The sequence below is a fragment of the Dromiciops gliroides genome, chromosome 1 (genome assembly GCF_019393635.1).
Source record: "Dromiciops gliroides isolate mDroGli1 chromosome 1, mDroGli1.pri, whole genome shotgun sequence".
Classification (NCBI taxonomy): Eukaryota; Metazoa; Chordata; class Mammalia; order Microbiotheria; family Microbiotheriidae; genus Dromiciops; species Dromiciops gliroides.
In genome coordinates this window covers 276,911,568-277,055,746 of record NC_057861.1, presented here as the reverse complement: position 1 = coordinate 277,055,746, position 144,179 = coordinate 276,911,568, and the positions used below count along the sequence as shown (strand labels likewise).

The 144,179-nt window shown below is 39.5% G+C and overlaps 2 protein-coding genes and 4 non-coding genes across 9 annotated transcripts; 2 read left to right on the top strand and 4 right to left on the bottom strand.

The window, feature by feature from the left end:
• The first annotated feature begins 32,413 nt into the window (after positions 1 to 32,413).
• On the top strand, positions 32,414 to 34,666 carry CRH (corticotropin releasing hormone). Its single transcript, XM_043975377.1, has 2 exons — positions 32,414 to 32,731; positions 33,600 to 34,666. Exon 2 carries the CDS (start codon positions 33,615 to 33,617, stop codon positions 34,218 to 34,220), a length of 606 nt encoding a protein of 201 aa, XP_043831312.1. The 5' UTR covers positions 32,414 to 32,731; positions 33,600 to 33,614; the 3' UTR covers positions 34,221 to 34,666.
• Positions 34,667 to 35,761: 1,095 nt separating this feature from the next.
• On the bottom strand, positions 35,762 to 114,282 carry TRIM55 (tripartite motif containing 55). 4 transcript variants are annotated; one of them, XM_043974989.1, is made up of 10 exons: positions 113,750 to 114,279; positions 112,703 to 112,875; positions 106,734 to 106,899; positions 97,715 to 97,810; positions 77,530 to 77,763; positions 77,125 to 77,147; positions 76,913 to 77,037; positions 73,270 to 73,475; positions 69,992 to 70,285; positions 35,762 to 36,743 (listed from the first exon to the last, which is right to left on the bottom strand). In XM_043974989.1, the coding sequence occupies exons 1-10, from the start codon at positions 113,915 to 113,917 to the stop codon at positions 36,618 to 36,620; spliced, it is 1,611 nt and encodes a 536-aa protein (XP_043830924.1). In that variant the 5' UTR covers positions 113,918 to 114,279; the 3' UTR covers positions 35,762 to 36,617. The 4 variants fall into 4 exon arrangements, with proteins under 4 accessions (XP_043830924.1, XP_043830928.1, XP_043830926.1 ...); XM_043974991.1 differs by having other exon boundaries at positions 36,604 to 36,743; positions 70,027 to 70,285; positions 113,750 to 114,282; XM_043974990.1 differs by lacking the exon at positions 35,762 to 36,743 and adding an exon at positions 60,274 to 60,822 and having other exon boundaries at positions 113,750 to 114,282.
• Positions 114,283 to 133,203: 18,921 nt separating this feature from the next.
• On the bottom strand, positions 133,204 to 133,276 carry TRNAA-AGC. The gene has a single exon. It is a non-coding gene; the product is annotated as a tRNA-Ala (tRNA).
• Positions 133,277 to 133,436: 160 nt separating this feature from the next.
• Positions 133,437 to 133,528, bottom strand: TRNAY-GUA. The gene is given in 2 exon segments: positions 133,437 to 133,472; positions 133,492 to 133,528. It is a non-coding gene; the product is annotated as a tRNA-Tyr (tRNA).
• Positions 133,529 to 134,968: 1,440 nt separating this feature from the next.
• Positions 134,969 to 135,062, bottom strand: TRNAY-GUA. The gene is made up of 2 exons: positions 135,026 to 135,062; positions 134,969 to 135,004 (listed from the first exon to the last, which is right to left on the bottom strand). It is a non-coding gene; the product is annotated as a tRNA-Tyr (tRNA).
• A 345-nt stretch (positions 135,063 to 135,407) lies between these two features.
• On the top strand, positions 135,408 to 135,480 carry TRNAR-ACG. The gene has a single exon. It is a non-coding gene; the product is annotated as a tRNA-Arg (tRNA).
• Positions 135,481 to 144,179: the final 8,699 nt, after the last annotated feature.

The following is a 144,179-nucleotide window of genomic DNA, read 5'->3' as shown; positions in this document are numbered from 1 at the left end:
GATTCATCTCCCCAGGGCCCCAAATAGTAGTCTTTGGAAAGGACTCTCGAATGAATGAGTAGTATCCCAAATGGGACGGTCTGAGAAGTTCTAGACTATTAAGGGCTACTTGTCCTGTGAAGTACAATCCTCAGCACTGGACATGAAAGGAATGCGGAGTGGCTCTCACTATGTCTCAGGGATTGTGCAGGGTCTGAGGAATGAGGAAATATCAATCCTGTGTAGCTGCTGCAAGGGGTTCTGGGGAAATGTATGCCATCAGTCTCAGCCCACTTTGAGCAATGAATTTTAAACACTTGTGGTACTTTGGGTGTTTTGTGAACTTTTTTTCCCTTCTCAAGCCCAGTGACAAAACTCCAAAGGCTTGAGGAATATGGTTGTCTGGCTGGTTAATAAGCACTCATTCACTATCAAGAGAGAGGACATGGTTCTGGCCTAAATGGTTTTCCCATTTCTAGGACCAATATTCTCTTCCCTGACTAAAGCCAGAGCCAGTTTTCTTCTATTCTGGGGCAAGCCTAACTCACTCTAGGCTTGGGATTAGAATGCAATGAGACAGGCAAAGCGGATAAAGCCCCGGCTCTGGAATCAGGAGGAATTCAAATCTGGCCTCAGACACTTGACACTTACTAGCTGTGTGACCCTGGGTAAGTCACTTAACCCTCATTGCCCTGCACCCCCCCCCCAAAAAAAGAATGCAATGAGACAGTTGTGGACCATAAAGCTATTAAACAAAGAGGAAATTTAATCAACCAAAGCGAGAATCAATAAGGATGCACCATTGATTCAGGTAGACTTAGCTTCTCTTTGCCTCTGCATCTGCCACAGCAACATGTTCAATAAGAGTGGCATCTATCTGTGTTTCTACACTTGTTTTTGTCCTTTTCTCTGTTCTAGGCTACTAACCAAGCCACATCACATAGTCTCTCTTCCTCCACTTTCCTTCCCCCTTTCATTGTTTCTTGATATTTAGAACTGCTAGGAAATATGACTTCCCATCAAGGAAGATCCATGGGATACTAGTGATTTATTATTCAACACTATCCTCCTTATTAGAATGAGTTTATGGCTGTATCTTTAGGGTTATTGGTTTTTAAAAACTTATAAATATATCAATTTATTTATATTTATAAACATATCAATTTATTAAAGTCATACTTGATAATTTCCCTCAGCAGTGGGAATTCTGTTAAGCCTGAAGAGCCCTAACTCCTCACAGACTGGGCTTTTTATAATTCAGTTAGCCACAGAACCATATGAATGGTTCAATTACTAATGTCCTTGACCAATAAAACTCCAAAGAGGATAGTCTTGGTTTATTTTATTTTTGTTTTTTTTCTCTAGTTTATTTTGTATTTAAAATTTTTTAATTTTTAATTTAGGGAATAAAACAAACATTTCCATAACATAGTACAATTAAAAAGATGATTGCACATGAAATTGCAAATCTACTATGCACAACTTGCTATTCTTTTCAAATATACAACACAATTATTATGCAAGTTTCTTTTCTTTTCTTCTCTGCCCGCCCCAGCCCTAAAGATGGCTACCATTAGACACAAATAGGTACATACATGTAAAAAAATTGTTCTATCCAGGCTTCTGTTTGTCAGTTCTTTCTTCTGGATGCAAAAAGTATCTTTCTTCATATGTCCTTTATAGTTAATTCAGGCATTTATAATATTCAAAATTACTTATTCCCTCAAAGTCATTTTTTTGTGGGGCAATGAGGGTTAAGTGACTTGCCCAGGGTCACACAGTAAGTATCAAGTGTCTGAGCCTGAGTTTGAACTCGGGTCCTCCTGAATCCAGGGCTGGTGCTTTATCCACTTCACCACCTAGCTGCCCCCTCAAAGTCATTCTTAAAACAATATTGCTGTTATTGTATACAATGTTATTTTGGTTCTGCTCATTTCACTCTTCATTATTTTCTACAAGTCTTTCCATATTTTTCTAAAATCATCAAGCTCATCATTTGTTATAGCACAGTAGTATTCCATCACAATCATATACCACAACTTGTTCAGCCATTCCCCAATTGATAGGCATCTCTGCAATTTCCAGTTCTTTGCCATCACAAAGAGAGCTACTATAAACATTTTAAAACATATTTTCCTTTTTTTGCTAATTATCTCTGGAAATAGACCAAGTAGTGCTTTTGCTGGGCCAAAGGGTATAGGTATTTTAATAACTCCTCAGGCATAATTCCAGATTTTCATAATTCCACCAACAATGAATTAGTGTCCCAATTTTTCCACATCCCCTCCAACATTTGTCATTCTCCTTCTATCATTTTAGCCACTCAAGTAGGTATAAAATGATATTCTAGGGTTGTCTCTAATAAATAATGATTTAGAGCATTTTTCATATGACTATAAATTATTTTGATGTCTTCATTGGAAAATTGCCTGTTTTTATCCTGTGACCACTTATCAATTGGGAAATGACTCATATTCATGTAGATTTGACAAAGTTCTCTCTCTATATTTAAATAAGAGACCTCTATTTGCTAAACTTTCTATACAATTTCCCCCCAGTTTGCTACTTTCCTTCTGATCTTGGCTACATTTGTTTTATTTGTACAAACCCTTTTAAATTTAATGTGACCACAATTATACATTTTACATTTAGCTTTGCTCTCTATCTCTTGTTAATTCATAAATTCCCTATCCATAAGTTTGACAAGTAATGTGTTCCATGTTCTAATTTTCTTGTAAAATCTCTATATGTATCCATTTGTCATGTATCCATTTTGACCTTATCTTGGCAAATGAGGTAAGATATTGGTCTATGCCTAGTTTCTGCCACACTGCTTCACAATTTTCCCAACAAATTTTACCAAATAATAAATTCTTATCCCAAAATCTTAAGTCTTCATACTTGTCAAATACAAACTTATTATGTTTATTTGCTGCTAAAATTGTATGTCTCCTCTATTCCATTAATTTCCCTTTCTATTTCTTAACCAGGACCAGATGTAGCTTAACATCTGGTACTGCTATCTGGTACTGCTAAACCTTCTTCCTTTACATTTTTCCCATTATTTCCTTTGATAATTTTGACCTTTTGTTTTTCTAAATGAATTTTGTTATTATTTTTTCTAACTTAGTAAAATTGTAAAATCCCAAAGACTCAACTAAAAATTTAATTGAAACAATTAATAACTTCAGCAAAGTAGCAGCATATAAAGTAAATTTACATAACTAATCAGCATTTCTGTATGTCACAAAAAAAACCTCTGCAAGAAGTGATAGTAAAAAATACCCCACTTAAAATAACTCTGGACAGTATAAAATGCCTGGGAGTACATGTGCCAAACAAACCCAGGAACTATATGAACAAAATTATAAACACTTTTTACACAAATAAAATCAGATTTAAATAATTGGAGAAATATTAATTGTTCATGGGTAGGCAGGGCCAATATAATAAAAATGACAAATTTACTCAAACTAATTTATATATTCTACACTATTCCAATTAAATTACCAAAAAAGTTTTTACTGAATTAGAAAAAATAATAACAAAATTCTTTGTCTTTTTAAAGAGAAACCAGCCCAGCCTAGATAAAATGAATGATGCTCCCATCATGCTTTCCTATAGTTCTTCCCCAAATTTCCTTGTTTGAGACAGAATTGTCACCCTAGTGGAGGTGAAAGCTTGTCCAATGAAGACCATTAATTTCCATGTTTCACAAAAGGGCCAATGAGAGTAAAATCAAACATAAGTCTTGGGGCTTCTGGAGCTTCACAAGTGAGGGTACTTGGAAGGTGAGAAATGGGAGCCTAGGACAATTCTCTGAAGACCTTTCAGAGAAGTCAAATGAGAGTCAGAGCAGATCAACCCTTTCCTTCCTTTTCAGTTCTTTTAGGGGAGTTAATAGTTTGTGAGTTAGCACTCCCAATCCTACTGAAAGATTCAGTTCTTGGCAAGATGAGATTTCCATATTTTATCCTTGCCAGTACCAAAGTTCCAAAAAGAGTCAACCCAGTAGCTTTAGACTGTTTTTTAAATCTAATCACCAAAGAATCCTGAGAGAGTTCAGCTGAGGACTTGCCTTCTCTGAAAACAATGGTCAGGAAGTAACAGTTGCAGTGTCTGTGGGGTTTTATCCCAAGGGCTAAGAAGGTTGAAGCTTGGCCAGACCTCAGATATAGACCTTCTTTGGATGTTAGTGGGATGAAGTCCTGGGAAGTTAGAAAGGAAGTAGAATCTAGCAGAATCCATAATGAGAAGGTAACACTCATTGTGGGAAAAAACCACCTTGTTGGAGTCAGAGAATCCTAGATTTAGAGGTGAAAGGGGCCTTAGAAGCCATCTAGTCCAACCTCCTCATTTTTTACTTAGGGAACTGAGGCCTAGAGAGTTTAAATAATTTGTCCAAGGCCACAGTGATAATAAATAGAGGAGAGCAGATGTGAATCTGAGCCCCATGTTCCCAAACCCACTGTTTTTTCTACTATAACACCCTCTCATCATAGATCCTGGTTTTGCTTCCTTGCTTTTACTTCCAGCATTCACATTTTTTTTTTTTGGTAAGGCAATTGGGGTTAAGTGACTTGCCCAGGGTCACACAGCTAGTAAGTATCAAGTGTCTGAGGCCAGATTTGAACTCAGGTGCTCCTGAATCCAGGGCTGGTGCTCTATCCACTGCACCACCTAGCTGCCCCAGCATTCACATTTTTGATCCCCATTTTTCATATTTACTAGTTAGGTGACCTTGGGTAGATCTAGGCATCAATTTCTGTAGATGTAAAATTAAAGAATTGGACTAGATGATCCTGACGGTTTCTTCAAGCTCTAAATCTTCTGATACTTAATCAGGGAAGAGCCTTGAAAAATAACCATGATTATCTGGAAGGTGCCAGGTAACAAGAGCTGGTGGTTATTGCATTATCATTGTTTAAGGATTTAAAGGATGCTTTAAGAAAATAATTGCTTAGGGTCTGACATTGAGTGGACTGAGACTGAGGATCCTTTCTCTGTCTATCTACCCTGGACTTTTTTTTTCCTATCCTAACTGGGTACCAGAGACAGTCTCATAGTCTTTGAGAGTTGGAGTTAAATTATTTACTCATCTTATACATGAGAAAAGAAAGCCCATGAGAGAAGCTGGATTTGCCTAAAGTTAAGACAGCTAGTTAGTAGTGGACTCAGAGAGATCTGCATAGATAGCTCTCTAATGCATATCTACAGTCCAGATCTCTCTTAGGAGCTTCAGATCTGCATCTCCAACTGCCCACAAAGCTATATACTTGGCTATATCGCTGACCCTTCAAAACCAATTTATCTCGAACCAAAGTTATCTGACTACATAAACCTGCTCTGATTTTACTCTTCTTCCCGTGAAACCAACATTTTAGCAAGACTCCTGTATTTTAAACGAGGAAGGTATTTTTGACTTTCTTTTCCTTTGCCTTTCATATCAATCTAGAAATGAACAAACATGTATTAAGTGCTAGGAGCTGGGTTTACAAATACAAAAGTAAACCAGTACCTTCTTGCAAAGTTTTTTATATTCTAGTGAGAACATATTTTCAGATAAGCAAATACAGGATAGGGACTGGACCTGTAATTTCAATGGATTAGGGAACTCTCTACTGAAGAAACTCCCTCTATCAATGCAGCTCTGCAATTTATGGTCTTAGAGAATTGCGTAAGATATGGAGGAGAGGAGAGAAAGCATTTCAGATATAGGGGATAGCCAATGTAAAGATACAGAGATGGCATATTCATTACTGTTTTGAATAAATGTTCTGGTTAAATGTCAATTGGAAGCCTTGGGTGGGAGGGGGAATATAATAGTCCAAAAGTGAGTAAAAATGAGTCAGATTATGATTTTCCCACATAGAGAATCTATGTGGGTTGTTAGACATAGAGAAATCACAGAAATATCAATGAGCCTCTAAGACACAAATTCAGATCTGTGTGAGTGGCAAGAGCTTTTTTTTTTTTTTTTTGTGGGGGGGAGTATGTGTCTTTTTTTTTTTTTTTTTTTTTACTATTCAACTGTAAGTTTCTTAAGAGCTGAAGTTCTATTTATTTCATCTGCTAATTTTTGGTCCATGTCTAGTAGATGACAAATGCTTATTGGACTGAGTTAAATTTGTTGACTTGACATTTCAAGGAAGACTAATGGCATGTAATTACTTTGATTCATTTTTGTTACCATGGTTTAATACTTAATTATTCTCTTAATGGTCCTCTTAATTACTTTAAGTGTTCACTAAATTGTTTTATATCTTTTTTTTCCTTTTCTTCCATGATATTGTAAAGCTCTATGAATACCAGGACCACCACGGATACTTCTGTATTCCTAGAATGTTTATAGCCAGAAGGGACCTAGAGGTCATACAATCCAGCTCCTTTTACTTTACAAAAGAGAAAGTGAAGGCAAGAGAAGGGAAATGTATTGACCAAGGTAATAAATTCAGTTTCAGAAGGAAGTCCTATGATTACAGGGCTAGCACTCTTTAAGCCAGACCATGCTGCCTCCCTCACCTGGCAATATTCAATAGCCACTTGATTAATTGATGACTGATCCTTGTATCATTTTCTATGTTATATGCCTAATGAGTACAGTGTTAGGGGCAGAAAAATCACTTCTTCCTGGGATCACAGATTTATACTCTATGGGACCTTATAAGTCATCTAACCCAATGCCTTTATTTTATGAATAAGGAAACTAACTGAAGACCAGAATAGTCAAGTGATTTCTCTATGTGTCAGTGTTTTTGGTTTTACATGGTAAGGTCCAAGACTAGAAGGCAGTAGCTCTGTTTAAATATCTTATCATAAGGGAGGCAGAAAGTTAGGAAACAATTTTTATAACCAGTACTTCTTATAAAGGCCTCATTTCTAAAATATATCAGGAATTAAATCGAATTTATAAGAATCCAAGTCATTCCCCAATTGAGAAATGGTCAAAGGATATGAACAGGCAGTTTTCTGATGAAGAAACCAAAGCTATCTATTCCCATATGAAAAAATGCTCTAAATCACTATTAATTAGAGAAATGCAAATTAAAGCAACTCTGAGGTCCCACCTGACACCTATCAGATTGGCTAATATGACAAAAAAGGAAAATAATAAATGTTGGAGAAGCTGTGGGAAAATTGGAAAACGAATGCATTGTGGGTGGAGCTGTGAACTGATCCAACCATTCTGGAGAGCAATCTGGAATTATGCCCAAAGGGCTATAAAGATGTGCATACCCTTTGACCCAGCAATACCACTTTTGGGTCTTTTTCCCAAAGAGATCATAAAAAAGGGAAAAGGACCCACATGTACAAAAATATTTATAGCTGCTCTTTTTATGGTGGCAAGGAATTGGAAATTGAGGGGTTGCCCATCCATTGGGGAATGGCTGAACAAGTTGTGGTATATGAATGTAATGGAATTCTATTGTGCTGTAAGAAATGGTGAACAGGTGAATTTCAGAGAAACCTGGAAGGACTTGCATGAACTGATGCTGAGTGAGATGAGCAGAACCAGGAGAACATTGTACACAGTATCAACAACATTCTGTGTTGATCAACTGTGATGAATTTGATTCTCCTCAGCAATACAACGGTACAAGATAGTTCCAAAGGACTCATGATGGAAAAGACTCTCCAAAGCCAGAAAAAAAAAACACTGTGGAATATGGATGCATATTGAACCATAATATTTCTTTTAGTTTTGGTGCTGTTGTTTTTCTTTTTTGAGGTTTTTCCTTTTTGCTCTAATTCTTCTCTTATAATATGACTAATGCAGAAATATGTTTAATGTTATCGTACATATATAACCTATATTAGATTACTTGCTGTCTTGGGGAGGGGGGAGGGAGAAAAGGGAGGGAGAAAAATTTGAAACTAGAAATCTTATAAAAATAAATGTTGAAAACTATCTCTACATGTAACTGGAAAATAATGAAATACTTTTATAATTTAAAAAACCTCAAAAATAAATAAATAAATATCTTCTCATAGCACCTATCACATTATCATATATAGAGATAGTACTTAATAGATACTTTTTAGGATGGCTACCCTTATTAGTATTGTTTTTTGTAGGAGTTGGAGGAGAACTGAATTATTGGCTAACTCAAGAAATACCTAAAAAAAGAATGCCATCTACAAATATGCATGACAGATGTTCATCTAGCCTTTAATCAAAGACCACTGCTGAAGGAGAACATACTACTGATGTGGTAACTCATTCCACTTTTGGACAGATCTAGTTATTAGGAAGAAATGTCTTTACATCAGGCCTGAATTTGCCTCTCTTCATCTTCCCTCTAGCTCCTAGTGCTGCTTTTTATTTCTTGACTCTTCCCAGAGTACCTTCCACTATACCTCGAACTTTCACTATATGCTGCTGCACTTGGATATGTAAGGGAGCAGGCCCATGCTGTGGAATGTGATAATTCTTAGGGTCACACACCCAGGAGATGTTCATAGGCTCTGATGCCAGCGGAGCCTTAGAACAAAAGGGCAGATAGAATAAGCCTAATCCCTCTATGTGTCTTGCAAGACACAGACGTTCAAATAATAATAATAATAATAATAATAATAACAATAATGATGATGATGATGATAATAAAAAAACAGTGGCCGAAGGTTAGAGATATTTTGCTAAGGAAGAAAACTGGTTACCTCCCTCTCTAGCTCCTATACTCATGTGGATAGAGCCAAGTCCCCTTTTTGTTTTTGTTTTTTGCAGGGCAGTGGGGGTTATGTGACTTGCCCAGGGTCACACAGCTAGTAAGTGTTAAGTGTCTGAGGCTTAATTTGAACTCAGGTCTTTCTGAATCCAGGTCTGGTGCTCTATCCACTGCACCACCTAGCTGCTCCTCCCAAGTCCCCTTTTTGATCATGGCTCAGTCACCACCCTTGGCTTTACCTGACTGGGGAAAAAGTTTCTTCAAAACTTCTGTGGGAATGAAAGCAAAGGAAAACTATAGCTACTTCTGAGGAGCTGTGGGAGAAAGCTTTCCATTTCCCAGCCTGTTTTCCTCAACACTGCTGACTTATTTTCCTTTGCCTCAGGAAATCCATGATGATCCATGGTTTATTCTTTTCCCTGCTTTTGAAGAGTTACAGTAACATTAATCAATACAATCTCTTTGAAATCTAAGCCATCAATAATCACATGAAAAAATGCTCTAAATCACTATTGATTAGACAAATGAAAATTAAAAAAACTCTGAGGTACCACCTCACACCTATCAGACTGGCTAATAATGACAGGGAAAATGACAAATGCAGGAGGGAATGTGGAAAAATGGGGATACTAATGCCATGTTGGAGTTGTTAATTGATCTAACTATTCTGGAGAATAATTTGGAACTATATCCAAAAGGCTATAAAACTGTGCTTACCCTTTGCTCTAGCAATAGGATGTGTAGTAAGTATGTACCCCAAAGAATTGTTTTAAAAGGGAAATGGATCTATTTGTACAAAAGTATCTAGAGCAGCTCTTTTTGTGGTGGCAAAGAATTAGACATTGAGGGCATGTCCATCACTTGGGGAATGGCTGAACAGGTTGTGGTATATGATTGGGGTGGAGTATTATTGTAAGAAATGATGAGCAGGGTGGTTTTAGAAAAACCTGGAAAGTCTTATATTAATTGAATCAAAGTGAAGTGAGCAGAACCAAGAGCATAGTATATACAGTAACAGCAATATTGTAACAATGATCAACTGTGAAAGACTTAGCTACTCTGATCAAGACAATGATCCAAGACAATTCCAAAGGATCCATCATGAAAAATGCTATCCATCTCCAGAGAGAATTTTGATGAACTTGGAGTTCAGATTGAAGTATATTTTCTTCATTTTTGTGGGGTTTTATGTGTGTGTGTGACTCTGTGTGTGTTTTGCAACATGACTAATATGGAAATACATTTTACATGACTTCACATTTGTAATCAATATATTGCTTGCCTTCTAAAGGGAAGAGGGAGGGGAAAGAGAGGGTGGGAGGGAGAGAATTTGGAACTCAATTTTAAAAAATTGAATGTTAAAACTTTAAAAAATATAACTGGGAAATATTTATTTAAATAAATGATCATTTAGGGGACAGCTAGGTGGCACAGTGGATAAAGCACTGGCCCTAGATTCAGGAGGACTGGAGTTCAAATCCGGCCTCAGACACTTGACACTTACCAGCTATGTGACCCTGGGAAAGTCACTTAACCCTCATTGCCCAACTGGAAAAGAAAAGAAAGAAAAAAAGAGAAACAAATAAATAAATTATAATTTAAACAAAATAAAATTTCTTTGGTTTGGTTTAAGCTGGTAAATTAGATTCTCTTCTTTTCTTGAGTGTTGTCCACTAAAATGCCCTCCTAACTGCCCTTGACCAAATGAAATTAATACAGACTACTAATTTATTAGGTTAACCAGAAGTCTTTTTTTTAAAAAACACTGACCCTTAGGGACTAGGTGAATATCAATGTAAAATTTAAACTTTTAAATAACAGAGGGAAGCTTTGGAATAGACTATATTCTAATAGTGGGGAAGAGGGAAATAGGGCAGAGAAAAGGGAGTTTCATCTTTGGCCATTCCTGGCAAATGAAGACAGCTCTCCTTTCTTGTGTGGTGGCTCCAGGTGACCTCATCACTCACCTCTGATCATTGTAGTGGCAGTAGCAATAGCACTCAGTTGGAAGAGCTGCTCCTATCTCTCATTTGTTATGATAGCATCCCATTCCAGGATCTCCTCAGGACCACTCTTCAAAGCACTTGCTCCAGGGCTGGAAAATATCCATCCTTTTTATTATAGGAAGTGTCATCTATCAATCACAGTATTCTGCGAAGATTAACCTTTTGGGGGTCAAGGAGAGAGAGGACATGGGAATTTCCATCCTAACTATCAGGTATTTATCTAAAGCATATTATTTTCTTGGTACTTGAAAGATGCAGGCAACTATCATATACTCCCTAAGTCTTCTCTTCTCCAGGCTAACTGACTGTCCCTAGTTCTTTCTTTCTTTCTTTCTTTCTTTTTATTTTCCATTTACATGTAAGGGTAGTTTTCAACATTCATTTTCATAAGATTTAGAGTTCCAAATGTTTCTCCCTCCCTCCCTCCCTTTCCTCCCCCCTCCACAAGATGGCAATCAGGTTATATATGTACAATCCACAAGTGTTCTTTTTATCAGTTCTTTCTATAGGGGTGCATAGTAAGCTTCCTCATTAGTTCCTTGGGATTGTCTTGGATCATTGCACTGCTGAGAGTAGTTAAGTCATTCACAATTGCTCATCGAACAATACTGCTGTCACTATGCACAATGTCCTCCCAGCTGTGCTCACTTCACTATACATTGATGTTCATTAGACTTTCCAGGTTTTTTGGGGATCATTCTGTTTGTCATTTCCTGTAGCACAAGTCCATTCCACTACAATCATATAACACAGCTTTTTCCATCATTCCTCAATTGATGGACATTCCCTTGATTCTCCATTCTTAGCCTCCACCAAGAGTTGCTATAAATATTTTTGTACAATTTTTCCCCCTTTTCTCTTTTTCATGATTACTATTGTTAACTGTTTCCCTTCCATCCTATTCCCTTCCCCATGATATTTATTCTATTATCCATCTTCTTTCATCCTATCACTCTTCAAAAGGGATTTGCTTCTGTCTGTCTCCTCCCCCACTCTGCCCTTCCTTCTTTTGCCCCTCTCTCTTTATCCCCTTCCCCTCCTATTTTCCTGCAGGGTTACAGAGATTACTCCACCTAATTCATTGTGTACATTATTCCCTCCTTGAGCCAATTCTAATGAGATTGAGGTCTTTGAGCCAATTTTGATGAGTGTTAGGCTCATTTACTGCCCAGATTAAATAGATTACTCCACCCAGTTGGGTGTGTCTGTTAGTCCCTCCTTGAGGCAGCTCTGATGAGTTTAAGATCTTTGAGCCTTTTCTGATGAGTGTAAAATTCATTTACTTTCCTGTTCCTCTCCCATATCTTCCCCCACTCCATAAGCCTTTTCCTGTTACTTTCATGTAGGATTTCACTTCTGCCCTTCCCCCTCCCCCAGTGAATTCCCTTCACCCCTCAATTTAACCCTAAAGATGTTATCATCTAGCTAAGTGACACAGTGGACAAATCATCACCCCTAGACCCAGGGGGATCGCAGCCAAAACCTCAGACACAAGACAGTCACCCACTGTACAACCCCAGGTATGCCCCCCAGCTCCAATTTTTTTATGGTTCTGGAGGGTCTTGTATTTGAAAGTCAAATTTGCCATTCAGTTCAGGTCTTTTCATCACAAATATCTGAAAGTCTTCTTTTTTATTAAATTCCCATTTTTTTCCACTGAAAGATAATGCTGAGTTTTGCTGGGTAGGTGATTCTTGGTTGTAATCCCATTTCTTTTGCCCTTTGGAATATCATATTCCATGCCCTCTGGTCCTTTAATGTAGAAGCTGCTAGATCTTGTGCTATCCTGACTGGGGCTCCACAGTACTTGAATTCTTTCTTTTTGGCAGCTTGCAATATTTTCTCTTTGACCTGAGAGCTCTGGAATTTGGCTATAATATTCCTAGGAATTTTCTTTTTGGAATCTCTTTCTGGAGGTGATCAGTGGATTCTTTCAATTTCTATTTTAGCTTCTTCTTCTAGAATTTCAGGGCAATTTTCCCTGAGACTATCTTGGAAGATGGTGTCTAAGCTCTTTCCTTGATCATGGTTTTCAGGTATACCAATAATTTTCAAATTATCTCTCCTGGACCTATTTTCCAGGTTGGCAGTTTTTCCCAGAAGATATTTCACATTGCCCTCTATTTTTTTATTCATTTGGATTTGCTTTATTGTGTCTTGGTTTCTCATAAAGTCACTGGCTTCCATTTGTTCAATCCTAATTCTTAGGCCATTATTTTCATCAGAGAGCTTTTGTACCTCCTTTTCCATTTGACTTTTCAAGCTGTTGAATTTTTTCTCATGTCTTTCCTGCATCACCCTCATTTCTCTTTCCATTTTTCCCTCTACCTCTCTAATTTTATCTTCAAAGTCCTTTTTGAGCACCTCTATGGCCTGAGACCAATTCATATTTTTCTTGGAAGCTTTAGATATAGGGGCCCTGATGTTGACATCTTCTTCTGAGAGTGCACCTTGGTCTTCCTTGTTACTGAAGAAACTTTCTATGGTCCTTACCTTTCTCTGTCGGCTCAACTTGCCTTTCTTTTACTTGACTTTTAGCTCCTTAAAGTGGGGCACTGTTTCTAGGCTGCAGTATGCCAAGCTTAAGAAGTCCCAGGTGGTTTGATTTAAGGAGAATCAGGTTCTTTACTCACCTGGCCTATTTCCTGGTCCTAGATGACCCCAGACCAACTTGCTAATCAACCAGCTTTGTGTGTTGTGGTTGTTAGCTCCCAACGAGCTTGTGCCCCTCCCCCACCTGGGCCACTGCTACCTGAGCCTACCTCCTGGTTCTCAGCAGGGGTGTAAAATCCAAGTTCTGCCTTAGCACCAGCATAGACTCCTGTAGTCTCTCCCCTGCACAGGGCTCAGCCCACTCACCAGACGGTGAGCTTAGTTTCAGACGACAATGGTGCTTCAGCTGATTCAGAGGCTCTTCGGGTCTCCTTCTCTGGTGAGGACTTCCTGAGACTGGATCTGTGTCAGGGTGACTATGGGGTTGGGCCAGACTCCTGGGGCTCCCTCCTTCTGACCTTCCAAGCTGTTGTTGGTTAGAAGATGATTTCAGCACATTCTTCTGTGAGTTTTGCTGCTCCGGGCATTTTCCTATGGCATTATTTGGATGTTTTTTGGAGCTATCGTGTCATGAGTTCGGGAGCTCATTGCCTTTCCTCTGCCATCTTGGCTCTGCTCCGGAAGTCTGTCCCTAGTTCTTTCTCTTTTTTTTTTAATTTTTTTTTTTTTAGTGAGGTAATTGGGGTTAAGTGACTTGCCCAGGGTCACAAGCTAGTAAGTGTTAAGTGTCTGAGGCCAGATTTGAACTCAGGTACTCCTGAATCCAGGGCCAGTGCTTTATCCACTGCACCACCTAGCTGCCCCTCCTAGTTCTTTCAATTAATTCTCATATGTCAGGAACCTGTTCTTGTATGACCTGTTCTTGCCTTACAAGTAGCCCAACCACATCAAAGGGAAATAAAGCAAAAAGACAAGCTCTATGCCATCATATTTTTTTTTAGTGAGGCAATTGGGGTTAAGTGACTTGCCCAGGGTCACACAGCTAGTAAGTGTTAAGTGTCTGAGGCCGGATTTGAACTCAGGTCCTCCTGACTCCAGGGCCGGTGCTCTATCCACTCTATGCCATCATATTAAATGAGTTCTATGTGCCTTGTCTCATACTGACAGAAAAAAAGTCCCACAAGAAAAGCTCATGTAATTTTTTTTCTGCCTTCATTAAGTGGATTTGTTCTTTACTTCATTATGCTTTGAATTAGCAAGTCACTTTTCAGCTTCTTCCCATTGCATGCAAATCATTTTTACATTTCAGCAGAAGGACCTATTAATTAACATGGTTCTGTATTGCCAATATTAATTTAGAAGCAAGTGTGAAGCATAAACAACCACATATCTATCAACTATTATAATAAGAGAAGCTATGCAACACTTTTCAAGACCTTAAGGTGTTTTAAGTCACTGGAAAGGTCAGCCTTAACAGGGAAAAATTCAGGAAAGCTTCAAGTGAAGTTGTCTTAGCTAGAGAGTCCACATTGCTTCAAGGAATAACAGTGGGATATTAATGAGGCTGACTTGTCTTGGTTGACTCAGAAGAATGATATAAATAAAAACTGGACTAAAAACCACTCCCTCAAACCAATGAACCAATACTGTGTTATGAATAACAATTTTCAAAAGGGTAAACTGAGGCAATTTTCCCATCAAAATAATATTTATTAGCAGGGACATACCATTTGTCAATAAATGGGTCAATGGATTGTCTCCACTTATGCCAAAGACTCTCACCAAAAAGACAGTTCATTTTTTTAGGTTTGGGGGAGGACTGAACAAAGAACAGAGCAGGAATTGAGGGCAACATGATTGGTTACAAAGCTGAGACACAGGGAATGACATGTTTGTTGGAAGTTTGGTAATGGGGGCTAGCAATGACTCCCATTCTTCTCTCATGAGATTAAGAAATGCTTTTTATTGGAGTCCAGGTGAAAGGTCAAAAGATAATAGACTAAACTTTTGGGAAAGCAAACCAGACACTCATGGCTTGATGGTGGAAAGATACTAGACCTGACATCCTTATACGCATCCCCCAATGTTAGTTAAATTACTTGAGTCAAGAATAGATCAGTGACTAGCAGGAAAGCTGGATGTCTAAACTTAACCCATTACAGACCAGCTGAATTCTGAATCAAGTTCAGAGACAAAGAGTCAAGATGTAAGCAGTTATAGGACAAAATCAATTAATTATAATTATAAATAGAATCAATAAAATGATACTGGATCAGTCATAATCTCCCCAATAGGACAACTCCATTTCAGTGGGTTATACTGGGATGAGAGATATAGTAGATAGAGAGCTGGCCTTGGAGCCCTGAAGACCATGGGTTCAAATCCTAAGTCTGATACATATTAACTTTCTGACTTTGGACACTTAAGCTCTCAGTGCACTGGGAAACTCTTGCCACATTATTATCCCTATTTTATAGGGAAAGAAATGGAGGTTTGGGGAAGTTAAATTGTCTAGGAATACATGGTTAGTAAGTGGCAAGAGTCAGAATTCAGACTCAGGTGTTCAGGCTCCTATTGCCATATTCTTTCTACTATGTCTGTTGCCTTTCTAAAGATACTGCTGTTAAGACTAGGGGAAGGGGACAGCTGGGTGGCACAGTGGATAAGGCACTGGACCTGGATTCAGGAGGACCTGAGTTCAAATCCAACCTCAGACACTTGACACATACTAGCTGTGTGACCCTGGACAAATCACTTAATTCTCATTGCCCTGCCCCGCTCCCCCCGCCAAAAAAAGACTAGGGGAAGAGACTTCTCAGTAACAAGACCCAGGAGGGGAACACATGGAAGCTGTGACATTTTAGTGCTGTGGAAAATAGTATTGAATTAGCTTGGGAGACAACTGAGCCATGTCTGGTGACCAGAGGGGTAGCCTGTACTTTTTATACTTTTCAAAGGTGAGAGGCAGGGAGAAGCAGTAATGCTAAAAATCTTGGAAACCTTGTCTAGTGATTTGATATCATAGGAACTTCCCCAGGCTTCTTTGGAGATGCAATGTAGCACAGAGAGAGGAAACTGTCAAGAGGAAAGACCTGGGTTTGAATCTCATCTCTGATTCTTATTAGTTGTGTGACCTTTTATAAGTGAGTTAAGTTCTCTTAGCCTCAATTTGCTTATCTGTAAAGTGGGCATAATGATCTCTCTCTGACTTCATAGGGTTGCTATGAGAGTCATATTAGATTAAGTATATAAAGTATTTTGCATATCTTAAATATATAAACTATATAAATATCCATTTTTATTCATAGGAATTATCTAACCTTATCACATGGGTAGGCATTTTGTCTTGCAGCAAGAGCCAGAACTCAAATTTTTAGCTGCTGAGTATACGTGAGGTCTCTTATTTTCAAAGATTGACTGGTCTCAGGGACTATCCCAAAGCTGCCCTGGGAGGGTGGAGCTAGCCTTGGATAGTATCTATTTTACCTCTCTAGCTTGAAATCTCAGAAAACCCATCCAAGGTCTAGCCTGGTCCTAAGGACTCCATGAACCAGGTTGGTTGCAGTATCTCTCTTTTCCTCTTTCCTCCCCTTTACCTGAAGAAAGCTCTGAATGTTTTGGAAGAGGTATGGGAGGATTCATCCTTGTCTTCTGCATTTTCCTCAGTGGTATAGATCCAGAGATCTGTGTTCAAGGAAAGAAAAGAGGTCTCTTCTAGAGAACTACAGATGAATCCATTTTGGGAAATAGGTTGAAAGAAATTCCAAATAACTAAAGGTCTAAGGGAACTGGCATCTGAGAAAGTATTAAAAGCACTCAATAAATATATGTATGAGTTTTCTAAATTAAGACCAATGGGGAGACATAACTGTCTGCAAGCATCTAAAAGGTGTAAACATCAGGAGGGGAAGAGGAGACTGTAGAGTAGCAGGGGGAAAACTGTAAGAGAAGAACAGGAGGAATGCTAAAGCAAAGGTATCAAGGAAAAATAAGTAGGAATGAGACCTGTTAGTCTGAAGACTGGTTGCTTCAGGAATACATTTCTACTGTATTTTACAGTTGGTGGAATGCTGTCCTCACAGCAGGCCTAAGAGTTAGGCAGAGTAAGCATCATGAACTGTATTTTACAGATGAGGATATGGAAGGTCAGGGATGTTCAGTGACTTGCCCAAAGTTACACAACAAGAAAATATCAAACTCTGGGGTCAAATTCAGTTTTTCTGACTTACTCCTTACTCCATCTCTTCTCCCTCCTTCCTTCTTTTTTTTTTCTGCAGGGCAGTGAGGGTTAAGTGACTTGCCCAGGGTAACACAGCTAGCAAGTGTGTCATGTCTGAGGCTGGATTTGAACTCAGGTCTTTCTGAATCTACGTCCAGTGCTTTATCCACTGTGCCACCTCGCTGTTCCTCTTCCTTCCTTCCTTCCTTCCTTTTTTCCTTCCTTCCTTCCTTCCTTCCTTCCTTCCTTCCTTCCTTCCTTCCTTCCTTCCTTCCTTCCTTCCTTCCTTCCTTCCTTCCTTCCTTCCTTCCTTCCTTCCTTCCTTCCTTCCTTCCTTCCTTCCTTTCTATTTCTTCCTTTCTATTTCTTCCTTTCTGTGTCTCTTTCTGTCTCTGTCTGCCTGTCTGTCTGTCTGTCTGTCTCTCTCTCTGTCTCTCTGTCTCTCTGTCTCTCTCTCTCTCTCTCTCACACACACACACACACACACACACACACACACACACATTACTGTTAGAAGCCTCTTTAATTGAGACATTCCCATTCATGGGCTTAGAGTCAGGAGACCTAAACTGAATTTTAGCCTCAAACACGTTAACTATATGGCCACAAACTGACCCCTTAAAACTCTCAAAGAATTTATTTCCTTAACTGTAAAATGGGAAGGTGTTATGAAGAAATCACTACATAAACATCAGGTATTCTTTTGTACTGCTAGAGTAACTAGGACTGGTTAGGGAAAATATCAAGTGAGCAAGAAATATTATTTTCCTTTTGTTTTAGCATCCGTGATAAATGAGTATTTACTTTTCCCTTGATTTTGTTACATAGAGTAGAGACAAAGAATAGCTCATAATAAGTTTATACAGTAGTAGTAAAGGTGTGAAAGAGAACTGAGTCATAGCTGAGGTCTTTCCAAACACCATATTTTCTTGAGTTGTTACACCATGCCCAATATGGAAACCTCAACACTTCAAAGAATTTGGCTGGGTATCAGAAAGCAACACTAAAAAAATTACATTAGGAGTTGTTTATTAGCCTTTTTGTTGCTCTTTCCTGATCAAGGACACTATTTAGTAGCCAAATAAATAAATGTTGAGAGTAGAAGAATCAACATAGTCAGTAATCTACCAATTTTCAGATTACTGATAGATTGGTATTTAATGGGACGATAGATGTCAACCATAACAGGAATTTCCTAAGTAAAAGTCAATGTACCTTTAAAGTGCTACTAAAAAGGGGAACAATTCATACAATAACAACATTGTAAACATAAACAACTTTGAAAGACTTAAGAACTCTGATCAATGCTATGACCTTTCAGAAGACACATGATGAACAATGCCATCTCCTGACAGGTAGTAGACTCAAGATGCAGAATCAGAAATACATTTTTACATGGCCAAGGAGGGAATTTGCTTTGCTTAACAATGCATATTTATTACAAGGGGTTTGGTTTTTTCTTCTTTTCTTTTTTTTTTTTTTGCAGGGCAAAGAGGGTTAAGTGACTTGCCCAGAGTCACACAGCTAGTAAGTGTCAAGTGTCTGAGGCTGGATTTGAACTCAGGTCCTTCTGAATCCAGAGCCAGTGCTTTATCCACTGTGCCACCTAGCTGCCCCCTGGTTTTTTTTTTCTTTTTTCAGTGTGGAGTGAAGGGAGAGAAAATAAATGCTTATTAATTGAAAAAAAAATAAATTAAAAAAATAAATGTCCAAGAATGTTTTTTCCCAATGTCAATGAAAAGACCAACTTACAGACAACATTTATTTTTCTTTCCATCCATCTATGTGGGGGTGGGTGGGCTAGTAAGTTCTTAATGCTTATTACAAGGCTGCCTTGAATGGTCTACACCATCTAAGTGAAAATCTTTCAGTGATTCAATGAGAATAATGCCCTCCAAAATTCTTTTTTTTTCAAGGAAGCTAAAGTCAGATAAAGCATTCTACTCCTCAAGAGTAAAATATCTGCATAGAAGTAGCCAATGTATTTGTCAAGTAATAGAATTCTGTTCTGCTGTTCACATCTGGAGTAACCTTTATTGCTATTAGTGTTATAGCTAGGAATAAGCTTTTCCATACATACAAAACTTAACAACTATTGGGAATTAAATCACAAATAAAACAGGTTGGCTAATAAGCCTGAGCTCAAATTTACATCTATATTTAGCTTTATATGAATAGATGTTCACATTTCTCTGCTGTTTGAGATAGTTAAACCAGTTCTATTATCCTTCCATGAACAATGCTGCTGAGATCACAGACTGAAATATAGGAGAGGGAGAATAGTCTTTTGTGAGTTCTATTATAACAAATCAGAAAGACACTCTTTCTTCCAACCTTGAGATTTCACATAATAAACCCTGCCAAGGCTCATCTAACTTCAGAGAACACTGGAATATTTGACACAGACCACCTCGTATATACAATCCATCTCAGTTCAATAAATATTTATCAAGTTCCTTCTGTTTTCAAGGCCCTGTGCTAGGTCCTGGGGGTACACAAACAAAAATGAAACAGTCCTGGACCTCAAAGAGCAGAAAGGGGCAAAGAAATGCATTTAACTTTAATCCATCAACAGATGTTGTTGCTTGAGAAAAGATACTTCCCTGAGAAAGATACTTTGTCAACATCTAAGTGGGAGATAAATAATTATAAACCCTCAATGAGCTTCAAATCTAGTAGGAGATGAGACACTGTAGATTCACAGTATTTATGGAACACACCATAAATACACCATAATACCAGAAGTGGTAAGAATTGGGTCCTAGTCCTAGTTCAGCCACTAACCCTGGGAATTTGGACAAGTCATTGGCCCTTCTCTGGCATTCAGTTTACTCATCTGTAAAATGAGGTTAGACTAGATTAGATGTCCTCTAAGTCCCAGATCTTGATCTATGGTCCTAGATAATTGCAAAGGTCCCTTCCAGATTTAATGACCTGTGGATCTTTGTATCAGTCCACCCTAAATCCTTTATCTCTAGAGGCTGAAAGTATTAACTATGTGTTTTATTTTCTCCCCAGAAGAAGCAGAAAATTACATTGCCACACTAACCAGAGACCTAAGAGACGTACAGCGAGGCCATGATCCTTGTGAAATGTCTCCAGACATAAGGGATGACCATGAATACAAATGACTTCCCAGGATGCTTAGTTGATGGATTCTTTTGTTATTGCCAATAATTGTAAGATTATTAGTTCCTGCAGAATTGCCATTCATGACTGTGAAAGCTTACACACATCCTCCTATTGCTCCCCATCCATTATCCAGAGCCCAAAATAGAAAATGCAATGCTTTATGAGTTAAAGGTCAGCTGTGTCTATTCAGCTAGATTTATCAAGGAAGCAGACAAGCCCCTTTCTAATGCCCTGAGTCATTTGCCCCAGGCAGTTGCCTATTCTCTGGAAGAGACTGGCTGCAAAGTCCATGTTATTCCCTAGGGGGAAAGTCACAAACAAAATCAAAGAATTGCATAATCTTAGGTGAAAATTCAATTCAATTCAACAAATAAGTAATTGTCTACTCTGTGCAAAGCACAGTATTTGGAAATTGAGTACTCCCCTATCCAATAAATCCTGGGATCTTCCCTAGGATCAAATATAAACCTTTCTATTTGCATTTAAATCTCTTCTCAACCTTGCCCCTTCCTAGCTTTCCAGTCTTTTTACACATTATTCCCCTCTGCACAATTTATGGCCTAGCCCCATTGGCCCATTAGCCATTCCTTACACATTACATTCCCTCACCTATCCCCTTGCCTCTGCATGGGCTGTACTCCATGCCTGGAATGAACTTCCTCTTCACATTAGTCTCTTGGAATCCCTTGTTTCTTTCAAGACTCAACTCAAATGCAACCTTCTTCTTGAAGTCTTTCCGGATCCTCTTCTCCACCCCACCAGCACCAAACTTCTTTTCCCAAACTACCTTGAATTCATTGGTATACACATTCTATATATACATATACATATACATATACATATACATATACATATACATATACATATACATATACATATACATATACATATACATATACATATACATATACATATACATATACATATACATATACATATACATATACATATGAGGGCAGCTGGATGGTACAGTGGATAAAGCATTGGGCCTGGAATCAGGAAGACTCATCTTTCTGAGTTAAAATTTGACCTCAGACACTGTGTGATCCTGGGCAAATCACTTAACCCTGTTTGCCTTAATTTCCTCATATATACAGTGAGCTAGAGAAGGAAATGGAAATCACTCCATTATCTTTGCCAAGAAAACCCCAAATGGGCTCACAAAGAGTAGGACATGACTGAAGAAACACCACATATTCTTATATATGTACATATTAGAATGTAGGCTCTTCTTGAGGGTAGAGACTTTTGTCTTCATATTCCCCCATCATTTAGCACAATACCTGGTATATAGTAAGCACAAACAGTTTTTGATTGGTTGATAAACCACTCTCTCCCTCAGGGAGAGAGGAAGAAATATTATAGACCCAGATTAAGTATAATGCAAGGTAGGGAGTGATTGGACTAAAAGAAGAGATTTAATCCAAGTTTGTATTTTATTTGAAAAGTCACCAAACACTAACATGTAGGGGACTTTGGGAAAGCTTTGTTGGGGATTGGGTTTCATCATTGAGCTTTGAAGGAAGATAAAGATTCTTAAAAGTAAGAGTTCAAGGGCATTCCAGACAGGAGATATGGATTGTTTGCTAAAGAAGCTGGAGATGACATACAAAGTTCAAGCAACTGGAATTTTGTCCATTTTAGCTGGAATGTAAGGAGCATGAAAGGGAGTTATGTGACATTAGACTGGGGAAGATGAGGTAAGATCCAGATGCTGGAGGGCTTTAGATGCCAGGCTGATGATTTTGAAATCAATTTTATATAGGCAATAGGGAGCCACTAATGATTGTGAGCAGGAGTGTCACATGATTGGTCAAACCTAGCAAGCACAAATGGTTGTTGATTGACAAAACTCAAACAATTTTGCCCCCCAGGAGCTTATATTCCATTGGGCTAGTAGGGGTTAGGGTGGAAGGAGAGAAGTGACTTGATCCTGTTTGCCTCATTTTTCTCATTTGTAAAATGAGCAGGAGAAGGAAATGTCAAACTATTCCACTAACTCTAACAAGAAAACCCTAAATGGGGTCACAAAGATTTGAAGTAATGGATAGAGCACTGGGCCTGGAGTCAGGAATTAGTTTAAATATGGCCTCATATATTTATTAGTCATGTGACCCTGGGCAAGTTACTTTGTTCGCCTCAGTTTCTTCATCTTCAAAATGGGGATGATGATAATAGCACCTAGCTCCCAGGGTTATTGTGAGGATAAAAATGAGATAGTAATTGTAAAACATTTTTCACAGTGCTTGGCACATGGTAAGTACTATATACATGTTTTTGTTGTTGTTAGAATCTGAAATCTGCTTCTGTGTAACTTCAATCCGTGGCATTTAGTTGTGACTTCTGGGGACAAGCAGAAGAAGCCTAGTTGTTTTTGACATGATAGTCCTTAAAATACTTGAAGACAGGGGCAGCTACATGGTGCAGTGGATAGAGCACCGGCCCTGGAGTCAGGAGGACCTGAGTACAAATCTGGCCTCAGACACTTGACAACTTACTAGCTGTGTGACTGTGGGCAAGTCACTTAACTCCAATTGCCTCACCAAAAAAAAAAATGCTTGAAGACAGGTATTATGTGTCTTCCAAGTCTTTTATTTCTCCAGGATTCTCTTCTTTCAGTCTCCTTTCCTGGAGTTTAGAGAAACCTGGGTCCATAGCCCAGCATGGTCACATGACCTTAAGGAAGTCACTTAATCACTTTGAGCCCCAGTTAACATTCTAAAATGATCTACCAAGTCATCATTTCCTCATCTGTAAAATGAGGATAGTAGTTGAAGTGCCTGTCTCTCAAGATTGCTGTGAAAAAAGCACTTGGTAAATCCTAAAACACAGTACAAATGTGAGTTACTGTTATTATTTAAACAAGAAAAATTTATCAGGCATGTACTATGTACCAGGCAACTTGTGACTCAGTGGATAGAGCAGTGGGCCTGGAGTCAGAATAGACCTGAGTTCAAATCCAGCTCCAGACCTTTACTAGCTGGGTGACCCTGGGCAAGTCACTTGATCCTGTTCACCTCATTTTTATCATTTATAAAATGAGCTGGAGGGGCAACTAAGTGGAGCAGTGGATAAAGCACTGGTCCTGGATTCAGGAGGACCTGAGTTTAAATCCAGCTTCAGACATTTGACACTTACTAGCTGTGTGACCCTGGGCAAGTCACTTAACCCTCATTGCCCAACAAAACAAAACAAACAAACAAACAAAAACAACAATAAAATGAGCTGGAGAAGGAAATGGAAAACTACTCTACTAACTCTGACAAGAAAACCCCAAATGGAGTCACAAAGATTTGGACACGACTGAAACAACTGAACAAAACCACAAAGCAGACACTGTGCTAGTTGCTGGGGATGCAGACAAAAGAAAAAAATAATCACTGCCCTCAGAGAGCTTATGGTGTCTCAGAGAAGAGAACGTAGACAATTACAAACCAAATAAATACAAGATAGTTGGGGGGTGGGGAGCTCTATAACCTGAGGCGGGTGGAGATATCAGGAAAGATTTCATTTCACAGAGGACTAGAGCTGAGTTTTGAAGCAACCAAGAGATTCTAAGAGACAGGGTTGAGGAGGGAGTGGATCTTAGGCATGGGGTACTCCATGCCAAGGTGTAGAGATGGGAAGTCTTGCATTGTATATAAGAAGGAGGAAGACCTGTGCTTTCTTTTTCTTTTTTTTAACGGGGCAATGGGGTTAAGTGACTTGCTCAGGGTCACACAGCTAGTAAGTGTTAAGTGTCTGAGGTCGGATTTGAACTCAGGAACTCCTGAATCCAGGGCCGGTGCTTTATCCACTTCGCCACCTAGCCGCCCCCATGCTTTCTTTTTTAAAGGCTGAACTCTCCGTGGTCCTTGTATAATGTGATCTTAATTCACTTTATTCCATTCAACTAACATTTATTTGGTGTTCACTATGTACAAGGCTCTGTCTCTGGTCTCATCCTTTCACTGTACAAATGACAATTGTAAAGAGAAAGGTCTCGACCAGTGCCATATTGAATATTACTACCAACAACCGTAAGCCCACATTTAGAGTAGCCCAGGGTCTACATGTCCTTAATGAAATCTGCCCTGCTAAGTGTTTTCCATACTTGACATTCCATCTGTCACCCCCTGTCTGGAATGTACTCCATCCTCACCTTTGCTCTTGGCATCTCTGACTTCCTTTGAGACACTGATGAGGTACCATCTTCCACATGAAACCTCTTCCATACCTTCCAGATGTTATCTCTTTTTCTCTCTGGAAACAACTTTATATTATGTTGCTATTCAATTATGTCTGACTCTTTGTGACAACTTCTTGGCAAAGATACTGGAGTGGTTTGCCATTTCCTTCCCTGGCTCATTGAACAGATAAAGAAACTGAGGCAAATGAGATTAAGTGATTTGCCCAGGGCTACACAGCTAATAAGTGTCTGAGGTAAGATTTGAACTCAAGAAGATGAGTCTTCCTGATTCCAAGGCCTGGCACTCTATCCACTGCACCACCTAGCTGCCTGCTACATAATAGGTGCTTAATAAGTATTTGTTGGATTGCACTGAAACCTACTGGAGACCCCAATGCACATTTTCCCTTCCCTGTGGAGCTACCACTGCCACAAGGCATGAAGGGGATGATTCTAGAGTACCCCTACAAGGGTAGTCATCATAGTAACATGGGGTATATTTAGAAACTATGAGCATGTGTGTTTAAATGGCATTTCCTTAGAATTCCCTACAGGTTTTTGTTTTTGTTTTTGTTTTTTTCCTACAGGGTTTAAGAAATAGAAGAAAGGAATCAGAAGGCTTTTCTCCTTTCTTCCTATTTTCCCCTTCTCTATCATTCTTATTCTTCCACTCTCAAAGGGGAATACAGCAGAAGAAACAAAACAGAAGGCATTCTGCAGCATTTTTCACCTACTCAGAAGTGGTGGGATGGAATTAAATATAGCCCTGCAAAGAAGAATTAAAAGGACATCCCCTCCCCTTTCCAACCCATCCCATGTTCTAGTTGTGTATCTTCCCATTCAGACTATGGTTTCCCCAGAGGCAGGGTCTTCATTTCCTATGAGAAATGCTAGTCATTTGGGGAAATAATCACTTCATAAATAACATATTATAACAATGGCTATCACACTCCTGATTAAAGTAACAAATAAACTGCTCAGGGGTTTTCCTGAGTCTGGGGGTGCTTGGCCTCAGTTTTACCTCTTCCCCAATAGTTGATTATATGATGCTCTCTTTCATTTGGAATTCACAGAACTGTTCCCCTTCATATCTCCCTAAATATTGCCTCTTCCTCTTCCTGAGACATTAGTCCAGGAATATTTCCTCTGGCCTTGTTTTTTTAAACCCCATAGCTGCATTACAGTCAGGCACCCCTGAGAGCCTGTTCTGATTTTCAGGAGAAGCAGCTAGAGCTTATTCTATTACCTTTCTGGACTCCAGTCGTTCTCTTGTAAAACAAGGGTATCCTTTTTCTCACAGAGATAGTGAGCAGCAATCAGTTCAGATATTACAGACTACCATATAAATAGGAAGTAACATGATTTGAGTGGATGAGATCATAAACTAAATAAAAGGTCCCAAATCACAGAAAAGAGAAATCTCCAGATGTGCTCATCCCACACTCTGGAAAATCTGGACCTTCATAAAAATCTTTCCAATGCAAACTGCCCTGTTCCTCTGGTCCATATATGTCACTGAATCTTAACCCATAAACAAGAATGGAAGGGGATATTTAAGGGGAAGGGAGTTTTCACTAGAATTATAATTGAGAAGCAGCATGGTGCAGTAAAGAGTGAGCCAGTCTCAGTCAGTATGACCTGGTTCAGGTCCCACCTCTGACCCATACTGACTGTGTCTGGGGAAGTTACTTAGCCTCTCAGTGCCTACCAACAATTCCCTAAAACAATATGTTGCATATGTGCTTTGGTGGAAGAAGGAAGGAAGGAAATAAGCATTTATTGAGGACCTATTATGTACTAGGCACTTGTGCTAAGTCTTATATCAAATATCTTATTTGATTCACTTAACAACTCTTCAAGGTAGGTGTTATTACTATCCCTATTTTTCAGTTGAGGAAACTGGGACAGGGAAAGTGACTTGCTCAGGGTCACTCAGGTATTCATGACTTCAGAATCAGCACTGTATCCATTGTGATTACTTTCCTTTAAAGAAGAAAAGAATATCTTCACTGGGACATCGTTACACCAGTAAGATCACAGGTCTGGACTGGACCAAAAAATAATAAGGGTCCTTTCTTTAGCTATTTAAGGTTTACAAAGTACATAAATTAACTTACTTGATCCTTGCAATAACCCTGTGAAAGTAGATACTGTTATCCCCTTTTTATAATCAATCAATTAATTGACACACATTAATTAAACACTATGTATCAGATAGTGCATTCTAATAAAAATTCAGAAATATAATTGGACCTTCCTTCAAGTAGCTTATATCTGGTGGGAAATACGTAAATCTAGAAGCATATAGAAAAACAGGAAAAAGTAAATAAAATGTAATTTCAAGGAAGGGGGAATGAGTAAGCTGAGCCTCTATGTAGGGTCATACAGTTATTGAGTATCAGAGATGAGATGAAGTTGTCTCTTTATTTCAGGTCCTGTTGCCCATTATATTATGTCATCTTGCTGAGTATACTTGGAATAACTGAAAAAGACTGAGATATATCATTAATGGAGCAGTTAGGTGACACAATGGATAGAGAACTGGGTCTGGAGTTAGGAAGTTTCATCTTCCTGAGTTTGAATCTGGCCTCAGACATTTACTAGCTGGGTGACCCTGGGCAAGTCACTTAATCCTGTTTGCCTCAGTTTCCTTATCTGTGAAATGAGCTGGAGAAGGAATGGCAAACCACTCCAGTATCTTTGCCAAGAAAACCTCAAATGTTGTCAGGAAAGGTTGAACTCAACTGAACAACAAAATATCCTTAATAAAATTATAATAGTAATTATCACTTCTGGGAAAAATATGCAAGTTAACACATACCATTTAAAAAAATTATAATATCCCTAATGAGTTGGACATGAGCATTTATCTGTCACTTTTGAGAACCTTTCAATTAAATGTCTGATAAAAATATAAGGTGGTTACCATTAGATATGAATAACAGATGCCCAAAAGACCAATTTAGAAATCTAGGCTTTTCTCTTGACAGAGAGGCAATTTGGAGCTCAACTGGAAGTATGGATAATCCATTGTTTCATCCATTCAATGAATTCTCATAGTCTGCATGTAGTACCTTCAAATTGTCTTTCATTTAGGTCTACAAGCAATATTAATTAAGAGAAAACATATCAATGATGTAAGGTAGAAGTAAACTGCATAAGCTTCTGTCACTTAGAAACTAAATGACTATCAGTAAGTCAGTTCCCTAATCTGTAAAATGGAGGTGATAATGCTTGCATTAACTATTTATTTAGCATTGATTTGAGGAGCAATGAAATGATGACTAAAATGATCATAATCATTAATCATAATATTAGTAATGAATTAAGCTGATTTAATTTCTTACTATCTATGCCACTATATTAGGAGAGGGCAGACTGATTTAGAAAATTCTGTGGATAGCTAATTTTAAGAGCTTGTTTATGCCAAATATATCATATAAGCAGAGGCAAACTATGAAAAACTCTTTGGAAATACAAAGAAATTAGAATAGTAAAAAAAAGGATCATAAGATTGTAAGATTGAGAGCTGGTCAGTACCTTAGACATTAGCTGGATTCTGCCTATCATTCATTATTTCCAGTATTTCTTACTTAGTTTGATTGTTCTGACATTTTGATGTGTTTTATAATTGTTCCACATTAGGTAAAAGTGACTAAATGCTAGAAAAAATTAAGTTAGTCATTGTGATTACATCCATATTTCTCTGTGTTGTGCTGTTGAGTTCTAAAATCACTTAAATTGCTTCCCTAAGTGGCTATTTTCAGGACTCATTTTCCTCTTTTTCTGGTCATTGAAGGATTTGATTGACTTGAGTGTTTGCTTAATTGCACTTACCAAGACCTCTACATTTATGATATTTCTCTAATTGTGTGCATATGTGTACATGTCTGTATTGGCAGTTTGGGGACTTCTATATCTCACCTTCCTCATCATAGGATCTTTTTATCAAGATGAGCCAACATCGCAATGTATCTGGAATGATGATGCACTTAAAAAATTCTGAAGACAGTTATGAGATTCAATAGAGTGTAAGTCCCTTGAGGACAGGGATTATATCACTTTTGTAGTTGTATTCCCAGGGCCTAGCTTAGTGTCTCACTCAAAGTAAGCTGATGGACTGATGGGTTCAACTACAATTCAGGTATGAAACCTGTCACTAGGGATTCCTAGTCAAATCAGGAGTCAGATGTGACAGCCTTCACAGAGAATATTTTGCCCTCCAAGAGCTTCTCACAGTTAAAGAAGGATTTCTGTGGAGTGGGTATGGGTTGTGAAATCAGAAACTCAACTTCTTTTTTCTTGCTCATGAGGACAGGGCCTTTACCCTGTGTGGTGGCTCACTGCTCTGCAAAGACCCAACAGGCTTTAGAGTCAAAAAGGATTGTGGAGGAAAGAGACGACGCATCTCTTGCCTTCCCTTCCCCATTCACCTTTTACATCTTCATCCTCCAGCAAATAAAGCTGGTCATGTCTCTGTCCTCTTCTTCAAACCTTTCTATGTATAACCAAGGGACAGGAGAATTGTCCAGCCCTAGAGGAAACACACTCAACTTGTAAAGAAAGACTCTTCAGGGCTGACAAAGAAAAGGAAACTGAGATGAAAGATCGAGGAAATGTCTTTGTATGTAGGACAGTTCTCCACAGCAGGGCACATTCTCCTGGATTTTTTTGTTCCTCTACTCCTCCCTCCCACCCCAACCTATCCACTAGGGATGGAGGAATGTGTATCTGTGCAGAAACTATATGCCTTCCTATTCTTCATTGGATAAGCAGTATTCCAATCCAAAAAGTGTTAGAGCCTTCTCCATAAGAGGTTCTCAGCAAATCTCACTTGTGCTCTTGATCTTGTCTCTGTGACAACTCAATCTCTGCTTTTGGTTGACTTTTGAGTCAATTTTTTACCCTCAGATTGGGCACCAGGCTGAGAGTTGCCAGTGGGGTTAAGAAAAGAAAAGAATTAGAACTCAAGAGTGCTGAGATGAAGTTGTCGAGAGGCAAATTTCTCCTCTATATAAGGAACAATTACCCTAAGAATCAGCACTGTCCCAAACTGGAATGGGTTGCCTGGGGAGGCAACACAGTCTTCAAGCAAAGACTGTGGGACTGTCAGTGATATTGTAAGGGATTCTTGACCAGATATGGATTGGACTAGATGGCCTCTGAAGCACCTTCTGTTGAGATTCTGTGATTCTGTGAAGGAGACAAGCTGGAAGGCTCCCCCATGTAAACAAACAACAATAAAGCCTCTACCACTATTAAAAACAAAAACACACACTGAAAAAGAGGCAGTGTAATGGAGTCTAAAACCTTTCCTACCAACACAGGAAACACCTCAGAATTTTCCCTTTGCATAACTATCTCCCATTATAATCTATTAACAATTACAATCTCTCCTATTCTACACAACCCTCTCAACTTAACTCCTCTTGGTGAAACCTGTTTCTAAATGGGAACACCAACTGCATGGCAACTTCTCAAGAAAAAATGGTCCAGCTCTCTTTTCCTTTCTCCCTTCTCTTCTTCTATTCCCTTTTCTTCCCTTCTTTCTGTGGCCCAAGGCTTAAAGCTCATTTGCCTAACACCCTCTGCATTGGTAGAGACTGATTACTCTTCAGGGCCTTCTCCGAGAAGAGCATATGGAACCATATGTCTTCTCTCTTAAAGCTGGAAGTCAGAAAACAAGGCTCTCTCTCTCTCTTCTCCCAAATTTTCATCAACTCACACAGACATGGAGTATTGAGTAATCATTATCAATCAATGAGGAAAGACTCAGCCAAAGATTTTGAAACCTCACGTTTTCCTTCATTCTTTCTTTCTCTACTTCCTCTTCCTTACTTTTTTCCTTCCTCCCCCTCCCTCCCTTCCTTCCTTTTTTCCTTCTTTCCTTTTTTCCTCCCTCCCTCCCTCCTTCCCTCTCTTTCTCCCTCCCTCCCTCCCTCCCTTCCTTCCTTCCTCCCTCCCTCCCTCCCTCCCTCTCCTGACTCTGTGCCTTTTTCATCAGCTGTCCTTCATGCCTGGAATGGGCTCCCTCCTCATTTCTGCCTCCTGGCTTCCTTGCCTTCTTCTAAGATTCAGATCAAACCCCACTTTCTGCAGGAGGCATTTCCTGTTACCCACCTTCCTTCCATTGCTAGTGCCTTCCTTCTGGGATTACTTTCCATTAGCACTGTGTGTGTATGTGTATTTTTGTGTGTTGTCTCTCCCATTAAAATATGAGCTCTTTGAGGGCAAGCTCTATGTTTTTGGTGTATTTGTATATCCAGTGCTTAGCACAGTGCCTGGTATATAGCAGTTCTTAATAAATGCTTGTTGACATCCTTCCTTCCTTCCCATTCCTTTCTCCTTTATCTGTCTCTTCTCTCTCTTTCTTCCTCCCTTCCTCTTCTTCCTCCCTTCCTCCTCCTCCTTCTCTCTCTCTGAAAATTATATGGAATATACAAAATATTGGGGGACACATTAAATGTTTATCATTTCAACTAGGAAGGAAGATGCGGAGAGAAAACAGAAATGAGAATTATAGAAATCTTGGACAAATATCTCCAGGAATGATTATCTATAAACTGAATTGACTCAGACATCACAGTCTGTAATTATATGTTTAATATACAATAATATACTTAAAGATAACTTCCATGGTTGCATTTTTAGTGAGATTAAAATTGATCTGGATTGAGTAGTAATATCTAGCACCCACAGATATGATAGTATTAATTTAGTTAAAAATTAATTATAATTTCACAAATATATTTTTCTGTGATAATTCTGAGATACAATCTTACTTCATCACACACTCATAGTGTAACTAATAATAGGAGTGCTAACAAAAAACTTTGCCTTCCTCTAATGTGTTTTTCTTCTGGGAATTTTGGGTTTGCCATCATTTGGGCACTGATGAGAAGTGGATTATTGCTGCTGTGTTTAAGACTATGCTGCTTATAGGGAAAGTGACCTGCTGCTTCCAAAGATGGTGCCATGTCATGCCTTTAATCTTACTAAAGGATGAGTTGACAGAGATACAGGTATGTTTGTCCACCAGTATGGCATATATGTGTGTGTATACATATATACAAACTCAGTAGAAAGATACATTAATAGCTATCTACCTGTCTTTTTACTGAATTAGTCCCTAACTGGTTAGGATCAAGAAATCTAGTAATGAATGGACATTACAAATTCAGGTCTAGAGAAACAGTGGAATTCCAAGAGAACTTATAACTCTTGCTATGCACCAGGTTATTTATCCAGTAGTAACCCATTCACCAAATGGTTACCTCTGGGCATTGTTTCAACAATTTTGACTCTTGTCTCCCAGGCTATGATTGGAGTGAATTATAAAGCCTCAGCTTGAGAATATCATGTTTTCCAACTGCCTATCAGGAATGTCAGAAGCAGATGCCAGATATTCTAGCAAATCTATCTTTCTTCTCTTCCTTTTATGCTGGGAAAAGATGGAAAGTTTTTAAATTAGCAAAGGAATACTTTCAGATGCTGAAAAGGGGAGGGAGTAAAACCTGCACAGTTTGTAGCTTGATTGCTGACCTCCCCAACCCGTTCTTGTCCCCCAACACTCCAAATACTCTCCTACCCCCAGTTTAGCCATTCATAGTAAGAGGTCAGTATCTTTTCACACTTGGGAAATCTCATTCAAGTTTTTTTGTCAATGGGCAAGTCATGAGCAGCTCTTCCAATTTAGGGATGGTTGACGTCACCAAGGAGGCGATAAATATCTGTTGATATAATTGGATGTGAGATTCTGTGTTGTGATAGCAAAACTTTGCCCATTGCTGTTCGGAAGGACCCTATGATTTATTCAGGAGCAGATCGAGCACGCAATCTAGCTGTCAAGAAAGCGTCAGCTTATTAGGCAAGTACTGCGTGATTCCATAAGAGGGTCTAAGCTATAAAAATCCCGCAACCAAGCTCTGATTAGAAGAAAATCTGAACCCAAGTTCGGTGAAGAGACGGCTCAGAGACACAGAGGGAGCACCTGAAAAGCTTCAGTCTCCTCCCTCTCGGAGCTGAGAGGCGTCAGCTACCCCGCTCATTTGCAGAAGCGACTGGGAAGGTAGGGAGAAACCTGATACATGGCCTCATACTCACTGAAAACTTTCCCCTCCTTTAGGTGTTGTAGTGTGCTTTGTGAGCCCTGCTTTGACCAAAATGTGTCTGTGTGTGCTTGTGTTTCTGCAGGTTCTGTCTCTAAGTGTATCGATATATTTCTGATAGTGTCTGCTACCTGACAAAGAACACCACCCCCAAAACAACAACCCACAAACCAAACGAGTGTTTTCATCATCAAAATGTCCCAAATGCTTTTCACTCACTTTTTTAGAAAAGGAGCCCCAGGTTGAGGGCGGGAGGATGAGGCAGGAACCAGGTTAGAAAGCAGAAAGGAAGAGTGAGAGCCTGCGGCTACTTAGCTACATAGTTTTAGCAAAAAGTTCCTTCTTTACATTACATCCAGAAAAGCTGGGCACGTAACGCCTCTTTGGTCGCGCTCAGCCCAGCAGTTCTGCTCAGAGAATAGAGTCTAGAGAGTTATACAGTGAGCAAAACACTCTGGGGCCGCACCTCCGGGCATCTGACAGAAGAGTCCAGGTGCCTTTCCTTGCTGTCAAAGCTTCAGTACCGAGGACAGCGCCCATCTCACGCATAGAGACGCCCATCCCCAGCTTCTGGCTAAGGCTGATGCTGAAATTGAATGTGTTGCATTGCGCAGCGTTGAGTTGTGCTGTTCTGTTCTGTTCTGTAAGTGTGTAGAAAGTCACAGAGACGGGGATGGAGTTCCTTTTCCCAGCTCAGTTAAAGTTCATACCTTGTCTCTTTCCTTTCCTTTCCTTGTCTTTTTCCTTGTCTTTTTTCCTTGCTCTCTTTTCTCCTTTCCCTCTCCTCCTTCCTTTCTCCCCTCCTATCCCCTATTCTTTGTGTTGCAGATCAGCGCCCCGACCATGAAGCTCCAGCTTCTTGTGTCTACCGGGATCCTGCTGTTTACGCTCTTGCCCTGCCAAGAATGCAGAGCTCTCATCAGCAAGGGTTCCGCGTCCATGGGGTCCGCAGCTCAGCCCCTGGACTTCTTCCAGCCGCCGCCGCCGCCACCGCCGAATCAGCAGCAGCCCCTGCCTCTCCTGCTCCGCATGGGAGAAGAATACTTCCTGCGCCTGGGCAACCTCAACAAGAGCCCCGCTGCTTCCTTCTCCCCCTTGTCTCCCTCCTCCTCCTCTTCCTCCTCCTCCCCCGGCGGCAACCCTGGTAGTCATTTCTCCCCCGATGTCTCTGTCTCCAACTTTTTCCGGGGGGCAGTCCAGAGGCTCCAGCACCTGCAACTCCCTCAGCGTTCCCTAGACAGCCAGGCAGGTCTGGGGGAGGGAGGAGCTGAGAGTACCTACAGCGAGCAGCGGGAGGCGATGGAGAGAGAGAAGCGGTCGGAAGAACCTCCCATCTCCCTGGATCTTACTTTCCACCTCCTCCGAGAAGTCTTAGAAATGGCCCGGGCCGAACAGTTAGCTCAGCAAGCTCATAGCAACAGGAAATTGATGGAGATTATTGGAAAGTGAGACATGCCGTTTTGCCAAAGAGATTCTGCATTTAGCACAAAAAGAAAAAAAAATACAGTATTCTGTACCATAGTGCTGCTCTGATATCATTTGTTTATTTTTATATAGCTTGAAACATAGAGGATGTACACTGAGAGAGCCTATATCCCTTAATTAGCATGCACGAAGTGTATTTAAGTGCAGTAACAAGAAAATTGTACTTTGTAATTTTATTTTCCATCTCCAAGTTATTCTAGTGGTGTGGTTAGCACAGGTGTAGACCCTTGAAGAAACGTTTTGAAGGAGCGGAGGAAAGTCACCTACTTAAGCTTGTTGTGTTCTAAAGTCAAGGAGAAAGCTTTTCTCCCTGGGCTCAGGGTGGTTGGGCAGGGAAATCCTGTAAGTTCTTCTGAATCACTTTTTTTTCTTGTAAACATTGCCATAATAAAACATCTTTCCAGCCCTCAGTCAATTTCATTGTGTAAAAGAATGTTGAATATTTATATTTTTAATAAAAACTGCAAAGGTCATGATGGGTTCATCTATATTTTCTCTTGTTGTGTTTTTACACATGAAGAAAAGAGTTTCTCCCTTTCCTCCCCACCCTATTGTCTTTATCACAAAGAAAACAGAGAGAAAATTGTTCCTGAGTTTTAATTTCTACACAAAATACATATGCTAGGAGGGGCTTAATACAGCTTCTACAATGATGCAGAGGCTATCAGCTAGCTGCATGGCCTTAGGATGTGTAGGGTCCTTGGTTTCCTTAGGTTTTGAAGGTTTCTTCCACCTCTGACAGTCCATGGTTCTATGAAATGCAGCTGAGATGAAAAACTGGTTCATAACGACAATGCTTTAAAAATCAACCACCTATTATATTTAAGATAGTTTTGTGTGGGGGTGAGAGAGAAAAAGGAGATTGTGTGGGGGGAGTGAGATGAAGAGAGAGGCAAATAAAAAGATGCACATCTCCAAGAATCATTGTAAAATAACATGGTTTAATTTAGCAAAACAAAAAAATAGGTTCCTCTCTGCTTCATCAAGATTTCTTAGCCTAAAATTAGCTCTTTTTCTAAGGGGTTAACTAAAACCTATTCCTAGTACTAGAAAACTGGCAGCATGTTGCCTCCAAAAGCTATTAAAGAAAGGAATATGTAAAATGGCACTTGTCAAAATCATTTCTGGGTGAAATAATTTATGTCAGGACTTTAGCTTCCAAAACTCCATAAATGTCCTCCATTCTCATAAATATCCCAAGTCTAATCATCCTAGTTCACAAGAACATAAACTACTTCTTTTTGTTCCAAAAATGGAATATTTCCAAAGAATTCAGTTTCACAATTAATTAATCTGCCTAGGTACATTTCATAATTGAATTGCACTAATAACAACAACCACAAAAAAGATTGACTTGTTCATGGTTCAAAGCTAATTTTTGCTTATGTGAAGAAGCATCTTCTTTCCCTTATGAATACATTTGCTTAATGACTCCATAGAACAAACTGAGGGGATACAGCATTGAATAAGCCATTATAAGACTATAAGTTTAAAAAATTCACATTTATTTAGTAGTTCATACATAGTAGAATTACAGCCATGCTCCAAAGGAGTCATTATGTGTCAAACAAAATGTGATTTGAAAAGTATGTTTAAATCCATGCAGCATTTATGCAATATACTACTTTGACTCCTAAGTAGTTATGTAAGAAAGTCGACAGTTTCTTCTGAAAGGTCTCCTTTACCTAAGGAATAGATTATCTGAATACCTAAACCTGAGATTGGAATAATGCTGAAAGAGGTATACTAGCCCCTGATACATATATCAACCCTATGTTCTTTTGAGTTATAAAAAAATGTCCCTAATTCAATGGACATTCTGCAAGTACAAGGAAACAGAATTATCTAGCTCTAAAAAGTTTTTCTAAAGGAAGCATTTCATAGCTTTGGTCAATGACATTCGCCTCTTGGAAATAAATTATTAAATCAATCACTTGTAAATTTAAACACAAAATACATGTTCATTGACCAATAGCATTATTATAAAGAAAAAGGCATGTATCACGTATTATGAATATAACAAAACAACAGGTTTTGCTTTTTTTCAGTGTTTTCCCATTAAGGGCTTATGTTTCACACACACAGATACACACACACACACCTTTATAAAGTGTCCTTAGACAGCATTATAACAAGATCATCTCATCTTTCTCCTTGTTGTGGCCGTGAGTTCCCCAAAGTACCCTTCCCCCCCCCCCCATGTTAAGTAACTAACATGGAATCAAAGCTTTTTGCAAAAAAAACTAATTCAGAAGTCCCATTCATTCACTCTTCATATTCATATTCATTTCATTGAGGTCACCCGCTGCCTCTGTTTTTCCCTTAGCCAAGCAGACAGAGAAGCAGCAGCTGGAATGAACATCATTCACTCAAGGAATTTAACCAGGAAAAAGAGAAGACATGACGGGCTGGCTCATTCTCTGCTCCATCACTGCTCCCTGAAGCACCTTCCACTTGTCCCTGGGGGGTGGAGGAGTCAGACCTGATCTGTAATAGAAGAAAATCTGTATCAAAGGAAGAAGGAGAGACAGGGCCTATTTGAGTTTGTCCAGTTTTTTTTTTTTAACAAAGACGTTTATTTAGGGCAAGGGAAAAGGATAGTATCAATAATTATATAGAATATAATAACAATGATGATGACAATAATTGTTATTATTAAAAGAACAAAAAGCTATGAAAACAGGCCCAACTGATTTGGGCTGTGGAAGTTAACATGTTTATAAGCCTAAGGAGGGCCAGCAGTAACCCAGCACCAGTTACTACAAGCAGTGAAGGGAATGTCTCCAACCTTATGAAAGGAGCCCAGGGTGCTTTGTTCTCTTACAGTTTGTTTGTTTTAGAGAAGAGCCAGTTCTACAGGTCTTACTGATCACATTGGGTTCTTATAGGTCACATTGAAATCAGTAGGAGTTTAAACTGAGAAAAGATTACAGAATTAAGCTGCCTTAGCAAAGATGAACACTCCCAACTTCCAATATCTCTCAGATAGGTGGGCACATACGTCTCCCCATGGTGTTAGAATCAAGAAGTTTCCACCGGGGACTAGAATCCAAAAATAAATGTCTTTGTTTTTGGTTCTTTCCAAACCTCAGGGTTTGTTTTTAACAAGTCATGGAAAGGCATGAATTCTTCTTCCCCCTTGTGCTCAAACAATAAAACCCAATGCAACAGAGAAACAGAAGAGTACAACATAATTTAAAATAAGTTGACATTCACAGGGTTTTATTTTCAACTTCATGATCAAGGCTAATTTCTAGTAATCAAGTATAGTCAAACGATGTTTTTTTCTAGGGAACTATGTTTTTTATTGAAGTTTTTTGTTTGTTTGTTTTTTTGGTGAGGCAATGGGGGTTAAGTGACTTGCCCAGGGTCACACAGCTAGTAAGTGTCAAGGGTCTGAGGCCAGATTTGAACTCAGGTCCTCCTGAATCCAGGGTCGGTGCTCTTCCACTGCACCACCTAGCTGCCCCCTTTATTGAAGTTTTTAAAAGGTCATATAGAAGTTTTGCTACTTTTTTACAAGATGTTTTTAAGGTATCATTGAATGTCATAGGAGACCTTTGTAAGAAGGTCTATATTACAATTGATAATAACAATTACTATATTACAATTGATCATCTCCAAGGCATATTAATGAGCACAATTCTCCCTTTGGGAACCAGAAAAAAAGGAATGAGGGAAAAACAACATTTTAAAAAAAATTTTCCTCTAGATTACTGAAAGCTGTCCTACTAGTTCAGCATGACACTTGTGGACAAACAATGAAATAAATAAATACATGCACTCAACAACTGCAAAGCCCAGCCATGAAGTTGATACACACACATGCAAAAGTTCTTTGTTGAAAATAGATCATTCTTTTCTCTTAAAATGGCCTGGAATGAGACTGGAGAATTTGGCATGCTCTTCATTAGATGCTCTAGCATAAATGAGCACTTTTGTATGGTACCCAGAGAAAGTTCCACATGCTCAGGAATTTAATAAGTAAGGGTCTTCCTTGATCCTTGATCATAAGAGAAGAAGGCCCCAGATCTCTTTCAGGCCCTACTAGTCAGCACAGCACTAGAGAGCACTGGGCTTAAAAAGTAGGTTACCAGGTATTGTGAATTTTCTTTATACATTTGTATGCCTTAATCTGCTTCTTAGAATTCATTGATCAATTAATCATCTATCTCTGAAAAGCCCATGTATTCAATGCCTAATTGTAAAGTACAAACCACTTCTTTCCACCTGACCTTTTTAGGATATAAGATCATACACAAAACTTCAAGTAGTAAGGGACCATAGAGTTCACTTAACCCAACTCTCCTCATCTGACAAATGAAGAAACTGAGGATCAGGGAAGTTAAGCAATTTGCCCAACATCACACAGTAAATGTCAGGACTGAAATTCAACCTCAGGTTCTCACATTCTGAATCCAGACTTTAAAGCAATATATGTTTATCTCTACATATATACACACACATATGTACACATGTATATGTATATGTATATATGTATGCATTACAGTAGCTCGGTGTCACAGTGGATAGAACTCCAGGCCTAGGGTCATGAAGACTCATCTTCCTGAGTTCAAATCTGGCCTCAGACATTTACTAGATGTGTGACCCTGGGCAAGTCCCTTAACCCTGTTTGCCTTGGTTTCCTCATCTGTAAAATAAGTTGGAGAAGGAAATGGTGAACAACTACAGTAATTTTGCCAAGGAAACCTCAAATGAGGTCAGAGTTGGAAATGACAACTAAACAACAAAAAATACATACAAATGTGTATTTATTTGTATACCTAAGTGTATTCAATAGAACACCTGAAGTGTGCTCAACTTATAATGTATATATGCATATAAAAGCTTATAATATATGTGCATGTATGTATATATAATTATGTGTGCACATGATTGCATATATACACACATATAAACATATACAGATATGTATATGTACATATCTCTCTATATATCTATAGATTGGACCTTATCTATCTATCTATCTGAAATGCAACATAGTATAGTGGAAAGATAATTCATCTCTGGGTCAACAAGACCTGGTCTGCAGTCCCACCTGTGACCCACCCTGGCTGTGTGACCCTCAGTAATTTACCTAACCTCTCAGTGCTCTTGGCCAGTGGTGTCAAACTCAAATAGACACAGGAGAACTAATCTGGATAGAAGGGTCCTTGCAAGCCACATAATGGTTTATTTTCTAAATTAATGTTATCTCTATTTTATTGTATTTTTATTTATTTTGTTAAGTATTTCCCAAGTACATTTAAATGGGGGGGAGGGTTGTGAGGGAAGGAGATATGGATGTTTGACACCTCTGCTCTAAGCAACTCTCTAAGACTATAAATTGCAGGAAAGGTGCCAACCTACACCAGGCTGAGGGAATTTCCTCACCCAATACCAATGAAATCAAAGTTCCAGTCCCTATTCCTAAAGTACTAAAATAAGCTAGTGGTGCAGTGAATAGCATACTAGACTTGGACTACAGAAGTCCTGAGTTTAAATCTTGCCTCTGATTGCTAATTGGGTGGTCCTGGGCAAGTCACTCACCTCTGTTAATGTCAGTTTCCTCATCTGTAAAATGTAAAATAACACCTATCTCAGTGTTGTGAGGATCAAGTGATATAACATATATAAAGTACTTTGTAAGCCTTAAAATTAATAATAAATGCTAGCTATTACAATATAAGTATCATTTATGATTATTACTTCTCATTATTTCTCCACCTCACTCTAACATCTTTACCAAAATCAGCTGGCTGTCATTCATCTTATTTGTTGTTGATCAGTCATATATGACTCTTCATGACCCTATTTGATGTTTCCTTGGCAAAGATAATGGAGTGTTTTGCCATTTTCTTCTGCAACTCATTTTACAAAGGAGGAAACTGTTGCAAACAGGGTTAAGTGACTTGCTCAGGGTCACACAACTAATAAGTGTCTGAGGCCTGATTTGCACTCAGTTCCTCCTAACTCCAACACCAGTGCTCTATCCACTTCACCACCCTACTGCCCCCATATATCTAAATTTCTTTTTTAATTTTTCTTTCTTTCTTTCTTTCTTTCTTTCTTTCTTTCTTTCTTTCTTTCTTTCTTTCTTTCTTTCTTTCTTTCTTTCTTTCTTTCTTTCTCTTCTTCTTCTTCTTCTTCTTCTTCTTCTTCTTCTTCTTCTTCTTCTTCTTCTTCTTCTTCTTCTTCTTTGCAGGGCAATGAGGGTTAAGTGACTTGCCCAGGGTCACACAGCTAGAAAATGTCAAGTGTCTGAGGTCACATTTGAACTCAGGTCCTCCTGAATCCAGGGCAGGTGCTTTATCTACTGTGCCACCTATCTGCCCCCCTAAATGTCTTGATAATTATTTTTATTTAGACCTCTCAGAAACCTGGAAAGAGGGAAATCTCATGAATCTATCCCATAGAGATCCAAGTTGAAATAAGTGACAGAGGGGTCATGCTGGGGTCTACAGCGAAAGAGCTGAAAATTTGTCCTGAGTCCAAAAGGGTAGTCCAGAACCATCTTGATCCTACTCAGGAATGAGGATATAAATGCTAGCTCTGCTTAAACGTGAGTGAAATCTCCTCCCCCTTATTATTTTAAAATTGCAAAATAAATAGATACCTAGGACCCCATTTTTACCATTCAGAGCACAGCTGGGTGTTATTTTTGCATAGGGACACTTCATTGTAGGACAGACAACTTAGTAAAGGAAGAAAATAGTATTTGTTTTGCTTATCTTTCATAGAAAAGATGCCACATCTCAGCAATTCAATCCCCTCAGCCTATTCTCATTATGTCCAGTCCTACTCTGTTCCTGAGTAGGATGAAGTTTTTCTCCAAGATGTGGTTGCATATTGATCTATAGAGGGTCATAAAAGATTACTTAGAAAAAGATTTAGAAACTTCTTTTTCCTCTCTACATTGCCAATCAAGTAAGACCCAAGGATCTTTCTTAAACACCTCCAGAATCATTCTGCCTTTATTTTCGTTTTTTAAAAATTAAATTTCTTGTTTATAGGGTGCATCTCTCATATACCAAGAAATGCCTTTTTTCTTCTATCCATATTGTAGGCTATTTGCAAAATGCTTCTGGATTTTCCTAATCCTATCAAGCTGAGGAGCTGAGCCTGTTGAAAACCTCAGGAAGATGAAAGTGGAGTATTGATTGTTTATTTTCTGCTACTGAGGCTGTATATTGTTGTAGAGTTTAGTTTGGGAACCAAGGGAAAAGTGAACAGTGGATGCCAGACATTAGTTACTTTGTTTTAAGTTTGGGTTGGGGAGAAGGGGGAAAGAGGGTGGAAGGAAAGGAGAAGAGGGATATAAAGCCCTCAATCTCGGTGAAGATTCTATGTTACAAGTAGCAACAGTAACCCCATAGTTCTGTGGTGTATCACCATTAAGCCTTAAGTGGATTGATAAATGTGACATATTGTCAAACAGTACCAGGACAGTGAAGAAAGGGAACGTTTTCCCTTTGTCTATATGATTTTTCTCAAGGTAAGGCATACCAACAGAGATGGGTAATTTATCTTCTCTTACAAATAACCACCTGTCAGATATGGTTTAGACACTGACACTACTTCCCAACAAGTGTGCTAGGATTCTTAGGTGCATCTCAAAGCTCTCTTGCTTATCTTGTGACAATATGAGTTTTGAACTTAGCATTTAGTCATTCACTATGATTCCACATGCACTTCCAAGTGTTTCAAGAAAGCAAGCAACAAACATTTAGTAAGTGCCTACTATGTGGCAGGTTCTGTGCCAGGTGCCACAGATGCAAATGCAAAAATAAGACAATCTCTTCCCCGGAGGAGCTTACATTCAACTCCTACCCTGTAACCCCAAACCCAAAGCCAAAACATCTGAAATCCCTCTGAAAGACTAAGAATAGTTCAATTAAGAATAAGAGACAGGGGGCAGCTAGGTGGTGCAGTGGCTAGAGCACCAGCCTTGGAGTCAGGAGGACCAGAGTTCAAATCCGACCTCATACACTTAACACTTACTGGCTGTGTGACCCTGGGCAAGTCACTTAACCCCAATTGCCTCATCAAAATCAAAACAAAAAAAGAGTAAGAGACAGGGGGCAGCTGGGTGGCACAGTGGATAGAGCACTGGCCCTGGAGTCAGGAGGACCTGAGTTCAAATCTGGCCTCAGACATTTGACACTTACTAGCTGTGTGACCTTGGGCAAGTCACTTAACTCCAATTGCCTCACCAAAAAAAGAGAAAGAAACAAATATAAACACACATATTCTGATACAGATTTCCTAATTTAAAAAATTTTCAAACAGACTCTAGGCAACATGCAAAATAAGGCTTTAAACTCTGGGTTTTGAAAATAAACCGCTGCTGTTTCTAGAAACAGTAGCGAAGTTTTATTCATAACAAGTATTTGCTTAGCAGCTACCCGGTGGTGGAAATTGCACTAGGTGCTGGAGATAGAAATCTAAAAGTGAGACAGTACCTGCCTTTAGGGAGTTTACTTTCTCCCTTGGTAGAGGACAAACTGCTTATCTACTCTTGGAGGTATTTATAAAAATGTGCCAAAGCAGTGATTGATATACTTCCAGGGAAAGAAGTCAAAGGTTCTGAGAATGCCAGCATAAAGATCATCTTAACACTAAAATTGGTTTATATTGGGTGTTAAAAAGTTTCTTAGGGGGCAGCTAGGTGGCGCAGTGGATAGAGCACCAGCCCTGGAGTCAGGAGTATCTGAGTTCAAATCTGGCCTCAGACATTTAACACTTACTAGCTGTGTGACCCTGGGCAAGTCACTTAACCCCAATTGCCTCACTAAAAAAAATTAAAAAATAAAAAAATAAAAGTTTCTTCATGGGTTCCCCCTAAGCTGAGCAGTAAAGCTCTCTTCCTCTGTCCTTATATACAATTCTGTTATTTGGGCACAGGGAGAAAAATGCAGTTTTCCATCCCTGAGACTTTAAAAAATTCCTTTTAAATCTCAGGAAAATATGCCCAAGGGAAGGACTTTTTTTACATAAATAAATGATGAGATTTAAAACAAACCTGTCATGTTAACAAAATAATTTTACTTTGGCCAGAGAAAAAAGACAGGATCATGGAGTCTTTATAGTTGGAAGAGACCTTGGAGGTGTGCCTTAATTAAAGCCCCCCAAAGTGACCCGATTTACCCAAGTTGATACCACTGCTTAGAAGAAGATGCAGGATTTCATAGAGTCTTAGATTCAGAGCAGGAAGAGACTGCTGAGATAATCTAATCAAATTTTCTTCATCTTACAGATGAGGAAATTCAGGTCTGGAGAGATGAAGTGACTTGTTGCATGGTTGTAAATGACAGAACTAGAATTAAATATCCCCTATGACTCCAAATCTAGCACTCTTTCTCCTATGTCATCTCTCACTATGGAGTGACTACATACCCAGAATGCCCTCCACTATAGCATGCCATGAGAGTTCATGTACACACACACATATACACACAAGCAGAGGCTATAAAATGATGAGATGGATTTCAGAGGAATAGTTTCATTATTTTATTTCAATCCCATAGATATGGGATGCCTCCCCTTTCCACTTTCCCCATTCTCTAGCTTTTCAGGGGTCCAGTTAATTTACTGGGGGTGGAGAAGAGGTTACAGTTCAGGTCATTTGATAAAAAGGCTCCTTTCAAGCAATTCTTTCTCCTTTTCAGGGATCAATTAGCCATCCCTCTTTTCAATCCAGTTCCACTTCTCCTTTCTCCACTGCCTTGCACTCCCTCCTATCTCTGCTGTTCTCTTGAAGTCTCCTTGTTCACAGAGGTAATTTTTACATTGCAGATGAACCTTGCTATTTCAGTAAAACACATATAATATTACATGGACTTAATCGAGATTGGGTATAAGGAGGAAGATAATGGAAAAATGATGAATAAAACAGCTTTTTATCCACTGAAAGCTAGAGCAGCAAGTCTGGCACATTGATCACCCTGCATTGGGCTCCTGGGCAGCCTCCAGGCTTTCCAGGTTACTGGACACAAATATTGTAAAACTTTCTTTAGACTGTTGCCTGTGACTTGTGACCAATTAACTTATTCACTTTGACCCTTCTTTGTAGCTGCTGATGATTATACTCTCTACAGATTCATTGGCTTTTTAGAAATTAAACTAAAAACAAAAACTTGACCTGAGGTTCAGATACTCACTTTCAAGCTCAGAACTTAAATCCAAAGGTTCTTTCTGGGAATTCATTAAAGTTCATTTCCCAGGTGGACTATGGTACAAGCTTTGGGCAGAAGGCAAAACTCAAATGTAGCAAATGAGTGTGGCAGTAGTGGACCCCACATGTGTAGGTAGGCCCACAAATTGCAAGGCCACTGTCCTTGTGTGTGGCTGGAAGGGAAGCAGAATAGACATTTCTTTTTTTTTTTTAAGTGAGGCAATTGGGGTTAAATGACTTGCCCAGGGTCACACAGCTAGTAAGTATGAAGTGTCTGAGGGTGGATTTGAACTCAGGTACTTCTGACTCCAGGGCCGGTGCTCTATCCACTGTGCCACCTAGCTGCCCCGAGAATAGACATTTCTAACCTCTTCTTTCTACACTTTTCTCCAAGGAAGACTTTCATTCCTGCTAGGAGGAATGAAAGAGGTTGAGGTACTGGGGCTACTGAGGAACTGAGGGTACCCTCAGAGGGAGATTGGGCTAGAAGTACATCTCTATGTTTTCTTAAATATTGTTCATCTAGGAGACATGGTCAGGTTCCATATAACTTTTGATCAATTTGCCATTTCTGGAGGGAAGAGGCGTTCTAAGCTTTATACCAAGTTTTGACCTCTTTCTCACCAAATACCAGTTCCACAATGAACACACATAGCTAATAGTAAAGAGATCCATTTATCCAAATCATAGCAAAACAGAAATCAGTGAAGATATACATCAGAGAATATATACAGAGTGAAGGAGCTCTTCCACTGAGAGTGAGCCAACTCAGCTTAACCAAGAAAGTGTCCTAGATCTCACCCAAGGGAAAACTCCACAAAGTCTCTAGAGTAACAAACTGGTAAATACTGCCAGCTCCTCTCATGTTTTCCTAGAGTCTTTCCTTCAGCATCCTGAAGTGGAGTTGGCCTCTTCCATCTTCTCTCTTGAAGCAAGAAGCCAGGAGCACTCAAAGCAACTCCAAACTTGAACAAGACCCAAAGCTTGATGAGTCCCCAAAGAGAACTATTTCTGAAGAGTCAGGAAGAAGGGTGGCTGGGGAGGGACTCAAAGGGAACTCCCACTGTGAAGTCTTAGCCTTTTGCCAACTCTACCCTGATCCTCACATCCTCCCATAGCACAGGGTCTTCATTTCTACCAATAAGGACCTTTGGGACAGGGGTTATACACATGTGAATCAAAAGAGGATCTAGGAAAGCAGCAGTGTGTGCGCGTGTTTTAAAGGAGTTCCTGGTACACTCTGAGTGATCAGTAGTAAATCCCACTCAGCTTTTAGGACCCAGCTCAAATACTATCCTTTCCATGAAACTTTTCCTGATCCTTCAATCAGAAATGATCCATCCTAGGAATTCTCCAAGTACGTACTTTACTCTTTTCTCTGCCATTACCATGCTTTGTTTTGTGTTATTGTTATTTGGGTTCTCTTCTTACCTCCTTTGGGGTTGCTAGGTGGAGCAGTGGATAGAGTGCTGGGCCTGGAGTCAGGAACATTCATCTTGCTGAGTTCAAATTTGGCCTCAGACACTTACTACTTGTATGACCCTGGGCAAGTCACCTAACTCAGTTTGCCTCATCTGTAAAATGAGCTGGAGAAGGAAATGGCAAAACCCTCTAGTATATTTGCCAAGAATACCCCAAATAGGGTCATGACTGAAAACGACTGAACAGCATCTTGCATTCTTTACTAAATTATAACTGTAATCTCCTTGATGGCAAGGACTATGCCTTATTTTTCTGTGGATCTCCTCCAGTGCCTAGCAGAGCACTTGACCCATGACAAATGATTAAATTCGTTGGTTTGGACCTTGCCCAGACCTTTGTAACAACCTTCTTGATCTCCAGTATAGAGGCTGTCTCCTCTCTAATCTATTCTTTCTGAAGTTGTCTACATAATCTCCCTAATATTTACCAAACAATGGATAAAACCCCTCTCTAACCTACCTCTAACTTGCCTTTCTAGCCTTCTCATACTACTTCCTTTCATGTACTCTACCTCCTAATTAAATTGGGCTATTTACCTACCTCCATTTTCATCTTAAACTCTCTTATCTTCCTGCTTGTGTTTATGTCAACCCCACTGTTCATCTCTTCTTAATGAAATCCTTCCCTTCCAGGCATCTAGGAGGCACAGTGGATGGAGTGCTGGGCCTGGAGTCAGGAAGACCTCAGTTCAAATCAGGGCTCAGACACTTATTAGCTGTGTGACCCTGAGCAAATTGCCTCAGTTTCCTCAACTGTTAAATTGGAATAATAATAACACCTGCCTCACAGGGCTGTTGTAAGGATCAAAAATGAGAAAATTTTTGTAAGAAAAAAAACAGTACAGTGTCTGGCACATACAAAAACATTTACTCCCTTCCTTAGAGACATAGCTTATTCCCTACCTCTTAACACCAACTAGCAGTGTTTTTTTCCCCTCAGATTTCCTATGGAATTTTATTTAAACCTCTTATTTTTTATTCTTACAATCTGCCATATATTATAAATTTCTGGATGTGCTGGTCATTAATTAGACTGTTAGCTCCTTGAGAGCAGGTACTGTCTTCTTCCATCTCTGTTATCTATACTCAGCATATAGTACAGTATCTTGCTTATAGGAGGGTCTTGACATATGATTTCATTATGGAGTACAGGAAAATGGTATAGCAGTTTCCTTTCAATCCTCTAGAAGCTTTCACGGAAAAGTTTCTCGGTTTATTATCACAAAAACTGCCCACATTGAGAGGATATTTCCCCCTTTCAACAAGGAAGAATCCTAGAAAAGGGTTTTCCCTGCAAACACATCCTTCTTTCAAAAATGGAAACTAGGAAGGAATCATGGTCACAAGGTAATAACATAACAGTGTTTTAGATTTGATGATATAGTTGACATTTTAGTATCTTTTTTGGGGTGGGGGAGAATAAAAGTTCCTTTAATCCTTCATCCTAGCCAAGTCCTGGGTATTTCTCTTACAAAGCATTCAGCCCTAATTTTTGCACTGAATCCATAGGACTGAATGTGTTAGTCAATCCACATTCTTGAAGATAGTGGCCTATAGGGAAGGCTATAGCTTCAATTTCCAGGGTTGCACTCTAGGCTACTTTTCATATGTGTTTCTTCTTGTTGTTCAGTTGGTTTTGTTCAGACAGTTTTTCTGTCATGTCCTATTCTTTGTGACCCCATTTGGAGTTTTCTTGGCAAAGAAACTGAAGTGGTTTGACATTTCATTCTCCATCTCATTTTACATATATGGAAACTGAGGCAAACAGGGTTAAGTGACTTGCCCAGGGTCTCACAGCTAGTAGGTGTCTGTGGCCAGATTTGAAATCAGTCTTCTGGACTCCAGGCCTAGTACTCTATGCACTGTGCCCTTGTTTCACACAACAATCCATTAAATACTTGAAGACATTCACAGTATCCTATCCTCCATGAGTCATCTCTCCTCCAGGCTAATCATCCCAATCTCCTTCAACTGACCCTCATATGAAATTCACTCAAGGCCCTTTTTCATCTTGGTTACCCTCCTCTGGATACTCTCCAGCTTATCAATGTTCTTCCTAAACTGTGTTTTCTGACACTGAACCCAATACTTTAAATGTAGGCTGATTAGAACAAAGATAATTTATATAAAGTGATTCCCAAACCTTAAAGCACAATCAATCAATTAAATAATAATAAGTCTTAAATTTTAGCTCTTGTTATTGCCATTTAGCCAGACCAGAAAGACCAACGCTCCACTGAAGTCCTTCAATGACTCATCATCTTGGTATGGAGGTGACTCCAGGATGTCAAAGGCTAGGCCGATGGATGAAAGGCATGAGCTGAAAGAGACTATTAAACTGGAAAAGTTTCATGTCCAGGCCGAGTGTCATTTGCTAAGGCTAGAGGTTCATTACCCCAACTTCTTAGCTACAGATATTCAGGAAGCATCCTATTAAGCCTGCGATAGAATGTATCCTTGAAGTAAGACAGACTGGAATTTAATAGGAAGGCATAATATTAAATGGATATCAACATATAGAGGGGTACATTAGAAATAATGGTGAATTTGAAGCCAGAGGTCCTGGGTTCAAATTCTTGCTCTGCTGCTTACTACCCTTATGGTTGCTATCTCCAAACCCCTCTAAATACTTTCAAATAACGCCATAAGACAATTCCTGGAGCAGCAGAAACCACAAAAGGACAGGGTGAAATACCTTTCCAGACAAAGACGGTTGGCAGGAAAGGTCTGTTGTACTGGGGTGAGAGTGGAGAGTAGGCCACTGCAGGCCTTGACAGTGCAAATCCAGCCCCAGAAAACCAGGAGCAGGCCTCAGGAGCCTTTGAGTCAGCAGTGGCAGCAACTGCTTCTGGAACTCAGTCCACAGACAATAAGTGGGCTGAACAGTTTGCCAGAAGGAGATTACAGGGGTCCCTTTGTTAGCACCAAGGCAGGACTCTGTGGCTTTGTCCATACTTGGATCCAGATCACAATCTTGGATGGTAGTCCCAGATAGGGGAGAACACAAGCACACCAGAGCTTGCTTTACAGTGGAGCAGGGTCCTGTTCATAGTTCCAGGTCAAAAAAGCAGGCCTGTGGTTGCTTGCAGACCAGAGTACAGGCTAAGAGAGTAGTGAAAAACATATCTCTCCTTAAATCAAAGTGAAGGGTTTAGACTAGATGGTGTTTAAGGCCCCTCCCAGATCTAAATCTATGATCCTATGAATTAGTGGTGGTTTATTTTTTTAAAAAGCCAACCCGGGGGGCACGTAGGTGGTGCAGTGGACAGAGCACTGGCCCTAGATTCAGGAGGACCTGACTTCAAATCCGGCCTCAGACCCTTGACACTTACTAGCTGTGTGACCCTGGGCAAATCACTTAACCCCAATTGCCTCACAAAAAAATTTAATTTAAATTAAAATATTCCTAATATTTTCCTAAAATATGCTTGTGTCAGTTAAAATGTTCCTGTCACAGAAGTCTGTCATACTGGTTAGTTGTTTGGTGTTCCCATGAAGGACTGCAGTACATTCCCTTTACCTTACCTATCATTTGCCCAGGGTGGAATTATGAGGGATACCATGAACTTAACTGACCTGATGGCTCAATTAGCATCAACATGGACATTCTGTCTCCAAGATGAGCCTGGAAATGAGCCATGCCATGCTATACAAGTAAATCACAGACTACAAGAAGTCAGGTTAGATTTGTGCTGACATTATAGCAGAAATTCTGCCATGAATCACTTCTTTAGAGTAAGGTTAGAGACAGCATAGGGTGGTGCACCCACCTCACCCCTTTTGTCTAAGCATAGAAAACTGATGTTGAAGCCTGAGAAACTTGGATTGAAATCCTGCCTCTGATACATAAGAGCTGTGAGACCCTGAGCAAAGCTCATCCAACTGCAGGGTTCTAGGCAACTAAGACTGACTTGAGAGAAGGTGCTACCTGCTTTGGTAAAGGATGTCTCCTCACCCAGGAATTCCCTTTACCAATGAAATGCCAGGTCCAGCTTTATCCCTTAGGTAAAGGAACTGAAGGCCTCTAATAAAATACAGCCCTGTCATCTGGGAGAGTTGATGTATTAAGCTATTATTTTTAATTTTCCAAAATATTCCATCTGTATGGATCATCCACAAAAGCAGATCCCAATCCCTACATGCTTCAATAGTTGGTCTTAATTGGGTGCTTTGGCCAAGAAACATTCTTCTCATAGTGGCCTGGTTTACTCAATGAACTCCATTCATTCCCTGTGACCTCCAAGTCACATTCAAAGCCCTTCACAACCTAGCTTCAACCCACCTTTGCTGTCTTGTTATATTTTACTCTCAGTTAATATACTCTTCAGTCCTACCAGACTGGCTTTTTTTTTTTTTGGTGAGGCAATTGGGGTTAAGTGACTTGCCTAGGGTCACACAGCTAGTAATTTTAAGTGTCTGAGGCCAATTTTGAACTCATATCCTCCTGAATCCAGGGCCGGTGCTCTATCCACTGCGCCACCTAGCTGCCCCTGGATTGGCTTTTTTACTGTTGCAGATGGACAATCTATCTCCCCATTCTGGTACCCTCGAATAGGTTGTCTTGTCCCCCATATCCAGAATGTCCTCCTCCATCTCCTCCAACTCTAGAATTCCCCATTTATCTCAAATCTCCTCCTACACGAGGTCTTTTCTGGTTCCTCCCTTTTGCTAGAGTCTCCCATTCAAAACTGCCTTGCATTTATTTTATTATTGTTGTTAGTAATAATAATAGCTAGCATCTCTAATTCACTTTGTAATGTTGTTCAGTCATTTTTCAGTCATGTCTGACTCTTTTGTGACCCCATTTGAGTTTTTCTTTATTTAGAATTTTTCCTAAATTACACATAAAAACAAATTTTAACATTAATTTTTAAAACTTTGTGTCCAAATTCTCTTCCTCCCTCCTTCCCCACTCCCCTTAAGAACTTAAGCAATTCAAAATAAGTTATACATATGCAGTAATGCAAAACATTTCCACATATTTGGGTTTTTCTTTCTTTTTTTTTTTGCAGGGCAATAAGGATTAAGAGACTTGCTGAGGGTCACACAGTTATTAAGTGTCAAGTGTCTGAGGCTGAATTTGAACTCAGGTTCTCCTGAATCCAGGGCTGGTCCTTTATCCACTGTACCACCTAGCTACCCCCATTTGGGTTTTTCTTGACAAGATATTGGAATGGTTCCAATTTCTTCCTCCAGTTAATTTTATACACAAGGTAACTGAGGCAAACAGGATTATGTGACTTGCCCAGAGTCACGTAGCTAGTAAGTGTCTGAGGACAGATTTGAATTCAGGAAGATGAGTCTTCCTGACTCCAGGCACAGTAGTCTATCCACTGTACCACCTAGCTGCCCATTTATCAATTTAGGGTTTTGCAAAGTGCTTTACAAATATTATTTCATTTTATTGTTACAACAATTCTGGGAAGGAATTGCTATTTATCCTATTTTGCAAATGAGGAAACTCGGACAAACAGAGGTTAAGTGACTTGCCCAGGGTCACACAGCTAGTAAATGTCAAGTGTCTGAGACTGGATTTGAGCTCAGGTCCTCCTGAATCCAGGGCAGGTACTTTATCCACTGTGCCACCTAACTGCCCTTTGAGGCTGCATTTGAACTTAGATCTTCCTGATGCCAGGTTTGGAACCCTCCATTATTTTGTAAATATTTTAAATTATTTTGCATATACTTATATGTGTGCATGTTGTCTCCACTTACAGAATGTAAACACCTTGAGGACAGGGAATTTTTCATTTCTGCTTTTGTATCCCAGATTCCTGATATTTGGTAGGCACCGATTGATTGACCAGCATTTTGATAACAAGCTTCTCCAAATTTAGCTAGGGTGGTCCTCAGATAAAAGACCCCCTATCCCTGGCTCAAAGCCCTATCCACAGCGACTAAAATTTGAACTCATTATCTCACTTCCCTCCTTTCCCCAAATCCTTTCTACTGCCTAATTTTCTTATTTCTTTGGAGGTCACTAACCATCCTGTCACTCACCTGGGTTTTCAACCTAAGTGTTATCCTCTCAAACTTGACTCACCCTCTGAATCCAACTAGTTGACAATTATTATCAATTCTACCTCCACCACATCTGTCACATTCCTTTCTTTCTCTCCACTCAAGCTAGGTGGCATAGGTAGGGGATAGAGTCAATAAACCCGGAGTCAGAAAGCCCTCAGTTCAAATCCTGCTTAAGACACCAATTATCTGAATGATACACTTAAATTCAGCTTTCCCATCTATAAAATAAGGATAATAATAGCACCCACCTCACCCCTTTTGTCTAAGCATCCATTGAGACACTAAAGCACTTGGCAAAACATCAAGGTATTATATAAACATTAGCACTTATCACCTTTGACCTAGATTATTGCAATAAGGGTCTCTTATTTCACCTACCGGCTTCAAGTTTCTCCCCTTTCCAGTCTTCCACTCAGCTGCCAAAGTGATATTCTTTTCCTTTCCTTTCCTCTTCTTTTCTCTTTCTTTCTTTCTTTTTTTTGGCAGGGCAATGAGGATTAAGTGACTTGCCCAGGGTCACACAGCTAGTAAGTGTCTGAGGCCAAATTTGAACTCGGGTCCTCCTGAATTCAGGGCTGGTGCTTTACGCAATGCACTACCTAGCTGCCCTCCCAAAGTGATATTCTTAAAACAGTTCTCATCATAGCACACTTCTGCTCAAAAAACTTCTGTGGCTCCTTGTTTTCTCTGGCATCCAATATAGACTTCTAGGTTTAGAACCCTTCTACACCTGGCACCAGACCACACTTATTACATGTTATTCCCCTTCATGTATTGTGTGGTTTGGCCAAACTGGCCTACTTGTTGTCCCTCACATGACAATCCATCTCTGGTCTCAGTTGACCCCCTGGGGCAGTCCCTCTTCCCCTCTGCTTCTTAGAATCCCTAACCTTCTTGAAATTCATTTCAAACATCACCTCCTAAATGAAGTTTTTTCTGATCCCTCCAGTGATTGGTACCAACCTACTGCCTAAGGGCCTTCAATCAACCAATCAACAATTACTAAGTGCATAGTATGCTGCTGGTGCTATGCTAGGTATTAAGAGATACAAAGACAAAAGCAAAAACAGTTCCTGCTTCCAGAGAGATTAGAATCTTTCCAGGGGAGATAACACGCACATATTGAGGTGTATATGAGATACATGCTAAGTAGGTACAAGGTGATTTTAAGGGGAAGTCACTGGCAGCTGGGAGAATTAAAAAGATTCTCAGGTAGCACAAGGCTCCTCCACTGAACCTCGAAGGAAACTAGGGATTCTGAGGAGAGAAGGCAACAATGGATTGCCTTCCATGCTGGAAGGGCAGCCAGGGCAAGGACACATGGAATAAAAAAACAAAGACACATGGAATGCCTTCTAAGAACAGCATGAAGACGGGTGAGGCTGGACCACAGGGAGTGAGAGCGACAGCAATGCAATAAGGATGAAAAATAGGCCACAGCCAGGGCTGAAGGGATTTAAATGCCAAACCAGAGATGTTAGTATTTGATTAATCTTATAGGCACTAGGTCACCAACCACAGAGTCTGCTGAGTAGAAGAGTGACATGGTCAGATTATACTTGAGGGGAACAAGGATGAATTATAGAGAGACTTGAGGCAGGGGTACCAACTAGGAGACCATTGCAATCATCTAGGCTATAGGCAATGAGAGCCTGAACTACGGTAGCAGATGTGGGAGTGGAGAGATGTCATAGAAGTAGAAGTAATAAGATTTGCCTTGTGTTTACCCTCTATTTTTATCTATTTATATTATAGTAATGATAATAATATGTAACAAATATAATTATAATAACATATATATAGCATTTACTATATGCCAGGCACTATGCTAAGCACTTTATAATTATTATCTCATTTAATCCCCACAACAACCCTGGGAGGTAAATACTATTATTATCCCCATTTTATACTTGAGAAAACTGAGGCAGAGGTAAAATGACTTGGCCAGGGTCACACAAGTAGTAAGACTCTTAAGCTAGAAAGCTAGATTTGAACTCAGGTCTTCCTGACTTCAGGCCCAGCATTCTATCCACTGCACCACCTGGCTGCCATATGTGTATATGCATGTATGTTTCATTTCCTTGGCTAGAATATGAGTTTCTGGAGAGCAGCTACTGTTCAATTTTGTTTTTGTGCCCAGCACCTAGTCTCCAGTGATTGGCAATCTATCAATCAATTAACCAACCAACAAATATTCATTAAAAAACTTCTATGTACCAATCACTTCCATAGGTAATAGGATACAAAAACAAAAAATGAAACAACCTCTACTAGCAATGACCTCACAATCTAATAGAGGAGACAAGTACATATAAGAATAAAATACAGTACAAATATAAGTTTATTAAACATTTATGTCCTTATAGTAGGAGTTATATACAAGGTAGTTGGGAGGGAGGATACTAGCATTTGGGGGGAATCAGAAAAGGCTTCATGAAAGAGATAGTACATGAAGGGAGAAAGGAAGAATTGCATTCTATGTATGAAGAACAGCCAGGGCAAAGACATGGAGGTGGGAGGTAGAGTCTCTTATGTGAAGAACAGAGATTTGAAACAGAGAAACTAATTAGGAGGCTGCTGCAGTGATCCACACAAAAGATGATGAAGACCTGAACGAAGGTGTTTGATGGGAATTTTTGAAAAGTTCCTTTTATTCAATTTTATCATGCCATTCCTTCATTTTGGCTAACTGAAGCCTGTTTCCTGTTAATATTAACACTTGACCTCCCCTGACCAAAATTTGACTCATGGAATGGTAATATTAAGTGAAGACTTTTTTACATTTCTCAGATATGAAGGCAAAGGAGAATTTTGAGCTTCCCAAGGTGATTTAGCTCACTCTTTCTGAAGGGATTCTCCTGGTTCCAAGATTTCTGGTTATCTTTGTGGTATATAAATCTTCTTCCCTCAATCAGCCCATTGTGAACCCTCTAAATTTAGTTTAGTTTACCTATAGAGTAGTTTTAACTAGGTCTGTTCCCTTAGGGAATACATGAAATCACGATTCCATTTTGACTTAGTTTTTTTCAATTTTAACTGAAGGAAGCATGAGATAATCTGTTTGACTAGGCCTATGTGACCTTTATGGCCTATTGTTATATATTTTTAAAATATTTCACTGTTTCTCTGATATAATTTCTTCTATAAATGGTTTACCAGAAATTCCAATCTGTTACTTCCTGAACTTGTGCTTGAGAATAATAATAAACCTAGGTTTTTAGTCTCTAGAATGTCTGTGTTGGGGTAGATTTATTAAGCAGTAGTAACCTATTGTAGGAGCTCAAAGAGGAGATATTTCTCCCAAAACAGCGGGAACCTTGTGAGAACTATATAATATTCACTTAAATATGCTTGTTTGTTTGACTAATGAATTACTACGATTTGTAGATCTTGCACTTTGTTCCAGATAGCATTTGGGAATCTAGGGTGGATGAAGAGTCTATCTAACTCAGCCAAATAAAACATTTTCCTCAAGGATAACAAAATCTGGGGGCAGCTAGGTGGCACAGGAGCACTGGACTTGGAAACAAGACTTATCTTCATGAGTTCAAATCTGACTTCAGATACTTGCTTAGCTGTGTGACTCTGGGCAAGTTACGTAACCCTTTTTGCCTCAGTCCCTCATCTATAAAATGAGCTGAAGAGGGAAATGACAAAAACAATACAAAACAAAACAAATGGAGGCACAAAGAGTTGAACATGACTGAAATGAATAAACAACAATGAAATCTGGTTGGACTGAAATGGATAAATCTACTGTTAATGACAGTATTGCCCACTCTGTTTTTTGAAGCTAAATCTTAGAAATGGGAGTTTTTATAGGGCCAGCAGAGACCTTGGAGATGATCTAATTTATCCTTCTTAGTTTAAAAATAAAGAAATTGAAGCCTAGAGAAGTAAAATCACCGACAGAAAACTAAACAAAAGGAGTGGCAGAGCCAAGACCAAGACCAGATCTCCAGGGACTCTTAACCTAGGGCTCCTTCTATTGTATCACACTGCCACTCATAAAACCAAATGCTGAAAACAGGTGCAAATAGGAATGTTCTGGACATTTTTAGAGTCCTTGTAAGAAAGACAGAAAGCCTGGTCAGTGTCCTGGTCCCCCACTTAACATTCCTGAGCATTGGATCACGAATTCCAGACTGGAGAGAAAAATGCAACCTGAGAGCACAGTGGGAAACTCAGTGGATGAGAGGCAGCCTGTGACTCATGTCCAAGTGAAGGAGCTGGGCCCTGGCAACTGATACCAGAGAGTTCTGATGGCCATGTTTGTCAACCAGAAACAAGCTCTGGCATGACGGCTGAGTAACTGAAGCATGTTAGGAATGGGACATCCAACTGTGAAAATGCTGGGCCCTATGAATGGAGAAAAACAAATCAACATGGCCATTTACCTAACAAGCCCCAGAAGGGAAACAGTTTACTGATAAGCCAATTATATCAAGAGGATACTATTTCTTGTAAGAACATAAAATATCCAGGAAGGAAATGACCTTGGGTGTCATTAAGGCCTGTGTTGATTAATTTTGTTAAATTGCCCTTCCTCAACTCCCGCCCCCCACTTTCTTTTTTCTCTCTCTCTCTTTCCTTTCTTTCCTTTGTTATAAGGGATGGTTCTCTGCATAGGAGAAAAGGAAGGATGAACTTGGAAAAGATGAAGAATTTTTTTTTAATGTAAAGAATTTATCAAATTTAATCCTTTCATTTTTCAGATAAGGTATCTGAGGTCCAGAAATATGAAGCAACTTCCTCAAAGTTACATAGGAGGTAAATAACAGCCTGAACTTGAAGTCAAGTTTTCTGATGCTAAATACATGGTTTGAAGTTGCAAGTAGTAGATAGCACTCTAGACTGAAATCAGAAAAGGCTGGGGTGAATATACCTTCTGCAATATTTACTGACTGTGTCACCCTGGCCATGCAGCTCTATGCCACATGTAGATGACGAAAGTAAAGCCCAGAGAAATGAACTGATTTACTAAAGGTTACTTGGGGTGTTATCACCAATAGCATTTCAGTGCAGGTTTGGTAACCCCAAATCTAATATTCTTTTCTCTATGTCAGATGTGTCAGGTTCACTGCCTAGTACACTCCAAACCATATTAAAATGTAATTGGGAAATGTCTAACAAAATAAATAAAAAATATAATACAAGGGGCAGCTAGGTGGCACAGTGGATAGAGCACCGGCCCTGGATTCAGGAGTACATGAGTTCAAATCCAGCCTCAGACACTTAACACTTACTAGCTGTGTGACCCTGGGCAAGTCACTTAACCTTAATTGCCTCCCTAAAAAAAATTATATATATATAATACAACATAGATAATGTTAATTTGTGTTTTTCTAATTTGTGGCCCTCAGGAATCCCTTTCTACTTGAGTTTGGCACTATTGCTCTCCACCATTGCTTTCCAGAGCCATGATAAGACTTGAGGAGGTGATATCAGGAAAGCATTTTGCTCTGGTCAGGAGAAAAGTGCTTCAAAATGGTGCATAATGGCCACCCCTCTGAGATGAAGTCAGAGTAACTGGTATTGATAAACACTGGGACCAGTGGAGATGGGTAGATAGAGGAATGGAAGCACTGCCTTACTACATGTAGCTACTGCCATGAATTCAACACTGTTTTTCCCCAGGGGAATAAAATGTGGCCATTGCTCATGGCATGCCCCATTTTGTTATCCCATAAAAGACAGCTCTACTTTTGTTGTTGTTCAGTTGTGTCTTACTCTTAATGATCCAATTTGGAGTTTTCTTGGCAAAGATACTGGAATGGTTTGCTATTTCCTTCTTCAGCTCATTTTACAAATGAAGAACCAAGGCAAATGGAGTTAAGTGACTTGGCCAGGGTCACACAGCTAGTTAACTGAGGCCAGATTTGAACTCATGAAGATGAATCTTCCTGACTCATTTAGTATCAGGGTTTTTCTAGGGTCGGCACTCTATCCACTGTACCACCTACCTGGTTTTTCTAGTAGAATGGTAGTCAAAGTGTGTAACATGCATGAATATAGGCCAACAGTCTAAACCCTAATGGTGGGCTTGGCCACAGACCCATCCCTTGTCCAGCTATATGACTGGCTTCCACTATTCTAAAGAATGACATGTGTGGCCACTATGAATGTGATGGGAAAATACAAACTATAACCCTGGGAAAACCAAGGCAACCCCTTCCCTTTAATTTTATTTATTTAACATTATCCCTTAGCCAACGAATAATATTCCTCCTCCTCCCAAAGTAGACAAAGAACACAAAAGAAAGATGTCAAAAGGAAAGACAAACAAACAGTACTAGGTCTCAGAAGCAGAATCACATATAGACTAATCCATTACAGGACAACAAATTCCTACAATCCAATCCAATCCAATCCAACAAGCACCTATTATGCCCAGAACACACTGTCTGACACATAGTAAGCAACGAATAAAGGTTTGTTGACTGACTGACTAGGTCCTGAGGATACAGATTTAAAAAACAAAATCCCAACAGCCCCTACCCTCAAGGAACTTAAATTGCTACCCTTAAAAAAGTCCACACAATTGCCAGAGGCTTAATATGCTGTTTCAAGGCTTCTAAGGCTGGAACAGGTGTTTGGATCAACTGAATCCTTGGACTCATTATGATTTTACCACAGTCTTATCAGAACAGGTGAAGTCAGTGCATTCACTCCCAGACTCTGTCTTAGTTATTTTCAAACTTTATGAACACAATGGATAATATATGTGCTAGGTACTTTACAAATATATCATCAGATCTTCACAAGGACCCTAGGAGGCAGGTGCCATTATTATTCACATTTTACAGTTAAGGAAACTAAGGCAAGCAGAGAGGTTCAGTGACTTGCCCAGAGTCACACAGCTAGTCTAAGTGTCTAAGACAATATGTGAGCTTAGGTCTCCCTGACTCTAGGCCTAGCTCTCTAACCACTGAGAAACCTAGCTGCCTCAACTGAATAAATCCTCAATTACTGAGATTCATGACTTCCAGCAGTAATGTCCACAACATGCCTATCTCTAGTAAGTGGCATGGGTTAAAAGCAGAATAATAAAAAATTTGGAAACATAGGAAGCAAGAATAATATTAGCTATTTAATTACAATACCACAAAATGCCTCATGTTTTATGGTTCTCCTGGTATAGGAGAGCTAAAGATATAATTTGTCAGGGGAAATTAATTCAGAACCTGTATAACATTCCTGTAGGATTGAATTATTTCCTCCCTCTTTAAGTGGCTAGTTACACTTTCGTTTCCTATTATTATGGTATTTATTTAGGCTGACCTTGTGACCCGTAGTCTCCTGTGACACTTATCATTGGTTTTTTGGCTTCCTAGTAAAACTCAAGAATCAACCACTATTAGAATATTACTTACCCAGGGGGAGAAAGCAACAAAATGTGGCCTCAAGACACAAATGAATCACATTAGCTGCAGTGGCCTCATTATTATTTTCCTATTTGGAGCTAACCTGGTCTTGCACATTGTTTGGGGAAACTGTGAGCTAAAATGCAAAGATTCTTGCCTTTTTGCACCCTTAACATCCACCACTTCCTGTTCTGTTCAACGTGAAACAGAGAACGTGGCAAGCCAGTGGAGCACTGATCCGTTGTCCCTCTATTTTTGTCATAATTGAATTCCAGCACAGTCCCATCTCCCAGCATAAGGGAGGCAATGATTTGTAAGCTTGGTAGACATCATTTGTGAAACACAATGTGCTCTCTCTCTCTCTCTGTGGTTGAGATTTATGTTTGAAAATAATTTGACATCCTGAATCCCTCAATTAAATTGAGAGAACACAGTTTAATTCTCATTCATTTCTATTTGTTTTGGAAAGTTAAATATATCGTTTCATAGAACATAGGAAGCATCCATACTCATGGGAAATCAAGCAGTAGAATAACACCATGCTCTTTGTTCCCTTTCTTATTTTTTTTAATGCTCCATAATAACTTTTGAAATTAAACTGGCTCAGGAAAGACGAGTGGCAGCACCTCCAGCCTTTGACATCTCTCACCTCTAGGTCTCTAGTGGAATCTGAGGTTTGTATTTGATCATGATACAGGGAAGGATGTTTCAGTCCCAAAGGCCATTTGCATGAAAATGATTTTATCCTCTATATGTACACTGGGAGGAAAGATAATTTGAATGTTTTCTATGACTGGTTGAAACTCTTATGAATTTTTCTGTTTATCAGTTCTATAAATGGAAAACAGTCTTTTGATGAAGATTAAATAAGTTGGGGACTTAGAGGGAGAGTAAAGGAGATTCCATAAAATCTCAAGATCAGAAACTTATCAATTAGGTATGAGGAAAGAGGCCTAGGAATGAACCTTTGGTTCCCATTAGGGCTTTGATATCTTTTTATTTTTAACTGCTAAAGTCCTCCTTTAAAAGTCACCCATCTTCTCTCTTATGTATTTTAATTGGTAGCTTTTGTTTTTATATCACTTTCATTTCTGAGTTTTCCTTCCCTCTTCTCCTACTAAGTAAGCTAACTCTTCAAGAAAGAATAAAAGAGAAAAAGGGAAGGACAACAAAACCAACAAACACATAGACCAAGTTTAACATCATATGAAATGTTCTATACCCACAGTCCCCTCCTTGTCAAGGAAGTGAGGGCAGTGTAATTTTCAATGCTTCTCTATGACCAATCTTCATCATTATAATTACATAGTATTCAAGTATTTTGTTGTTGTTCTTTCCATTTCCATTGTTACAATCACTATGTATATTGTTTTCCTGGTTCTGCTGACTTCACTCTGTATCAATCTACAAGAGACTTCTGATGCTTTTCTGAAATCACCCACGTTTTTAACACCATTATTCTCCCCAATGATGCTTTCCAAGAATTTCTATTAGTTCTCAAAGGAATCCAAATGGCAAGTGACCTAAAGAATAATGGAAAAGCACATGATAGATTTAAGCATGCTACAGCATATTAACAAGGATAACTCGTATACAAAAATTAGTGTAAAGACATCATCAAGGACACATTCCACTGGAAAAAGAAGTGGGTTGATCATATGAAGGAAGTAGGGGTAACAGAAGCATAGTCAGCTAGTGTCACACTGGTATCCTTGAAATATCTAAAGTCCTAGAGACCTAAAAGGAGAGCTCTGGCATGTTGGATCAGTCTTCAAAGAAGACTTATGGGAAGATGTGGATAAGAATTATAAAAATTGAGAGGGCATGGATAGGTTGAAGGTTCCATTGGTGGTGGGAGGGTGGGAAATACCCACATAGGTAAAGTCATTAATCCATTAAAATATCAATGTGCAAAGTTATTTCTAACTATGCATGAATCTGTTAGTCCATTTAAGAATTCACATATATATATAATATATATGTACATATATATATAATATATATATGCCAAAGATGGCATATGGAATCTCTTTCTTAGTTATTTAGATTGGTGAAGCCTACTATACTTGGCTTCCCACTAGCTTTGAGTCAACTGTCAGTACATATTTTCTTCCCATTTGGGAACAATGAACATAAATTGCAGATGTTGGGGTTCACACAGAAGTTCTATCTGTGGTAAATGTCCTGTAGAGAATTGGTACTTAGTTGAACCTAGGATAGGAGAGTTGCTTGCTCTGCCTCACATCCTTGTCAGTGATATGAGGTGATGGAAGTTGCTGGTTTCATCAGCAGCCTGGGCTAAGAGAAACTTGTTCAGATTAAGATCTTGTCCAAACAGGGAGAAAGATCATTACAATAAAAACTAGGTACAAAATGGAAATGAATCAGGGTATAGATATAATATGAAAAATCAAACTGACAAAATTTTTTGGAGATAACCACTCATAAAACAACTGAACTACACCAAACCCCCAAACCAGGGATCCCCAATAGTTTTGTATATGACAGAGAACCATACGGGCAATCAAGTCCAATTCTCTGATGAGATCCAGGAAAGTTAACTGACTTGCCCAAGGCCATATAGCTAGTAAATAGTAAAGCTAGGATTTAAATCTAGATTCAACTCCAAATCCAGTGCCCTCTTATTGTATCATGTGACCTCCTGGGGTCAGTCGATGTGGAAGTATTCAGTCAATGTCACATTGTAGTCACTACCACAATGGTTCCCCTTGAACTACAGGCGTTTCTAACTAAGGGTCACAAGGGTGACACAGATAGAAGGTATAATCAACATGCCCCTTCCGTTCCTCTCCATTGATGTTACAACTTCAGGGAGACTTGAAGAAATGTGAAGATTTCCTTCACAGTCTTCAGAACACTTCCCATTAACTCAATATTAAACTAGAATTTATGAACAAGGTACTCTATAGTCTCTAGGGATATGAAAATAAAAACAAAACACTCTGCTCTCAAGACACTTAGACTTACAGAACTTCCATATATCTTTCTCTCTACCCAGGAGTCAATCGACAGGGACCCCTACTTTAGTGGGGTGACAGTGGCCTCCGTGTTATTTCTGGCAAATGATGGCATGCTATTCTGTCCCCTCCATGCCATTTCACTGGCTATCTCCCATGCCTGGATAACTATCTCCCCTCACTTCCATGTCCTGGCTTCCTTTAAAACTCAACTGTCACCTTCAGTGACAGGCCTATAGAAGGCCTTTGGGGCCCTTTCCACTGCTAGTGCCTTTCCTCTGAGATTACCTTCCATTTACACTGTGTCTATTATGTGTGCAATATTTAAAACATTATATCCTCCATTATAATGTGAGCTCCTTGAGTGCAGGAACCATATTTTTGCCTTTCTTGGAGTTCTTATCACTTAGCCCACCTAGTAAGTTCTTCATAATGCCCATTGACTGACTGAGATAGCCTCATGGGATTGTTTTTTCAACACTACAACCACACAAAGGGTAGACATGGAGATATGGAGAAAAAAAAGAGATGGGCACTAATCTTCCATTAAGTCACTAATGAAAAGTGAAAAGTGACTCATCTCCCATTCATCCATTCATTAAATAGATATTCGATAGACATTAATTGAATGCCTACTACAACAAAGGCTTATTTTTGTAGCTGCTGATGAGGAAGCACTGATAATAAATATCTTTAATGGAATTCAGATTGGGGCCATAGTGGAAATCATAACTGAGATAAGGGAGGAGGATTTTATTTTTTCCAAATTGGCCTTGCATCAGCCTAAAAAAGGGCACTTACCTAAATAACTGTGTACAGGATTACTATGATATTAGATAATTTGTCTTCATAGACAGATGTCTATGAAGGGATTAGTGAATGTTTGGGAAACAGAAGCCTAGTTAAGAGACTTAAGATGAGAAACATACTTGAAGAGGAAAACATACATTCCTTATTTGACAGGGGAAGTATTATTAACATTGTTACTCTTAGTACCTTTACATAGGGTCTAATTCATAAATCTTCCACAATAAAATACAACTAGACAAAAATCAGATGCATCATTTTGTTTTGTCTCTACCAAACATTGCCTATTCTTATTACAGGTATGATTTGGATACAATTTTATTTTTAACCACTTTCAGCCTAAATAAATGTGATATACAATATGGACACAGAATTCTTAAAACCAAGAGTCCCCATAATATTGAAGGATTTTGGTTCCTGTTTCTGCAGAATCCAACTTCTAGTGAAATATGTTAACTTGACCACCTGTTGTTCTGCTACTGATGATCAAATCACCAACTGACAGAAACGATTGACTGCGGAGCTTTCAGTGGGTCCAGCTATCTTTCCAAAACTAATCTTTGAATGGCACATCTTCACTTCTTGATGATAGCTGAACTATGAGGAAGCCATCTCTACTAAAAGCCCTGGGGATTTGGCCAGAACAGCTGCTGAATTAACCCAGTAGCTTCCATGAAGGGGAAAGAATCTCTATGGAAACATTTATTTTGCTTCCTTGAGAGCTTAGCTGCCAGTCCACTGTGTGACCTTTAAAAAGTCACCTTACCTCTTAGGGCTACAGTTCTCTTATCTGTGAAATGAGGGGGTTGAATCCATCAAGTTCCATTCAGCTCTAAAATTCTATTATCTAATACAACCCCTTTATTTTCAGATGAGGAAAATGAAACGCAGGATGCTGAGGTGATTTTCCCAAGGTCATATGGCAAGTTAATGGCAAAATAGAGACTTCAGGCCAGGTCTGAGGCTCTTGATATCATGCTCACTACATTCCTTTAGAGCTCAAGAAGTCAATGTTCCATTGATCCAATATGAGGATCCATTAAACGGGGCTAGCAAGTAACCCTGATGTCAAGCCAACAAGCAGTTTCCAGGGAGCAAAAGGCCATTGCTGCTTCTTTCCATCTCTAGGAAAGTGTAACTTCCCCATAAGATCACATTGACAATCCCAGATACCCTCTAGGCATCATGAACTCTCCATTGGCATCTCCAGGGTTTAAAGAAACAAAAAAGAGAAAGTAGTGTAATTTGTGGTTTAGACACAGGTGGGCAGGCCATTTTAAAAAATGAGGTGGTATTTTAAAAATTGAATACAGTGACAGTGCAAAATTATAGGGCTGCCTTCGAAGAAGCCTGGACCTCCCTGATGAATGCAATGCAGTAGAAGTATTGAAATAGGGTTAAGGAATGAACCTGTGATTTCTCTGGTATTAAGGAGCTCCCAATGAGGAACTCTCTCTACCAGTACAACTCAGCACCTGTTCTGCAAAAATAGTCTTAGTTGCCTGGAGGACTGAAGGATTAAGTGATTTTCCCAGGGCCACACAGCCAATTTGAAAATGTGGCCTCAAAGACTTTGCTTTTCAAGGGCAGCAAACATGAATCTTTTGAGCATGGTCTTGGTTGAGTTTATTTCGGCTATTTTAGCAAGAGTCCTTTGACATCTCATTCTTTCCCCCCATTCCCAATCATAACATGCTCCTTATTCCACTGCTCTTACAGGTGCCTGGTCTAGGAAAGGCTATAACATTTCAGATTTGTTTGTTTTTTAAATCAATAAGTACATAAAATTGATCAAATGTTATTACCACCCAAATCTCTTTCAATTGTCAGAGCAAACAACTGATATTACCTAGGTGAATGGAAATTTCAAAGTCAACCCTCCAAGGATTTATGTGTCCTTATCAAACAAGGACATCAAGGAACAGGCCCTTTGGACTTCTTCCACACTGTTGTAGGAGAGATGAGAGAGGGGAAGGGCCTATGCCACCCAGCTATGAACCTTTGGGTGGACATGTCAAGCAAATTCATAGAGTCAAAGCCTATTGGAGTTGGAAGCAAGCTTGGGGACCATCTAGTCTAAGTCTTTCATTTTACATGTGAGGAAATTGAGATCAAGTTGTTTCAGAAACTAAAAGCAATGAATTTCAGAATATGTCCTGAAGACAAGTATCCGATAACATTCATTCATTCATTCCAATGTTCCCTAAGTTTTAACAGCTAACATCAGACTGAGTTCAAATTTTCCTGAGGGATGTCTCTCTTCTGGAGAACAGAGGAAGCTAAATATTAATGAGCCTTTGGTAAAACACAAACACATTTCACTTGTAGAGAAGCCAGAGGTTAGGGTTGTTTTTTTCCCATCAGTTGAAAGCTCACTTGAGTCAAATCAATCTTTTTATCTGGTTTGCCACACAAAGGAATCGGAGAAGGCAGATGATTTTTGTAGCTCTTCTACAGGGACAGCATTTGGATGCAGAAAAACCATGATGGGATTTCACCAAATGAATGAATATGAGTAAATTGCTGAGAAGGAAAAGTTATGGTTGTCTGAGAGGTTGGCAGACAAGGGACTGAGGTTGAAATGAGCTGCTGAATAAGTCTCCAGCAGATGCTGAGGCTCTTAGCTAACGGAGAGATATCACTCTGTTATATGAGAGGACCCAAACAAAGGAAATAAGGCAGAAGAAATCTGACATGTTAGAAGATGTGTTAGGAAATACATTAACCAGACAAAAAAGGAGGGAGTAGAGTGAAGAGGCAAAGAAGGAGAAGCAGGCAGGTCCACTAACGAGGTATATGGAAATTTTGTCTTTAACTCCCAAGTTCAATTTAATTCAACATATACTGTATTAGGGGGTTCACCCTCTGGCCTTCAAATTACAGGAGTAGTCTAGTGTTGAATTCTGAGGTGCCTAGAGGGTGATCAGGTCCTGGTCAGAAATAAATATGGAGATTTCAGGATCTGAAGAGCCAGATGGGGAGACAACTCCCATTGAATCTTGGATGTCTCAACCATCAAACTAGCTGATGGATGGTCAATACTCTCTAAAAAGCGATGCTGGGGGCAGCTAGTTGGTGCAGTGGATAAAGCACTGGCCTTGGATTCAGGAGGACCTGAGTTCAAATCCAGCCTCAAACACTTGACACTTAACTAGCTGTGTGACCCTGGGCAAGTCACTTAACCCTCATTGCCCTGCAAAAAACCCAAAACAAACAAACAAAAAAACAAAACAAAACAAAAAAAGCGATGCCTACCGGAATTTTCCATACTGGTTGAGTAGCTACTTAATACTGATTCATTTTGGTTTCACAGATCTGGGCCAGTGGAAAATTGTTCCAAGTCACATTATCATTAGCACTTCAGCTTTTTTCCTCCCCACCCCTACCCCCTCCAAAAAAACCCACAAAACTCTTCACTGAACAACATGAATAACACTAACTTTTCAGCTATAATAATCATGCATTTTCCTCTGTCTTCTCTCCCCTTCAGTTCTCCTGCCCTGATTCCAATGAACAGACATATGAATTTTAGCATATATGAAATTGGGAAAATGGATGGGCAGCCACAAAGCTTGACATTCCCTCTGCAGCCTCAGACACATTTGGCAAAGATGATGGTGGTGCCAACTCCCTTGACATTCAGAACACAGGCTGAACTCTTAGCCAATCATTCAGATCCATAAGTAGGCTATTGCTGTAATAGCTATAATCCTTTCTTCCTCTTCATTAGCCCCCACTAAGCTCACAGTCAAAGCAGGTTCCCATCCTCTTCTTTTTGGTGAATAGTTAGAAAAGGAAGCAGCAAGGTGGTACAGTGGATAGCGCACAAGACGTGGAATCAGGAAGACCTGAATTCGAATCTGGTTTCAGGTACTTACTATCTATGTAACTCTGGGCAAGTCACTTAATCTCTCGTCTGTCTGTCTCCTCTTCTGTAAAATGGGTCAAAATTAAGGTTGTTGTGAGGATCAAATGAGAATATTTTTAAAGCACTTTGTAAACCTTAAAGCACTATATAAATGCTAGTTATAATTACCATTAAGAGGAGATAATCAAACAAGTCACTATATCCCAGACTTGAAGAAATGCTAATAAGGACAGAGTCAAGAAGGTTTAGGAAACCATGGACCACTTCATTTATTCTCTAGGAGGAGAGGGAGCCTCCATCTCCAGCATCCCACCATCCCTCATACAGTTTGATGGATCCGAGACTGAAAGGGGGCTGACAAGCAGCTACTGCCATTGGAAGGCAGACAACTGAAAACTAATGAGATGGAAAGAAAGTGGAATTCTGTGATGGGGAGCTCCCAGATCAGCCAAATGTCAACCAAAGGAAAAGTCAATGAACCAGAAATAGCTGGGGGCTGCATGTTGCCAGTGACCCTGTACACCCTTTGAGACACAAGTCATGGAGCTGAGAAGTGGGCTCAGGAGGGTCAGTTACTTACAAGGCTGTCAGGCTTAGATTTTTAAATATGTTTAATTAGTAGGATAACAATCACTTAAGAGAAGTTAAAATAGAAAAATACCAGCACCAAAACAAACCTTCATAACTGAAAAAGGCTTGGTTTAAAAGGATCAAAGCTAGAAATAATTTGCAAACATGTTTAAGAGCCATTGTTGATTCCTGATTTTCTCTCTGGTTTCTTTGGCTGGTAGATAACCCACCAATGATACTGCCCCCTACTTTTTTTTTTTTGCTTTTTTGGACCCTTTGTCCATGGTCATAAGTATTAAAGGTACTTTTCCAGAGGTAAGGCTACTGCTGCCATCTGGTCCAGATACATCCAGGCAATAGGTGGATGGGATGTAGGGTCCCTCTACTCCCGTTCAAACTTATATCATCATTGTTGTGCAGAGCCTCTCGTTAAGGAGATGGTGGGATAGAGGGGATCAACCTTAAAATTTAATCAAGGAAAATCTAGACTATAATTTGGGAAAGACCCATCATCATTACTCAAGAGGGCAGTGAGTGTTCTGTGTGGGGCCAGACTTCCTAAACCATTCAGTTGGTTAGGTTAACTAATACTGGATTGGCGAATAATTACCCATCGAGTCAATGTTCTGAGTCAGACCTCCCCCTTCCAGAGAGGTTTCTACATGCAAGATTAGATCATGGAGCATTTTCCTCCAAGAGGGGGATGGAGGAGCTTGAGCAGTAGGGAGATTTAGGCAAAAAATATGATTCTCTTAAGACAATTCAGGTTCCAGGCATGAGGGTGAAACACACCTATGAGTATCCAGAAGGGGAACATTATGGAGAGAAATGCTGATGATGTTAGTCAATGATAAATAAAATATGTCCTACCCATCAAGGCAAAAATCAAGTATGAATCTGACTCCAGATGTAGTGAAGTATGATAGCAAAAGCCAAAAGTGATAGGCAGAGTGCTAACTCCTGTGAGGAAATAAGAAGAATGCTTCACTGTTAAGATCAGAAATAACTTCTTTTTCAACATTGTTTGGAGCAAAGGTTTTTAACCTTTTCTGTACCAGGGCTCCCTTTGGCAATCTGGTGAAGCCTAGGGATCCCTTCTCAGAAGAGTGTTTTTAAGCACATAAAATAAATTACATGACATTACAAAGAAAATGAATGACATTGAAATAGTTGTCAAAATATTTTCATAAAAATTTTAAAGCAAGTTCACAGACCCAAGGTTAAGAGCACCTAGTCTAGAAGTTGTACTTTCATTTTTATTCAGAACCAATTTTTTGCCTTTAATAAGGATTTATTAACTACCATGTATCCAATATTGTGAATTCCTCTGTTCCTTTCAGAAAACAGCTCCTTCTCACCCAGCTTTCTTTTACTATCACTCTCTTTGCATTTACCAAAATGAATAAGAGCTTGCTTTCACTACAGAAATTTTTCCAAACCAAAAAACCCATATAGCAAACATTGACTAATTACTTTTCTCTTTAAATTATTTTTTTGATTTTTGAATTTTAATACAGCAGTTAGTATTTTACATTTTTCCACAGTCATTTTCCTCTTGAAACTCTAAGTAGCTTACCTCACCCAGCCGGGAATATGCCACAAGGGACACAATTAATAAGCAATTCTTGCCATTTGGAAAAGATTCTATCTGATTTTCATAGCCAGAAGCATGGTCAGAGATACCATTTCTTTGTCAAACCCTTCCTTTATCCATGCAGCACCAATACCCACAGACCACTGCAAGAATGCCTATGAATATCAAATCTCCATCAGCATTCTTACCACAGAATATGTGTATATATCTTCTGTGAAACACCACAGCCATGCAAACATCCAACCCATGACATGGGTTCAAACACTCATACGAAAATGAAATATTCAAATATAACGTTTGGGGAGCATTGAGTATCTCTTTAAGAAAAGGGGGCAAAGTACATACTGGAACCTCATTTTCAGCCCCTACTGGGAATCTATGGCCATTAAAGCACAGGTATAATTAAGCTGAAGCTATCTTTCTCTACCAAAAGTTATGAACGAGAAGAGTTATTTCCAGTGCAGAATTAAATTCCAATTAATCATGCTTTCTTGGGCCTTGCTGTGAATGGACACTAAAAGCCATTGGTTAAGCTTCAAAAGCTCAGGGAGGACACAGGAAAAGGCATGCAAGGACAGTGACCAATCCACATGGGCAACTTGAAAAACCAACCAATCACTACAGACCAGGCAGTTCTTGGTTGCAGGCCTAAACTGTCGGACAGTGGCCTGATTCTTCATCCTATCCCCCAGGTGGGAAGACAGTTGTAAGGTGGCCAGGTCAAAATGAAAAAGACTTTTAAAATGCAACTTTGCAATTAATTTTATTTATTGCTGTTGCTCCATTTTGGAAGCCTTTTTGTCCTATTGCATTCTGCTAGAGCTCAAGTGATGGATGCATCAAAGCATTCAGACACAATGGGGATGGACACTGACCTGAGAAGTAGCTGCAGTTGTACTAGTTTCCTTACCACTCACTCCTGCCCTCTCATTGGATGCTGTGGTGGTTTCTGCCTCTTCTGCCTTCTGCCCACTGGCATCCACAGAAACTGAAGGCCCTACTTGACCCGAACCTTCACTCACTTGGGTGGAAGTCGGGTTGGTGCCTTGCCGTTTGGGGGCCTTATACCAACTAGGATAAAACAAGGGATCCAGGGTGTCTGCTGCTGTTGACGGTACTTGCGTTTCAGACTGTGGAGTCTGCTGAGCACCACTTGGCACCACCTCCCCCTTAATTGGGACAAAGTGAAAGTAAAAAAAAAAAAAAAAGGAATGGGCTTTAATTATCCTCCTGCTTCTAGCCAGCAGCTTCTCACTGTGTGCTGATTTGATGAATTTGTTTCAGATCTTCCTTATTCACGCCCCCTTCTCCCAAAAGAATCACCCAGAAAATCTATAAGAATCCTTGCCTTATACCCAGATGCCTTGGAGTCTGAACTTCCAATTATTCCACGGCTAATTAACTGAACCCCTCATTTCTCTTCTTTTCTCTTGCCACCTGTCTGTTTTATTCAATTGCCTCTGAACAAAAGCTACTAGTATGGCAGGAGGAGCAGGGAGAAGACAGAAAACCCAGAATGCTCCTGTGGGCTCCTTGTTTCATTCAGTGCAAATGAATGTAATGCGTTGAGAAAAGGCATTTAGTAAACAGTACTTTGGCAACCCCTGTGAGAGAAGGTGAAAGCTGTCGCTCAAATGAGGTTTGTGTTTGTTTATGCGGTTTTCCATGGGATTCAAAAATGCTTGCAATCCTCCTCTAAAACTGAGAGTTGGTGTGTGTAATAAAAAGAAGAAAGGCAATTCAGTAGCCATGCTACTGTGTCTTTGGGCATATAGAACTTCTAGAGAATTATGACCAGAGCTTTCCCAGTCCAGTGTCCTATGGATAAAAGATTTAGCCTACCACCTTGTGGAATCTCGACCTGTTTTATCTAGTTAGGCTTCTGTTAGAGCTAAGGGTCCTCTCCTCTTGGGGGTGGAAGCAAGGACTACATGGAAAGGGGACTTGGCTCAAGCTTAGCCCAGTCTAGGTGGTGTGTATGGGGCAGTGTGCTTTTTTTCATCAAGGGATGGAGTCCTGGGTATGTTTCCAGATCCGAGTGACACCTGCTGACCCAGGGAAGTTGTAATAAGTTAGAACTACTGCCACCACATGCACCTTAAGTGGGGACTCAGTTCTCTCCCTGGTCTTGCTGTTTCAGATGAAGATGACCAAATATATCTTACATAAATCTTGGGTGTTCATGGTGTTTCTATTAGATTCAAGCTCCTTGAGGGGTCTGTTTTTTTGCCTTCTCTTGTATGTCTGGCATTTAGCCCAGTTCCTGGCACCTAACAAATACTTAATAAATGCTGATCGACTTGGCTTAAGCTTCTAGAGAGCTTGACATTACTGCAAAGGGCTATGGGTAAGCTAGACTTCACAGCTTAGAAGGAGGATGAGAAAATTCTTTTCCATTGGAAACCTCACCACTTCTAGGCAGAACAATGAAAGGCACCTACTCAAATTAATTGTAATCAAGTATACATTAATATGTAAAATTTTGTTGTGAACATTCAAAACAAAACACTGCTTCTATTTTGTATATCTTCATTTATTTCCCAATCTTCATCAATCTCCTAACTTTGTTTCCCTTCCTATGATTTGTTTTTTTTAGTGAGGCAATTGGGGTTAAGTGACTTGCCCAGGGTCACACAGCTAGTAAGTGTCAAGTGTCTGAGGCCGGATTTGAACTCAGGTACTCCTGACTCCAGGGCCGGTGCCCTATCCACTGCGCCACCTAGCTGCCCCCTTCCTATGATTTTTTTAAATATTCTCAAAAAATTATAAAAAGTTCAGACTTTTTCTAACTCAGGGAGGAGCTTCTTCATGGCACTAAGTCTCTGTGCCTATATCTGAAATGCTTCCTCCCTTAGAGCTATAAGTATTTTTGTTAAATGATGCCTAGCTTAAGCTGCCAAAGTGAAATCTTAGGTTAATTCTTTCTTTATGTGTTTTGTTTCATTTTTTAAGATTAAATCTCTCTTTATTACCTAGGCTGGAGAGTAGCAGCCACTCAGGCCAAACCCCACAACTGATCAGTCTAAGAGTTTTGACCTGCTCCTTGTCTGACCTGAGCTGGTTTCAACCCTCCTAAGGCAGCCTGGTGGCCCTCCACCCCTAGGGGCTCACCACATTGGATTTAGTGCAGAAATCCAATCAACTTTAATCCTATTGCAGTTTAGGATTCCTGACCTCAAGCAATCCAACAGCCTCAGACTCTCAGAAGCAGCGGTATGTGCCACCATGCCCAGCTGGGATAACTTTTTAAACAACTCGATCTCCATGTTCTTTGATAAATTTGGTTGATACCCATAATTTCAATCATTTATGATAAGTTGGTAGAGGGCCCGACGGAAGCTCCTCTCATGATGTTTGCCCAGTGTCCATCAATTTAACAGGTAGGGATCCCATCCACTGAGAGCATCATGAAGTCAGCAGGTATAGTATTGGGAACATACTAAGTGTGAAATCTAGACAGTGACATCCCAGAAACATGTAGAAGATAGCTAGTCCATTGGCCACAGCAGTGACCTGCTCTTCCTAAGAAAATACTTAAACCATCTAGCTAACAAGATAAATAGACACAGAGGAAACCAGGTTTCATTTGTTGCATGATTGAAAAAGGAGAAAAGATCAGATTATATTTCAGGTCAATCTAAGATAAATGAACTAATAGGATCTATATGGTCTCTCTTTTGCTGGTTGAATTAAAAATGGAAGTTCTCAAATAATAGTAAGTCTCTTAATTCCTGCCTTACATATGAAGTGAGTTTCTAGATTTTCACTAATAACATAGAATAGACATGAACTTCTGGTACCAGTTTTCAGTAATTTTTACATTTTCAAGTGCTTCCAAATTACAGCTTCTAGGCAAAATGACTATTGACTCAGAAAACGCACTAAGTGGATTTGAGGAAATTCCTTGCGGAAATACCGAGCTTATAAAGAGGAAGAAATTCTGTTAATCAAATGACAACTAAAAATTCCTGCATGATTCATTCCGAGTTTCCTTCCTTGACAATGTAACCATCCTGAAATCTTTTCTTCCATAGACTATGTAGGAATGCCTGGCACACATTTTGCTTTGAGTCAGAATAAATTGCCCATAAAGTTCACTAAGGATCTGTCCTCATCTGCCCCAGGGGTGAGGAGAATCCTGGCATAAGCTTACCTGAGTTATGAGATCCTCCACCACAGTGGCTGGTGGGGTAGGTGGCAGTTCCACAGATGCAACAGGAAGTGCCTCAGGGGATGACTGGGGCTCAGCGTCCAATGGAGAGAGCTGGGAGACTATCTCAGCAATTTCTTCTTCCCCTGATGACTCTGTACAGACATCTTCCTGTGCTTCCTCGGCCACTTCCTCTTCTTCCTCCTCCTCTGATATGTAAAGAAAGCTACTTTTAATCTGTAAAAGTGCCACCTCATGAAATTAACTACCAGATAAGCTATAGGCAAAATACGTAGGTACAGTTGGGCAAGGGAGTGGCATAGTGGACAGAGCATTAGACTTGGAGTCTGTCTCAGACACTTACTGACTATGTGACTTTGGGCAAGTCAATCGACCTTCTATGAGCCTCACTTTCCCCATGTGTAAAATGGGATAATTATAGTACCTATAACAACATCCCAGAGTTGTTGTGAGGATGAACTAGATAACACATATAGAGCGCTCATAATACCTTTAAAACAATGTTAATGTTAACTATTACCAATGAGGAAAGTGAAAAGATTCAGGAAAGTTAAGTTATTTGCCCAGGTCACACAAATAGGTGGTGAATTCAAACCCAGGTCTTAGGACTGCAGACCCAACCTTCATTCCACTGTGCAATGTTAACCTTACCGCTGATTTTTTGATTCCATTAAAATATGGAGGACTTTTTAAAAAGTCTTTACCTCATGGTTAAGTCTAAGAGCTAACTAGAAGTTAACTTCTTTTCTGACAGTTTTACAATTTGATAAGTTTTTTAAAATTTAACTTTATTGCTTTTCAAGGCTCCAAATCCAGGTTTTTGTTCTTTTTCTCTCTGTGTGTTGATGAGCAGGTCCAATCTGTCAATGTTCATATGTATTTGTGTAGGTATAGAGCCCCCTACAGCTGCAGACTTCCTCTCTGACTCACCTTTCTAATGCTCTCAATAAAGAATCTAATGATGTCTAAACAGGGAAATAAACCAGAGGAGCTACTGTTTAAATGAATTCTTGCATAAAGTAAGAATATTTTGGTAACATGGATAATTGCCCCTTAGTTTATCCGCTTTGCAAATTCAGATTTTTAACACTGGACCAAACTGGGACAAATCCAACCTGGAAAATCCATGAATAGAGTCTGTTTACTTTTATCCCAAAGAGTAGGTAGGCCTTAAGGCTCCCTTCCATTTCAACTTTCCTTCTGCTTATAGGACATGAGGAGATAACCTGGTGCCCAGAACAACATGTGACCCCATTGCTCCAGGGTCTCTTCATGGGGACTCTGCAAGATCCAGACATTTGTCACACAGACCATTCAGGGCTTGTACTTGTCTGTTCAACTTATAGCCAGGAAAAGTCTAGAACAAATGAAGTTGGCTATCATTTTCACTTTCTTTTTGTGGAGTGAACAGACTGTTTTGTTGTTGTTTAGTTGTTTCAGTTGTGTCTGACTTTTCATGACTCCTTTTAGGCCTTTTTTTTTTTTTTTTTTTTTTTTTTTTTGGTGAGGCAATTGGGATTAAGTGACTTGCCCAGAGTCATACAGCTAGTAAGTGTTAAGTGTCTGAGGCCGGATTTGAACTCAGGTCCTCCTGAATCCAGGGCTGGTGTTCTATCCACTGTGCCACCTAGCTGCCCCTTAGGCTTTTCTTGGCAAAGATACTGGAATGGCTTGCCATTTCCTTCTCCAGCTCATTTTACAGATGAGGTAACTGAGGCCAGTGGAGTTAAGTGACTTGCCCGGGGTCACCCTGCTAGTAAGTGTCTGAGGTGAGATTTGAATTCAGGTCCTCCTGAATCCAGGGCAGGTGCTTTATCCACTGTGCCACCTAGCTGCCCCTTAAGTACATTTTAACAGCCCAGGGAGGTGATATATGTTAGTGTATACAGAGCCATCCTTGGAATTAGGAAAAACCTGGGTTTCAAGGCTCTCTTCTGACATAAACTGGCTTTAGTTTCTCTGTGCTGCCAGGTCCCTCTCTAAGACAAAGTCAGTTGTGATTCTGCACTAATAAAGGGAGTTTTCCTATTTGGGAGATCTGGTACACAACCTAAAATTGCAGACCTTGTCCAAACAACATTATTGAAAAACGTACAAATATGACAATCCTAGCCCTAAAGGATGGGTAATGCTGGCAACCAGCTAAATTATTCAGGAAAGTCAATTGTTAAATTTTCAGTGTGACCCTTGGCAAAGTACTACAATCAAGGCTTGATTTGTTGTTTTGTTGTTGTGGGTTTTTTTCTCAATTTTCTAGACTTAAGAAAATGATGGAGGAAAAGTTTAATGCAGATTAAACTTTAAAAATTGTGTCATGCATTTTCAAAAAGCTGGTTGTTAAACATTTACCAGCACACCTTTGAGTAAAAGACATCTCCCTTCCATCTCCTCTAAGATTTTCCAAGGCTGGTGAGCTCATGTACATTACTATGCTCAGATCAGTATGGTAGGTAGAAAAATCCTGTCTACACTCAATGCTACTGACCTATAACTTCCATTATGTGTAGACAGGGCTAACATAACCACTGGACATGGCAATGATTAGCTTTCTCTTCTTTTTTCTTCTCTCCTCTCCCACATAAGCATTTATAGTCTCTACCAACACACCTCTAAACTAGTACACTGCCCCCAGCATGGGCCAATCTTCATTAATTTTTTTAATTCTCTGAGGTACACCAACAGCCAGTTAAACCAAGTAGTTCCAACAGAGGAAGTCATCTCTTCTCCTAACTGCTGAAAAAAATCAAGAAATTGGATGGAAAGGGAGATTATCTTGAGATTTAGTTCTAAAAAGACAAGTGTAGTTTTCATATATATTGATCATTAAACAATGGAATATATTACCCATAGTGGTACAATGGAAAGATGATTGGCCCCAGAGTCAGAGAACCTGATGATTACTTTACGTGTGACCTCAGGTTTTCTTCATCTGGAAAATGAGGGGGATTGACCTATGAGGTCCTTCCAAATCTATATCTGTGATCTTATGACCTCTTCCTCCCAAATGTTCTAATAGAGCATATTCTAATGGATTATTTATCACAACTGCTTCATTTTATTACCGGAGGACCTAGACTCTTAAGCTATGCTACTGAAGATGGGTGGTATGTTTTATGTTTTTGTCTCGAGATCTTAGCATCAGCTTCTTCTCACAGGCTATAGCTTACCCAAACTCCCTCACCCACCTCTCAACACCACCTGACACTGATTTGTGAACTGTCAGTATTTAATTAAAGGAGCACTCTACAATTTCTCACCCAGATGCTTTCTCTTTTCTGCTTGGTCTTCAAACTAGCATCAAGTGGCATTTTACGTGATCATGGATGATGTTCTGTACAAGGATCTAGAAACTAAGGATGCTGTCGTCATCAGAGGCACTTGACTGTTGACAAAGTGTATCATGGTTTAAGACACCCTATGATAGCCAAAGCCAGAATAACCCTTGTCAACAAGCTGCATGATTCTGCTGTGAAAGGAAGCTTCATTTTCAATTATGGTCCCTGTAAAGCTGTCAGGTTCCATTTTGGCAGCAATACTGGAGTGTGACCCTTTACACCCCAACCTCCAGCAGCTTGCACACACCTGCAGTTTAAGACAGCCATTTTTGGTCACCTGGGTGATATACCTTTGTAAAAGTCAATTTCTCTTATTATCTTTTCTTCTCGATTGAGGTTGACTGTAAAATGGTCCATGTTTTCATAGCCGTGTTCTATTTTCTCCATCTGAAATGCCTTGGATGCTTCAGAAATTCTGAAACCAAGACAATGTGGCAGTTACAATCACTGTTTAGATAAAAATAGAAAACCTGAACTCTTTATCAAATGAAAAGTTACTTACTTTTGTAACAGCGTTTTGGCATTCTGTGAAAGCAAGAAGAGACTGCTTTAATTCTTTCTTTTGTCAAAGATACTTCATATTCAGATCTTTAATTCTTTCCACCTCTTAAAATATCAAAGTGATCATCTGATCAAATTTAAATCACTATTTTTTTGCATTTAAACATTTTGACCTTTTAAATATATTTTGTTGAGTAACACAATCAGATTAAGAGCCAGACACAGAATGAAATAATATTTTGGCCTGGTCAAAATTGTTCAATATAATAAGATTGATATAAATATAACAAATATGCTGTGAGGGAGAGATGTTTTTCTACCCTCTGACCATAACAAACAATTTTTTTGTATCCAACCTGTCCTCCTGGTAAATGTCTTTATATCCTTTGACCACATTGAACCATACCTGTAAGAAGACTGCCATTTCTGGCTCATCCATGAATTGAATTCCTGACTCAACCAACTTGGATACTGTCTCCAGATGATCTGCATACTTTTTAATCAGTGCCCGGACATGCTCCAGTTTCTCCTCTTGGCTCCTTGTAATGATTTGTGTCATCTCATTCTTTCTTTCCTCCAGGATGCCATAGAGATAATCAAATTTTTCACACAGCTCCTGTTTTTGTCTTCTGCAACATTCCTGTGAGTTGAATTGATTCAGATCAGAGAGGTTTTTAAGCACATCTATTTTTTAAATGGTGCCTACAGTTGTTTTATCCAGCAAAGAATTGATAAGCAAACAGATAGTGCAAAATTACAGAAAAATAATGCAGAATAACAAAAGATCCTCCAAATGGCTGAGCTTATCTCGCCCTCCTAAACCCCTGAAGTCACAAATATAGGAGCTGATTTGAACACAAATCCTTTAGGAAAAATTCAGTTTGGTCTTCCTTTAATCAGGAAAATAAGTACAAACACAACTACACCATTCAGAACTTAGTATTGGATTCATACCCAGCAGGCCTACTCATTTGAAGCTCATCCAGAACCTCTGGAGGAACTCTGGACCAGGGTCACATATCATAGGGAATGGGTTCAGGATACAGCTGGATTTGGAAGCTTTTTTCTGTCTGGGCAGGAAATCTTTACCTTTCCAAGGACCTCCAGTTCCTCTGGCCACAGCTAGCATATTCCTAATAAAGCAGGGTCAGTGAACCCAATAGCTGGTGCTGGCATAGAGAATCTTGCTGCCATGAGCCCTCCTTTCTGCAACTTGAAGTATATCCAGTCTGTTTTTTCTCAATTACATGTAAAAACATTAACTTTTTAAAAAAAATTTTGAGTTCCAAATTCTCTTCCCCCTCCCCCTCCCTCACCATTGAGAAGGCAAGCAAAAAACATATTTTCAAATTAGCCAGAAAACAAAACAAAAACAACAAAAAATAAAGTAAAAAAAGTATTCTTCAATATGCATTCAGACTCCATCAGTTCTTTCTATGAAGGTGGATAGCATTTTTCATAAGTGCTTCAGAATGGTCTTGGATCACTATTGCTCAGAATAACCGAGTCATTCACAGTTGATCATCAGACAAAATTGCTGTTACTGTGTACAATGTCCTACTGGCTCTGCTCACTTCATTTTGCATCAATTCATATAAACCTTCTCAGGTTTTTCCGAAACCATCCTGCTCATCATTTCTTATTGTACAATAGTATTCCATTACATTTATACCACAGCTTGTTCAGCCATTCTACAATTTATAGGCATCTCCTCAATTTCCAATTCTTTGCCAATACAAAAAGAGATGCTATAAATACTTTTGTACATATAGATTCTTTTCCTTTGATCTCTTTGGAATATAGACTTAGTAGTAATATTGCTGGGTCAAAAGCTATGCACAGTATTTTAGCGTTTTGAACTTAGTTCCAAATTGCTTTCTAGAATGACTGAAACAGTTCACAATCTACCAACAGTACATTAGTGCCCCAATTTTTCCACATCCCTCCAACATTTCCTTTTTGGTCATATTAGTCAATTTGATGGGTGTGGGGTGATACCTCAGAGTTGTTTTAATTTGTATTTGTCTAATCAGTAATGATTTAGAGCATTTTTCATATGACTATAGATAACTTTGGTTTCTTCTTCTGAAAACTGCCTGTTCATATGCTTAGTCCATTTATCAAATGGGAAATGACTTGTATTATAGACTTGACTTAGTTGTCTATATGTTTGAGAAATGAGGTATTGTCAGAGACACTTCATGTAATTCCCCGCCCCCCCCCCCCGCCCCACTATTTTCTGCTTCCTAATCTTGGCTTTATTGATTTTGTTTGTGAAAAACTTTAATTTAATGTAATCAAAATTATCCATTTTATATTCCATAATGCTCTCCATCTCTTATTTGGTCATAAATTCTTCCCTTATCTATAGATCTGACAAGCAAAAATTTCCTGGTTTCTCTAATTTGCTTATGATATAATCCTTTATGTCTAAATCATGTACTGATTTTGAGCTTATCTTGGTAGATGGTGTGAGATGTTGGTCTATTCATCATTTCTGCCAAACTGCTTTCCAATTTTCCCAGCAATTTTTGTCAAATGTTGAGTTCTGATCCCCAAAGCTTAGATCTTTGGGTTTGTCAAACACTAGATTTCTACAGTTATTTACTACTGTGTATTGTGTAGCTAATCTATTCCAATGATCCATCACTTTGTTTCTTAGTTAATACCAGATTTTTTTTTATGATTACCACTTTATAATACAGTTTGATATTTGAGACTGCTAGGCCATCTTCCTTCACATTTTTTATTGATTCCCTTGATAAAAGTACCTTTTGTACTTCCAGGTGAATTTTGTTATTGTTTTTTTCTAACTCTATAAAATAATTTTTGGTAATTTGATTGGTACAAAACTGAATAAGGTGAATTAATTTAGGTAGAATAGTCATTTCATTATATTGGCTCTGCCTAGCCTTGAACAATTAATATTTTTTCTATTGTTCAAATCTGACTTTATTATGTGAAAATGGTTTTGTAATTGTGTTCATATAGTTCCTGGGTTTATCTTGGTCAGTAGAATCCCAAGTATTTTATATTTTCTACAGTTATTTTAAATGGATTTCTCTTTCTCTCTCTTTCTGCTGGACTTTGTTGGTAATATATAGAAATGCTAATGATTTGTGTGGTCTTGTTTTATATCCTTCAATTTTACTGAAGTTGTTCATTATTTCAACTAGTTTTTAGTTGATTCTCTAGGATTCTTTAAGTATACCATCATATCATCTGCAAAGGGTGATAGTTTTGTTTCCTGATTGCCTATTCTAATTCTTTCAATTTCTTTTTCTTCTCTTCTTGCTAAACCTAGCATTCCTAGTACAATACTGAATAATAGTGATAATAATGGGCCTCCTTGCTTCACCTTTCATCTTATTAGGAAGGTAAAGTGACATCTATTTGGTGGATTATCTAAAAGGGCTTTGGGAGAAATTCTTCCTAAAAATAATTTACTTTCTCTCTACTTGGTAACATTCATGTTTTTGGTAATGCCCTTTGGTAATTTACAGATTTGGATTTTCATCTTTTATCAAATTGCATGCTATAAAACTGATCAGAAGTAAAGAGTGTCCTTTCACTCTCTCTTTCTTCTTCCATATATAACATGATGAGGTAGCCCTTCTCCTTGCCAAAGAAAATCCCTCTATATGCACAAGTGATCTCATTCCATCTCATCTCTTCCAGCAGATTGCCCCTGTCCCTCTTAATTCTAAAGTCTTCCCTCTATTGATTCTTCCTTCCTTCCTTCCTTCCTTCCTTCCTTCCTTCCTTCCTTCCTTCCTTCCTTCCTTCCTTCCTTTCTTTCTTTCTTGGCAGGGCAATGAGGGTTAAGTGACTTTCTCAGGGTCACACAACTAGTAGGTGTCAAGTCTCTGAGGCTGGATTTGAATTCAGGTCCTCCTGAATCCAGGGCCAGTGTTTTATTTGTTTTGTTTTTTTTTTTAGTGAGGCAATTGGGGTTAAGTGACTTGCCCAGGGTCACACAGCTAGTAAGTGTGTGTTAAGTGTCTGAGGCCGGATTTGAACTCAGGTACTCCTGACTTCAGGGCTGGTGCTCTATCCACTGCGCCACCTAGCTGCCCCCCAGGGCCAGTGTTTTATCCACTGCACCACCTAGCTGCCCCTGTTGATTATTTCCAACATATCCTGTATATATCTTGTTTGTGCATAGTTATTTGCATGTTATCTCCTATTAGACTGTGAGCTCTTCAAGGATAGTAACCATCTTTTGCCTTTCTTTGTATTCTCAGCACTTAGTACACTGCCTAGAACACAGTAGGTATTTCAATACATGCTAGTTGACAAACTGAAAATATTGGGAGATGTCATTGGGGTTCTTTGGATCACTGCTAATAAACCAAACAAATTATTCTCTATGAGCCTAGCAGCAGCATCTTACTTCTTTTCTGGATGACTTGAAATGATGCCATTATCTTTTAGAGAACAGGTATGGACTATGTATAAATGTTTACCAGTCCTGATTTCTCCATATCAAAGGACCTAAAACCACCCTCCCCACATGTCTTTGTTTCTTGTTTATTTTTTGCTTTTGTTTTTTGTTTTACTGAATAAGATATTGTATAACTTTGGCATTCATATGTATATATGTATATGTAAATGTATATGTGTATGTGTGTATACACACACACACACACATATATATATGTATATATATATATATATATATATATATATATATGCAAGACAGAATAAGAGGAAGCAAACTTGTATCTAAAGTAAGGAAATGATGCTTCTTTAATTGAGTTTCCAAGTCAGTCAGTTCCACTAAATTCTTAGAAGCCAGCTTAAGTTGTAAGCTAAACTGAATATTAATTTCTAGTATGAGATATCACTCAGACATCACAGGAAGGAAAGGTTTGTGTATTCCTTGGGGAGGTGTGTGCGATATGGGATAGCATTAACTGGAAGTGTCCTTTTAACTTTTCATTTGAAGATAGAGGTTCAACCAAGTTATGTGAAAATCAGTGAATTCAGAACTGACTCCTTCCCTGGTTTGTTCATCTCTTCTCTGTAGAACAGTATTCAACAGGTATGTGTTACAAAAGGGGAAATTAGTCAGGGGGAATTGGCAAAGTTATCAGGAATGATTGCTTTGCCATTTAGTAGCACAAAGTGCCTTTATAAATATCACCTAAAATGCTGTTGGTGTTGATTTTATAAGAACCTGAAAAAAAGATAATCAGAAAGAAATGTAAGCTTTTGTATTATGGAAATTTCCACAGCTGACATGCTTCAAAGACATCTTGCTGTCTGAAAACTCACGATAACAACCAAGTTTATCTTTGCTCTGCAACAACCTCCTGCCCCCCCCAAATATTTTTACTCTTAACAAACTTTCTCACTTGAGTGAAAAGTTAGGGTTCTTTGAACCCAAGTCCAGGAATTTTATATATGGATACACACACACACAATTCCTATGGCAGGATACATATTGTCTTTTAAAATTCTTAAATGAGACTATAAGATTATTATTCTGCCTATTAATTATCTCTTTTAATATTTCCTATGTCCTTATTCAGTCTAAAGAACTGTCTTTTTAAATTTTGTCTTACACTCCAAGAGCAAGAGAGGAAAATCCTCCATTGCTATTGCCCTTGGTGTTGGCCTCTAGCCTGACTCAGTTGGAAGGCCTCAGATGGCAACCTGACCTTTATGCAGTACAGTCAGGGTAGTATTCCCTGCTAACTTTCAGTGTCCTGGAAAAGCTGAGTGAAAGTCGCCTGCAAAGCTTCCATCAAAAATGAACACATAACTCTGCCTATTGAAAGAAAAAAGTTACAAAGCATTGCCCAAAATTAATTATCAGAGGGGGAGGGAGACCTGTAACTACACACAGTGAAACAGTGAGCTGATTGTGTCCCTGTCAGGTCATGGCATCTGTATGAAAAGTAAAAAATCGAATCTCTGATCAGAACATTTTTCTCCGAAGCCAATGTTTCAGATGCTGTGCTGTAGCATTTACCCTTCTCTCAGGTTTCTTGTGAAAAGACAAAGCAACATATGCAGTGAGGTATAGTGGCAGACACATTTGATTTTGTGCCAGAGTCTTCAAACCTGACCTTTTGCAAATAACTTAAACTCTCTGGACCATAGTTTCCTGATCTTTAAAAAAATTAGGAAACACGTAGCTTTCAGAAGATGAAATCAAGGCTATCTATAGTCATATAAAAATGCTTTAAATCACCATGTGTAAATAAAGAGAAAGAGAGAGAGAGAGAGAGAGAGAGAGAGAGAGAGAGAGAGAGAGAGAGAGAGAGAGATTAGTGAAAGGCAAATTAAAAGAACTCTGAGTTACCACCTCACACCTATCAGAAATGACAAATGCTAAGGGGATGACGGGAAAATAGGTACATTAATGAATTGTCAATGGTATAGCGAACTGGTCCAACCATTCTGGAAAACAATTTGGAACTATGCCCAAAGGGCTATAAAACTATGCATATCCTTTGACCCAGCAATACCACTACTAGGTCTATATCCCAAAAAGATCAAAGAAAAAGGAAATGGACCATTATGTACAAAGATATTTATATCAACTCTTTGTGTGATGGCATAGAATTAGAATTTGAGGGGATGCCCATCAATTGGGGAATAGCTGAATAAGACATGGTATATGATTGTGATGGAGTACTATTGTGCTATGTGAAATGACAAGGGGGTTGATTTCAGAAAAATATGGCACAAAGGGGCAGCTAGGTGGCGCGGTGAATAAAGCACCAGCCCTAGATTCAGGAGGACCTGAGTTCAAATCTGGCCTCAGACACTTGACACTTACTAGCTGTGTGACCCTGGGCAAGTCACTTAACCCTCATTGCCCTGCAAAAACAAAACAAAACAAAACAAAAACATGGCACAAAACATATAGACATGGATGTAAAGTGAAGTGAGAACCAGGAGATCATGGTGCACAGTAACAGCAATGTTATAATGATGATCAACTTTGAAAGACTTGGCTACTCTGATCCATGCAATGACCCAAGACAATCCCAAAGAATTTATGATGAAAAAATGCTATCTACCTCCAGAGAGAGAACTGATGAACTCTGAGTGCAAATTGAAATATAATTTTCTGACTTTATTTTTATTGCTTTTTTTTGAAATATGGCTAACATGGAAATGTTATACATGATTTCATATATTACTTGCCTTCTCAGTGGGTAGGGGGAGAGGGAGAATTTGGAACTCAAAATTTAAAAAGACAAGAATGTAGAGCCGCTAGGTGGCGCAGTGGATTAAAGCACTGGCCCTGGATTCAGGAGGTCCTGAGTTCAAATTTGACCTCAGACACTTGACACTAGCTGTGTGACCCTGGGCAAGTCACTTAACCCTCATTCCCCCCCCCAAAAAAAAAAAGAGAGAGAGAAAATACTAAAAATAAATAAATAATAAATTGGAAATATTTTTTTAAAAATTAAATGAAGGGGTTAGTTTAGATAACCTATTTTTCTAAATTCAATTTTATTTAATTTTCAGTTCTGAATTTGTCCTCTCCCTTCTCTCCTCCCCATGCCATTGAGAAGTCAAGACAAAGGAAACCCATTACAAATTGTATAATAATGCAAAAACCAAATTCCTGTATTGAAGAGGGGGAGAAGAAGGAAAGAAGGAAATTAGGAAGGAAGGAAGAAATAGAAAAGAAAAAAAACAAAATATGCTTCAATCTGCACTGAGTTCATCAGCTTAGATGATTTCTAGGGTCCATTCCAGCTCTAATTCTATGAACATATGCAATATGAACTAAGTATCCTCGCTATTGCTCTTTTTTTTTTTTTAACATGTTTTGGCCTTCTATAAACATAGCTTTGATTCCATCTCTCCATTTGTTTAAGTATATTTTAACACAACTATTTTTGCTCGATAAAGAATCGTCAGCTGTGATCTTACATTATGTTTAAAGCAACTTCACAAAAGTACCATGGGTTAAAGGACCCTAATTTTAGGCACTTATGTGTGGGTAGGGAGAAGAAATAGAAGTGAAAAGGGAAGGCTTTCATGAGCAAAGCCACTTTGCCAACACTGTCTTATTACCATGATTCCATAGGGCATGAAGAATAAGCTTCTTTTCCCTGACCCCTAATATGACCCACATACAGCAATACTCAAAACTGATTTCAGCAGACAAAGATATATAAATATATTTGTATTTGAAATCTTTGAAGGTCTGCTTCATCCAACCCTCTGAAGAAGTCATTACCAATTAGTTATGTTGCCTTGGCAATAAAAGTGATGGCTCACACTTATAGAATTTCTTTGCAACAACATTGTGAGGCATATAATACAAGTATTATTATCTCCCTCCTACAGAATCCTGGGAGACCAGGGTTCAGGGTTGATAGTGACACAGCTAGGAAGTTTTTCTTTGTCTTTGTGTATTCCCAGGTACTAAGCACCATGTCCAGCACCAGATACTAAATGAATGTTTGATGAATGAATGAATAAATGAATGAATGAATGAAATCTTCTAACTATAAGACCAGTACTCTTTGAACTAACCAGAGAGAACCAGATTCTCTGATATCATAAGATCCTAGAGCTGGAGGTCATCCAGACTAACACCCTCATTTTATAGAGGAGGAAACCAAGGCTGGAAGAGAATGAGTGACTTAGTCAAGGGCACACAATTAGTAAGTTGCAGAGATGGGATTGGAACCAAGACCCTTTCAGTTTTAAAAAAGGCACAGAAACTGGGAGTCGAGCAAGAGTCATCTAACCCAACCTAAACAATAAAGGAATCCCCAATAAACATACCTGACAAGTAGTTGTCCAAGCTCTGCTTAAACACTACAAAGAGGCGGGAACCCACCACTTCTCAAGGCAACCTATTCCATTTTGGGATAGATCTAAACGCCAAGCATTTTTGTTTGTTTGTTTGTTTTTTCTGGAGATCAAACTAAAATTTGTTAGTGAAAATGCACGGGACAGGGCAGCTAGGTGGTGTAGTGAATAAAGCACCAGCCCTGGAGTCAGGAGAATCTGAGTTCAAATCTAACCTCAGACACTTGACACTTAATAGCTGTGTGACCCTGGGCCAGTCACTTAACCCTCATTGCCCTGCCAAAAAAAAGAAAGAAAGAAAGGAAGGAAGGAAGGAAGGAAGGAAGGAAGGAAGGAAGGAAGGAAGGAAGGAAGGAAGGAAGGAAGGAAGGAAGGAAGAAAAGGTACAGGTTTGGGAGACAGAGTCTTCTTCAAGAAGCCTCAAAAAGGCCAGTGTCACTGGATCACAGAATATGTACAGGGATGTAGGGTGTAGGAGTATCAAAGGTAGGAAAAGGCACAGATTAGGAAGGGCTTTGAATGTCAAACAAGATTTTATATTTAATCTTGTAAGTGATGGGGAGCCACTAGAGTTTATTGAGTTGGTGGTGGTAGTGGTGGTAGGGGTGTGTGTGTGTGTGTGTGTGTGTGTGTGTGTGTGTGTGTGTGTGTGTGTGTGTGTGTGTGTGACAAGGACTGACCCAAGCTTTAGGAAGATCACTTTGACAGCTGAGAAGAAGATAGACTTAGAGTGGAGAGAAACCACAGTAAGACCTGAGAAAATTGCCTCTGCTGCTGCGACCACATAAGGGACAGATGCATCATTAACCAAAATAGAGTTGAAAAGGATTCAAATAATTCACTCACAACCGAGCAGCTGCAGCTAAACAAGGCCCACCCATATCTATCTCATCTTCTTTCACCCTCCATTGCCACATGCCTGTTCTGATGCAGTGATCTGGTTTTGATTCTAGAAAGCTCTGGGTGACAAAGAGCACAGATTTAGTCAGTGGGTAAATTATTTGAATATGCTAGCTTCATTTGTAATATAAATATGTTTTCTTTCACTGAGTCACACAGGGTTGGTTCCCTTAGAAAACAAAGGCAAGAACCTTAGGGAGCCCAGGAGAAATGTGAGCTACAGTGGTTTATTAACCTTGCAAAGAAGGCTTTTGCTTAAAACTGTTTTGTTAGAATACTAATACAGACCTCAATGGGTTGAGAATAATTTTGTTTTTTATTTCCACCACTTAGGTCTTAATTGGAAGTCTATCCACATTATCTGATTCTATTACCTCAGTTCAGTAGTTAAGTATAGACATCTACTTTCTGTTCTTCTCACTGACCCTATAGCATCCCCTGGGGAAAAGAAGTAAAGAAAGAAAAGACTGCTGAGATTAGATTTATTTTAGAACAATGTCACTTCCAGGTCACTGACATTACTCATTTGGCCTTGTGGCCAATATACCACACTGACTGACTGATTAGTAAGTGTGAAAAAAAAGATTAGACAGTTGATGGTTGACTTCCAAAAGTACAAGAATGATTTGGGGGCTCTCTGTGGGTTGGGGAGAAATATAGGACATAGGACATAGAATTTTAGAGCAGGAGGGAATTTTGGAGATTATGTTTGGTGATGTTTCTTCATGTATAATTGAAGGCAGTTTACTAATTAGATTCTGGATCCCTAGCATTTTCTCCTAAACTCTGAAATGCCAGGCAGCTGCTTGTCAACTGCTGAAAGACCAAAACTTTGGGGTTCTGCCAAAGCTGTTAACACACTACCAACCCACTGAAGGGAAGCAAGCTGATTTCCAAATCCAAGAAAGAGTTTTAGGTTTCTACCAATGGCTTTTCCCTTTCTAGAGACCTGGAGGAAAGAAGGAAGGAGGGGATAAGCATTTATATAGTGTTTATTATGTACCAGACACTGCTAAATGATTTTTTTTTGCAGGGCAATGAGGGTTAAGTGATTTGCCCAGGGTCACACAGCTAATCAAGTGTCTGAGGCTGGATTTGAACTCAGGTCCTCCTGAATCCAGGGCCAGTGCTTTCTCCACTGCACCACCTAACTGCCCCCACTGCCAAATGATTTTTACAAATATTATCTCATTTAATTCTCAACAACCCTGGAAGGAAGGTTCTATTATTAGCCCCTTTTTACATATGAGGAAATTGAGGAAGACAGCACTCAGATGACTTATCCAAGTGTCTGAGGTTAGAATTAAACCCAGGTCTTCCTAACAACAGGTCCGGCACTCTATCCACTGTGTCACTGTTACCTCTGGGAGAGTATGTATTCCTCAATTTGGATTATTTTTCCATATTTCAAAAGACTACATATGTAAATCATATTACAAAAAACTGGGTGTACTATTCATAGTCAGTTTCTGGTGAAGCCAGATAAAATGAAGGAGAAGCTCCAGAAATTCCTAAAATTTCAGAGGTCCTAAAGCTATAATAAACAAAATCTTCAGTGTGCTAAGAAATGATACCTAGAATATCAACCAGGCAGAGTTGCTGTGAAGCTAAAAAGGCAATGATACACTGTGTTGATCACTGAGCAATCCTGGGACCTATGAAACATCAGTTCTCTTTAGGAAAAAGGAAAAATAAATAGAGATAGTAGATACCAAGACTATTCCATATCTGTAAGCCCATAATAGAGCAATTCATATTGTTAAACATGATAGCAACATGAACCTAAGTAAACCATCCAATAGAGCCACTGTCCAACTTTCTACATCCCTGTGGCTCTTCTGAGTTTGGGGTCAAGACTAATCACCTGGGATTGAAGCTAGAAGAGATGCTACAGGTGGTAATGCCTCCAAGTGATAATAGCTAACATTTGTATAGTACTTTAAAGTTTGCAAAGCACATTACATGTACTATCTTGCTTGATCCTCACAACAATACTGTGAAGTAGGTTCTAATACTACTCCCATTTTGCACATAGGGAAATTCTGACTGAAAAAGTTGAGATGACTTCCCCAGAGTCATACCTTTAGTAAGTGTTTGAAGCAGGATTTCAAATCAGTTTTCCTGACTCCAACTCCAGCATTCTATCCACTTGGATACTTAACTGCCCTCTGACTTAATTGGTCAAGAAAACTTTTAGTCTAAGAGTCTCAAGTCAGTCTCAGAATGTGTTTCATGATCTCTATTACTGGCTTCTTTGATCAAGAAATGACTAGGCTATTATAAAGTGCTCCAAAAATGATCTAAATCTCCAAGAAGCAATTGGCCCTGGCTTTGTCTCCACTGGGTTAAGGATGACCTGGGCCCAGGCTGGATTCACACACAGGATGGGTCATTGGTCAAAATAGATTGCCTCACCACTCTGAGCTCTCATCATTCCTAGAAAACCTGACATTCCTTAGGATAGTATTTCTACATGGACTTCAATCGATCCTATGTCAGTGGGTATGAAAGGCAACAGAAGGGAGTCAGGCTATTAATATTATTCCTCTCAAAGGGAACTATATAAATAAACCGTACATATTTGTTTCTCTCAAATGTTGAAAAGAAGCTGTTTACAAGTTGAATCGAAAACATTTGATAGCTCATCTGATATCTGAAAAATGACAGATTTTTAAGAAATTCCAATAATTCCATCATAGCTCTAAATAATTCTGGAATCCATTTTGGGAAATTGCCTCTAGTGCTAGTTTATAAAGATAATCATAACTAACATTTATATAGCACCTGAAGGTTTGTAAAGCACTTTACAAATATTATCTCATTAAAACCTAGCAACAATCTAGGGAGGTAGGTGCTACTGAGGGAAACAAAGGTTAAGTGACTTTCTCAGAGTCACATAGCTAGTAAGTGTATAAGGCTTGAACTAAACTTAGGTCTTCTCAAATTGAAGCCCAGTGCTCTATCCACTTGCATCACTTAGTCATAGTTTACAAGCCACATTAACCATTTTAAACATAGTACAGATAATAGAAGGAAATGTTGTATTCTTTAGTTTAAGTGAAAAAGTCTATTCAAGTGTTAACTGTTATAGTAAAAATGCATATGTGATTAAGTTCATGCAGAGTAATTTGTTTTATGAATCAGTTTCCTTATTTGTGGCTAGGTAGTTGAAAAACTGATTTTTAAAAACCAAATGTATCTATGTGACCTTCTATACTTTGATATTTCAAAATAGGTACTCCCTCCAATAAAGCACATTGCCACCCATCCGTGCCAACCTATCTTACTGACCCTTGTCAATGTGTTCCCATAATTCCTCCACAGGGAGATCCACCCAACTCAGGAGTCTCAACCAGAAGTCTCGACATAGTGTGCATGCCAATGGAGCATGGGAGCCACCCACTGGTTATCCCTTATCTTCAAATTACAAGACTAGGACCACCTCCTTTTCCATTGAGACATCTCTCTATGCCTCAGTGAAGTATAGAGTCGATCCTAAGTTCTCAAAGACAACGCCAGGTTAGCACAAGCTCTGGCAGGTTTTATCATGTTGAATATTGTCTTGCTAACAGGCTGCTTTCTGGGAGCCATAGTTAAGTAAATTCAGAGAAGCTCATTAACAGTAGCAAAGTCACTTGGTGATCAATTCTTTTGGCCGGGCCATCCATCTAGGTGATCATAGATGAAAAAAAGGAAAACCAAAAAAAAGAAATATGCAACATGAACATTATCTTACTGACTTCACCATTTGCATGCACTGACTGCTGTCACCTCTCCATCACTGTCCCTGGGGTATGACAAATATGAGTCCATATTCTATTGCAAGTTTGATAGTTTAGGACCCTGAATTTTTGTTTGGATGGACCAAAGGAGGGGGCTGGTTGAAAGAGAAAGAGGTAGCTCCATTAGTTTTTGCCAAAAATGCCCGAATGAATACCTATGCACATATACACAGTCTACCCATAAACTTTCCCATAATAGAAGAGTCAGTATGGTAGAATCTCTAGCTTCTTAAACTGTGGGTTGTGACTCCATATGGGTCACATAACTGAATTTGGGATCTCAAAAAATTTGGCAACAGTAAAAGGTTATATCTACCTATTTTATATACCCATATTCCCAGATCATGTAAAAATTTCTCAGGTGAAAATGTGTCACCAGTGAAAAAAGGCTTAAGGAGCCCTGGTATAATTGAGAACTAGCCTTAGAGGCCAGAAATCCTGACTTCAAGTTTCACTTGTTACATACTGGCATTGTGACCCTTAGCAAGGGTCAACTGCTTGAGATGCCTCTGTAAGACTTGAAGTTTCAGCAAAGGGACTGATCAGCACTGACTGAAGCGGGGTTCCTGTACCAATGAAATCATAGCTTTAGTTCCATTCCTAAAGTAAAAATGTCCCTACCAATGGTTTCCTCATTAGTTTTCATCTTATTTTAATCTCATAAACATTTTGTGCTAATGGGGGAGGAGAGACTATGTTGTGATTTTCTCTGGCCCCAGTTTCCCCTGCCAAGCCTATCTCACAAGGACAGCCCAGAATAACATTAATTAGTGCCATAATTAGACATGTGTAACTAATGATCTCCAGAGACCAAAGAAATAAGACCAGAAGACTTTAGCTGAGGAATGTACCCACCCTGGGGGCTTCTCTTTTTCCCATCCCTAAGGGCTGCTCTGCCAATCAGAGAAGAGAAATTTGCAATAACAACATCCCCACCTCTCTTATGCTCTCTCCTCTCACCTCTGCCTTCTGGCTTCCCTGCTTTCTGTTAAGTCCCAGTTAAAATCCTATCTTCTACAGGAAGCCTTTCCCAACCTCTCTTATTTCAGTGCTTTCCCTCTCCTAATTATTTCCTGTTTATCCCGTGTATAGCTTGTTTGTACATATTTGTTTGTTTGTTGTCTCCCCTATAGATTGTGAGCTCCTTGAGGGCAGGTCTTTTGTCTCTTTTTTGTATCCCCAGTGCTTGGCACAGCACATAGTAGGTGCTGAATAAATGTTTATTGACACCCCCACATCATAAAGAGTCAGTGCCAGTTACATCTTAGAGAAATGTTCCTGAGTAGATGGTGAGACAAGCAGAAACCAGTGGAGAAACAGAATGGAAGTCACCCCAGCACCGTGATCCAGGATGCAAAACAACAAAAAAAAACAACAAAAAACTTCTGGATCAGGAGAGAGGATGCCTTCTTTAGTTCCTTTGCTAGCATGGGGTTTAGTCCACAACATCCATGGCTTGGAAGCTAAAGATACTGACTTTCGGTGTAACTTCACAGACTACCCACCCACCATCCCCAAACTTTACAAAAAAGATCACCTGGGGATGACAGGTGTCAGGGATCCACCTCCCACTGTTGCCCATTTTTTCATTCTCTTAAAAGAGAGATCAGAGGGTAATGAGGTATTCTTAGAGAGATGACAGTTCCTCTCCTGACTCTGGGCAAATCATCTTAAGTCATTCCAAAGAGAATGGTCTTAAAAACCTTCAAAGAAGGAGTTCCATATTCTTTGTAATTTTCAAAAATCCTTAGTAACTTCTGAAAACACTTAAACATGTAGAGTGCTCTACAAATGTAAGTTGTTATTAACATAACATCTCAAAGCTGTAAGGGACCTAGAGGTCACCTAGTACACATTATACTGATCAGGAATTCTCTCTTACAACATTCTTGGCAAGTAGTCATTGAGACTTGCTATCTCTTAATGACAGGAAACTCACTACCCCAGAAGCCAGCCCATTTTTGAATAGCCCTAATTATTAAGGAGTCTTTGCATATGTCAAAACAAAATCAGCCCCTTTGCCAACTTCCATCCATTGCTCCTGGTTCCACCATAAGGAAATTTTTCACCAAGCTCAAACTTGTTCCTCCTTGTCATTTTCTCATTGGAACAGAAAACTGCTGCTCTCTAACCCTCTCCTGACATTTTTTCATTAGCTAGAAAACTGTCTTTGTTTCCCAACTCTACTAAGTCTTCCTGTCATTTACAAACTAACTAGTCGGTTTTCTTATTCTTTCCTACAAAGGCTATATTTCCTTAAATTTAACCATTTTGATTATTCTCCTCTAGACCTCCTCAAGTTTCTCCATACTTGGATTTGCAATCTATCAACTGGTGCTGTTCTTTAAAAGACTGGTGTTGTTCTATAAAGTTCTTGCACATTTCCTTCTATAAATCCTTTACAGAGGCAAGATATTCAACATGTTCAAGCTGAGGCATCAAACACATGGCCAATGGCTGCATGCAGCCTCCAACATTACTGTGTGGCCCAAAGCAGATTGAAATATAACTGGTAAATGTTTAACAAAAGAAATAAAATTATAGATAACATTACATTTTAAAACTAAATATGTTCTTATGTACAGATTAATGGCCTCCATTTCTATTTGAGTTGGACATCACTGTGCTAGGTAATTTCTTTCAATACTTTCAGTGTATTGAAGGTAACACTATGGCATAACACATTTAAACATATTTAGTGCCCCAAATGGAATGCTTCAATAAAATCCAGACAATGAGGATTAATTCATAGCACCTATACTCTATATACTTATTTATACATTGTATATTAATTTCTTCAGTCAATAAATATTTATTAAGTATCTACCATCCATCAGAGGCAGCTAGGTGGTTTGGTGAATAAAGTGCCTGGCCTAGAGTCAGAAAGGCTCATTTTCTTGAGTTCAAATCTGGCTTTAGACATTTACTAGCTATGTGACCCTGTTCAAGTCACTTCACCCTGTTTACCTCAGTTCCTCATGTGTAAAATAAGCTAGAGATGGAAATGGCAAATCACTCCAGTATCTTTGCCATGAAAAAGCCATGAAGGTCATGAAGAATTAGACACGACTGAAAAATGACTAAGTATTAGACAGTACAGGCACTAGAAATATAAATACAAAAGGGGGACAGTCCCTGCCCCCTAGGAAACTCACATTCTACTAGCATTACATTTATTTTTAAATTACAATACTAGAATGCCAACTCATATTTCCTGTAGTCTGGAGTCTGCTATGGACGTTGAGACTTTTCTGCGAGTTTTGTACAAAATATTACAAGATTCTATTTGGTCTTTTATTCAAGTAAGTAAGGAAATTATCTGAATCCCAGTTGGTTCTCGGATCACTATGAGAACAGGAGTGGAAGAAATAGCAGGAATTAATTCTCCATGATTATTGTCAGTAAAAACCCCATGCAGCAATTCAATCAATTTAGGAGTCAAAACTCAGGCAAATCATTAAATTCCCTTGGCTTGTGTTTCCCTATTTATAGAGAAAGGGGACAAGACTGGATAGCCTTGGAGATCCCTTCCAACCTAGATCTATGATCCCATAAGTCTTGATTGTAGTAGAATTTGTCCCTGACCCTATCCTTTATTTTTATTTATTTTTTTTGGCGGGGCAATGGGGGTTAAGTGACTTGCCCAGGGTCACACAGCTAGTAAGTGTCAAGTGTCTGAGGCTGGATTTGAACTCAGGTACTCCTAAATCCAGGGCCAGCGCTTTAACCACTGTGCCATCTAGCTGCCCCCGACCCTATTCTTTAAAACAAGATTAGAGCCAAAAAAATCTACCATAAATTATTTTTAAATTCTAGACTTTTTCATTTATATAATCAAGTTGGATAGGACCTTAGAAGCTACACAGTCAGGCATGTGCTTGGAAATGGTTAACAACTGTCTTTAGACAAAAAAATACAAAAAATGAAAAAGGACTCAGGATACACTTTTAAATTTTATATGCATCATTAACATTTTCTCCATCACTTTTAAAAATCCAGACAATTGACAAAACAATCAATCAAGTCCTGATTTATAGTGTTTGGTGATTTCCAAGGTATGACTGCTCACACTGAATATTTAATGATAGGCTTTTTGAAGCCTTTAAGAGCTGGTTCCAGCACACCACTGCATCTGTGTCAACCTCTCATTTTACAGATAAGAAACTGAGGCCTGGAAAGGTTAAATAATTTGTCCAAGAATACATAGGTAAGTGGCAAATATGAGATTTGAACTCAGGGCCTTTGATTCAGCCTTTGGAGTTCAACATTTTTTTCACTGTACTCCACTCCCCTACAATCTTCCCTTCACATATCCAAATGATAATATAGTTTACAATTGATTTGGAAAAATAATGGAATTGCCAAGTGCCTATTTTACTAATAGTTTCCAGATAAATGTGAGCAAAACAGTCAGCCCAGTGGTCAATGAGCCATGTCTTCTGCAGGAAGTCAAACAGAATGCCCCCTCTTCTCTATATACAGTCAAATTGTCCAGGATCAGAGTATATTGCTTATACTTAGACTATACAGTTTTGAATACCCAGCAATTCTGTAAAGTACTAATTATAAACTTTAAAGCCATTTTGCTTTTTCAGTTTTATTTTTTTTGGACTTCTCATTACCAAAGGGGAAGGAGAGGAGAAGAGGGAAAGGGAAAGAGAAAGCAAGAGGAAGAGAGAGGGCAAACATCCAGTGATTTTTGTAAAACACTAATTATTAACGTTTAAAGCCAGTTAAAATTTTTGGTTTTAATTTTTCTGGAATTCTCATTGCCAGAGGCAAAGGGGGAGGAAGTGGAGAAAGGAGGGAGAAGAAAAGGGGAAGAAGAAGGAGGAGGAAGAAGAAGAAGAAGAGGAAGAGGAGGAGAAATGAGTGAGGTTTGTTTATGGAAACCCAAACTTCAAAACACATCACTACAGGTTGGAAAAATTTCACATCTAACTGATGAATATCTACTAAAACATGACCTCATGACCTAGTGACTAGAATTATACATCAGAAGTTCACTATCTTAATCTATCTAACCGTACAGGAAAGTAGAAGAGGAAGAAGATAAGGAGGGAAGGATGAAAGAGAGGAGGGCAGAGCGGGGAGGGGGCAGTCAGAAGCAAAACACTTTTGAGGAGGAATGGGGTAAAAGAAGATAGAAAATAGAGTAAATAATCATGTGAAGGGAATAGGATGGAGGGAAATAGTTAAGATGATTGACTATGGTACCTACTTTGCTGGGCTATTGTGAAGAAAATTCTTTGTCATGTTAAAAGTTATGATGAACAGGATGCAATCAGAAAAACCTGGAAAGACCTACATGAACTGAAGCAGAGTGAAATGTACTGTATACAAAATAACAGCAATAGTGTGAGATGGTCTGCTGGGAAGCATGCAGTTATTTTCAGGAATTCAATGATCCAATATAACTCTGAAGGACTTATGAAAATTGCAATCTATCTACAGAGAAAGAACTGATGGTATCTGAAAACAGATTGAAGTGTATTTTTTGACAGTTCCTTAATCTGAAGTTTTGTTTTTATCTGTTTTCTCTCACAACCTAGCTAATGTGGAGATGTTTTCCATGACTACTCATGTATAACTTATATTGAATTGCTTGAGTTCTTGGGGGGTGGGGGTGGGAAGTGAGGGAGGAAGAGAAGTTGGAACACAAAGTTTTAAAAAATTGATGTCAAAATTTGTTTTTACATGTAATTTGGAAAATAAAATTCTAAACAGAAAAAAAAGAAAATGAACATTACCTCATTTAGGTATTTTTTGCCAGGGATAGGGAATCAAGTCTTAGCTAATACAAGTGTTACAAATTTTTTTTAAAAGAGAGAAGTTCATTATCCTTCTTGAACTGAGATGTCAAAAACCCCTGTTGCAGATACAGACCTCAAAATATCCTTGCAAATTCACAAAATAAACTATAGTGGAACTGAAGCATTTTTATAGACCAAAGTGCCATCCAAAACTACATGGATGTAACATTGATGGATAAAATTTTAAGAAAAATATTTTAGTATATGTCAACACATAAAATACAGTCTTCAAGCTTCATAGAAGGAAAAGACTTCAAAATGTATAGATAAACCTCAAAGAAGAAATCAAAATCATGTGGGAACAGAATGAGGTATGTATCATCATTATTCTGTCTACTACTAGAATTATACTGAATATACTTTCAGTGAGCTACTGAAGTTACAATTACATCCTGATACTTTTTTCAACCACAAAAAGTCATTTGACCCACCTGTTTGATAGAAAGCAGGCTATTAAATATGAAAGAAGAATGGCAGAATAGTAACTTATCCCAGGACTATTTCTACCTCAACTTCACCAAATAAGAAGAAAACCATCTTTTATAAGAATGATCATAATAGCTTATGTTTATCTAGTACAGAGCCAAAACTTTTTCCATTCATGACCCCTTTTCTCCTGAGAAATTTTTATGTGACCGTGGGTCTATAGGTATATAAAGTAGGTGTACATAACCTTTTACTGTTGCCAAATTTTTGTGACCCCCCACATCCAGTTATGTGACCCCATGTGGGGTGATAACCCACAGTTTAAGAAGCTTTGATCTATTGCATCACAGTTTACAAAACTCTTCCCTACGATAACTCCGTGAGGTAGACAGTATAAATATTATGATTCCATTTTACAGATAAGGAACTGAAGCCCATATGAGAGCTTACCTGATACACCCTAACAAGTCACAGAGTTGAGAATTAGACTTCCAAGCCCAATGTTCCTTCTACCTGACTCTTCTGTATCCTTATTTCAGCCATCTGTTGTGTTCCACTGGAAATTGTTCCCTTCTGCCTAATTTCTCCATTTAGGCTGGCCAAGAAACACCAAATATTGAGGAAAAACAACAGCTGTAGTAAACAAGGGAAAAATCTGCCTCTCCAAATTATCACATAGAACTGATTAATCCTTTCTTCTCTCCCCACTCAATACATCTTTCAGAGATGTGGAAGGAGAGAAACGAGGAGGGGGTGGGGTGGGGGTGATAAAGGTGTCTCATCAGAATGCGGATGCCTAGTAGTGTCACTGAGCAGTTGATCTTGCCTTGGGAGTTTTGTGTGCCGGTTGTGGACAAGGGCAAGGAGTCGGGTGACTTACCTCCACAGTTCTGCAAGTCTCTTCCAGCTGACTGATTATTCCTTGGACTCGGTCATTGCTTCCCACAAGGACTGCAATGCCATCGCTGAGCTCCGACTAAGAAGATAGACAACAGTGATTGATTTCAGCACCCAGTCACTGACCCCCATCCCATGCTTTATATTCAAGTGGAACACAAAACAGAAGCCAGGCATGGGGATGTTAGATGTGCACACAAGTGCATCTGGATATCTTGTTCTCTATCTCCCAGGGAAATAAGGAAGGTTTTCATACAAGTTCCTAGAAGATGGATTGCTTCTCCTCCTCCTTCTAGCTGGGGGCACCTAGGTGGCCTGGTGGATAGATTGCCAGGCCTGGAGTCAGGAAGTTGGTTTTTTTTTTTGTTGTTGTTGTTGTTCAGTCATATCTGACTCTTGGTAACCCCATTTTGAGGTTTCTTGGCAAAGATACTGGAGTGGTTTGCCATTTCCTTCTGCAGTTCTTTTTTTTTTGTGAGGAAATTGGGGTTAAGTGACTTGCCCAGGGTAACAAAAGCTAGTAAGTGACAAGTGTCTGAGGCTGGATTTGAACTCAGGTCCTCCTGAATCCAGGGCTGGTGCTTTATCCACTGCTCCACCTAGCTGTCCCTAGCAGCTCATTTTTACAGATGAAGAACTGAGGCAAGTAGGGCTAAGTAACTTGCCCAGGGTCACACAGCTAGTAAGTGTCTAAGGCAAATTTGAACTCATGAAAGTGAGTCTTTCTGATTTTAAGCCCAGTGCTCTATCATCTTCAGCATCTAGCTGCCCCAGAGTCAGGAAGACCTGAGTTTAAATCTGCCTTCATATACTTATTAGCTCTGTGACCTTGAGCAAGTTACCTGCTGTCAGCTTCAGTTTTTTCAACTGTAAGATGGGGATGATAATAATAGCACCTATCTCCCATTACTGTTGTGAGAATCAAATGAGATAAGGATCTTACAGTACCTGTAAGTACTGTAAGCACATAGTAAGTACATAGTAAGCACTTAATAAATGCTTGTTCCCTTTTCTCCTTCTAACCATAGCAACCTAAATTGGGTCCAATCACCTGATTCAAGAATTATCAGGTCTGTGAATATACATACTATTTGGGAGCTAAATTAATTAAGTACACAAAGCATCCTTAAATCTAAGTCTTAAGGCATTCTTATTTTATTTTCTCAAGGCATCTATGTTGCCCAAGAACCTCCTTCAGCCCTACTTATCCTAAGTCGGGCATTGTGGCCTATGCTTGTAGTCCTTGTAGATGGAGTAGTTGAGGTTGATGGATTCCTTGAGATTAGGAATACTGAGTTCCAGCAGGATTAAGGCTGAGTGGGTGTTCATACTAAGTCTAGAACCAATATGGTAAATCCTTCAGGGCAGAGAGTTATCATATTTTCTAAGGAAGGGGTGAACTGGCACAGGTTGACAAAACAGAGCAGGTTAAAGCCTCTATACTGATCAATATTGGGATTGGGCCTCTGAGAAAGGAAGGAAGGAAGGAAGGGAAAGAAAGAAAGAAAGAAAGAAAGAAAGAAAGAAAGAAAGAAAGAAAGAAAGAAAGAAAGAAAGAAAGAAAGAAAGAAAGAAAGAAAGAAAGAAAGAAAGAAAGAAAGGAAGGAAGGAAGGAAGGAAGGAAGGAAGGAAGGAAGGAAGGAAGGAAGGAAGGAAGAAAGAGAAAGGAAGGAAAGAGATAGAAAAAAGAAAGAAGGAGGGAGGGATGAAGAAAGGGGAGGGAGGAAGGACAAAAGAGAGAAAGAAAGAAATGAGGGAGGGAAAGATGGGAGGGAGGAAAAAGGAAGGAAGGGAAAGATGAAAGGCAGAAAGGGAAAGAAGACAGGAAGGGAGAGAGAAAGGAAGGGATGGAGGGAGGGAGGGAAGAAGGAAGGAAGGAAGGAAGGAAGGAAGGAAGGAAGGAAGGAAGGAAGGAAGGAAGGAAGGAAGGAAGGAAGGAAGGAAGGAAGGAAGGAAGGAAGGGAGGAAGGAAGGAAAGAAGGAAGAAAGGAAGGAAGGAAGGAAGGAAGGAAGGAAGGAAGGAAGGAAGGAAGGAAGGAAGGAAGGAAGGAAGGAAGGAAGGAAACAATAAGGTTAAATCTATCTCCAGTGTCCTTTTCATTGTGCTACTAAATTATAATCACAAATCTGTCTCCCATATTTTCTCATGTAGCCTGAACATTTTCAATCACCCAGGGTAAGAGACCATTTTTGTACAGTGAGTAGTAAAGAGGGTTCATTCACATTGCTACTTATGAGGTCAGTGGGCATGTTAGAACATGCTGAGAAATACCTTGAAAGTTAGATCAGTTGGTTAGAGAAAGGTATGAATAGAGACTTGGCCAAATCTTCCCATGGCCAGTTGGCCTTTCTCTGACCCACGGTCTAAGCCCAAGAAATTCCATCACCAGTGGGATCACCTGGTCACCTGAACAAGAGAGTGAAAAGTATTCCTGCTCCTAAGGAAATCCAGTCCCAATGATGGTTATCTTTATACAACATACAGAAGACAACACAACGAAGCAAAGTTAATGAAATAGTCACACTTTTAGAAAGGGACAAGAAAACATCTGTGAGGTACAGTACAGTGATCAATGCCAAGTACACAGAGTCAAAAGGACCTGGATGCAAGTGTTGTCTCTGACACATATTAGCTGTGTGACCATGGGTAAATCCCTGAACCTCTCAGAGCTCCAGGCACCTCACAGAGACTATAAATTACTGAGGAATTGCTGGGATGGGGGGGGGCAGCTAGATGGCACAGTGGATAAGGACCAGTCCTGGATTCAGGAGGACCTGAGTTCAAATCTGACCTCAGATACTTGACACTTGCTAGCTATGTGACCCTGGGCAAGTCACTTAACCCTCATTGCCCTGCCCCACCCCCCCAAAAAAGGAATTGCTGGGATCATTAGGGAGGTAACATGCAATAGTACCCTTGATGTGGAGTTATATAGAGGAAAATCCCAGATTTGGGATGTTTAAATCTATCTATCATAATACCTGTGTGACCCTTAGCAAATCACTTTCAGTAAAGTGAGGGGGTTGGACTAAATGATGCTCCATCTTCCAACTGAGCATTTCCCCTTAGTGTACCCCATGGCGGGAATTCTCTCCCTCCTCATCTCTTCCTTTTGGCTTCCTTCAAGTCCTGGCTAAAAATCCAACCCTTTACAAAGAGCCTTTCCTGACCTCTTTTATTTCCAGTGCCTTCCCTCTTTTGATCACTTCCTGTTTATCCTATATGTAGCTTATCTCTACATAATTGTCTGCATGTTGTCTCCTCTATTATACTGCAACCTCCCTGAGGGCAGAGGCTCTCTTTTGCCCTTCTTTGCCCAGTGCTTAGCACCGTGCTTGGCAAATAGTAGGCAATAAACACTTCTTGACTTGACTATAGCTATGATTCTATAAATATTAGCTTAGAATTATTTACCTAGTCCAGTTCTTGGGAAATAGGGTTTAGAAAAAAATTGTTAGGAAAAAAACAACACATTCACAACGATTTAGGCATTAATTACAAATTTGAAACTGTGGTGTGAGTCTGGTTCTGAAATAGCTTTGTCTTTCAAATTCTGTTGTTTTTTTTTTCTTTTGACCTGGCATATAAGAGAGACATGCTTCAGGGCTAGAATAAAACTCTAGTTTTAGCACTAGCTATATTTGGATGTTATTTGTTGTGTCTACACTTCTCAGGATTGGATTCCTGAGAGCATTGTATCATGAGTTAGAATTCCCAGGTTCTGGTCTTGGCTCGGTCACTAACTAATGAATAAGATCATAGATTTGAAGGTAGGGAAAACCTCAGAGGTCATCTAGTCCAACTCCTTAATTAATTTTTTTTTTCAGGGCAATGGGGGTTAAGTGACTTGCCCAGGGTCACACAGCTAGTAAGTGTCAAGTGTCTGAGGCCGGATTTGAACTCAAGTACTTCTGAATCCAGGGCTGGTGCTTTACCCACTGTGCCACCTAGCTGCCCCCCCCAACTCCTTAATTTTACAAATGAGAACACTGAGGCCAACCAGGACAAAGTGACCTTCCTGGTCGCCCAGGTCCTCAGACTCCAAATCCAGTACTCTTTCCCCTAAACCACACGAACCACCTCAGGTGAACAAAATGCTTAGTCTCCTTGGGTCTTTATTTTCTTATTTATACTCTGAAGAGTGTAGACCAGGTCAACCCTAAGGTTCCCTCCAGCACCAAATTCCATGATTCCATAATCAATCATGAGAGGGGCATAGTTCATAGTGGGCTAGCCTTGGAGTCAGAAAGACCTGGTAGCCTTTTGCCTGTGACATATATGTGGGCAAACCATCATGGGCAAATATATGGGCAAATCCCTGAATTTCTTAGTGCTCTGGGCAACTCACTGAGACTCTAAAGTGGTCACTAGATTATGCATAAGGACCCCTGCAGCCTGCAAATTGGCTTAGAGCAGCAAGTACTGAGGTCATCTGTGTCCTGTTTATTATGTTATGTATTTCCCAATTACATTTTAATCTGTCTCTGGTGTCTCGGGAAGTCTTGCTTTGCAAGCTTCATGTTTGACAGTTCTGCTCTAAGTTACAGAGGACTTGCTGAATTTATTAAAGAAGCAACATGTTGTAACAGATTAGAGCACTGGACTCAGAGTCAGGACGACCTGGGTTCAAATGATGCCTCAAGTTTTTCCTTTGTGCTCTGATTCTTCTTTCACAAGATGACTAATGTAGAGGTGTGTTTAATGTGATTATACATATACAGCCTATATCAGCCTGCTTTCTGTCTTGGGGAGGGGGGAGGGATTTGGAACTAAAAATCCAGAGGGCAGATGTTGAAAACTATCCTTAGATGTAATATGTAACTGGAAAATAATAATAAACAACAAGAAACAAAAACAATGATGCTTCAAATACTAACTAAGTTTAGGACTTAGTGTCATCACAGCTTGTATGAAATTCAGATTGCTCTGTGGGAATTAGCACCAGGGCCTGGAACCTACTGTCTTGCCATACCAAATGAATAAACTTAGGCCCAGGGGATTAAGGTCACCTGATTCTTCTGCTCCAGGCCCTTCAAAGGGCCAGAGACACTTGGGGAAGGAACTCCCTCTGTGTCTCACTTTGCTGAGGAAAGTGATGACCAAGAAATCTCCTCACAAGATGTGTCATCAGCTGGTACTGGTCAATGCAATTAGTGTAGGAGAAGAGATACTCATGCACAAGTTGGAATGGCATTGAAGAGGCATTAGCTCCACTTTGCCACTGCTCCCTGAGTACAATGGACCTTTCCATCAGACTTGGGGCAGAAACCTCCTATGTGTGTTGTTTCTACCATTAAAATGGGAGCCCCTTTTGAGCAAGGACTCTTTCTTGTCCATTTATATCCCCACTGATCTGCACACAGTAAGTGCTTAATAAATGCTTTATCTGTCCATCCATTCATGTGGACAAATCACCTAACATCTCTGGGCTCTAGTGTTCTCATCTATAAAATAAAAGGGTTGAACTGGTATGACCTCCTTTCCATCTCTATGATCTAAGTTAGTAGAGAAAGTTTCCATACCAGAAGTTCCTTGACCTTAAATGACAGCTCCATAATAAGAAAAAGGAATAAATCCAAAGCCAGTAGAAAATGATGAAAGTTAAAAGAGCTCTTCATTGAACTCCAATAGAATTTCACATCCATCTAGCTTGATTAATTAGTAACTACTGGTAGTTGTGAGACTTAGTGCTTCTGGAAAAGTTTTGGCTTTGAGTGCTGGAAGCCAATCAAATTTGATTTCTCACAAAAATGTGGTAAATGTGTAGTCTCAGTGACTGAATCTGAACTAGAGGGCACAGATACCCTTCGTCCTTGCAATCTACACCTACTATCAGATTGGCTAATATGACAAAAAAGGAAAATAATAAATGTTGGAGAAGTTGTGGAAAAAATGGAACACTAATGCATTGTTGGTAGAGCTGTGAACTGATCCATCCATTCTGGAGAGCAATTTGGAACTATGCTTAAAGGTCTTTGGGACTGTTCATACCCTTTGACACAATAATACCACTACTAGATCTTTATCCCAAAGAGATCATAAAAAAGGAGAAAGGACCCACATGTACAAAAATATTTGTTACTGCTCTTTTTGTGGTGGCAAAGAATCAGAAATTGAGGGGATGTCCATCAATTGGGGAATGGCTGAACAAGTTGTGGTATATGAATATAATAGAATACTATTGTGCTGTAAGAAACGACAAGCAGGCAGATTTCAGAAAAACTGGAAAGACTTACATGAACTGATGCTGAGTGAAATGAGCAGAACCAGGAGAACATTGTACACAGTATCAACAACATTGTGTGATGATCAACTGTGATAGACTTAACTTTTCTCAGCAATACAATGATCCAAGATAATTCCAAAGGACTCATGATGGAAAATGCTCTCCACATCCAGAAAAAAGAACTGTGGAATCTAGATGCAGATTGAACCATACTGTTTTTGTTTTTGTTTTTGTTTTTTGAGGTTTTTCCCTTTTGTTCTGATTCTTCTTTCACAGCATGACTAATACAGAAATATGTTTAATGTGATTGTACATATATAGACTATATCAGATTGCTTGCTGTCATGGGGAGGGGGGAGGGAGAGGAGGGAGGGAGAAAAGTTTGGAACTAAAAACCTTATAAAGAATGTTGAAAACTATCTCTACATGTAACTAGAAAATAAAATATTTTATGATAAAATTTTTATAGCTACTGAATTTCACAAAGCTTAATGGTAGATAAATCAATCTGAGCATCCAGACATGTTCTTTCTCTACATCAAATGGAAAACTGCCTATATTTTGCTGCATGAAACTTTAGGGTTAAAGAGAGAAGGGACTGCAAGGGTTAGGGTTAGGGTCGGTGGGTGGCCCTACAGGTAATGCTGTAAGTTAAGGATCATGCTCTGAAAGATGTTCTTCTACAGTGTCAATCTCCCAATATATGACCAAGAGAGACATAAGGTCATAGAGTAATCCAGACATTTCTTCTAATTTTAAAGCAAACTGCAGCTTATTTTTTAAACAGGGTACTACCAACTCCAACTCTCCCCTAGTTATAGGACCTAAAAATGAATGGTAAGTAGTCCATGGGGGAGAAGATTACCTTTGTCTTCACCTCTCTACCCCCAAAACTGGGTTTCTAAGATCCCACTGAGGCAAACAGGTGGGAAGAGTTACATAGTTGTTCATACTACTAGGATGAGCTGGGAGTCACCAAGTGCAAGTCATCTGCTCAGCCTCTTATGCACTATGCCTTCTAGACCTTTAGGCAGTGCTATCTAAGCTGCTACACCCAACCTAAGGGCCCCTCTTGCCTTGCCATTCCCTTCAGGCTTCTGGGTTTCTCCATTTGCCCCACATCAATGGATACAAAATTTCCACTGGCTTTGGATTTATCCTTTTTCTTATTTTGGATCTGTGATTGTATATATTGTCTTCCCCAAATGTGAGTGAGTGAATATAAAATGCTGTAGAGAATATTGTCTTATATTTTTTGTGTCCCCAGAATTGACACACAGTAAATATTTGATAACTGCTTTTGCATTCATTTGTCCAGCCCTCTCAACATTTTATAGATCACGCTTTTGAGTCCCAGAGAGGTCAAGGGACTCGACCAAATTCACAAATATAGTGAGTAGTGTGAGTGGCTGAAATTAGCCTTGGGTACCCCAAACGGGCCACCCCTTCCCCAGTGCAAGGGCTCTCCTCGAAACCACCCCAGGCACATAAGCCTCGAATGCTATGCCCAGCCCAGGCCCAGCTCAGCAGGGATGTGCATGAAAAACCTCAGGAATGCCCCAGCTTCCTCCACCCAGCCCCCAGCTCCCTGCATGGCCAGCACAGGGCTCTGCCTGCCCTAGGGGAGCCAACGAATTAGCTTGGTGTGTGCGGGCACAGTCAGCCGGAGTTTCAGGAGGACAAAGAAGGGTTATATAGCCTGGGGGGGGTGGATAGTGAAAAAAAGGAGACTGAGAGAAGGAGACTGAGAAAGGGGGGATTTCAGTTGTGGGGGAGATGACAAGACAGGCGGCTGACAATGAAAGTGAAGGAGCTAGCAGGGGTAGTGAGAGAGAGTCGTGAAGAAGAGTGGGGCATGGCTGACGGTGAGGAGGAGATGAGCGGCCAGCATACCCTCAGGTGAGAGATGGGCAAGCAGCAGGAGAGAAAGTTAAAACGCAGTCAGGTCGTATTTTACTTTTGTTATCTTTATCTCTAAGTTTATTCTCATAAATACACCCTGTGTTTGAGTTAAATTGAAAGAGGCTTCCTAATCTTGTTTCTAATCAGGCTGGGAGAGGCAGTGGGGGAGGGAGAGCTTCCCAATTGGCTCTCCCCATATTAATTTTTTTTCTTTTTGAGGGGCAATTGGGGTTAAGTGACTTGCCCAGGGTCACACAGCTAGTAAGTGTCAAGTGTCTTAGGCCAGATTTCAACTCAGGTCCTTCTGACTCTAGGGCCAGTGCTCTATCCACTGTACCACCTCGCTGCCCCCCCCCATATTAAATTAATAGCAGTCAGATAGCCAGCTAATTTGAGTTATAGGAGGTCACAGATTAAGACCCAGTTAATATTTTTTTACAGTAGCAGAGCTAGGATTTGAACCCAGGCCTTCTGATTCCAAATCTAGTGCTTGTGCTGCTAGACCAAAGCTGCCCTTTGAGGAGAAAGGGAAAGCATCTTTCAGTTGTGACTGAAGAAAAAAGACACAACTGGAGGAGAACAGAAATACCTCTTTTTTTCTCATAGTCTGCCCTCAAGAGAGATCCTGTATTTTCCTGACCCTGAAGCAGTTCATTCCTAAACTCTGCCTAGCCCAGGCAACTACATCATGGTACCTAAACCAGTAGGACTCTTTCTCTCAGGAAACGTGGCCTGTGGCACACCTGCCCAACTTTCTAACTCTGTTCTCTTTCATAGGCTGGGTCCTCTTGACCTGCAGTATTGGGAAAGAGAGGTTACAAGGGGAAGTTACACAGAGAGAGATGAGGTGGAGCCAAGTTTGTTCTTACTTACTTTCTGCCTCTGGAAAACATGAGTGAGGGGAGCCACCTGACAATCTTTGTGAGCCCCAAAGACCTTGCACATGGAGCAGGTGGGTACTTCACAGTTCAGGCAGTAAATGTTGATTCTTTCATCTTCGTGCTCTTCACACATCGGCTGCTCCGACTTTCTTTCAGGCCTGTGAAAGAAATATTCCAGATAAATATGCCCTCAATTTCCACTTTGCCAGGGGTAGATTGGGGAACCGCCCATAGTCCAGCCCCACTTGTCCCCATATATGCTAGACTCCGCTCATGATAGCTTCCATTGCTCCTCTCATAATAGCTGTTAATATAGTACCTACTATGTGCTAAATACTTTACAAATATTATCTCATTTGAGCATCACAGTCAAGGCTGTGATTATCTTCATTATACAGTTGAGGAAACTAGAGACTAAGTAACATGCCTAAGGTCATAGTTAGCATAGTTGTCAGAAGTGAGATTTGAACTCAGGCCTCCCTGATTCTGGGCCCAGTGCTCTATCTATTGCACTATCAAGCTCAAGAATATTCTAGAGCCACTTTTATACTTGCAGAGCATGCCCCTACAGGTCCTTCCCCATGTGTCCACTGATTTCCTTCCAGAATTACTTTCACTACTGTGGTCAATGCTAATACAGAGAATTCAATAAATCATAAAGATTTATTAAGCTCTTGCTATGTACAGGCCCCGTGATAAAGTGCTGAAGATATAAAAAGAGGCAAAAAACCAGATCTTGCCCTCAAAGAATTTATGATCCAATGGGAGAAACAATAAACAAACATATACAGGATAAATAGGATATTATTAACAGAGGGAAGGCACTAAAATTAAGAGGGGTTGGTAAAGTCAGTGATGTGAGTTTTTGATCCCATCTCTTAAGTAGAAGGTTTTTTTTAATTTTTTTAATTCTTTTTTTCCTCTCACTTCCTCCTTCCCGTGAACAAAAAAAGAAAAGAAAACCCTCATAACCCATATCATCAAGTGAAGCCAATTCCTTTATTGTCCACATCCCAAAATGTATGTCTCTCTGTGCAACCTAAAACCATCAGCTCTCTGGCAAGAGGTGGGGAGCCTGCTTCCTCTACAGTCTTCTGGAATCACAGTTGGTTATTGCATTAACAAAAGTAGAACACCTCCCTGTTCCCAATCTCTTGTCCCTTGAAACACCCTCGCCCTTGTCTCTTCTCAGGCACTTATTAGCTGAGTGACCTAAATGATCACCCACTTCAATTTCTGTCTCCTTAGCAGTAAAGAGAGGATAATAATAGTACTGCACAGGGATACTGTGAGGAATAAATGGGATAATCTACAGTCCTATGTAAAGCTCTCGTCAATCTTCAGGTGCCATGTTAATGCCCATTAATACCACCACCACCATCATCATCATCATCTCATTATAACCCCCAGACCTCACTTTAACCAAAAGTTTCAGAGACAAGGGTTATCTCAAGGCTGCTGGCGGGCAGATGCCTCTGATGACTGAAGTCCTACTGTGCTATTATTCATCAAGGTGCAGTGACCTTGGGCTTCCAAGCCTATGACAACAGAACACAAATTACACAATCTGGAAAGGCTTGAAGGAAGGGCCTAGTGATGAATTGTGCGTTTGTCATCTGATGACTAGTCCAGCTCAGTCTGGAGAGGTTCATCACCAGAAGGTCGGCTACCAGGTGATGATGGATTTAATGGCCAGAGCAACTCATAAAACCCTTCTATTAAAGAATGGAAGGTTTTACAATCTGGAGCTGTGGGGGGAGTATGGATAACAGTAAAATCATGGATCTTTTGGTGGAAGGGAATAAGCATTTATTAAGTACCTACTGTGTTGAGGCACTATGCTAAGTGATTTACAAATATTATCTCATTTGATTTTCATGACAACCCTGAGAGGTAGGTGCTAATATTAGCCCCATTGTATAGTTGAGGAAACTAAGGCAGAGGTTAAATGACTTTCCCAGGGTCACATAGCTAAGTAAGAATCTGAGGCTGGATTTGAACTCAGGTGTTCCTGATTCCAGTGTCAGTACTCTATCCGATGTGCCTTCCAGCTGCCTCATGGCTCTTTGGAAGTAGACACTCAGCAAACCATGAAATAACCAAAAGACTAAGAGTCCAAGTGAAAAAGGATCAATGAGCATTACCTCTATAATTACCCCCCTGGATCTTGCCTCACCTCACCTCACCTCGATTCTCTTTTCCTCTCTTCTCCTCTCTTTTTCTTTCCTTTCCTTTTTAACTAGATCCACAATTCCATTAGTACAAGGAGCTCCTGTGAAGAAGTCTCTCTACCATGCAGACGAGCACCTACTCTGTGACTTAAAGCTTTAGGGCACTACCTGGGAGTGCTGAGAAGTCTTTCAGTCTCAGTTTTCCAATCTATAAAATGAAGGTACTATCTACTTCTAGTAGGGTGTTGTGGGGCTCAAATAGCTGGTGTTTGCAACCACTGAGTTTCATATGAAGACAAATTATTATTATTGTGGCTTGTTGTTCAGTCATGTCTGACTCTCTGTGACCCTGTATGGCTTTTCATAGCAAAGATACTAGAATGGTTTGCCATTTCCTTCTCCACTGGATTTAGGCAGAGGTTAAGTGACTAGCCCAGGGTTGTTGTTGTTGTTAGTCCTTCATTCTCAAAGAAGATCAATGACATCACAAGGGTGATGTCTTGACTTTCAAGTGAGTTGCATTTAAGTGAGGCAGAGTGCAAAGTCATCAGCCTCACTCTTGCCTCTAGAGTCATTGGAGTACAATGGCAAGACATAGGCGAAGACAACTAGCGATGGCTTCCTTTGATTTCTTAGTACTTAATGGTTACACTGGGGGTAGTGGCTAAATCTCTAGACTTGGTGTCAGGAAGACCTGGGATAGCATCCTCATCTCAAATATTTATTTATGGGTGCAATTAGGTGGCACAGTGGATAAAGCACTAGCCCTGGATTCAGGAGGACCTGAGTTCAAATCTGGCCTCAGACACTTGACACTTACTAGCTGTGTGACCCTGGGCAAGTCACTTAACCCCCATTGCCCAGCAAAAAACAAAACAAAAAAACAAACAAAAAAAGAAGTCATGCTAGAAGTCCTTAAAGGTCCCTTCCATCTCTAAATCGATTATTTATGTATATTCTAGGACCCTACCAGAGCTTTTGAAGGTTCAGTATGTGCTGGTTGAAGTAATCAATCATCAGGGTAGAGGGCCTTGAAGAGTGAGATTTTTGGTCTTGCTACTCCACAAAGATACCTCAAAGGCAACTCTTTGTTTAAAAACAAAAGGATAAAAAGAACGTGGTAAACACAAAAATACAATTCATCTAAGTCAATGTGAAAGGTTCATTCATTCTCCTTTCACAATTAATTTACCTCCAAATAGCTGTTCTTGGCATTTTCTGGGGGAACTGCTTAGCTAAGGTGAAACATCACCCTTACACGGTAGCATTTTAGTTTCATGGATTTTTTTTACCTTTTCCCTAACTACTTGGATAATCAGATAATTTCTATTATAATTTTATATATATCAAGTTCCCAGGGCTATCTGGCATTAAAGATGGAGGCTTATTCTAGCTCTAAAGGATGGATCTCTCATATGCCAGGTCAAAGGGGAACCAGAATTTTTTACCTTTCCCCTAACCACATAGATAATCAGATAATTGCTATTATTACAATTTTATATATGTCAAGTTCCCAGGGCTAGCTAGCATTAAAAAATGGAGACTTGTTCTAACCCTAAAAGATGGATCTCTTAAATGTCAGGTCAAAAGGGGACCAGAATTTCAAAAACAAAACAATTTCAGAACCAGACTAATTTCCCACCCAGCTGTACTGCTCTGGACTTCCCCATCATTGCCAACTTCTCCAGGTACCTTCCCGCCACCCTGGACTTTCCAGCTTTTGTGTGTTGCCTTCTCACATTAAATTGCAAGCCCCTTGAGGGTAGGGGCTATCTTGCCTTTCTTTGTATCCACAGTGCTTGGCACAGTGCCTGGCACATGGTGGGTGCTTACTAAATGTTTATTGGCACATTAAACAGTTTCAGGGTTGTAATTAAGGCCTAGTTCATCATCAATATCCTTTGTGCCCCCACCCAAGCTGTCCCTGAGCCATATTATCTAAGAACACTATTGAGCAGATAATTTTGTCCTGAGTCTTCAACGTTACTTAATGTTCAGGTCTCTGGCTGTGTGACACTAGGTGAGTCATTTAATCCCTTAATGCCTCTGGTAACTCTCTTATAAACGATTCCATTTAAGTCACTGGTTCCTTTGGACAGGCCTGGGACTTCATTGGAGGAGAGAACTTAGGAGCGAGAGTTTCCTTTACCAGTGAGGATCTACAACTGTCCTAAAACCCAGTTACTTGTCTAGGGTCACACATATCTTGTAAGAACTTAAGAAATGTAACACTTTAAGGTTCACATAGCACTTCCTTCAAAATGAACCAGTTAGTGCTTGTATTATTATCTCTATTTTAAAGATGAGGAAACTGAGGAATGGAGTGGGATATATTTACACTGGTAAATATATATGTATATAAAAAAACCTAAACATGACCCGTCATTCTCTCTCTCTCTCTCTCTCTCTCTCTCTCTCTCTCTCCCCATAAATACATACATATACATTTAAATATATATGTGTATGTATGTATGTACACATTTATATACACATGATTATTTCACGTTGTGTATACATCTACATATATGCTATAGAGTGTATACACATATATATTTTTGTGTATTTATTTCTATATTGTGGATATATTTCAATGGGAACTTCACTGGCTCTGGGTTAGAATCATGACTTTGCCACTTACTAGTGGTGTCGCCTCAGCCATGTCACTGAAGTTCTCTGAGCTTTGGTTTCCTCATTTGTAAAATGAAGACATTGGAACTGATGATCTCTGTGGTCCCTTCCACCTCTGTATATTTGAAGATGGGAAGGACAGCTAGGTAGTACAATAGCTAGTGGATAGAGCACTAGCCCTGACGTTGGGAGGACCTGAGTTCAAATCTCACCTCAGACACTTACTAGCTGTGTGACCCTGGGAAAGTCGCTTAACCCCAATTGCCTTAAAACATCTGGGGCCATCTACAGTCACCCAGAAATACATCTTGCCACTAGATCCAGATGGCTCTGGAGGAGAGAGTGAGATTGATGACATTACCTTGAACAGCCTGCCCTCACTTAAATCCAATTCAATGGAAGTCATGACGTCAGGTGATATCATTGTCTTCTTTGAGAACAAAGGGCAAATGACAGCTTTTGTGCTTGTATAGGAACTAGTATGTAAGACAAATCCTGATTTTCCAAGGACCAATCATTGTTGAGGAAAAACAAGACCAACAGAGATTTCTCTGTGAGTCCCTGGAGGCTGATTTTGGTCCATGTAAATACAAAGTTTCAGGCTATGCCATGGTTTAGATGTAAAATACTTAGTCTATGTTCTGTGTTTTTGAGTTAGTAGAGGCCTGTATTGTGTCATCAAGCTCCCAAAGAGTGCTGTTATTGTTGTTGTTGTTGAGTTGTATCTGACTCTATGTGACCCCATTGACTCTGTTCATGGAGTTTTCTTGACAAAGATGCTGGAATAGTTTGCTATATACTTCTCCATTGTGTCCCCATTTTATGGATGAGAAACTGAGATAAATGATTTACCCAAGGTCACATGGCTAGTAAGTATCTGAGGCAGGATTTGAACTCAGATCTCCCTGACTCCAGGCCCAAAGCTTTACCCACTGCACGACCCCACTACCCACCCATATAGTAGCCTGGGGATAAAAATGAATGATGCAGGGGGCAGCTAGGTGGTGCAGTGGATAAAGTACTGGCCCTGGATTCAGGAGGACCTGAGTTCAAATCCAGCCTCAGACACTTGACACTTACTAGCTGTGTGACCCTGGGCAAGTCACTTAACCCTCATTGCCCCACAAAAAAAAAAAAAAAGAATGGTGCACTGGACTATTACCTGGTGGACTCCTGCTTGTATATGTCGATGATGTTTTCCACCAGCAAGTTCCTCTGAAGTCCATACACCCCATGTCTGTCCAGAACCACCTCATGCCTGCAGGAGGGGCACCTGAATCGACCACCCGATGCCACTGTAGTGCCTCCTCTCGTTGGCAAGTATGGATTCGAGGCCTGTTCTTGCCCAACAAAAAACCAAAAATTCAATAATGACACAGATAACTTTTCCCAGATCTCTCTAGCCTGAACTTCCACTTTATAAATTGTGCAAACTGCAACTTAAAGTTCTAGTACATAATAGTCTCCTAGGGCCCCTCTCACATGTAAAAAGAGCCGATGTTAATCCAAACTATAGAATTATTCTTGTCATCAAAGTTTCCTTCCCTACTTCACCCTAATGAAGTGGTCTTATATTCAGATGGTGTATACGTTTATATCACAAACCCATCTGCTTTACCACCTAAATCCATGTTTCTCTCCACAAAGACCTGGCAATCTGGTTACAAATCTCAAGTCCAGAAGCATTCATTAGGCATTCACCATGTGCCAGGGACCACAGAACAAAGAGACAAAGAGCTGGTTATAGGACTTGGGAGGGGGCGGGGTTACAAGCAAGCCAGAGGTCTTGGGCTCCCTAACCTAAGGTATTCATGTCCCAAAACCCTAAAGGGGAGCTCAACTTTACCCTAAAAAAAACATAAAGCCTATATATGCAAACAGCTTAAGGCACTTGGATAATCTCCCCAGTAGTGCCCAATGGTGATAGATAATTCACTTAAAACTTGGAAAGAGGGATCTATTTTCCTTCTTTCTCAGGAGTACTGGCTCTTGGTTTTTGAAATAATACTCCATCATTGGAAGTGGTAGAAAGGGTTACAAAACAGAAAACATAAGTCACAAAAATAGACAAACTCGCTCCCCTTCCCCTAGAACAAATTCAGCCCCGTGAGATTTCCAGCAGGACCTCACCTCCACAGGAAACGCTTGTTTCCTGGGTTGCTTCTTCTACCCCACATACCATCCTCCCTGAATAAGCAAACAAACCTACCTGGAAAATGTCACTGGCACACTTTCTACACAGGTTGTGCTGACATGGAAGAATCACCACAGGTTTTGTGAACATCTCCAAACAGATGGGACAGATAAGCTGCTTCTCCAGGGTGTCCATCGTCTGCTGTTCCTTGGAAAAAGACTTGTAATTCAGAGATGTACTCATCTCCTCGCCGGCCCTGGGGCGTGTGGAGTCAGCAAAAGGGTGATCCGGATGGATGGAGGGGTAAATCTAAGGACCGGTTTCCTTGAAAGAAATCCAAGGGTTGTGTGCTCAAGTGTCCTTTAGGTTTCTTTGGCTAGAGGACATTGTTCCAAGCCAGACTGCTTCAGAGTGGGGACTGAGGCTGTTTTTAGCAGCCCCTCATCACATGCTGTCAGGCCGGCTTGTCCATATATGCCAGTGACGGGAGATGGATTCAGACAGGTGATGGATCACAGAGTCCAACATTCCTGGCCTGTTGAAGAAGGGAGGAGGCGGGAACGAGAATGACAGCCTGGAAGAGAAGGGAACAAGAAGCTGACAGCTGTCCCCAACAAAAGCAAGTGTGAGCCACTGCCTAGTAACAGAATGAGTGGTCAGTAACTACTCCCTGAATGAGTGAATACTTGACCTCCCTGGAGCAGCCCAGGGCACAAGAAACACTGTTAAATGCGTCCCTCTTTCCAAAGTTAAGTAGGAGAGTCATCAAATGGCACAGAATAATGATTTCTTCTGAGGGAAGAGAATCTCTTAACAAGAAAATACAAGAAAGAAAGAAAAGAATCATTCTAGTACCACAATTTTGGTCCTCTGAGAGGGCCTGCTTTATTACAGATGCTTATACTCATTATGGTCCTCAGCTTTCAAGTGATTGCAAACTCTCAGATTGGATGGCAACCTGACAAAAATCTCTATGCATTACAAGATCTCCAAGCCCTAGTTAATGAACCACTTATTTAAAATAATATTCAAGATGACAAAATACCAATCAAAAAGAAAAAAAACACAACCCAGTCCCTTGGAACTCAACCTGGGGCTTGAGGTTGGTGGTAGATTTCCAACTGGCATGCATGTAAGCTAAGGAGAAGGTTATTTTCTCCTTGCTGTATAGCTGGCAAGAGGTTTCAATGTTATTGGTCAGTAATAATAGGAGTACAGTTCTCCTAAATTGAATGTAACCCAAATATATCTCAGCTCGCAGCCCTCCCTGTGTTGATAGCTGTTTTTGAGATACATACAACCCTTTGAACTAGACACTTCTTTCAGGGTTATTTTTAAAATGACTGTTTCCCAGATTACTTCTGACACGCGATGTCTACTCTCAGGTCAAAGCCATCTGTGCCGCTATTTGCTAGCATTTTGCAAAACAATTGTATAAACAGTAAATATTTCAGCTAAAACTTCAAACTCAGAACCACCCATGAAAGAAAAAGAAAAAAAAAAGTTTGTGTCCATGGATAACGGTGACCACTTTATCACTGCCTTTCTCCTTGGCTCTAAAAATAAAAAGAGGCATAGGAATTTATCAGGAGGTCCATTTACTAAAATAAGCCTGCATTCACTTAATAACTGATAACCCAGGATGACCAATGGCCTTCCTTTTATCCTTATTTGTTGATTTAGGACTACTAGCATTAAAGTTAAAATCGACTAACATATATTAACTATAAAAAGTGGCCTCTGGAAATTTCTGTTATTGTTTTCAGTACTTATGCTGTTGCACAGTGATGGTCTAGTTATTTGGACAATTCTTTTAATTACCCAACTAAGGCAGTTAACGAGCCAAATTTATTATATCTGGTGTGCAATGCCAAAGATGGCATGTTAGATACCCTCCAGAAAAGATGTAGTCTTTATCTTCCAAGGCCTGGCAACCAGTGCAAAATAATTCAAATTAGCAATACACTACATATAGTGCAGCCATCCAGCTATGCATTCATTCATTCACCCAACAAGCATTTAATAAAAGCCTATTCTGTGCTGGGCACTGCACTTGGTATTGCAGCTGACAGATGAACAAGACAATTTACCTTCAAGCTGCTTATACTCTACTGAGGGAATACAGCATATATAAAGATCATTTAACAAATATAATATATATATATATGTGTGTTTGTGTAAAGTATAAAACATACTTTATATGTGTGTGTATATATAATATGCAGAGTTCTGATTGAAGACATTTAGTTATTCATTATTTGTTCAATAGTAAGCACCTTTTATATACCAGGCACAATGGTAGGTCTTACAGGGGATACGAGTTTGCCCTTACTAAGACTATCATTCTCACAATCCTGATACTTCCCTTTAGTGTAAAAGGACTGTAGGAGTATAGATTTAGAGCTGCAAGGGTCATTAGTGGCCATAAAGTTCAACTTTATCCCCCTTCCCCCACATTCGTTTTACAGGTAGAGAAACTGAGGCACAGAGTAGTTAAATGACTTGTCCAGGATCGAATAACTAGTGAGGATGAAGACTACATCTCTCATGGAGGGTATTTAACATGCTGTCTTTAGGATCACATATCAAACATAATGAATATGACTGACTAACCGCCTTTAACTAGATGATTATTCTGCTTCAGCATAGGTGTTGAGAAGAATGATAGAAATTTCCATATGCCACTTTGGAAGCTCAAAGGCTCAAGCATGTTTGGTAGGATTTGAACCCAGGTTCTTCTTGACTCCGGGTCCAAGGCTCCAAAAACTAAACAAGTAAAAGAAAAAATCCCATCCTTAATATATCCAGGAGCTACATGGTGGCATTTCTTTCATTAAATAGCTTGCAAAACTCTGACTGAAAGCTTTCTTTCATTTGACAACTGCTCCATCTGCATATTTATTGTTAATAATGTTCAGTTCAGGAGAAAGCTCTCTAAAGAAACCTTGGGAAACTTACAATTTACACATTCCTTTAAATGTTTCTTGGGCTGATCCATGGGCCAAAATTGAATAATAGCTGACCCAAGAAGAGCCATATTCTGAAATGGTTGGAACCTTCTTAACTTTAAACCAAAATTGAAGTTGAAATAAAACTAAATGTGATTTCAGAGCTGGAAAAAAGAGAAATCTATAAAATCCAGATGCAGTTCTTCATATTGTTGGGGTTCCCCTCCCCAACTTATTCTTTCTCATACATAACATCAGGAACTGGAGAGGACCTGAGTTTAACCCCTTGCATTGTGGTCCTGGCCTGGTGTCCCATGGCAGGGTGGAAGTGAATGAACCTGGGTTCTTGGAGGTTATATGAAGGGAGGACAAGGGCCTGCAGGCCTTACTGAAGCTGGAAAGACTTCCAAGTGTGGGACTGATAATAGAACAACTACATGTCCAAGAACAGGCCCAGCACAGTACACAGTCATTTGAATAGGCTTGTTTATTTTGGTAGCTAGGGGACACCGTGTAGAACTAGGAGTCAGTATGGACCCGAGTTCAAAGCATGCCTCAGACACTTAGAATTTATGTGACCCTGGACAAGTCCCTTAGCCTCTCACAGTCTGTTTCCTTATCTTTAAAATGCAGATAATTATAATTATAGGGTTGTTGTGGGGCTCATATGAGCTTTAATAGCTTAGATCTGCAGTGGGACTTTTGGGGACACCCTATGCCTAAAGCACATTGCCAAATTTAAAATTACTACACAGTACAAATATCAACTATTATCACCAGATTAGCCAAAGGGTGATGATGTTTTTGTTCACAGCCACTCTCAAAGACTTTCTGTTGAGTTATAGAGGAGTGAGTTGCAACCTTTGTTGGTGGTAGGAGCATCCACATAGATGAAATTTCATATCCCTGAAATATTGAAGTGTTGCATATCCTGGTAATACAGGGAGAGGCAGAAGGGGAAGTAGTTTGCTTTGAACACACTGACTTGAGAGCCAGAAGCCTGGGGGTTGAATCTGGGCTTAGCTCTTAGTGTTAACCAATAGTTACAACTCCAAAAGACTTGAGTAATAACATATTTATTACAAGAGAAAGCAGCATGCATGCTGGGTCCCCTCTTGTACAGAGTACAAAGGAGGCCCCTTCACACTGCCTACCTTAGGCAGATCATCTAATTTGGGGGACCTTAGTTTCCTCATCTGTAAAATGAAGGTGTTAGACCAGATCATCTTAAAAAATCTAAATCTATGATCCTATAAAATGCCAGGCTGAATTATTTACTGTCACTCTCTGAAATAATGTTTCATAGAATGTTAGGACTGGAGAAGAACTTAGAAGTCTGATGGACTCCAAACTTTTTTGATCACAAGTCAGCTATCATTTAGGGTTCTTCAGTTGTTTTTCAGTCATGTCTGACTCTTCATGACTCCATTTGGGGTTTTCTTGGCATAAATATTGGAGTGGTTTGCTATGTCTTCCTCTAGCTCATTTTACAGATGAAGAAACTGAGGCAAACAGGGTTAAGTGACTTTCCCAGGGTCACACAGCTAGTAAGTGTCTGAGGCCAGATTTCAACTCAGGAAAATGAGACTTCCTACCTCTAGGTCTAACACTCTATCCACTGAACCACCTCCCTGCTCCTATCATTTATTAAGCACCTACTATGTGCCAGGTATTGTGCCATGCAAAAGAAAGGCAAAAAGCAGTCCTCGCTTTTAAGGAGCTTTTAGTATAATAAGGGAGATGACATGCAAACGACTATGTGTAATCAAGATATTTACAGGATAAACTGGAAATAATAAACAGAGGAAAGGCACTAACATTAAGGTCTGGGAAAGGTTTTTGCAGAAGGTGGGATTTTAAGACTAATGATGGAAAATGCTCTCCATATCCTGAAAAAGAACTATGGAGTATGAAAGCAAATTGAGGCATACTATTTTCACTTTTTTGTTGCATTTTTTGTTTATTTGTTTCTTCTTTCTTGTGTTTTTTTTCCTTTTTGTTCTGATTCTTCTCTCACAACATGACTAATATGGAAATATGTTTAACATGATTGCAATGGATAACGTATATAAAATTGCTTGCTGTTTTGGGAGGGGCAGGGGAGGGAGGAAGGAAGAAAAATTTGGAACTCAAAATCTTATGAAAACAAATGTTGAAAACAATCTTTACATGTAATTGGGAAAAAATACTAGTTAAAAAAATAAGAAGGAGGAATTTTAGCTGGGACTTTTAGGAAGTCTGGGAAGCCAGGAAGTATAAATGAGGAGGGCAAAAGTTCCAGGCTGTCAGGAGGAAAAAATGAACATGTGTCCCCCAAATATATATTTTACTTACATATAAATTATAAACTTGTATTACTATGGTAATAGCTATATATACATATATTGACACAATAATAATTTAAAATTATACATTTAAAATTATTTCGATAAATTTATGCATTAAAATTAGGATTTTAATTTTTAACTATTTTTTAAAGATTAGGTAAAATGAAATAATATTTAATCCTAGAATCATCAGGGTAACACTGGCATTTACTGAATGAGGACTACCAGTGTTCAGATCTGCAGCATAAGAATATCACTTTGTTGGCTGTTTACAGAGAATAGACTGGAATAGGGAGAGATTTGAGGCAGGGAGACCAACCAGGAGGCTATTGTAGTAATCTGGGTGAGATGAGGACCTGAAGGTAGACAGTGGCTATTTGAGTAGAGAAAAAAGAGAATAGATGTTGTAGAGGTAAAAACTCCAAAATTTGACAACTCATTGTGCATGTGGAATAGTAAGAGAGGGTGAGGAGTTAAAGATGGCAAATCTAGGTGATTAGAAGGACGATGGTGCCCCAGGCAGAAAGTTTGGAAAAGAGGCCAGTTTCAGGAGAAATATTATATTAATGAAGGCTATTAACTGAGGTACGTGGAGGGGAAAGGAGGAGAAAAACATTTCTATCTGCCTCCATGGAGTGAACCACAATTGTAAAATCATAGGTCTCTGAAGCGAACATTTCTGAATCTCTGTAGATCTATCTCTTTATCTATCTATCTATCTATCTATCTATCTATCTATCTATCTATCTATCTATCCATCCATCCATCTATCCATCTATCTATCATCTATCTATCTATCCATCCATCCATCCATCTATCCATCTATCATCTATCTATCTATCTATCTATCTATCTATCCATCCATCCATCTATCCATCTATCTATCATCTATCTATCTATCCATCCATCCATCCATCTATCCATCTATCATCTATCTATCTATCTATCTATCTATCTCTCCCTCTATTTATCTATCATCTATCTATACTTCCTGCAAATCATTCTCTTAAAGATCTCACTCCCTTCCAGGCCCCTAATTGCTGACATTTGTCCCAATCATTACAACCACATATGCTAGGAAATTTTTCAGAAAAATAACATATTTGGGGGGTAGGGAGGAGAAAAGGAAAAGCATTAGGGGTTTGAATCAAAGGAGGCCAACTGAGGGCTACAGTAAACTGTCCTTAACTAGTGGTCTGCGTATTTATCATCCATTCTGAAAGGTATCCAGTAAAGGCTATCTATAGCAGCAGTAGTACCTGCCAAAGACTGTAGTTCCCTCCAAAATAGCCAACCTCTTACCTCAGTAAATGGAAGTTTCCCCTCCCCCAACATGCCCTTCCCCTGGTGGACTGGCAGCTCTAATCTAGGCTTCTGGCAGCCAATTCTTGAAATAGCTGGCAAGGGGAACAGTGTAAGCAGTCCCCACTCATCACTATGGAGAGTAACAGGCCATAAACTTTCTTCACTGGCTTCAGGTCAACTTTTAGTCAGTCATTCAATAAGCAACAAAGGGAAAGATCCATATTAGCAAAAGGATGACTGGGCATTGACTCCAGCCTCTTATGATTGGTTTTAAGGGCCATCAGGCCTCTGCCATACCCCTCCTCACCCCCAATTCCTATCCAACCTTACTTCCCACAGCTCCCCAGTATATACCTTCTGCTCCAGTCACCACAGGGATGTTGTTGTTGAGTCATTTCTGTCGTGTCTGACTCTTTGTGACCCCAGTTGGCATTTCCTTGGCAAAGATACTAGAGGGGTTTGCCATTTCTTTCTCCAGCTCATTTTACAGATTAGGAACTGAGGCAAACAAGGTTAAGTGACTTGCCTAGCATCACACAGCTAGTAAGTATCTGAACTTATCAAGATGAGTCTTCCAGATTCTAAGGGCAATGTTCTATCCACTAAACCATAGAGATAGTCTTCCCCATACACCAGACTCATTGCCACCCCCCATTCCTTTGTTCCCTCTGTTGTTATAGCCCAATCCTCACCCCCATATCCTGTTCTCCACCCACATATTCCTTAACATCCTTCAGGGTCAAACTCAAGATCCACTTTCTTCCAAGGCTTCTCTAATCATTCCAAAGAATTATCTCCTCTCTGAACTTGTTGGGTTAGTTTGGGTTTTGGTTTTTTGAGTTATCATAATTGTTTGTTCATCTATTTATTTGTTGCACTTAAACATTTTTATTTAAAGTTTTGAGTTCCAAATCTATCCCTCCTGCCTTACTTCCCCCCCCCCACTGAGGTGATAAACAATCAGATATAGGTTAGACATGTGCAATTATGTTTTCTTCATCTGCAAACTGCCTGTTCATATCCTTTGACCATTTCTCAATTGAGGAATGACTTGCATTATTATAAATTTGATTTAGTTCCCTATATATTGTAGAAATGAGGCCTTTAGCAGAAACACTGGCTGTAAAAATTATTTCCCAGATTTCTGTCTCCCTTCTAATTTTGGATGCATTGCTTCTGTTTGTACAAAAACTTTATAATTTAATGTAATCAAAATCATCCATTTTGCATTTCATAATATTCTCTATCTCTTGTTTGGTCATACGTTGTTCTTCTCTCCATAGATCTGAGAGGTAAACTATTCCTTCCTCTCCTAATTTACCTATGGTATCACCCTTTATGTCTAAATCATGTACCCATTTTGAACTTATTTTGGTATACAATGTAAGATGTTGGTCTATGCCTAGTTTCTGCCATACTCTCTTCCAGTTTTCCCAGAAGTTTTTGTCAAATTGTGAGTTTTTATCCCAGAAGCTGGAGCCTTTGGGTTTATCAAACAGTAAATTACTATAGGCATTTACTACTGTGTTTCCTGTGCCTAACCTATTCCATTGGTCCACCACTCTATTTCTTAGCCAGTACCAAATAGTTTTGATGACTGCTTCTTTATAGTATATCTTCAGATTTGGTACAGCTAGCCCACCTTCCTGTGCATTTTTTTATTAGTTCCCTTGATATTCTTGACCTTTTGTTCTTCCAGATGAATTTTGTTATTAATTTTTCTAGCTCCATAAAATATTTTTTAGGTAGTCTGATTGGTATGGCACTGAATAAGTAAATTAGTTTAGGTAGAATTGTTATTTTTATTATATTGGCTCAGCCTATCCACGAGCAATTCATATTTTTCCAGTTATTTAGATCTGATTTTATTTGTGTGAAAAGCATTTTGTAATTGTGTTCATAGAGTTCCTGGGTTTGTCTTGGTGGTTAGACTCCCAGATATTTTATATTGTCTACAGTTACTTTATTTGGTGGTTTTTTTTACATATAAGGTATTTTATTTTTTCCGTTACATGTAAAGATAGTTCTCAACTTTTGTTTATACAAGCTTTACAGTTTCAGATTTTTCTCTCTCCCTCCCCTCCCTCCCCCCTCCCCTAGACAGCAGTTAATCTGATATAGGTTATATTTATATATCTATATAGATATAGATATATCTATATACACACATATATATACACATAATAACATTGATCCTATTTCTATAATTACTTTAAATGGAATTTCTCCTTCTCTCTCTTGCTGCTGAGCTTTGTTGGTCATGTATGATATGTGGAATTATGTAAAACATTTCTAAAGTAGTCATTTTTACAAGAAGACTCAAGTGAAAAAAGAATGAAAGAAAGAAAATGAAAAGTAGCATGCTTCAGTCTGTATTCAATATCAGTTCTTTCTCTAAAGGTGGATAGTATGCTTCATCATTAGTCCTTTGGGTTTTTCTTAGATTGCTGTATTGCTGAGAATAGCTAAGTCATTCACAGTTCTTCATCAAACAATATTGCTGTTACTGTGTACATCATCCTCCAGGTTCTGTTCATTTCACTATGTATCCGTTTATATAAATCTTTCCAGGTTTTCTGAAATCATCCTGCTTGTCGCTTCTTTTTTTGTTTGTTTGTTTTTTTGTGGGCCAATGAGGGTTAAGTGACTTGCCCAGGGTCACAGAGCTAGTAAGTGTCAAGTGTCTGAGACCGGATTTGAACTCAGGTCCTTCTGAATCCAATGCCAGTGCTTCATCCACTGTACCACCTAGCTGCCCCTGCTTGTCACTTCTTATAGTACAATAGTATTCAATTACAATTATATGCCACAGCTTGTTTAGCCATTCCCCAATTGATGGACATCCCTTTGATTTCCAATTATTAGCTACCACATACTTTTGTACAAATACATCCTTTCCCCTTTTTAAAAAATGTTTTTGGAATATAAACCTAGCAGTGGTATTGCCGGATCAAAGGGTATGCATGGTTTTATAGCCCTTTGGGCATAGTTCCAAATTGCTCTCCAGAATGATTTGATCAGTTCACAACTCCACAAACAATGCATTAATGTCCCAGTTTTTCCATATCCCCTCTAACACCCAACATTTGCCGTTTTTCTCATATTAGCTGCTGATGGGTGTGAGGCAGTACCTCAAAGTTGTTTTGATTTGCATTTCTCTGACCAATAGTGATTTAGAGCATATGACTGTAGATAGCTTTTCTTTTTTCTTTTCTTTTCTTTTTTTTTCTTTTTGCAGGGCAATTGGGGTTAAGTGACTTGCCAAGGGTCACACAGCTAGTAAGTGTCAAGTGTCTGAGGCCGGATTTGAACTCAGGTCCTCCTGAATCCAGGGCCAGTGCTTTATTCACTGAGCCACCTAACTGCCTGATTTCTTTTTCTAAAAACTGCCTGTTCATATCCTTTGACCATTTATCAATTGGAAAATGACTTGTATTTTTTATAAATGTGGCTTCGTTTTCTATATATTTGAGAAATGAGGCCTTTAACAGATATACTTGTTGCAAAAATTCTTTCCCAATTTTCTGCTTTCCTTATAATTTTGGTTGCATTGGTTTTGTTCGTGCAAAAAGGTTTTTTAAAAATTTTTATATAATCAAAATTACCAATTTTACATTTTGTAATTCTTTCTATCTTCTTTGGTCCTAAATTCTTCCCCTATCCATAAATCTGACACATATACTATTCCATGCTATCTCTTTGCCCATATAAATATTTTATTATTTTCCAGTTACACGTAGAGATAGCCTTCAACATTTGTTTTTATGAGATTTCTTGTTTCAAACTTTTCTCCCTCCCGTCCCTCCCCCCTTCCCCAAGACAGCAAGCAATCTGATATAGGTTATACATGTACAATCACATTAAACATATTTCTGCATTAGTCATGTAATGAGAGAAGAATCAGAGCAAATAGGAAAAACCTCCAAAAAGAAAAACAACAACAGCAAAAACAATAGAAATAGTATGGTTCAATCTGCATCTAGATTCAACAGTTCTTTTTTTTCTTGATTTGGAGAACATTTTCCATCATGAGTCCTTTGGAACTATCTCGAACCATTGTATTGCTGAGAAGAATCAAGTCTATCACAGTTGATAAACACACAATATTGTTGATACTGTGTATAATGTTCTCCTGGTTCTGCTCATCTCACTCAGCATCAGTTCATGTAAGTCCTTCCAGGTATCTCTGAAATCTGCCTGCTCATCATTTCTTACAGCACAATAGCATTCCATTACATTCATATACCACAACTTGTTCAGCCATTCCCCAATTGATGGGCATCCCCTCAATTCCCAATTCCTTGCCACCACAAAAAGAGCAACTTTAAATATTTTTGTACATGTGGGTCCTTTTCCCTTTTTTATGATCTCTTTGGGAAAAAGACCCAAAAGTGTTATTGCTGGGTCAAAGGGTATAAAAAGATTTATAGCCCTTTTGGGCATAATTCCAAACTGCTTTCCAGAATGGTTGGTTGGATCAGTTCACAGCTCCACCAACAATGTATCGGTGTTCCAATTTTTCCACAGCTTCTCCAACATTTATTATTTTTCCTTTTTTGTCATATTAGCCAATCTGATAGGTGTCAGGTGGTACCTCAGAGTTGTTTTAATTTGCATCTCTCTAATCAATAGTGATTTAGAGCATTTTTTCATATGGCAATAGATAGCTTTGATTTCTTCATCAGAAAACTGCCTGTTCATATCCTTTGACCATTTCTCAATTGGGGAATGACTTGGATTCTTATAAATTTGATTTAGTTCCTGATATATTTTAGAAATGAGGTCTTTATCAGAAGTACTGGCTATAAAAATTGTTTCCCAGTTTTCTGTCTCCCTTTTAATTTTGGATGCATTGCTTCTATTTGTACAAAACCTTTTTAATTTAATGTAATCAAAATCATCTATATTGCATTTCATACTATTCTCTATCTCTTGTTTGGTTATAAACTGTTCTCCTTTCCAAAGATCTGAAAGGTAAACTATTCCTTCCTCTCCTAATTTACCTATGGTATCACCTTTTATGTCTAAATCATGTACCCATTTTTACCTTATCTTAGTATAAGGTGTAAGATGTTGGTCTATGCCTAGTTTCTGCCATACTCTCCTCCAGTTTTCCCAGCAGTTTTTGTCAAATACTGAATTCCTATCCCAGAAGCTGGAATCTTTGGGCTTATCAAACAGTATATTATTAAAGCCATTTCCTATTGTATCTCCTGTGCCTAACCTATTCCATTGATCCTCCACTCTATTTCTTAGCCAGTACCAGATAGTTTTGATGACTGCTGCTTTATAGTAAAGCTTCTGATTTGGTACAGCTAGACCACCTTTCTGTGAATTTTTTTTCATTATTTCCCTTGATGTCTTGACCTTTTGTTTTTCCAGATGAATTTTGTTATTGTTTTTTCTAGCTCTATAAAATAATTTGTAGGTAGTTTGATTGGTATGGCACTAAATAAGTAAATTAATTTAGGTAGAATTGTCATTTTTATTATATTAACTCAGCCTATCCACAAGCAATTGATATTTTTCTAATTATTCAGATCTGATTTGATTTGTGTGAAAAGTGTTTTGTAATTGCATTCATAGAGTTCCTGGGATTGTCTTGGCAAGTAGACTCCCAAGTATTTTAAATTGTCTACCATTACTTTAAATGGAATTTCTCTATCTCTTGCTGTTGGACTTTGTTGGTCATGTATAGAAATGCTAATGATTTATGTGGATCTATTTTATATCCTGCTACTTTGCTAAAGTTGTTTAATTGTTTCAAGTAATTTTTGAGTTGATTCTCTGGGATTCTCTAAGTATACCATCATATCATCTGCAAAGAGTGATAGTTTTGTTTCCTCCTTGCCTATTCTAATTCCTTTTTCTTCTCTGTTTGCTAAAGCTGACATTTCTAGTACACTATTAAATAATAGAGGTGATAATGGACATCCCTGTTTCACCCCAGTCTTATTGGGAATGCCTATAATTTATCTCCATTACATATAATGCTTGCTGATGGTTTTAGGTAGATACTGCTTATTATTTTAAGGAAAGCATCTCTAGTGTTTTTATTAGGAATGGGTGCTGTATTTTGTCAAAAGCTTTCTCTGCATCTATTGAGATAATTATATGATTTTGGTTAGTTTTCTTATTGATGTGGTTGATTATGTTGATAGTTTTCCTAATGTTGAACCAGCCCTGCATTCCTGGTATAAATCCCACCTGGTCATAGTATATTATCCTGGTGATCACTTGCTGTAATCTCCTTGCTAATATCTTATTTAAGATTTTTGCATCAATATTTATTAGGGAAATTGGTCTATAATTTTCTTTGTTTTTGCTCTGCCTGGTTTTGGCATCAACACCATATTTGTGTCATAAAAGGAGTTTGGTAGAACTCCTTCTTCACCTATTTTTCCAAATAATTTGAATAATATTTGAATTAATTTTTCTTTAAATGTTTGGTAGAATTCACTTGAAACCCATCTGGCCCTTATTCCATGCTATCTTAATTTGCTTAGGGTATCACCCTTTATGTATAAATTATGTACCCATTTTGACATTATTTTGGTATATACTATGAGATGTTGGTCTATCTCTAGTTTCAGCCATACTGTTTTCCAGTTTTCCCAGAAGTTTTTATCAAATACAGAGTTTTTGTAGTAAAAGCTTGGATCTTTGGGTTTATCATGTACTAGATTACTATGGTTATTTACTAAAGTGTAATTCATACGTATCCTATTCCACTCTATTTCTTGGCCAGTACCAGACTGTTTTCATAATTACCACTTTATAATACAATTTGAGATCTGGTATGGCTAGGCCACCTTTCACAATTTTTTCATTGATTCCTTTGATATCCTTGAGCTTTTGTTCTTTCAGATGAATTTTTTAATTATTTTTCTAGATCTATAAAATAATTTTTGATAGGTATGGCACTGAATTAAATAAATTAATTTAGATAGCATTGTCGGTGGCAGCTAGATGGCGCAGTGGATAGAGCCCTGGCCCTGAAGTCAGGAGTACCTGAGTTCAAATCCGGCCTCAGACACTTAACACTTACTGGCTGTGTGACCCTGGGCAAGTCACTTAACCCCAATTGCCTAACCAAAAAAAAAAAAAGAAAAGATAGCATTGTCATCTTTATTATACTGGCTTCTCTGAACTTCTAAAGCATATACAAGATGTCCCAAAAGTCTGGACAGCATACCAGCACCATGCCATTAAACTGAATTGCTTCCATTTGAATTGTCTTAGGAAGATTCTGAAGATCACCTGGTAGTATAAGATATGACACTGAGGTTCTCTCTTAAGCTAAACTGCCAAGCATTCAAACTCTACTGCAGAAAGCACAACTCTGATGGGCTGGCCATGTGGTTCAAATGCCAAATGTATGCTCACCTAGAAGACTCTTCTATGGAGAACTCACATAAGGCAAGTGCTAATATGGTGGTCAGAAAAATCGATATAAGGACACTCTCAAGGTCTCTCTTAAGAACTTTGGAATTGATTGCATGACATGGAAGACACTGGCACAGGACCAACCAGCTAGGTGTGTCCTCTTCAGAGAAGGTGCTGTTCTCTATGAGCAAAATAGAATTGAAGTAGCTTAAAAGAAATGTGAGATGTGCAGATTTAGAGAAGCCAACCCAAATATTCACATGGACTATTTGTGCCCGGCCTGTGGTAAAACATTTCGAGCTTGTATTGGTCTGATCAGCCACAGTGGGACATACCATAACTCGACTCCCACATAGTGATGTCATTTTGATCCTCTTCAAGAATGAAGGACAACCACCAACATAGTAGAAGAAGGACCTAGAGGACCCTCCTATATGGTACCTCCTAGGTGCCAAGCACAAGGCTAAGTACTTTACAAACATTACCTCATTTGGTCCAGGGGTAGAGGCTGTTATCACCCCAATTTTACTTTGGTGCCTGACCATGTCACCTCCCCCCAACTCAATAAAATCCAGTGTCTTTCTCTCAGCTCCAGAATAAAATATAAAATCCCGTGCTTGATGTTCAAAGCCCTACATAATCTGCCTCCCCTCCCCCCATCTTTTCAGTCTTTTTACACTGCCCCAGCTGCTCCTACTTCAAGATCCAGTGACAATGGCCTTCTGGCTATTCATCACACAGGAGACATTCCATCTCCTGACCGCTGACATCTTTCCCCCATTTCTGAAATTCTCTCCCTCCTCATCTCCCCCTCCTAGATTTCCTAGCTTCCTTCAAGTTCTAGCAAAAATTCTACCTTCTTTAGGAAGTCAAACCTAATTTTATATGTGTATGTATATGTATGTATAGCTATAGATATATCTATAGATTTATGTGTGTCTGTACCTTCTCCTTGTGTTACCAGGATGTGCAACAAAGAATACTTCCATTTTAAGTAGCAAGATGCAGGTATCCCCTGGTGTCCTATTCCCCTCCCTTTCCTGCCACCTTTTCTATGTTGTCTCCCCACCCCCCACTCCCCTTAGAGTTAGATTGTAAATCCCTTGAGGGCAGGAATTGTCTTTCTTTTTATGAGTTGTACCCCTAACAGTTAGAACGGTGCCTGGCACATAGTAGGTACTTAATACATTCTAATTCTATTTATATATGTATAGATAGATATTCTATGTGTCTCTCTTTCTCTCTCTCTCTCCACCTTGTCTGTACATGTTGTTTGCATGTTGTCTCCCATATTAGACTACAAACTCCTTGATGCAGAGATTGTTTTGGGCCCTTCTTTGTATCCCTAGGGCTTAGCACAGTATCTGACAAATAGCAGGGGCTTAATAAATGTTTATTGACCACAAGACTGACATAATCATGAAATCCTTGGTGCTCTCACTTGTGAGAGCTTTGTCAAGTGACTGACTCAAGTTCACAGCCAGTTCACACAGCCAAGCTAAGCTCCTTGGGACTTACCTTTAAAATAGGATTACACCAGGAAAGAAAGCGGAAAAGGGAAAGGGAGTCTGGTCAGTGAAAGAAGGGGTCATCCACTGATATGGACTCTGGTGTTTGGAGGCAGTCTACTCAAAATCAAGTGAAGCAGTGACATAAGTGGTAGAGAGTAAAAGGGAAGTCCTGGACCCAACTGCACAGATACTGGAGCTGCCAGCCCTGGAGAGACCGTGAAAGAATCGAGGGAGTATCTGGAGAAACGGAGGAGTCCCTGGACCAAGCCAGGTATCAATCGAAATATACAAAGTCACCATAAAGACCTTGCTCTTCACTGTAGGTTGTGTCACAGGGAAAACACTGGTCCTGGATATCCCTCTGTTAAAGAATTAACTCTCACACACGATCTGATCAATGATAGCAAAATTTTTATTCAGCACGATTGTATGTGGCCCAGAGAAATCTAAGTCTTCAACTCCTCAGGAGGAATAGATTTAAGACATCTTCCTCCCTGAGCCAGAAGGAAGACAAAGAGATAGATGGGGAGAAAGTTACAGCTGTTGGGTAGTGGGGATGCTTGCCTAACTAGGGATGATTGTCACCACCTGGTTCTAGTCAGGTAGTAAAGGAAGTAAGGCTTTCAATTAGGCTACTGCTATAAATTTCTTTCTTTCTTTCTTTCTTTCTTTCTTTCTTTCTTTCTTTCTTTCTTTCTTTCTTTCTTTCTTTCTTTCTTTCTTTCTTTCTTTCTTTCTTTCTCTTCCTTCCTTCCTTTCTTTCTTTCTTTTTTTTTTGGTGAGGCAATTGGGGTTAAGTGACTTGCCCAGGGTCACACAGCTAGTAAGTGTTAAGTGTCTGAGGCCTGATTTGAACTCAGGTCCTCCTGACTCCAGGACAGGTGCTCTATCCACTGCTCCACCTAGCTGCCCCTCCTGCTATAAATTTCAAGGCACCTAATTTTCTGGGTACCCTTGACATGTATGTTTCATTATCTTGCTGATTCACCACTTTGCTTTCCCAAAGGAAGAGTACCCTATAACTGACCCCAGCAAGTTGAGCCTCCAGCTGGACCCAGGTCTCTTTAGTACAGTTATACTAAACTTATGCTTCTTCAAGATGAAATCAACTTTGAAACTCTCATCTCCTGAAATTATTTTTCTCATTGGTTGTAAGACATCATGCTACACTTTAGCCAGATGACTTCCTTTCTCCACCCCTCATCCCTTTCTGCTTTTCATCTTCTTTTTATGTGTTGTATCCCCAATAGATTGTAAGTTCCTTGAGGGCAGGGACTGTCTTAAGCATTTCTTTGTATCCCCAGCATTTTGCACAATGTCTGGTAAAGAGTAGGCCTTTAATACATGTTTTTGACTGGCATATGGTTCAAGGAAGCGGGATCCCTTTCTACCAAGACTAAGTTCATTGCCAAGGAGGCAAAGAGGCACCACTGATGATAACGTTCACACATTCAGCTTAATTGTTGTTCAGTTGTGACTGACTCTGTGACCCCATTTGGGGTTTTCTTGGTAGAGATACTGGAGTGGTTTGCCATTTCCTTTTCCAGCTCATTTTACAGATGAGGAACTGAAGTTGTGTCAGGGTCACAAAGTTAGAGTGAGGCTGGATTTGAAATCAGGAAGATGAGTCTTCCTGACTCCAGGCCCAGCACTCTTATGTATGTCCATCAATCCCATGGTCCCTTTCTCCCCAGCTCTGTTCTTTCTGTTTTCTTTCTGTTTCCTGACATCCCTATTCTTATAAGGTTTTTTCCTGGCAGATTGTTCTCAGACCTCTCCCATTCAGAAACAACTTGTCTTACTTTATATAGCCTCCTCCCTAAACTGAGTAATTTCACTAAAAATCCCTTTAAGCCGGTCACCATTCCACCTGTCCTCTCCATTATCTATTTGTCCTGATCAGAAAGTCCCTTCTCGCTACCAGAGGTCCCCCCTCCTTACTGATGTGGGCTGGAATTAAGGGTCAAATGGATCATGAGTCGTCCCAAAAGAATTACAAGACTCAGTAACTCAGTTTCCCAAGTTTTATTGCAATACTGTGGGTGACCACAGAGAGAGAACCAGAATAGTGAAAGATATCTCTCAAATAGTGAAAGGAAAGACAGTTATATTTATAGTATGGATAAATTGATTATCAGTCTGATTATAATAATCTTCACCTTTGGGAGATACAGGGGAGGGCCTGTCCTACTTATTATAATAATCTCCACCTTAGGGAGGTACAGGGGAGGGCTTATCCTAATTTGGAGTTCCTGGGGTCCTAAACCAACCTGAAGTGGGTACTTTTTTCAGTGGAGGTGTGCTTTGGGGTTTACCCATCATAAGGTGAATCTGGGGACAAATGTGGCCTTTTCTGTGCATGTCTCTTTCTGGTTCCCATGGCTATTTTCAAAACATCTTCATTTTTCATTTATTCCTAGTCTAAATTTCTATAGCCTGTCTTGTGTCTCATTGTTTATATGACCTGCCCCTTTATGTTCCCGTTATGGGTACTAATTTCTGTGGTTAAGAGAACCTAGCATCCTGACTTGTAAGTTATCCATTAACTGGGGTCTGAATCCCTTTTAGAGCTCATATCTGAATTAGAGCTTGGGTCTTAGATTTTTCTGTTAACCCTTTTTTGCCTCCTACATCACTTACCTTCTTAGGAAATCAGCACAAACACATTCAGGACAACCTTCCTCTTTCAAATTGCTTGTCTTTCAAAATTGCACATTTACATATTATATAACTAATTCACTTTCATAGGCCTCTCTTCTTCATAGTGCTGTTAAATAATAATCACTTTTTTTTAAATGAAGGAGTTTTGTTTTGTTATTTTTTGGGGGGTTTAAGTGACTTGCCCAGAGTCACACAGCTAGTAATTGTCATGTGTCTGAGGTCAAATTTGAACTCAGGTCCTCCTGAATCCAGGGCCCATGCTTTATTCACTGCCCCACGAAGAAGTTTTTAATAAAATAATAATGGGGGATAAAATAAGTGAATTTTCCCAAGGTCACACAGGTACTAACTAGCCGAGCTGGGATTCTAAATTCAATTCAATAAACATGTATGAGGCTATGATGTGCCAGGCACCATGATAAAAATATTGTAGCCCTTGAGATACTTCAAAGAAAAGGCAAGAGCTTTCTTCCTCACTCCTTTTCTCTCCCCTAACTGACCATGGCATAGAACTGAAGTATGTATTTTAGTACTTGCATTTTTCTGTGGGTCATACAGTCTTGGGTCAAAAGTTGGAAAGAAACTCAAGCCCACTTTCATCCAACCCCTTCCTTGGTGAGGAAAGTCAGGCCCAAGTGGTTTGTCCAGAGTCACAGGAGTAATTAACAAAACAAAATGTAAAACTATTTTCAACTGTTGAATGACATAGATTTAAAAAAAATGTTCCCCATCCATGTTGGCTCTTCCAGTTACTAATTTAATTCTATTCAATAAACATTTATTAAGGGCCAGGCACTGTGGTATGCTTGACCTTGGGAGACTCAGTTAACGTTGGGGTGATAGGCCTCTAACCCCAGCCAGCTTTGTTCCCAAGGTAAGCCACTGGTCACAAAAAAAGGAGGCTGAGAGACAGAGGGGGAGAGGGGAGGGGAGAGGCAAAGGTAAAGGGAGGGGAGGAGAAGGGAAAGGGGCGGATGGGGCTAGAAAGTGTTTGCAACTTGTCACCATCCCTGGGAAACTTTCCTACCACGGGGCCACCAGTTGCCACCAGATACTACGAGCCGCCCACCCCCTCCGCCATTAATTATTTCCTATCTGTTTTGTGCATAGTTTGCTTTTATATTTATTTGCATGCTGTCTTCCCCAATACATTGAGGGCAGAAGCTATCTTTTGCCTCTTTTTCTATCTCCCCGCTTAGCACAGTGCCTAGCACATAGTAGGTGCTTAATAAGTGTTTATTGAATTGAATTGATAAGTCCCTTTGATTTATCCTCCAACAAAAATGCAAGGACGCTGCAAATTGTAAAGTTTGTGAAATACGAAGTAAGCGGGTGTTGTCTGGGCGACAGAAAGGAAGGGAGATTTTCAATTAAAAAAAAAAAAACGTAACTGGAGAATGCGGGCATCGATCCCGCTACCTCTCGCATGCTAAGCGAGCGCTCTACCATTTGAGCTAATTCCCCTACAGGAAGAGGACGTTTTAGCACTTCCCCTAGGGAGCGTTGACAGGGCCTCTGATTGGCAAATTTCCACTTGTAAATCACGCCCCTTTTTGTTTTCCCTCCGGAACTGGCTCTTACCAAACTTTTTTAAAAGAGAAACTAAAAAAAAAAAAGAAGCTTCTCCTTCGAGCCGGAATCGAACCAGCGACCTAAGGATTACCAAGGAGCATTCACCTCTACAGTCCTCCGCTCTACCAGCTGAGCTATCGAAGGAAGCTGCAGGCGTCCTTCCAGGACAGCTCCATAAAGCTGCTCCGAGTTTTCTCCCACAATCCCAACACTCCGGTTTTCCGGCGTGTTCCGGGAGGGGGGAAACGCAGCTCCCATCCCCCTCTTCCCTTATTTCCTCCCTCTCTCTCCCACCTTCTTCCTCCCTCACCTTCCTGATGATAAGAGGGGTCCAGGGGTAGCTTTCCACAAACTTTCCCTAGCTAGGCCGTGTTGAGCGCCAGCCCGAGGGGCCCCAGTACTAAAAGATTCGGGAGGGTCGGAGAAGCGGCTGGAGAGGGGAGGGGCTTTTATTCCGGTGGGTAGATTTCCAAAAAAGGGGGGTTTCAAGGAAATGGATTGTACTAAAAACAAAGTACCACAAGCGTGCCGGGCCCGGAGGACCACCCCACCCCGACCCCAGCCCGGCCGGAGGAACGTACTTTGTCGGCCCCTTCTTTCTTTATTCCTTTCTTTGTTTCTCTTCTGCCTCTTTCATCTCTTTCTTCTACCTCTATTTCTTCTCTCTCTTTCTCTTTCCTTTCTGCCTCTGCTCTTTGTCTCTTCTGTCTCTCCTTGTCTCTCCCTCTTTCTACCCCGTCTTCTCTCTTTCTGCCTCTTTCTGTCTTTTTTCTCAGCTCCTGCCTCTTTGTTTTCTCCCTCGATGGCCTGCGTTTCTGACTCTTATCTCTATCTTTTCTTTCCTTGTTTACTCTCTGTGTGTCCTTTCTTTTGTCTGTCTCTCTCTGTCCCCTTTTCTCCTCATTTCTGCCTCCCTCTCCCCTGTGTCTTCTATCTCTGTGCTTCTCTGCGTCTTTCTCTGTTTCTGTCTCTTTCCACTCTCTATCTCTGGCTCGTTCTTCTTTCTCTGTCTTGCTCACTCCTTTCTGTCTCTCCCCGTCTTTTTGTCCTTCGTTGTCCCTATTTCTGTCCGCCTCTCTTCGTCTTTTCTGTGCTCTTTGTCTAACCTCTGTCGCTGTTATAAAGGTGGCCCTGATCAACCTTTTATAAATTATTATATCAATCATTCTCTTTTATTTCTCCTTCTCCCCGTCCCCCCTTCTCCGACTCCTGGAAACAAAAGAGGGGGAAAAGTACGGCTGGGACCGTACCAACCTATAAACCGGAAACACTCCCAGCTCTCAAGGTGCTTATATTCTAACAGGGAAGTATATAAATACACGGATAAGTAAATAAAGTCATTTGCAGAATATGTAAACTGAAATTTTAATGTACACCAACAAGTAAATACCAAGTAATTTGAGAAAACACCCCCTGCCCTCAAGGTGCTTATATTCTAACAGGGAAGTATATAAATACACGGATAAGTAAATACAAAGTCATTTGCAGAATATGTAAACTGAAATTTTAAGTCAGGAGAGGGGGTTCATCAGGAAAGTAATCTTTCCCTTTTGTTTCAATATGAAAAAGAATAAAAATACCATCTCCTTCGAGCCGGAATCGAACCAGCGACCTAAGGATGTCTCGCGCAAGCGCTCCGCACTACAGTCCTCCGCTCTACCAGCTGAGCTATCGAAGGGACACGGTTCGTGCGTGCGCCCCCGTGAGACTCAAGACTTAACAGCGGGGGTTGGCAAGTTCTCTGTTTGAAGGAATCATTTCTTTGCGCTTGCGCACACCCGAGTACCCACCGGCCCTCAGGACTCAAAGACCGACCCAAGCCAAGGCCCCCGAGTCCTGCTCCTGTGCGCGCTAAAAGTTCTTGCCCAAGTACTCGACCAAGCCCTCAGCCCGGTGTCCAGCCGGCTGCAACTCTGCACACCAACACACCCCGCCCACACTGGCAAATCCATTGGTAAATAGGACGCTCCGCTCCCGCCCATCTAGACTTTGTGTAGACACCCTCCCCCGCCCGCTTTACGCAGGGCCAGTGGCGCAATGGATAACGCGTCTGACTACGGATCAGAAGATTGTAGGTTCGACTCCTACCTGGCTCGTTTATTTTGTCGGATGTTTTATTTTTATTTTTAGCGGGGTGGATTAGGATCAGGTGGTGGAATGGAGTGTTAAATTAGAGAATTTCCATTTTCGCTTCTGCTTTTTTTTTTTAGGTTTATTTATTTTATTTTTCCAGTTACATGTAAAAGGTAGTTTTCAGCATTCATTTCAATAAGATTTAGAGTTCCACATTTTTCTCCCTCCCTCCCTTCCTCCCCCCTCCACAAGACATCAACCAATTTGATATAGGTTATATGAAGAGGGATAGGGTGAAAGAAGATAGGTAATAGAGTAAATATCATGGGGAAGGGACCAGGATGGAGGAAAACAGTTAACAATAGTAATTGTGAAAAAGAGAAAAGGGGGGGAAATTGTACAAAAAATATTTATAGCAACTCTTTGTGTTGGCTAAGAATTGGAAATCAAAGGCATGTCCATCAATTGGAGAATGACTGAGAAAGCTGTGGTATATGATTGTAATGGAATATTATTGTGCTATAAGAAATGACAAGCAGGATGATTCTCTTCTGCTTCTAACTACACAGGACAACTAAAATACATACACCACATGACCATTCTGTATGACACAAGACCACATTAATGGCAATCCAGTGATCACTATAAAGCGCTCTGCACAGTGCTTGACACATAGTAGATGCTTTACAAGCATTTGCTCCCTGGGCACCGTAGACAACCTTGGATTTTGCTTAGTCCAATCAGCAATCAGTGTCTTGTACAACAGCAGAAGTCTTGGGCTCCAATCTTGTAGCCTCAGACCAGGGCCCCTAAATCAGATGCAACAGCCCATTTCTCTTTGGGAGAGCACTATTGAACAGAGGGGTTTGGGTCCGTTTGTTGTCTCCCCACGTCACCTAAACTGGCCTCTTTGCACCCTCTCTCCTTTGTCCTTAACTTCGCCCCGTCAGACCAAATACAAGTCTACTATCTCTTCCTGAAAACCACCTTGCTTGACTTTAGTTAAAGGTCTTCTGGGCCTTGAATACAATCTGTCCTTGAATTTAATTTCTGATCTTTAACATTGTAATTATTTTTGATCTTTAACACTGTAGTTATTTTATAACATAGTATATTAAAGCATATCCTGTGTTTACTACTAACAGAAGCAATCTTGGCAATGATTCACATTTACATTTGTGAATACGATTTCTGTGGGGTTTTTCTGATTTTATACACTTTATCTTAACTTTGTGATAAGTGACATGAATCTTATGTTAGGGCTGATTTCGTTTTCCTGAAACGTATATATAAAGAGAGAGAGAGAGAGAGAGAGAGAGAGAGAGAGAGAGAGAGAGAAAATATTCTATCCTGAATTTGGAATGCAATCCTTCCAGGTGTTTAAAATGCACATATTTAAAAATAACTCAGTTTTTAATGTATTCAAATCACAATTTTAAATGTTCCCTTTTTTTGTAAATTGATACTAATTAACATTGCCTTCAATTTTTAAAGCAAAGATTGGTAACCAGCCTTCTCTTTTCCAGACTAAACATCATTAAACTTCAGTTGGTTTTCCTTCACCATTCTGTTGCTCCACTGTTTCTCTGCTCAAGCCTTTCTTCCTGCCACAGTCCTGACTTGTAGTTGACTAGGTCATTGAACTTAACCCTTGAATCCCTTGCCCTGGTATCCTATCACATTCATTCATGCCTTGCCAGACCCTCACCTTGTATTACCCACACCCTCCACCACTTAGCTGCCAACAAGGCTGGAGGTCACACACCTTTGTGCAGACTGGCTCCACTAAGGATTTGTGTTATATAAGCTAAATTTGGCCTTCCTTGCTATGGAGCAATATGTTTCTTCTTACTTGATTGACTGTCACACTCCCTGAAATGACTATATAAACTTTCTCTTCTCATAAATCCTCCCTATATCATTCCCTTCCTCTCCTCTTCAGAAGGAAACACCTCCGGACAAAATAGAGGCCAATGGCATTCGCTCTCTTTCTTACTCCTCACCTTAGAACCTCTCCAAAAAACAAACAAAAACCTCTGTATATAATTCACTATGCCATTCCTCTGCTACTTTGGCCCAGTCTCTGAGAAAGAAATAACCTTTCTTGCCAAGGCCAAACACTCTGCTTGTGCCCTTGGTCTCATCATTTAAAAAAAAATCTCTTCCATGAGTTTATCTTCACCCTCTCACATCTTCGTTATCTTCTGACCTCTCCCCCTAAAAACATTACCAGGTTTTTCCTCTCCTCCCCAAACCTTCATTTGATTTGCTATCTCATAATTTGTTCATGATGTATTCTTTTTATATATAGATTATGGATCCATTTGGAGCATATTGTGTTGTATAGTTTGAGATATTAGTTTAAACCAAATTTCTACTCTTTTTAGAGTTTTTGCAGTAGTTTTTATTGAATAGTGAGTCCTTAGCCTCATGGATGGGGTGTTTTGATTTATTGAACACTATGCTATGTATATTCACTACTGTTCAGATTAGTTTTTCAAACCAGTGTCAAATAGCTTTTGATGATTCCTTTTTTGTAGTATTGACTATTTGGCTATCTGACTGCTATTAATTTAATGTGGGCCGTTTATAAAGTTCCACCACACTGCTCTACTCCCAAATCGATAAGCAAAATATTAAGAAGCCTCTTAACTAAATAATCAAAGCAGAGTTTATTTATGAGATACATTTAAAATTAAGAATACAGGGAAATAAAATGTACAACCTGACTGCTTTCCGGTTCTTCCTTTCACCTGCTGAGCCTGGAACCTTTTTAATACAATAAGGGCCTTAGCCACCTCTCGCCTCAGGGAATGTTATACTTTCCCTGCTCAGCTACTTTCTTCTAACTCCTCTTAATCTTCACTTTCTCCACCCTGTACCCTGTGCTGACCGCTTCTGTGCTCTCCGTTGCCTCCTGGTCAGTCTGTCTGTCTGTCTGTCTGTCTGTCTGCTCTGTCAGTCTGCCCTCTGCCGCCTTTGCCCCCCCTCTAATCTTGTCCGCCTCTCTTAATCTTGTCTGCCGGCCTTTCCTCCTTGCTCACAGTCCTGCATTACTGTTCGTCTCCTCCCCCGACCTAATCTAACTCCCAGGTCTATATATACCTTTTTGAATCTCCACTCAAATCTCCGGGCTTCCTGCCCCCCACAGACCAAGCTAATCCACCAGCCAGGGCTGCAGCTGGTGGGGGGGGGGCGGGGGGGGGGGTGCACTCCAGCCTCACGTGCCCAGAGCCAGGCCTGGATGAGGCCAGGATCTCTCCGATAGCTCGATAGCTCCGCTCAGGTTGAAGGAAGCTGAGGGCTTACCCGCCCCCCCCCCCCCCCCCAGCTGTCTGACCTGGTATCTTGTACAGCCCACGGGGCTTTTTGGCTCAGCTGAAGCAGAGGGGGCGGGGCACCAGCACCTCCCACACAGAAGAGACCCTGAGGGCCTAAGGCTTTCTAATCTCAGCCTAAAGGTAGGGTCCCCAAATCAAAATAAATTTCCACAGTAGTATAGTTTGACATCTGAGACTGCTAGGACCTCTTCCTTCTTGATTTTTTTCATTATTTCCTTTGAGAGTCTTGACCTTTTGCCTCTCCAGGTGAATTTTTATTATTATTTTTCTAGCTTTATAAAATGACCTTTGATAAACTTTTTAGTATGGTATTTAATACATTTAGGTTTTACTCTCATATTATTGTCATTACATTGGTACAACCCAATCACAAGAAATTAATGTTACCCCAATTATTTAGATTTGTCTTTATAGCTGTATTTTTAAAAGTTATATTCATATAATTCCCATATGTGTCTTACTAGGGGGACTCTCAAATATTTTATATAGTCCACAGTTATATGATAAAATTAGTCACTAGCTTCAATTAATAATATAAAAGGATGAAAATTTATGTGGGTTAATTTTTTTACTTACTATTTGGTTGAGGTTCTTAATTGTTTTATTAATTTTAGTTGAATCTTTAGGGTTCTCTAAGTAGACCATCATATCATATGCAAAGAACCATAATTTATAATCTTTAGGCCTGAATAGAGCACATAATCAATTAGGAGCAATTTAAGACAGAAAAGTAAAGTATTTCATAGGAGAGGGAGGGGTTGAGAAAGGGGGATAATCTGAGACAGAAAAGGGAAGAATTTGGAATGCTAGAGGCATGCTTTATTATCAGAAAAAAAAAATGTCCCCTGTTCAAGGGCAAACAAAATATTGATCCTATCCTTTGACCATAAACTATTCCTCTATCCATAGATCTGAAAGAAAACTTCTTTGTCCCTCTTATTTTTTATATGATCTTTTATGTTGTCATGTATCCATTTGTAGCTAATGTTGGAATATGATGTGAGATGTTGGTCTATACCAAATTTATGCCAGACAACTTTCCAGTTTTACCAGAAGATTTTGTTGAATACTGAGTCCTGATCCAGTAGCTGGGGTCTTTAAGTATGTAAGTGGGTAAATGATGAAAAGCATGACCATGTATAACTTCAAGCTTTAAGTTCCAAGAAGAAAGAACTTGCATCACTAAGAAGCTTTAATTTGGGATCAAGGACAGTGGATTCACTTTGGAAAGTACATTGTAGTCAAAAGCTAGATATGTCTGCCCATTCAGAGTTGCAGTCTAACCTTCATGCATACATGCCAAGCAATTCATTCAGAAAGACCTAAGCAAAGTCAAAGTTAGAATTCTAACCTTTGAAAGTTAACTAAAAGTAAAAAGAGGTAGACTTTATTTGATTCTGTATATTGTATAACTAATCTATTCTTTGGACCCTTCTATTTAACCAATACAAAATTGTTTTGATGATCACTGCTTTGTAATATAGTTTAAGACCTGATACAGATAGGCCTGCTTTCTTCCCACTTTTTTTTTCATTATTTCCCTTGAGATTCTTGATCTTTTGTTCCTCCATATATTCTTTCTTATTCTGTAAAGTAATTCTTTGATATTTTGATTGATACAGCATTGAATAAATAAATTTAGGTGATGTTATTTTTATTATATTGGCTCAGTCTACCCATTCATAATTAGTATCCCTTCAATTATTTGGATCTGGCTTTATTTCCATAACGTGTTTTGTAGTTGTAATCATATATTTCTTATATGTGTCATGGTGAGTAGATTCCTAAGTGTTTTCCACATTATTAATTATTTTAAATGGAATTTCTTTATGTCTTCCTACTGAGATTTGGTGGAAATATGCAGAAGTACTGATGATTTATATGGATTTATTTTTATCTCGAAACTTTGCTGAAGCTATCTTTTCAACTAATTTTTAGTTGACTATAGGGTTCTCAAAGTAAATGATCATTTCATCTGCAAAAAGCATTAATTTTGTTTCTTCTTTGCCTGGGTTTATTCTTTCAATTTTGTTTTCTTATTGCTATAGTTCACATTTCAAGCACAATTTAAAATATTATCCAGTGATAATAGACATCCCTGCTTTCCTCATCTTATTGGAAAGGTCTCTAGTTTATCTCTATTACATATAATATTGTAAAATCTTTTGTGGGAAAGCCAGGCCCCTCCATGACCTTTTATATTGTCATTTTAACCAAGAAGTTTTTTTAAAAATGTTCATGATTATTTCGTTATGTCTACATACCATTTTGTTCTTCCAGTCCCCAAATCATGGGCATTCATTTATATCCTCTTCTTTAAGAACTAGGATCTTAATCTAAGTCTTCTGACACCAAACTGAGTGCCCCTGCACAAGAATGCCTCAGTAAGTCAGTCATATAGGGAGAAGGAAAGATAATGAATGGACAACCTGAACTGGGTACTGGTTCACAACTAAAAAAATGTAATCAGAGAACAAAAGGATAGCCTTCTAGTACGCTGAATAAATTCCTTATGGAACATTTATGGGAAAATATGGTTAAGAATTATCCAGAATGAGAAAGTGTAACAAGATTGTGATCTGAATTAGTAGATTTACCCACACTGGTGAAGTCATAGATTGACTGACCTATCATTTGTGGGGATAAAGAGAGAAAACAGGGATTCATGGCAAATTGTGAGAAATAGTCAGACATCTACTTTACTGATTTCATCATCTAAACCTAAGGTAAATAGGTTGACGTTAGTAAGCTGGAGGGAAAGAGGCTTCACACTGTCATCATCCTCCTCACCACTAATTAGTAGTTATTAAATGTCACAATCCAAGGGTGTTATTTGAGCATTACTCATACGTGTTAATGAATAACTCTCTTTGACTTCATCCAATAGTTCAAGCAAATGAACAGCCTAGTGCACAGCCAGTCATGGAAACTGCTCTGTCTGTTGCCTAAAAGATTGGCCATTTGACTGCGTGGCTATTGCTAGAGTGGACTTAGTGGAATATCTAAAGGCAGAGAGAGGAACTGATGTTCTCACACAGAGGCAGCCTTTATTAGCAGCCTTTATCCATAACAATGAACTTCAGGCATTCAAGTATATGTGAAACATACAGATGGCTTCAGCAGTAGGCCCCAGATGAGAAACATTTGAGACATGTTTAAATTAGGTGCTTAACACTACAATATTCAGCTATGATGGCAACCCTCCTCCAAGTGCAAGACCACCACCACCCCACCTCTCCAGGCAAACTTATTATCCCTCAGCTGGCAGCTTGACCAGTCAACAGGGGGAATTTCTTCATCCCACCTCCACCCTAGCAGAATTCCCAGATATGCCTGTGGCCCCTGCAGAACCTACAGGAAAGAAAAGTGGAGTTACTATTCCATCTTCAAATTTAGGAATATCAAAATAATATTAATTCACATTTAAATAATGATTGAAGTTTTACATAGTACTTTACTTTCTTCCCTACTTCTGAGTAAACCCACCAAAGCCTTCCAAAATTGGACTAGTTTCATAAGGTAATAGAAAAACTTCAGGAGAACCTGTGGATGGATGGATGGACATTTTTTTATCCTCTTTTAGAGGTGGGAGCCGAGAAAAAATAACCTTCTGGACCCTAAAACAATATCTTAATAACCTGTCAGCATGAGAATATTACAGAATTTTAGAATTGGGAGGGAACAAGAGATCATTTATTTCAATACCCTTCTTGTTACCTTTGTGGAAATTAAGATATTTGTGGGGCTTAGGCCGAAGAGTTGGCTATCAACAGAGACACAATGAGAACTCAGGTCCATACTCCAGCCTGATACTCTCTTTTATTATGCCAATTTCTCCAGTTTGTTTTGATGGAGGTTATAAAGCCTTAAGTTTCTGCCTATATATGGGCCAGCAACCCAAGGAGATCATTACCACTTAATTAAATTTTAAGTGCAAGCCACATTAATTGCTTAAAAATTTCAAATTTCATTTTGGCATTTGTACTCTTTAGGATTTAGAGTTTTATTACCTTGTGCCAAAATAATAATTTTATACTTGCCATTTAAAAAAAATAATCTTCTGGGAGTTTTGTCTTTGTTTCTCAAAACACTAATTAAAGCTTAACAAAAAAAATTCACCTCAATTTCACATTAAGGCTCTTTGTCTTTATACTCCTGGAGCTAGGAACATATATTATGGACGAATTGTGGAGGATACTTAATGTTTTGTTTGTTTAACATAAGTAGGGGCAAAGGGAAGACCGATGGTTAGCACATGCTCTCTCTAGTCATATTTTGTTAAACTGTTTACACTTTCAGTAAGGACCCCTTTCCTCTATGAATTTCAATGGAGATGATACATGCAGACACTTCATATGGTAAGAAGGGGAGGCTCCTTCTCTTTGAGTAGCCAACAGAATGAATTCATTCATTCAACCTCACATTTATTGAATAGCTAGTACTCAATTCTCAAAGCATTCCATCTCCCTGCTCTGGTCATTTTCACTGGCTGTTCCCCATATGTGGAATATTTTCCCTTCTCAACTCTGTTTCCCAACTTCCCTGGTTTCCTTCAAGTTCCAATTAAAATCCTTTCTTCAACAGGAGACCTTTCTCTATCCTTCTTGATTTTAGTGCCAGCCCCTCTGTTGATTTATCTCCAATTTATATGTACATAGCTTATTTGTACATAGTCGTATATTGTCTCCCCCATTGGATTGTGAGCTCCTTGAGGATAGGGACTGTCTTTTGCTTTTCTTTGTATCCCCAGCATTTACTACAGTGCCTGGTCTATACTGGGCCCTTAATAAATGTTTGTTGACATTGCATTGTATGCCAAAAATAAACCCTTTGTTAAATGGAAGTTAGGGCTGCTGGATGGAGTCAGGAAAACAACTCCCTAAATTCAAATTTGGCCTCAGACAAGCTGTGTGACCCTGGGCAAGTCACTTAACCTATTTGCCACAGGTTCCTCATCTGTAAAATGAGCTGGGGAAGGAAATGGAAAACCACTCTGGCATCTATGCCAAGAAAACCCCAAATGGGGTCACAAAGAACCAGGCACAACTGAAAAATGACTAAAAACAATAAGAGGAAATCATGGCCTACCTCCTTCTTGGAAACATGATTACCCTTATATAGTAATTCATGTGTCAAATTTTCCTATCCATCTATTATTCCATCTTCCTCCTCCATGCCCAGGGGTCCTAATATAGAGAAAGATCTATCTATAGCAAAGATAATACCCCTTGGACCCAGATGAGGTTGAAAAGTCAAGAGCCTGAGTTACATTCACCAGCAGGGGGCAACATATAACCAAATTCCTGACTAGCCCTCACCATTCCCCTAGGGACAGTGTGGTAACTGCAGTTACCCATGGATTAGGCAGCACATGGTCTCCT

What these genes read in the sequence shown, in the direction of transcription:
- CRH (XM_043975377.1), top strand. Translation starts at nt 33,615, where the DNA reads ATGAAGCTCCAGCTTCTTGTGTCTACCGGGATCCTGCTGTTTACGCTC.
- TRIM55 (XM_043974989.1), bottom strand. Translation starts at nt 113,917, where the DNA reads ATGAGTACATCTCTGAATTACAAGTCTTTTTCCAAGGAACAGCAGACG. An exon ending in TACAAGCAGGAGTCCACCAG is followed by an intron (nt 106,900 to 112,702) that starts GTAATAGTCCAG and finishes TTTCTTTCACAG; the next exon opens with GCCTGAAAGAAAGTCGGAGC. An exon ending in TGGAGGATCTCATAACTCAG is followed by an intron (nt 70,286 to 73,269) that starts GTAAGCTTATGC and finishes GTCCCAATTAAG; the next exon opens with GGGGAGGTGGTGCCAAGTGG.